The sequence below is a fragment of the Phoenix dactylifera genome, unplaced genomic scaffold (genome assembly GCF_009389715.1).
Source record: "Phoenix dactylifera cultivar Barhee BC4 unplaced genomic scaffold, palm_55x_up_171113_PBpolish2nd_filt_p 000473F, whole genome shotgun sequence".
Taxonomy (NCBI): Eukaryota; Viridiplantae; Streptophyta; class Magnoliopsida; order Arecales; family Arecaceae; genus Phoenix; species Phoenix dactylifera.
In genome coordinates, this window is record NW_024067895.1 from 178,898 (window position 1) to 299,373 (window position 120,476).

Genomic DNA, 120,476 nt, shown 5'->3' on the forward strand with positions numbered 1-120,476 from the left:
TTAACTTGATTAGTTCCTTCATGTGTGACCTCAAGTTTGTCCCAAATTTCTTTTGCAGAGATGCATGTAGATATTCTATTGAATTCACTTACATCTAATGAACAGTAAAGTACATTAATTGCTTTTGCATTTAATTGTACTAATCTTCTATCACTTTCATTCCAATCCATTTTTGGTTTGGGTATGATAGTGCCCTCTATACTAATTGTGGGTGTGTGAGGTCCTCTAGTAATAATATACCACAATTCATAGTCTAAAGCTTGAATGAATATCCTCATCCTAGCTTTTCAGTATGTGTAATTTGTGCCATTAAATAGAGGAGGTCTATTTGTGGATTGCCCCTCACTCATAGAACATCCCACTTGGGTTGTCATGATCTTTAACTCTTGATTGTGAGATCAATAAGTACTATTGGAGAACCTGGCTCTGATACCACTTGTTGCCCAAGGTGACAAGCCAAGAGGGGGGGTGAATTGGTTTCTCTTAATTTTAACTATCTTACTTATGTTAATTGATGAGTTAGTGGAATTAAACAAATCACAATACAAACAACAAGAAGTATAGTGGTTCGGTGCTCTCCTAAGTACCTACGTCCACTCCCCAAGCGATCCCTTGGGAATTCACTATAATCCCGCAGATTACAGTTAGATTGTTTTCCGGGCTCACAATCCAAAAACCTTTACACTTTGGTTTTCCGGGTTTACCAAAAACCTATGTTGGTTTTACGGGCTTACCAACGAACCTATGTTGGTTTTCTAGGCTCACCAACGAACCTTTACAATTGGTTTTACGGGTTCACCAATCAACCTACACCGTTGGTTTTGCGGGCTTACCAACTAACCTTTACAAGAAGTTTAATAAACGAAGTAAGAAGATTTAAGCTCCTAGATGAGCAAATATAACAATATAATCTACAAAGAAGAGTTTAGAGAATAGTTATCGCTTGATGTGACTTCTCTCTTCTTTGTCAAGGATGCTTCACTCTTCAAGGGTGGATGGAGCTCTTAATGACTCTTGGAATCTGCTCAACCACTTTCTTTTGACTCTTGAATGAAGCACTTGAATGAAGAAGATTAGGGCACTTTGTCTTTCTTGTGTACTCTTTGATATTTTGCAAAAAGATGTTCTCTCTGATGAATAGTGCCCCTTTAAATAGTTTTCTTCATCCATTGGACAAGCCCCAATGATTAGAATTCAAAAACTAGCCGTTACTCACTGTTGGAAGGACAAAAAGTACTTCTGCAGAACTAGCCATTATGCTTCTGCCCGTGCTTGGGTCGACTCAACTTTCACTTGGGTCGACTCAACCTTTCCTTGGGTCGACCCTCTCAGAACCACAGAAACTTATAATTCAGCCTTCCTTCACTTGGGTCGACTCAACATTTCTTTGGGTCGACTCAAGGTTCAGTTGGGTCGACTCAACTTTCACTTGGGTCGACCCTCTCAGGGTTTCCAGAGAACCTATTCTGTCAATGTATTCTGTCACTGTCTTTGGGTCGACCCTCTCAGTGTTTGGGTCGACTCAAGCTTGGGTCGACTCAACTTCCTCTTGGGTCGACCCTCTCAGTGTTTCCAGAGAACTGTTTTCTTGAGGCTTGAGAGGCTTGAGGTTTGGGTCGACTCATGCTTTTCTTGGGTCGACCCAACTACTGTTCATCCGTGCCATTTTTGCAGAAGTGTGCCAGATGCTTTCTTGATGTGCCGGGATCGACCCAATCAACCTTGGGGTCGACTCAATCCACACTTTGCTGCAACTCAAGGTTAGATTCATCCATATAAACAATGAAATGCATCTTTATCTTATTATACGAATATACTGAGAGTAACAGACTTATAAATGAAGTATCGAATTAACTTGTAACATACTCTTGATTATTGTATTAATCATCAAAATACCACTATCATCCTCAAGGAGTCGACACATAAGTTCAGGAGTCAACTCGTGATGCAGACTTTGGTTCAAATAGAGTTCAATACTTAACCAAAATGCTCTGAACCAAATCTCAAGGCACTTAGACAGAAATTCATAAAGATTTACCTGAAATACTAGATTGAATTCATTAGAACAACATAAGGCATACTCAAATGCTTTAAGCTCATCAAAATCAATTAGGGAGTACTCAATCACTCCACAATCTCCTCCTTTTTTATGCTGACAAAACATTGAGTATTAATAAAGTGAATTACTCATTCAAGGAATGATTCAAGATAAAGTTTTGAAATGAATTCAAATGTCTAGTCATTTAGTGTATCCAAAATTGAAAGGTATGAGTTAGTAAACTCTGAAATTAAAGCTCCCTCTTTCATTTGAAATTATATAAGCCTTCAAATTATATAATCAATTATTTGGCTTATATATCTTTAATAAATTTGTTTTCTTAGAATTTCAGATTCTCTCCCTCAACATGTGCATTCAATTTTGTTTGAACTTTGTTCAAGTCTTCTGAAATTACTTTTAGTGTTTTAAACTTGAACTTAAGCTCTAAATTATAGAAGAAAAAATCTGAGGATTTGTTCTTGACTATGATCCAACTAATCTCCGAATATTTCTTGAATAGACTCTGGAGATTACTCCTTGAGGAGCCCCAACGGAGGAATAATGAACCTCGAGGAATCGAATCCACTAAAAATAAATCACATTTTGCTTAACAGTTTTCTTGTTTAGTGATTCCCTTTACTTACAATATATCATATGTTTTCCCCCTTTTTGTCATCGTAGCAAAAAGGTGAAGTATCAAGGAGTCAAAACATACAAGAAGCATAGTTAATAAGACAAAAAGATATGCTTTTCATTCACTGTAAGCTTGAATACATAAAAGATGTTCAGAAAGTACATAGTACTCAAAACACAAAAAGCATACAAACACCACAAAATACATAAGTTCTTAGATAAAAACAAGACTTTTCAATTCATTGTAAGTATTACAAAATTGAATACAATGATTGAAAGTCTAAAAGGACTTCAAATGATTTTCAAAAAAATACAAGTTTAGGGAGGTGGACGTCTAGAAGAAGATGAAGCTCCCAAATTTCGTCGCTGACACTCCATAAGCAAACGAACTGCCTCAAAGATATTTTTCAGTTGCTGAATAATTTCTGAAGTAGTCCTATTGTGGGTTTGGGTCAACTGGTTTACACTGTCAATGTTCGCGTCAAGCTTATTGATAACAGCGTTTGCTACTCTTTCAGCTCCTTCATTTAGCCTTAGCAGCTCTAATCTTACTAAATCTTGCATCTGCTTCGTGTCTTCCTTAACATTTAAGAATCTCATGTATTGACCCTGAATAAGACTTCTCAGACTGGATAATTCCTTCTTGACTTCAGCAATCATCACTGACACTACTATAGTTGAGGGGGTCAGATCAGTAGAGGGTGTACTAGTTGTACTCCGTAGTTCTCTTAAAATATCATCCCTCAGTGCTCTGAGCTGCTCACCACTAAGCCTAACCTCAAGGGGCTGCTGAGATGGTGGCACAGTGGATGAAGGACCAGCAGTGGATGGGAAGGTGGAAGGATCTGCGGAGGTATCCGGTTCATGTTCAGAAGTGGAAGAGTGAGGAGCAGTGGGGTCAGATGGTATGGCAGAAGAATTTTTTCTAACCCAAGTACCCTCAACCTTGTGGAATCCCATTCGGTGGAGAGTCCCCTCGTTCATATAGTCAGTGTAACGAAGTGAACGAGAGGGTTCCCCCTCAGGGATAGGAACCTCTAACTCCTTAAGGATCAAGGTGAAGAGCATACCATAAGGAAGACTCAGTCTAGGTTTTTCTAAAGGTTCACAAATATAACTGTAAATAAGTCTAGGAAAGTTGAGAGGGACGTCATGTAGGATGTTGAACATGATAGCTAGGTTTTTCTCAGAAATAAAGTCAAACCTACCCGTTTTAGGGAAGAGAGTGCGAGAAATAATACTAAGTAGGAGGTGCATCTCAGTGGAGAGTTGATTTGTGAAGACCTCCTCAATGGGGGACTAGGGTACTCTCCCTAGAATGGCCATAAGGGCCTCGAATCTATCAGAGGGGTGAGTGGGAGCTATACCCTCATGAGATAGATGGATTATTCGTGCAATGAGATCCTCTGAGATGCAGATAGGGACATTGGCTACCCTCTCTTGAAGACCGCCGCCACCGCGTGTGACGGTGCCATAGAATTTTTTGGACTAACCCAGGGTATGTGGGAAGATCAAGGGAACAAAAGTAATCTAAACCTTGAGCCCTAAGACGATGCCCTACCGTGAACCCTTCTCGGGAGAGGAAGTCAAAATCGACTTTACTTCCGGCAGAGACAACTCTTCCGACGCACGAGCGCGAGGGAACCGACTGAGGCGAAGAGGGAACCGGAGGAGGTGGTCTCATGGGTTCGTTCCTCGCCTTGGATCGTCTCTCGGCGCCGTTCGCAACGAGAGGTCTCTTCCGGCGAGATACAGTGGCTAGGCATCCCGACCTACCCAAGGAGGGAGAAACATTAAATGGAAGAAAATAGGAAGAAAAATGAAGGGAGGAGGCGGAGACGACCGTGGGACACGACTCGAGAATTTTGGAATAGTGATAGCCGAAAAGAAAGATTTGAAAATAGTCATTTCGTTTAGGGTTAAAAGACGAATTTCCGACCTCGAGTCGACTTCTAAAAATTCGCGAGTCGACTCGCCCACGAGTCGACTCTCAGAATCATCCGAGTCAACTCGAACTCTGGCACAGACCAAAAACTCAGTTACTTAGAACCGTGCCAAAAGAGAGAAAAATGGTAATCTTTAGAGCTTAAGGAATGATTTGATGATCATAGACGTGGAATATTATATAAAACATAAATTAATGATCAAAATCAATGAATGAGAGAAAAGAATCAAAGAAATGGATCAATCACTCCTAACCCTCTTCTAAGAATACAAAATCGATCTTCACTCAAGAATTTTGTGAAGATATCAGCAAGTTGATCATCAGTACAAACATATTCAAGCACCACATCACCATTTAACACATGATCTCTTACGAAGTGATGTCTTATCTCAATGTGTTTAGTTCTTGAGTACCGAATTGGATTTTTAGTTAGATTTATGGCACTGGTATTATCACAGTTTATGAAAATCTTATCTTGCTTAATTCCATAATCTTCAAGTTGTTGCTTGATCTATAAAATTTGAGCACAACAACTTTCTGCAACAATATATTCGGCTTCCGCCGTAGATAGTGCAACCGAGTTTTGTTTCTTGCTAAACCATGAAATTAAGTTCTCTCCTAAGAATTGACATGACCCGCTGGTACTTTTTCTATCAAGTTTACAACTAGTGAAGTCAGAATCAGTGTACCCTATTAATTCTATTCTAGATTCTTTAGAGTACCATAACCCTATATCTTTTGTTCTTATTAGATACTTAAAAATTCTTTTAACTGCAATTAGGTGTGATTCCTTAGGATTAGATTGATACCTAGCACACATGCATACACTAAACATGATATCGGGTCTACTTGCTGTAAGATATAATAATGAACCGATCATATCTCTATATAGCTTTTGATCTACTGACTTACCTGATTCATCTTTGTCTAGTTTGCATGATGAGCTCATGGGGGTGCCAATTGACTTGTTTCCATCCATATCAAATTTCTTTAGCATCTTCTTGATGTACTTAGCTTGATTGATGAAAATTTCTTCCTTAGATTGTTTAATTTGAATTCCGAGAAAATAGTTTAACTCTCTCATCATGCTCATTTCAAATTCACTCCGCATTAATTCAGCAAACTCTTCACAAAGACGATTGTTAGTAGCACCGAAAATAATATCATCTACATAAATTTGCACTATTAACATATCTTTGCTTTTCTTTTTCAAAAACAAGGTTGTATCAACATTTTCTCTAAAAAATTCATGATCTATAAAAATTTGCTAAGTCTTTCATACCATGCTCTAGGAACTTGTTTTAGACCATAAAGTTCTTTATTTAATTTGTAAACATAGTTAGGGTATTGATGATTTTCAAAATCAGGAGGTTGTTCAACATAAACCTCCTCATTAATATACCCATTTAAGAAAGCACTTTTTACATCCATTTGAAATAATTTGAAATTTTTAAAATATGCAAATGCTAGTAACAATCTAATTGCCTCGAGTTTAGCCATAGGAGCAAAGGTCTTATCAAAATCTATACCTTCTTCTTGATTATAGTCCTTTGCTATTAGTCTAGCCTTGTTCCTAACCACAACTCCATTTTCATCAAGCTTATTTTTGTACACCTATTTAGTTCTAATTATTGAGTATTCAGAGGGTCTTTCAACTAAGTTCCATACGTTGTTTCTTGTAAATTGGTTAAGTTCCTCCTGCATAGCGTTTATCTAATTTACATCATTTTTAGCTTCTTCAATGTTTTTAGGTTCTAAATGTTATACAAATGCAAGATGATTATTTAAGTTCCTAAGAGAGGCTCTAGTTCTAACAGGTTGAGATGGATCATCTAAGATTAACTCTTTAGGGTGACCGTAAGCATACCTCCAAGCCTTTGTAAGCCCATGATCAGCAATTACCTCTTGGCTTATTGAAGTCTCTTCAATTTGCTTTGGTTCATCCTCTTGCAAGGTCACGTCATTCATCTTTTCTTCAAGTATCCCTGCATCATCATCAAAAGCTACTTCCTTGCTAGTGGAAGCAGTCTCATCAAAAATAACATGAATAGATTCTTCAACAACAAGAGTTCTTTTGTTGAAAACTCTATATGCCCTACTTGATGTAGAGTATCCCAAAAGATACCTTCATCAGATTTAGAATCAAATTTACCTAAGTTATCTTTATCATTATTATGAATGAAACACACACAACCAAAAATATGAAAGTAGTTTACTTTGAATTTTCTATCTCTCTAAAGTTTATAAGATGTTTTCGTTATAATTGGTCTCAATAAAACTCTATATAGAATATAACATGATGTGTTAATTGCTTCAGCCCAAAAGTACTTTGGGAGATCACTTTCACACAACATGGTCCTAGCCATTTCTTCTAGGGTTCTATTCTTTCTTTCTACCACTCCATTTTGTTATGGAGTCCTAAGTGCAAAAAAGTTATGAGTTATGCCCTTTTTACTACAAAATTTTTCAAAAAGATGATTTTCAAATTCTGTTCCATGATCACTCCTAATAGCTATAACTGAAGTATTTTTTACATTAGTTACTTTCTTATGGAATTTCTTAAATGCTGAAAAAGCTTCATCTTTATGAGCCAAGAATATTACCCATGTGTATTTAGAAAAATCATCTACTATCACAAGTCTATACTTCTTTCCACCAAGGCTTGTGGTCCTAGTTAGTCCAAAGAGGTCCATATGAAGTAGCTCAAGAGGTCTAGTAGTAGAAACACGGTTTATAGACTTAAAAGAACTTATAGATTGTTTGCCAAATTGAGATGCTCTATAAATTTTATTTTTCTCAAATTTCAGCTTTGGCAAACCAATCACAGAATCTCTTTTAATTAATTTAGACAGTGTATCCATGCTTGCATGACTTAATTTATGATGCCATAACCAACTTTTCTCATTGATCTTAGTATCATCAGCTACTAAGCAGCGGCTGTTTTTAGCAAGATCATCAAGATCTACTACAAACACATTGCTACATCTTAGTCCTTTGAAAACTAGGCTATTGTCAATTAAATTGGTTATGATGCATGAGGATGGTTTAAACAAAATATCAAAATCTCTATCACACAATTGACTAACGCTAAGTAAATTATGCTTGAGACCATCTACAAACCGAACATTATCAACAAGGGTTGAAGGTGTGATTTGTATTTTACCGATACCAATTATGTGACCTTGGTTATTGTCTCCAAAAGTCACTACACCTCCTTTCTTAGATTCTAGGATGAAGAATTGCTCCTTGTCACCCGTCATATGTCTTGAGCAGCCACTATCCAAGTACCAACAGTGTTTATTGAGCTTGGTCGCAAGACACTCCTATACACAAAGAAATCAAGCAGTCTTAGGTACCCAAGTTTTCTTAGGTACTTCTAGGTTAGCTATGTTAGTTTCTTTTGGAACCCAAACCTTTTTAATTTTTCTTTTAGCTTCTGTTTTTCTATAGTTGCACACATTAGCTTTATGTACTATTCTATCACAACAAAAATAGGTTACATCTTTAGCTTTACTTTTATCGACTTTTATAAATAAGTTTTTAAGAAATTTCTGTTTGTTCTTACGCTTATATCCTAATCCGGCTCTATTAAACACAGCTTTTTGACTATTAAGAATCATTTCTAGTTTTTCATAGCTATAAGTAAACTTCTCAACAATAGGTTTATATTTTTCAAGTTCTTTAGTTAATTTCAAGTTTTCTTCATTCAATGATTTAACATTATTAATTGAATTATCTTTTAAAGTATGATTACTATTTTTAAGTCCCAGAGTCGACTCGAGCTTGTTCCAGAAACTTCAAGTGTCCTGAAGTCGACTCGTAAATTTCAGGAGTCGACTCGTGATGCAGACTTTGGTTCAAATAGAGTTCAATACTTAACCAAAATGCTCTGAACCAAAGCTCAAGGCACTTAGACAGAACTTCATAAAGATTTACTTGAAATACTAAATTGAATTCATTAGAACAATATAAGGCATACTCAAATGCTTTGAGCTCATCAAAATCAATTAGGGAATATTCAATCACTCCACAGAAAGAAACCTAGTTTTCAAGAAAAATGCATCCTTCAACCACTATCTTCTCTTTCACAAAAAAGATCCACGAAATCAAGCAGGATGATGGATGCATTAGCAGAGGCACTGCTCACTGATCATTGAGAGAGGTGGTGGCGGCAGTCGCTAGTTGGTGATAGGCAATGGCGGAGGCTGCGATGGAGGAGGACAAGGAGGGGAGGGGTTTAGGATTAGGGTTAGGATTGGGTCTGAGGTTTGGGAAAAGGGAGGAGGAATCAGCATTGGTTGAGGTGGCAGAAATGGATGGCATGGTGGTTAATCATTAGCCTGGTCTACCACTGAGTTGGCAAACCCGATGCAACTAATAAATTATGTATAGAAAGGACTTTTCACTTCCACGATGCCAATCTCCCATCCATAATTTCCAATATATATGAAGGAATCTAAGGTTTTTGGATGTCCAACAGAGATTCGGATGCCCAATCCTATCAAAGATTGCGATGCTCAATCCTGTCGAAGATTGGGATGCCAATCTCCTAATGTTTACATGATTATAACAAGATGCCCATTTCTGTAAATAACTTTACATGATTGTAACAAGATTACACAATGATGGCGAAAGGAAAGAAATCCATAAATCTTGCTCCAATGTGACCTTTTATTCTCGTTCAAATTTGAATTATATTAGAAATATAATTTTCCAAGATTTTAAGCATTTTTTTCAAAGAAACAATTCAGATTTTTAGGAAATAAATCCAACATATAAGGCCATTAGCCCATGAGACAAATATAGGGCTGCACTAAATTTATAGGGAATTTCTGGAGCCGAAGAATTAGGTAAGATCCACTTATTCATTGAGAGAATGGAAAGTGTAGAGAAGTAAAGAAAGAAAGAATAAAAGGAAAAAGAAGAAAAAAAGAGAAAAAGGAGCAAGACCAACAGAAGCCAAGTCAAGAAAGGTTAAGAACAAAGAAAGCCGCGGGTCGTCTGCTTGGGTTTTTTCAGAGGTTGACTTCATCCAACCTTGAGCAAAGAATTTGACGTTGCTAATTAAGCCGCCCATAGTATATTGGAGGCATTTCTTGCCAAACAAATGCTCCGACACAGTATAGCCACCTAGTTTCCTAGTCTGCATGCTTACATTGCCAAGCTGCGCTAGCAATCTAGTTTTCTAAGGACTTCTGTAAGAAATAATCTGAGTGTAAGACCCCGGAACTGGGCCCGATCCAAATGACCGGCCCAGTCCCAAAACCCCGGCCTCACGTGCGACGCACGTGAGGCGACGGGATGGACTGGTTCCATCCCGAAGAAGAAGGAAGCCCTGTTTTTAGGGCTTCCTCTCCTCTTTAAGGCCACCGAGGAGAGCCGCCACACCAAGAAGAGGGAGAAGGGGGGGATCCTTCTTCCTTGGGCTGCCGGCCGAGAGAGAGGGAGAGAGAGAGAGCCAAGCAGCCACAGCATGGACGACCCTTTCCTCCTCCGTTTGCCGCCGGAAAGGAGCCGTCGGATCTTCGCCGGGGCTGAGGTAAGGGTTTCTACCCTTCATTTCTTTGTATACCAATTGAAAACAAGAAAGAAAGAAAGAAAGAAAGAAAGAAAGAAGAGAGGGAAGAAGGAGAAGGCCGACCGTCGTGGGCTCTTCTTCTTCTCCCGTCCGCATGCCTCCTCCGCGGGAAGAAGGAGAGGGCCGGCCGTCGCGGGCGCCGCAGGCGCCGACTTGGCTTCTCCCGAGCTCGCGACCTCCCTTCGCGGGAGAAGAAAGAAGAAGAAAGAAAGGGGGGAAGGAGAAGAAGTCGGGAGAAGAGGAGGAGGAGAAAGAAAAAGAAAGAAGAAAGAAAGAGGGGAAGGAAGAAAGAAGTCGGGAGAAGGTTCTGGAGAAGAGAAGAAAAGAAAAAAAAAAGAAAAAAAAAAAAAAAGAAAAGGGAAGGGAAGGAAAGAAAGAAAAAGAAAATAAAAGAAAAGAAAAGCAAGAAAAAGAAAAGAAAAAAAATAAATAAATAAATAAAGGGAAAGGGTGGTTTACGGGTATGAACCCGAATCCGAACCTGAACCTGGGGGGGCTAGACACTTCTGCAGGGTCGGCCCTGGAAGAATATTAAAATTTAAGTTTTATATATATTGTGATTAATTTTAAAAGAAAATATGATTTTTGGATATTAGGTTCTGCAAGGAATTTGTGAGATTAATTGGATTTGTTGTGGATTGCGTTCAATGTAAGTAATGAACTACCTTCTCTAGACTCTTCATTTATATAATATTATTTTTGCATCGAATAAATTGTTAATGAATATTATATGTGATTTATGAATTTTACGAGATGATGCTTTGAATGAAAAATGGATATGTGAATTGGAATAATATTTTTCGGACTATTGTTATATTACTTTTTTTTATCGTATATGCATATTTAGATCGAATTATGATATATCTATTATGTTACAAAAGAATTTTGATGTGCATCAGATTTAGAACTCTCAGCCTGGCTATGTTCTGGACCCTGCCAATAGGGGGTTATGCATTGGCAATTCTGGCCCCACCACAGGGTATAAGTGTGGTATTCTGGCCCACTCCGCAGGGTATAAGTGCGGTATTCTGGCCCACTCCGCAGGGTATAAGTGCGGTTCTGTTTCTGGCCTAGCCACAGGGTATAAGTGTGGTCGTAGCTAAAGGCTGATGAGATGAATATGATTTGTTTCGAATCAGATTTATGATTATGTATATAGATATTTGAAAAATACGAATTTTAATGAATTTGTGCTTGAAAAGGAATTGATTATGTTATTATGTTGATTCATCGTAATTTGTATTTATATTTTATGTTATCATATGAATTGACTAGTTAACGTGTTTATTACTTACTGGGCTGTCTAGCTCATTATACAATTTCTTGTTGTTTTACAGATTCTGAGAACTAACCTATCGGGGATTTAAAATGGGAGAGCGACTAGAAGAACTGAAGCACAAGTTATCCTAGATTAGGCTTTGTTTAAATTGATGTTTTATCTTTATTGTTCCGCTGCGTATTTAGACTTGTGAAACCCTATGACTTGAGTTAGTCAATGGAATAAGATTGCATTTATTTCAGCTGAATTATTTTAGTTATATATTGAGATATTTGGTTTAGATGCCTTGCATGCTTGTAGGGAGAGTTCCCTATGGGTGTGCGGCGGTTGGCGCGGACCCCCGGCTCGCGATCTCGGGCCGAGGGCGTGACAACTTTTATGGTATCAGAGCATGAATGGATAAATTCTAAGATAAAAAAAAAAAAACTCTGACATGACATGAGTGTAGGTGGGTAGACACTAGGGACATTGGAACGTTAGTTTATGATGATTGTAACAACCATTCTATGTACTTGTAATGAACTGGTAAGCTTATTATTGGTATGCTGCTATCTGATAGACATAGATCAGGATGCCTCCACGTCGGACGAGAAAGACTACTCGCAGAGCTACTAATAAGGCACCCAACCCGCAAAATGACAGTACACCCCAACAAGCTGGTAACACCCCTCAGCAGGAGGAAGTCGTCAATCTTGCTAGTGATACTCAGACAGGACAACAAGAGCCAGGCCTAGGCCAAGTTATGCAGACCATAGTGGGCCTTATGCAGATGCAACAGCAAGTGCAACAGCAGTTGCTCCAACAACAAGCACAGTTGCCCCAGACACAGCCACAGCAAGGACGAGGGGAACAGTGTGAACAACGCAGCAGTATAGCTGAATTTAAGAAGCTGGCTCCTCCAGCTTTCAAGGGGACTACAGAACCGTTGGAAGCAGATAATTGGCTTATAGAGATGAAAAAAGCATTTGCTGTCTTGAGATGCCAGAATGATGAAAAGATTTTGTTTGCATCATACATGATGCAAGGTGAGGCATTCAACTGGTGGCGGATGTTGGAACATAAATACGAGCAGGATAGGGAGCCACTCACTTGGGAAAGATTTCGAGGAGCATTTTATGATAAGTATTTTCCTCGGAGTGTAAGAACGCAGAAAGAGCAGGAGTTTATTCACCTAAAGCAAAGAAATATGACTGTTGCAGAATATGAAGCTAAATTTACCGAGCTAGCGAAATTTGTTCCAAAGTTAGTCGAAGATGAACTAGATCGAACGCATAAATTTGAGATGGGACTAAAGACTGAAATTAGAAAACAAGTGGTACCTTATGAATTGACTACCTATGCAGCTGTGGTAAATAAGGCTTTAATAATTGAAAGGGAAGTTATTGATGAACGGTTGGAAAGGGAAAGAAACCAAAAGAAGAGAAACAGGTCAAATGAATTTCAGGGGCAGAGCAATGAAAACGTCGAAAGTTCAAACAAGAAATCCACGAGTGACAACCTTAAGCAGATGAATATCAATAAATGTTCCAGATGTGGTAAGGCTCATGCTGACAAGGATTGCCATTAGAACACCGGTGCCTGTTTTAGATGTGGTAAGATAGGTCATAAAATTGCAGACTGCCCACAAAGAAACGAGAATAGATCTACTCAGGCAATGGAAGGAAGCCAGGGGCCAAAGACTCAAGGAAGAGTATTTGCACTTACACAGCAAGATGCACAGGCTTCTGATGTGTTGACGACAGGTATTAATCTAGTCCCAATATTTATTTCTATTTATTGTTTTGCCATGCCCACTGCTCTTTGTTAGACAACTTATTATGCTGCTAGAAAAGATTAAATAGTTACATAACATTTATTTGATTGATTGTCAAAAGAAGAATATAAACTTTTAACTTTCGAAAGTGTTCACACGGAATAAGACATAATAATGAATGTACCAACAAGCAAGTAATTCTAGAAAAAAAAAATCTAGACTTGACACGGGTATGTTGAGGTTTAAATCAGAGTGTGCAGAGAAAGTATGGTGAATAGAATTATTTGACATTGGTCAGACAAGACGACTTGGATTTGAAGAGTGTTATGACTTGATTTGGAAGAAGTATTCTAAACTTTTTAAAACTGCAGGTACGCAAATTTCGGGGACGAAATTTTTTTTTAGGAGGGTGGGATGTAAGACCCCGGAACTGGGCCCGATCCAAATGACCGGCCCAGTCCCAAAACCCCGGCCTCACGTGCGATGCACGTGAGGCGACGGGATGGACTGGTTCCATCCCGAAGAAGAAGGAAGCCCTGTTTTTAGGGCTTCCTCTCCTCCTTAAGGCCACCGAGGAGAGCCGCCACACCAAGAAGAGGGAGAAGGGGGGGATCCTTCTTCCTTGGGCTGCCGGCCGAGAGAGAGGGAGAGAGAGAGAGCCGAGTAGCCACAGCATGGACGACCCTTTCCTCCTCCGTTTGCCGCCGGAAAGGAGCCGCCGGATCTTCGCCGGGGCTGAGGTAAGGGTTTCTACCCTTCATTTCTTTGTATACCAATTGAAAACAAGAAAGAAAGAAAGAAAGAAAGAAAGAAAGAAAGAAGAGAGGGAAGAAGGAGAAGGCCGACCGTCGTGGGCTCTTCTTCTTCTCCCGTCCGCATGCCTCCTCCGCGGGAAGAAGGAGAGGGCCGGCCGTCGCGGGCGCCGCCGGCCTCGACTTGGCTTCTCCCGAGCTCGCGACCTCCCTTCGCGGGAGAAGAAAGAAGAAGAAAGAAAGGGGGGGAAGGAGAAGAAGTCGGGAGAAGAGGAGGAGGAGAAAGAAAAAGAAAGAAGAAAGAAAGAGGGGAAGGAAGAAAGAAGTCGGGAGAAGGTTCTGGAGAAGAGAAGAAAAGAAAAAAAAAAAGAAAAAGAAAAAGAAAAGGGAAGGGAAGGAAAGAAAGAAAAAGAAAAGAAAAGAAAAAGAAAATAAAAGAAAAAAAAAGCAAGAAAAAGAAAAGAAAAAAATAAATAAATAAATAAAGGGAAAGGGTGGTTTACGGGTATGAACCCGAATCCGAACCTGAACCTGGGGGGGCTAGACACTTCTGCAGGGTCGGCCCTGGAAGAATATTAAAATTTAAGTTTTATATATATTGTGATTAATTTTAAAAGAAAATATGATTTTTGGATATTAGGTTCTGCGAGGAATTTGTGAGATTAATTGGATTTGTTGTGGATCGCGTTCAATGTAAGTAATGAACTGCCTTCTCTAGACTCTTCATTTATATAATATTATTTTTGCATCGAATAAATTGTTAATGAATATTATATGTGATTTATGAATTTTACGAGATGATGCTTTGAATGAAAAATGGATATGTGAATTGGAATAATATTTTTCGGACTATTGTTATATTACTTTTTTTTATCGTATATGCATATTTAGATCGAATTATGATATATCTATTATGTTACAAAAGAATTTTGATGTGCATCAGATTTAGAACTCTCAGCCTGGCTATATTCTGGACCCTGCCAATAGGGGGTTATGCATTGGCAATTCTGGCCCCACCACAGGGTATAAGTGTGGTATTCTGGCCCACTCCGCAGGGTATAAGTGCGGTATTCTGGCCCACTCCGCAGGGTATAAGTGCGGTTCTGTTTCTGGCCTAGCCACAGGGTATAAGTGTGGTCGTAGCTAAAGGCTGATGAGATGAATATGATTTATTTCGAATCAGATTTATGATTATGTATATAGATATTTGAAAAATACGAATTTTAATGAATTTGTGCTTGAAAAGGAATTGATTATGTTATTATGTTGATTCATCGTAATTTGTATTTATATTTTATGTTATTATATGAATTGACTAGTTAAGGTGTTTATTACTTACTGGGCTGTCTAGCTCATTATACAATTTCTTGTTGTTTTACAGATTCTGAGAACTAACCTATCGGGGATTTAAAATGGGAGAGCGACTAGAAGAACTGAAGCACAAGTTATCCTAGATTAGGCTTTGTTTAAATTGATGTTTTATCTTTATTGTTCCGCTGCGTATTTAGACTTGTGAAACCCTATGACTTGAGTTAGTCAATGGAATAAGATTGCATTTATTTCAGCTGAATTATTTTAGTTATATATTTGAGATATTTGGTTTAGATGCCTTGCATGCTTATAGGGAGAGTTCCCTATAGGTGTACGGCGGTTGGCGCGGACCCCCGACTCGCGATCTCGGGCCGGGGGCGTGACACTGAGTTCCTTGGAAAATTGCTGCCTCGGAGGCAAGTGATCCGTAGCTTCCTGTGAAGAGCACGTATTGTATACGGAGGATCCAACCAAGTTAATCTTAAATTTATGCAATAAGAAGCATAGTATTTCTTATTTCTATTCTTAATATCTATGTTTTTCTTTTCCTTATATACTTTGTCTATCTATTATGTTTTGATTTTTTATATTTTAAGTATTTTTATTAATTTTATTTCTTATTTACTTTAATTTGTGTTAATATTTTTTGTGCACATTGTATGTGCAGCCAAATCACTAGTATCTGTGTTCCGTACATGAAGAGAGTACAATAAGATCAATTAAGAGCATATCCGATCAATTGAGATTTTAAAGATGGACTTTCGAAAATAAAAAAATTCTTAGATGTGGACCACAATTTCTAAAGTAACAATAAATCAAATAAATAAATAAATAAATGTAAAAGTTTGGGAGGAAGGGGCTTTCCTCCTCCAGACGGTTAGCCTTTTTCAAATATTAGTTAGATTGAGGGTTTAGATTGTATCTTTCGTGTGAAAAAATTGTATATCTTCTTTCACGACATCAACCGTTGGATCACATCTTGCACAAATTTCAAAGTACTTCAAAAAAATTTCATCTATTTGCACAAATCTCAAAGTGGCTATTGCACAATCCGCCAATTGATGTTGCGAAAAAGGGGGAATCATTCTTTCGTGCAAAAGATACAACCTGAACCTTTAGATTGAAAGTGGGAAATGCAAGCATTGAATTAGGAATTTAGCTGCCATGAGGTAAAACCTTTCATACTCTAGCCCTCAAAAATCTTTTCCATTTCACCTATATGAAGAGGTTATCCATGATCAATTCCAAAATCCCGGCTAAGCTGTTAATACAATTGCATTAAGCATCAACCACCTCCGTTCGAGTGGTAAAATATCTGGTGCTTTTGTTACATTTCACACTCACATATCATTGATTTGACTCTGCATTCATAGTGATAATTATGCTCTAGCAAAACCTTGTAGATACAAATCCATTCAATCCAAGAGAGTGCTTTGTCGATAGAGCCACTATCTCCATCCTTCTTTTAGAGACTAAAATTACATCCTCCTGGAAGCAACAGTTTTGTTCGCTTAGGAGAAGAAGGCTACAAGCACCCAAGGAAAATCTGCTCTCAAACAAACCAAATTTTCCGATCCTCCTCTAATTCAGATGCGCTTTCCCGGAGCTGCTTATCGGATCTTGTGGCAGGATCTACCACCACCTCTGACAAGCAAAACTGATCCATTGAGGCAGTCCAAGACCATGTGTTGCTGCAATCCAGGTTCCTTTTACTTCCCTCTGAAGTTATTTTGTAGTACTATAGGCTCAATATTATGGCCGGAACATAGGAGAGTTGTTTCCGATATCCTGCAATGGCGAACGTCTTGGAAAATTGCTCTGTGGATTCTTCAAGCGGCAGACCAGGACATGCTTCTCTTTCTCCCTGTGAGAGTCCAGCATTCTCTGCTGCTGGTTTTTGATCCTTTGAAGATCATGGTTCCATTTCTCTGAACGTGTTCGAGAGGATGAAGTGGGGGGGTTGAAAAGCGCAGCCCTTGTTGATTGAAGCTTGATTTGGAGCTCAGACACCTGTTTCTGCAGCTCAGTTACCTTGTGCTCGGAGGCGTGTGCCTTTTGTTTCCACTCCAGCATCTGCAACACCAGAGTCTAATCCTCATAAACATTTACAAGCATAGAAAAGAAATTAGATCAGATGAACTCAAAAATCCAGTGACAACTGATCAGGCTGTGCTTGAATCAATTGTGCACACTCCTTGATTGACCAATGGTCCAATGGACGTTACCGATCCCCGAATTAGAATATACGATTATTGAATGAAATAAGTAAAATGATATGAAGCTCTAATACCATCAATCTTTCCGTGTTAACTTTATTTAGGTAAATGAGTTGACAGTCTTATGATGGTTGATGTCATGTTATGAACTAGTAATAAACTGCTGTGGACCATGAATGGGTTAGGCTTGCTATTTGAGGTGAAGAGTTGGAGTATGCTATATAACAAGGTATAAACGAGAACCATGATTTAATAACACGTGTTTCAGACTAACTTTTTATTTTAATTCATCTTGTACTTCAAATGGTTTGAGACAAATATCCATGACCATGAGATGAAGGAAATGCTTACTTGAGTCTGAATGGAGCGGATATTTATTTTGGAAGTAATGGCGCGATGTCGCCAGAGGTCCTTGGATGACTGGAGTTCCTCCATTTCCACCCTAACTTGTTCCAACATGCCTTGCATCTCACTCCATTGCTGTGTCTCTGCCCTCACCTGCTCCATTATCCTCCCCACCGCCTTCTTGCAGTTGCAGCAGTTCTCCGACCCCATCACAGCCCATCCCTTCTCCTCCACCACCTGCAGCACATCAGAACACACTCCCAATTAATACAGATTATGTTCTAACAAAAAGTATGCTGTTTTGCTAAAAAAACAAAGAGCATGCTGTTCCTGGAGAAGAAAAGGCACAATATTTGAACAACATTGCTGCTGTTATCTCGCTCAGTTTATCATGTATTGTTGGGCTTTACTGTTTTCCCTGTAAACAGAAAATGTGTTCTTATAGACCATTAATGCATTTTGATTGCAAGTGAGGTACAAGTTATAGATTTCTCTGCCTTGGTCATACTATTCCTGATGATTAAAGACGTGAACCACTAAGATTAAATGCATAGCTCATGTTTGCAGTTCATAGAAAGACCTGATGTCATGCAGGTTGTTTTTGGTGCAGCGAATCAAGAATTTTCTCAGGACACCTATTAAGTGACCTACCAAGCAATTATCATATACGAACAGGTCACATGCAGACAAAGGCACGACATCTGCAGTCTGTTTTTATCTCTAGCTATCCCCATGAATTGTAAAGCTGGGATTGATTGATGATAGAAAAAAGATAAAAACATGTCCTAGATTATAATGCCCTGCTCAAGTAGAAGACATTTAGATTGCTATCGATGAGTACTACAACATAAGATTGGACAGAGGATGGAGGCACAGAATGGATATCATAATCCTCCATACATGGTGCTTGTTGCATACTTCACCGACGGACAGTGATACACAGGCAGCATAGCATCTCATTCATTCATATACATACATACATGCATACATACATATATATATATATATATATGAATTATACTATTACTGTCCCTATTACATTTGGATCCCCATGATTTTTTCAGAAGATGGAGTGATGAAGTGGCAAGTGGATGCTGTGGGGAAGGCAAAGGCAAAACATGACAGCTTTTGTTTCAAACTCGTTCCTTGAAAACCAGTTGAGGCAGGCCCTTGGGCTTACAACGCATGGCAAGGGGTGCTGAAACTGTGCAAGCTAAGGCAAGGACACAATCCATGCCAAAAATTTAAAACGTAGTGAGAGCATTAAACGACCACATGTCTTGCATCCAAGGCTTTTCACACGAGAGGCAACATTTACTATGCTGGAGAGTGCATCATCTGAGGAATTATGAGCCTGAGCAATGGTAGGTTGGAAGTCACACAGAGGTGTCGGAGAGTATTGGTATAGTTGCTGACAACTGACAAAGACTGCCATAGCTGTTTGGGCCAAATAGAGGATCACTCTCATCTCATACGAAACTCGGCACTAAGCTTAACCTTGGCTCAATTCTTTTTGTCTTTTGATGGAAGATGTTGTCCGATTCCTGTTTACCTAAAAATACGCTAAACAGATCGTTGTCAGAACCGACAAACAAAGTTTAATTTAATTATACTCTTACCTTTTCTTCTCGAAGAATAGTGGTTGTAAGAGGTCGATCCACAGGGAGGCGATTGGAGTTGCATAAAAATTAAAACATTCACTCGGATTCAAAATCGATTTTTGAATAACAAAAGAAAAGCATTACGTCGGGGATGTTGAATTATTCTCTGGTCTACCAGAGAATGTTTTCTAATTAAAATTAACTAAAAGACAGGTACTTAGATTCGAAAAGAATTTATATATTTAATTAATCAAAGAAGTGTTGGGAACCCGCCCATGCCGCTGATATTTCAAAAATTAAATCAGGTGGCAGCGGAAGAGGCATGTGCGGGATCGACGTTCATCGCATGAACGTTGTTTCGAGACCTTTCGTAATTAGGTAAGAATTAAAACTTTTAAAACTATTAGAAAGATCAAATCTTCACCTTGCGCGGGTAGATGATCACCGCAAATCTGAATTCGTGGTTTTGGAAGAGGGTTCGCTTGAAGCCGTTCAAACGTCCGGCCTCTACGGGTATCCACACGAAGCAGGATCCGATCCAAGCTCTCTATCTCACCGGGGTGCTAGCTCCCTTGCAGAGATAGCTTTGATGGCTGATGTCCTCTCTTTCAATCAACTCTTGATTGCACTAGAGAGGAGGAAGAAGAAGGATTTTTGAAGAAGAACCAAAGCCTGACTGCAGCCCTTTTATTTTCCTTGCGCTGGAGGAAGAAAGCAAGGATGGAGGAGGGCCGCCAATCACCTTCTTTTGATTCCTTGCTTGCGGCTGAACCAAGAGGAGTTGAGAGAGGAGGCCACGGCTTGAAGAGGAGTTCAAGATTCATCTAGGGCGCCGGCCCTAGTGCCTCTCTTATAGCCATCAAGGGCTCCTCCAAAGTAGGAGCCCTAGATGACTTTCCAAAGAGGGGGGGGCGCCGGCCCCCTCTCTTGTGCCGCACCAACCAAGATGAGAGGGGCTTATGCCCCTCTTACTTGGTTAACCTAATCCTCTTCCAAAGAGGATTAGGTGCTTCTCTCATGGTTTAATCCTAATCTAATTAGGATTAGCCAAATTGGGTTCAATCTATGCTAGTCCTAATCCAACTAGGACTTGAATGAACCATGACTCAATTGAACTCTTCAATCCTAATCCAATTAGGAGTCATGTTGATTCATTAGATTAATAATTAATTAAGACTTAAGGAATCCTAATCCAATTAGGATGTATTTAATTTTAGTCCTAATCCAATTAGGACTCTATTTGAATCCGAAGTCCTAATCCAATTAGGATTTCTAGGAATCCTACTCCAAGTAGGAATCCGATTTTAATTCAAAGTTCCTAATCTCATTAGGATTATAGGAATCCTATTCCAAGTAGGAATCCCAGTCCTACTCCAACTAGGATTCCCAGTCCTAATCCAATTAGGACTCTAGGTATCCTACCTGAAGTAGGATTCTTGTTTCAAGTCTAATTAATTAATTCTCTTTCCTTCTTCAACTTCTTATCAATCGAATTGATTACTCGTGATTCATAATCACTTTTCAACCATCGGATCGGTCAATACTTCTAGTGTGTGACCCCATAGGTTCTATTCTGACTGGTAGTGAGATATATTGTGATCTCTATCACTATATCATTGAAAACTCCTTTCAATGGGTTGGAACGATTCCAACTCAACTCATTAGGGTTTATCGATCATCAAGATAATCCCTATGAGTCCCACCATCCACCAGTGACACCTAGCAGCATGTAGTGGCTACCCAGCAGAATGGAATGATGAACCTCTAGGTGCAGTTAACATGTGATACAGTCCTACTATCGTGGATCCCTACAGGACGGAGGTCATGGACAACTCGTCAAACCCCATCGTCTGTCATATGTCAAGATTTATTCGACTTGAGTTCGATAGTGGAAAACTCTTTTTCCACTTTATATTACTGCCCTGGCCAAGGTCTTAGAACTCAGTCTAACAAATCACATAGGATCACTCCTCTTCTATCAAGGTCGATAGATTCCTTATAGGTGCATACCCTACTCCTACAGTGAACCTACTGCAGCCAATCTACACTGCATGGACCCATATGGCTAGAGACCATGTATGTGTGCAGTCAAACTCCAATAACTTCACTGTGAGTAGCCGAAGCACCGCAGGTCAAAGGACCAGTCACACTACTGCAACATCAAGCAAGTCACTGACGAGTGGATAGACATCCAAGTGACTTCTTGTCTTGGTCACGCTCAGTACCCTTGTTCTCTAACAAGCACCTGCACTATCACTTCAGTGTCCCTACACTGTGGACTCAAGTCTCGTCCATCCAGAAGGAAAGTGATCTGTGCACTGATCGGATCGATCACCGTCCTCGTGATGATCCATTGATCAGGAGCATTTAGAAATTAATCACCAATGATACATGGCTCAAATTCTCAACTCTTGAGAATATGTATCATCATCTTATTAATTTCTTGGACGATTCATAGACACATAAACAATATGAATGAAAAGATGCCTTTTATTTATTCAATAATAAATAGTCAAGTACAAAATTATATCCCTAGAATCAACAATGTGTCAGCCAAATTGGCTTCTAGGGCATACATCTAACAAGAAGAGCTTTGGCATAAATTAAAATGGATGAAACTAAGAAGATTGAAGCATGGAACATAAATTGCATAAAAGAAAATTAAAAGATTGCATAAAAAGTGGAAATTAAATTGAAGCTAGAACATAGATTGCATGAAAGAAAATTGCTTGATTTCATAAAAAGAAAACTAATTACAAAAATAAAAAAGGAAGATTGGAAACCTAATGCTTCTTTTCTTCTGCAAAGAAAGTAAAAAATAACAAGAAACTCCATCTTCTTTTCTTCTGCAAATGACAAGAAAATAAGAAAAGAAAATAGAGCATGGCTCCCCCTCGGTGGAACTCCCAAAACAAATAAAATAAAATACTCTCTTTTTTTTCTTTATTTCCTTCTTCTCGAAAAATAGAGGTTCCCCTTTTTTTTTTTTTCTATTGAACCAGCCGACCACCTCCTCTGTATCTTGGCCCCAACCGAGAGCTCCCTTTCTCCTCCTCTCGTCCTCCCCTTCTTATAGATCGCCCAAGCCTTGAAGCCCTTGATTGCGCATGGAGAGGAGAAGAAACGGGCGCGGGATCTCGGGAGGTGGATCCGGATGAAGAGCGTTGCGGGTGCTTGGATGCGGAGGAGGCTGGCGTGGATCCGAGGAGGAAATTGATCACGGACGTGGTGGAGGCTGGATCGCAGGAAGATGGGATTTGATCCGGATGCGTCACGGATCTGGGGGAAGAATCACGGGCAGCCGATCGTGGAGAATGCTGAAACACGGACGGAAGGAAATGGCTGGATCACGGCTTGCATCACGACTGGGAGCGTGAAGAGGGTAGACGCGAGGAAGGAGAGGGCGGACGGGCACGGAATCTGGATGGTGGCCGCTGGGATTCCGAGAGGTTGACGTGTAGACGGAAGAAGATGAGATGGGAGGCTGAGACGGGCGGATTGATGCTGGGGATCTTCACTTGCGTGAAATTCGGAATGGTAGCTGTGAGGTGGCTCCTTGATGGCAAGAAACAGAGGAAATCCGAAAGCTTTGGAAGAGGAGGAGAACGTGGATCCGGGCGCTGGAGCTGGTCTGTAATGGAGCTAGGGTCTCCCGTGATCGCACGGACCGGCTGGACTTGAATGCTTGGGCTCACGCGATGGGGAAGGAAGCTAGGATTTTGATGCGGCTCAGACGCTGGAAAATTCTGGGAGCACGTTGGGATTGAAGGCTGAAGAACATTGATGACGGAAGAGATCTGGTTGCATCGTGGAGATCACTCGAAAAGGGAGGAGATGCAGACGGTTGGGATGTTGAAACGGAGAAGGAAATGAGCCTGCTTTGATGCGGAAGAGGCGGACGGCCTGGCATGGAAGCTGGCATGCGGCTGGCATGATCAAATTGGTGCTGAGACGGGATGAAGGGATCCGTTGTGTTGCAAAAACTCCTCACGGATGGCTTGGGATGTTGCATCTGGAAGCCACATGCATGGAACGAGTGCGTGGATGGAAGGTGATTCTGGAAAGCTAGCTGCATCGCGGGCTGAGCTCCATCACGTGAAGATGCTGGCTTGACTTGAGCTCCGACTGCCGGACATTGGGCTCAAACCCAATGTTAATTGGTTTCTTGGATTACTTGCACTCAAGCACAAATACAACGTTAATTAGTTAATTTTATTATTAATGATTAGCTATAATACTAATTAAGATGGTATGATGATTGCACTTTTGTGCCCTCATCACACCCCCCAACCAGCTTATTGCTAGTCTCTAGCAATTTAGTGCGAAAATGAAAAAAATGAGAGTGCAAAAGTTTTATTTTTTTTTGTATTAATTATTATTATATAAATATATGAACTAAAATAAATACTCACTTTCGTAAAGCATTACGATTGCACTTAGCACGTGCAACAAGCCGTTAAACCTCTAGGTTACCCTAGTAGATGAGTGTTGTCTCGCGAGGGTTTGCAGTGAAGTTACCCACAAACTTCATTAGTCAGGGATTTCTAAGGTTTAACTCAAAATTTGAATAAGTATTATTGTATGAATCTAGAATTGCAAGAACAATAAAGACTTATTGCTATCATATTTAAGCAGATTTTAACTCAAGTTCCATTACTCTCCATCTATCTGCTAACAGTCAAGAATGTAGTGAGGTGAAAAATAGTATCATATAAATGAGTGGCTTTCACTTACTTTCAACATTATCACTCCAATTTTCAAGACTTTCTAGAGTTAAATGGTAATGAACACCCCAAATTTATTTATTTATTTATTTTTAATCAGACTGAATGCTAAGAAGAATGACTTGTGCAATATCTAGCCTTATTAAGCTTTCTAGCTATAACCCATGTAGCGAGTGTTAGGCCAATGACTCCCGAACCAGATGGCTCAGGGCACTAGGTGTAAAGACATCCTAATAGGCTTAATAACTCAAGTCAACTAGGCTCCAAGGCCGAATTAGTCACTCAGAGTTTAATCTTAGTCATCGTCACCTTTTTACGCGAACACTCGCTGCTTGCCAGGCAAGAGGCTCGGTTACTCAGTGAGAAGACTTAAAATAAACTCGTTTTATTTTCTTCCTTTTTTTATTTATATATATTTTTTTAATAAGGTGTTCATCACACATATAACTTTAAATTATACAGAAGATTAAAAGTATTCATATTAGTCGCAAGTTTACATACCCCACTATTCATGTGCTTACGTGTAGGTGCTAAATCGTCTTCTATCATGTTAGCAGAAGATAGGTGGGATGAAAACTCAAGCTAGAACTACTATCATATTCCTTAACTCCAAGCTATTGTCAAAGCAATTCCTAATTTATACAGCCAAAAAGATTAGATTTTGAGTTAAAAATTTGAAATCCCCCCCCCCTTTTTTTTTACACAAAAATCTTTTTAGGCAGAAAAATCAAAAATATTCTCACTCCCATACCTAAATCTAACATTGTCCTCAATGTTAAAGCAGTAATAGGATAGAGGAGAAGTTACCTGATATTGGTAGGTAAATTGACAATTAGGATAAAAACCCCCAAACCTGCATGTTAGTAAAAAAAATTTAATTATTTAATTATTTTTTTATTATTTTTTTATAATATTTATATGTTGGGTTGCCTCTGCTAAGTTTTATGTCTTCAGCCAGACAAAATGTAAATTTATTTTTTTTTCAACCATTATCTAAGAATGGTTTTAAAAGAGTCCGAGGAAAAATAGTCGGCTGATGACGATCTATACTCATAAGGGGAACAGATTTAGGGAGCGCATGCTCGACCCCTTCCTCGGAATGGGCAAGGTAAGCCTCTAAAGGGTTCTTACTATAAGTTTGTAAGAAAGTCTCCTGGACCAGACTTTCAATCATGTCAACTTCATTGATTTCTTTATCGTCTGGTGGTTGTTTACTTATGTTGAAGATATTAAGCTCAACTTTCATGTTGCCAAAAGATAATTTCAGCATGCCATTTCGACAATTTATCACAGCATTTGCTGTGGCTAAGAAAGGTCTACCTAAAATTATAGGTGTGTGACTGACTGGATGTATTACAGGTTCAGTCTCAAGGATAACGAAGTCCACAGGATAGTAAAACTCGTTTACCTTCACTATTATATCCTCTACAATCCCCTTGGGATACTTCACCGTCCTATCTGCTAAGAAAAGGGTAATATTTGTGGGCTTTAATTCCTCCAAACCTAACTTTTGGTACACATAGTAGGAAAGTAGGTTCACACTGGCTCCTAAATCTAATAGGGCTCTCTGGATGATCGTCTCTCCTATTTTTATTTCAATGGTGGGGCAACCAGGGTCTTTAAATTTTGGGGCAATCTGTTATTGAATGAGAGATGAGGCTTGTGCAGCCATAACAGCTTGCCTACGAATGCTGGTTTTTCTTTTGACCGTGGTGAGGTCTTTCAAGAATTTTGTATAGGAGGAAATTTGTCCGAGAAAAGGTATATTTATTTGAACAGTTTTAAAGACTTCCATTATTTCATCAAAGTTAGATTATTTCGGAGTCCTGAAGTCTACTGAAAAAGGGAACCTTAGGTTTGTATGTTTCTATGGGTTCTTCCTTTTTGTCATGTTCTTGATCTCTCTTTTGAATAGGGTTCTTATTGGATTCATTCTTATTTTCTTTTACGTGTTCAGGAAGTTGGACTTTATTGTCCACTTGCTTGCCAGACCTTAAAGTAGTAATTGCCTGGACTTCATAGATCGGATTTCCATTAGAATCGATTTGATACTAACCTCTCTGACCTTGATTTTGTTGTCTACTAGGGTTAGGCACTGGTTGACTAGGTAGTTCACCTTTCTTCCAATCCCCTAGAGAGTTTGCTATTTGGCTTAGACTAACCTCAAGTTTTGCAATTGCTTGCGTATGGAATTGGTTAGTCTGGGCTTGGGCTGTATTGGTCTGTTGTTGTTGCTTGATAAAATCTTTTTGTTGTTTCATCATATTAGCCATCATAGTTTCTAATGGTGAAGGTTGCTGTAGGATAGGGGCATTATAAGGAGGTACAGATGGGACCAAAAGTTGGTTCATTTGTGATGGATCTATCCTGGAGAAGTTATTCTGAAAACCTGGTAGACCTCCTTGATGCTGAATAGGTTTGTTCTGCTTGTATGAGAAATTTGGGTGGAACCTATTATCAGGATGGTAAACTGGGCTGAACGAGTTGGGAGTGGGCTTCTTAAAGGTACTATATGAATTTAGAGCATTTGCTTGCTCGACCTTTATGTTGGGCAGATTAGGGCAGTACTCCACTAGATGTTCTGAACTGTTACACAAGACACATAAATTATGTGACTCGTGATCCACTTTCATGATGGGATTTAACTCTTTACTCGAACTAGTGAAAACAGTGAAAGCATCAAACTTTTTACTTAAGTTGTTCATTTTAGTCACCAGATTGGACATGACATTTTTGAGATCTGGGTCTGCTTTCATTTCATAATTACTTGGTTTTCTAGACCCAAACTCATCTCTATTTACTTCCTCACTATAGCTACTCCAATTTTGGGCGTTCTTGGCTAAGTCAACAAGAATTTCATAGGCTTGATCCGAGGTTTGGTTCATGAACCTACCCTTGTGCATGGACTCAATCATGTTTCTATGTGCCGGAAGTAGTCCTTTATAAAAGAAGTGGACCAGATCAGCCTTATCAAGCCCATGGTGTGGGCATTTGACCAACAAGTCATGGAATCGTTCCCAAATTTGGAAAAATTCTTCTTTAGATTTCCCTCTGAAAGTTCTTATGGCATCCTTAATTTTTTTCTGTTTTAATCATGGGGTAAAATTTTGCCATGAACTTCCTAGATAGTTGTTCCCATGTGTTGATGGAATTTGGAGCTAGAGAATATAGCCATGCCGCGGCTCGATCCTCTAAGGTCATTGGGAACAATCTCAATTTTACACTTTCTTCATCTAAATTTTGATTTTTGAAAGTTTGACAAATTGTCATGAATTTATTTAGATGAATGTATGGTTGTTCACTTTCAAACCATGGAATTTGGGTAGCATATTTATTGTCGCAGCCCAAATTTCAAATTACGCTGCGTTATTTACATGTAGGTGGACTAGCGGATGCAGGAGCGAATAATTCATTCAAGGTTCTAATATGATCGCCCATTGTAGAGATTGGTGGTTGATCAATAATTCATCAGATGTGACAATAATTTTTTCCAACCTCTGGGTTAAATGGTGTTAAATTACTCCTTAATGATCTTCTACCATGCATACATTATCCACAACTAATTAGACTCGACTCCTAAACGAAATCCTAAAAGAGAAGAAGAAAGGCTAGACCAAGATGACCACAATCAACACCACATAATGGATTGGCTCTTTAATCTTGAGATTAAAGAAGGTTTAGTAGCTTTTAATCTAGTTGCACAGAGATTTATCAGGTTAAAAAGTTTCTGAAATTCTCTCCTAGATTAGACAGCTCCTAATCTCCCTTTCAGATTAAGCTTGAGCTTACCAGTTAAGCGATCCAGTAACCAGTGACCAGAAAAGTCCCGAGGTGTGTGGTGGTGCCAGAAGGGATACACTGTTACCACAATACCCGTAACAGTTCTCGCTGTTGTAAAACTTTCCTAGACATCACAAATTACTAAATTCTCACTAGAGTGGCTTTCAGCCACTTCTTTCCAAGAGCCTAATTGAGCTCGAAAACCCTAAGACCAACATCTAATTGATTTTAATTTAATTTAGTTTAGGATATATATGCAAGGTGGTGATTTTTGGGCTAAGGATAGGTAATGACTTTCCAACCTTATCTTTTTAATGGGTTTTGCCCTTAAATTATTTTATGCAAATGCTTAATACTAAATGCAGCAAATATTCAATAAATTTTTTTAAAGTTTATGGAATGTCATTAGGTTGTACTGATTAAATGAGCAAGCAAAAAAAAATTTATTTTTTTTTATTTTTAATTTTATATTTTTTTAATTTAAATTTTTAAATAGGAATAACTTGAATGTAAACTAAAAATTAATCCTTATGCGTCAGTCAATCTCCGAATGCTCGTTGAATAAGCTCTGGAGATTACTCCGTGAGGAGCCCCAATAGAGGTATGATAACCTCGGGGGATTGAGCCCTATCAATTACTAGCATTTTTTTTGAAAATTTCAAATTTCGAATTTCAGAATTCAAATTTTGAATTTAAATTTTTAAATTTTAGAATTTTAAAAAAAAATTAAAATTTTTATTTTTTTGATTTTTTTTAAAAAATTATTTTAAAATTTAAATTTCAAATTTCAAATTTCAAAATTTAATAACTACGAAATTATTAACTAAAAATAATAAAATTTCAAATTTCGATCCCCAGCAACGGTGCCAAAATTTTGTTGTCCGATTTTTGTTTACCTAAAAATACGCTAAACAGATTGTTGTTAGAACCGACAAACAAAATTTAATTTAATTATACTCTTACCTTTTCTTCTCGAAGAATAGTGGTCGTAAGAGATCGATCCACAGAGAGGCGATTGGAGTTGCATAAAAATTAAAACATTCACTCGGATTCAAAATCGATTTTTGAATAACAAAAGCAAAGCATTACGTCGGGGATGTTGAATTATTCTCTGGTCTACCAGAGAATGTTTTCTAATTGAAATTAACTAAAAGACAGGTACTTAGATTCGAAAAATATTTATATATTTAATTAATCAAAGAAGAGCTTTGGCATAAATTAAAATAGATGAAACTAAGAAGATTGAAGCGTGGAACATAAATTGCATAAAAGAAAATTAAAAGATTGCATAAAAAGTGAAAATTAAACTGAACCTAGAACATGGATTGCATGAAAGAAAATTGCTTGATTTCATAAAAAGAAAACTAATTACAAAAATAAAAAGGAAGATTGGAAGCTTATGCTTCTTTTCTTCTACAAAGAAAGTAAGAAATAACAAGAAACTCCCTCTTCTTTTCTTCTGCAAAATACAAGAAAATAAGAAAAGAAAATATAGCATGGCTCCCCCTCGGTGGAACTCCCAAAACAAATAAAATAAAATACTCTTTTTTTTCTTTATTTCCTTTTTCTCGGAAAACAGAGGTTCCCTTATTTTTTTCTATTGAACTAGCCGCCCACCTCCTCTGTATCTTAGCCCCAACCAAGAGCTCCCTTTCTCCTCCTCTCGTTCTCCCCTTCTTATAGATCGCCCGTGCCTTGAAGCCCATGATTGCGCATGGAGAGGAGGAGAAACGGGCGTGGAATCTCGTGAGGTGGATCCGGATGAAGAGCACCATGGGTGCTTGGATGCGGAGGAGGCTGGCGTGGATTCAGGAAGGAAATTGATCACGGATGTGGTGGGGGCTGGATCGCAGGAAACTGGGATTTGATCCGGATGTGTCATGGATCTGGGGGAAGAATTACGGGCAGCCGATCATGGAGGATGCTGAAACACGGACGGAAGGAAATGGCTGGATCACGTCTTGCATCACAGCTGGGAGCGTGAAGAGGGTAGACGCGAGGAAGGAGAGGGCGGACGGGCACGAAATCCGGATGGTGGCCGCCGGGATTTTGGGAGGTTGACGTGCGGACGGAAGAAGATGAGATGGGAGGTTGAGATAGGCGGATTGATGCTGGGGATCTTCACTTGCGTGAAATCCGGAATGGCAGCTGTGAGGTGGCTCCTTGATGGCAAGAAACAAAGGAAATCTGGAAGCTTTGGAAGAGGAGAACATGGATCCGGGCGCTGGAGCTGGTCTGGAATGGAGCTGGGGTCTCCCGTGATCGCACGGACCGGCTGGACTTGAATGCTTGGGCTCACGCGACGGGGAAGGAAGCTAGGATTTTGATGCGGCTCGGACATTGGAAAATTCTGGGAACACGTTGGGATTGAAGGCTGAAGAACGTTGATGACGAAAGAGATCCGGTTGCATCGTGGGGCCAAGGATGCGGAGATCACTCGGAAAGGGAGGAGATGCGGATGGTTAGGATGTTGAAACGGAGAAGGAAATGAGCCTGCTTTGACGCGGAAGAGGCGAACGGGTGGATTGCGCTGAAGACGCGGACGGCCTGGCATGGAAGCTGGCATGCGGCTGGCACGATCAAGTTGGTGCTGAGACGGGATGAAGGGATCCGTTGTGTTGGAAAAACTCCTCACGGATGGCTTGGGATGTTGCATCTAGAAGCCACATGCATGGAACGAGTGCGTGGATGGAAGGTGATTCTGGAAAGCTGGCTGCATCGCGGGCTGAGCTCCATCACGTGAAGATGCTGGCTTGACTTGAGCTCAGGCTGCCGGGCATTGGGCTCAAACCCAATGTTAATTGGTTTCTTGGATTACTTACACTCAAGCACAAATACAATGTTAATTAGTTAATTTTATTATTAATGATTAGCTATAATACTAATTAAGATGGTATGACGATTGGACTTTTGTGCTCTCATCAGAAGACTTGGATTCATTCAAGCAAGTGCAAACTCTATCAATAATCTCAGGAAAAAATAAGAATTAAATTCAAAGTTGCCAATCAAATAGTAAAGCAGAAGATATTGCTACATCATTGGGCACTGTGGAGTGATTGATTAAATTCCTAATTGATTTTGATGAGCTCAAAGCATTTGAGTATGTCTTATGTTGTTCTAATGAATTCAATCTAGTGTTTCAGAAAAATCTTTATTAAATTCTATCTAAGTGCCCTGAGCTTTGGTTCAGAGTATTTTGGTTAAGTATTGAACTCTATTTGAACCAAAGTCTGCATCACTAGTCGACTCCTGCACACTTGGAGTTTCTAGCACAAGCTCGAGTCGACTCCGGAACTCTTCGAGTCGACTTCGACTGAGAATAAACAGAAAGACAGAACGATGAATTTTGGACCCTATTAACGAGTCGACTCCAAAAGGTTGCGAGTCGACTCCGATACTTGGCGAGTCGACTCCAGATGGTCTCGAGTCAACTCCATGGCAAAGCTGACAAAAAGGCAGAATGTTAGTTTTTGAGACCCTGTCAGCGAGCCGACTCGCGAAGATTTCGAGTCATCTCCCATATCAGCTAAGTCGACTCCCAGTTTGTATGAGTTGACTCCCAGAGGAAAGCAGTCTAAAAGGCAGAGACCCAGTTTCGGAGACTCTGTGAACGAGTCGAGTCCAAGTGCTTCAGAGTCGACCTCCAAGTTAGCCGAGTCGACTCCAACAAGGCCCGAGTTAACTCCGAGGCAGAATAGTTCAAAAGACAGAGAATCAATTTTTCGATCTCTGAGAATGAGACGTCTTCCGAAGATTTCGAGTCGCCTCTCAAGTCAGCCGAGTCGACTCCAAGTAAACCCGAGTCGACTCGAGGAAGAAAACAGCAAGTTGGATTTCTGGAACCCTGAGAACGAGCCAACCCCTAAGTGCCCGAGTCGTCTCCAGCTGTTGGTGAGTCGACTCCAGTTTGGTCCGAGTCGACCCCAGGACGAGGCATGCACTTTAATTCAAATCTGAAATAGTGGAGGAGTCGTCTCCAATAAGGCGCGAGTCGACTCCAGTAACAGATGAGTCGACTCCAGATCGCATGAGTCGACTCCGATCCCAACGGATATATTGTCAGATTGTGCAGACGGATCAGAACGGCTCCAAATCACTCTCTAATGGCTATTTTTCGAAGGAAATCACTTAAATAGCTAGAGTGAACAGTAGTAGACAACAAGAGAGTTATTCCTTTTGAGCATTAAAGGTTTTCAACCACCAAGAGCTTCCGAAGAGTGAATCCAAGCAAAAGAAGGAAGAAGTGCATTCAACTCAAACCCAACAAGCTTCCTTCGCATTCAAGGTTCTACCTATTGTTCTCCATCCTTCGGCTCATTCAAGAGGAGACTCAGAAATCGAGAGCCCCACTTCCTCATCTCAAATCTGTTTGAGGGCTTCTAACTCAACCTTGCTTATATTGTTTCATATTTGCTTTTTTAGAAGCTTCTTCTTATGAACTTTAAACTCTTATTTTGCATACTTGATTCAATCAGGGAATTAAATCAAGGGTTGTAAGGTTTATTGGTGAGCCAAAGATATAACCAACGGTGTAAGGTTGTGGTTGGTGAACTAGGAAAAACCAACTGGGTTTGATTGTAAACCCGAAAAAACAATCGAGTGGCTCTAATCGGTGAGCCTATCAAAACCGACCGAGTTCATTGTGACCTCGAAAACAACAAGTTAGGTTGTAAGTTTGCAAAACAACCGGCTATAATCCTAGAGATTATAGTGAACTCCCAAGTGCAGCTTGGAAAGTGGACGTAGGAGCAAAAGTTGGCTCCGAACCACTATAAACATTTCTGTGTTTGTATTGGTTGTTATCTCTTTCTCTCTCTTCACTCATTGCATCTAGTGATCTAACTAATTCACTTGCAATAGATTTAGTTAGTCACTCAACTTATTTTTAATTGGTCAATATTTAATTAAAACCCAATTCATCCCTCTCTTGAGTTGTCTCCTTGGAAAACAAGTGGTACCAGAGCAGGTGCTCTCATATCGATTGGTGTTCCAATCTTTAAAAACAGTAAAAGATTAAGATGACAACCCCATTTGGATCGTCCCTTAGTGAAGGGCAATCCACCAATAGGCCATCATTTTTCAATGGTACAAATTATACCTATTGGAAGGTTAGGATGAGAATCTTCATCCAAGCCCAAGACTATGATGTATGGAGTATCATAGTAAATAGACCACACATTTCAACACATACGGTAGATAATGTGTCCATTCCTAAGCTTGAAAAAGATTGGGATGAATTTGATATAAGAATAGTACAACTTAATGCTAAGACAATGAACGTACTATATTGTGCCTTAGACCCAAATAAATTCAATAGAATCTCTACTTGTATTTCTGCAAAAGAGATATGGGATAGACTTGAAGTGACCCACGAGGGTACAAATCAAGTCAAAGAAACTAAAATCAACATGCTAGTTCATAAATATAAGCTATTTAAAATGAAATCTAATGAAACTATTACTTGCATATTCACCAGATTTACTGATATTGTCAACGGCCTAAAAAGCCTTGGCAAAAGTTATACTAACAGTGAACTTGTCAGAAAGATTCTTCGATGTCTACCAAGGTCATGGGAAGCTAAGGTCACGGTAATATAAGAAGCAAAAGACTTGAACACGCTGCTACTTGAGGAGTTTCTTGGATCTCTAATGACACATGAGCTCACGATGAAACAACACAGCGAAAAAGAATCCTCCCATAAGAAAAAGATAATTGCCCTCAAGTCTACTTCTTCTAACAAAGATCTTTCTTGCAGTAGTAGTAGTGAAGAAGAGGACAATGAGGAGGATAAAAAAGAGGCAATTCTTGTGAGGAATTTTAGGAAATTCATCAATAGAAAGAAAACCTTCCACAAGAAAAGGTTCCCTTCAAGCTCCTTCCACAAGGAAAAGGGTAAGGAGAAGGAAAGTGAGGAAATCGAGTGCTATGAGTGCAAGAAGCCGGGTCATTTCAGAGCCGACTGCCCCATATTGAAAAATAGGGGCAGATTCAAGAAGAAAACCTTCTTCACTACTTGGACAGAATCCGACAACTCATCATTAGAAGAAGAACAAGAAGAGAAGGCCAACATATGTCTTATAGCCAACGAGGATGACGTAAGTATTGAAAATCATTTAGATTTTACCTTTGAAGAATTGTATGATGCCTTTAATAAACTAATGGAGGAGTATAGGACAATAACCTTTAAAAATAAAGAATTGAAGCTAACTAATCAATCTTACATTCATAAAACTGATAAATTGATTAAGGATAAGGATTCTATTATCAAAGAAAATTTAGAACTTAAAACAAGCAACCAATTGCTAATTCAAAAAACTGATACTTTAACTAAAGATAAAGAAAGATTAACTAAAAAAATTCTGAACTTAAAAATAGTAATCATACTTTAAAAGATAATTTAATTAATAACGTTAAATCATTGAATGAAAAAAACTTAAAATTAACTAAAAAATTTGAAAAATATAAACCTATTGTTGAGAAGTTTACCTATAGCTCTGAAAAACTAGAAATGATTCTTAATTGTCAAAGAGCTGTGTTTAATAGAACCGGGTTAGGGTATAAGCCTAAGAACAAAAAGAAATTTCTTAAAAACTTCTTTATAAAAGTCGGTGAAAGTAAAGCTAAAGATGTAATCTGTTTTTGTTGTTATATAATAGGACATAAAGCTAATGTATGCAACTATAGAAAAACAGAAGCTAAAAGAAAGATTAAAAAGGTTTGGGTTCCAAAATAAACTAACATAGCTAACCTAGAAGAATCCAAGAAAACTTGGGTACCTAAGACTGTTTGATTTCTTTGTGTATCGGAGTATCTTGCCGTCAAGCTCAATAAACACTGTTGGTACTTGGATAGTGGCTGCTCAAGACACATGATGGGTGACAAGGAGTAATTCTTCATCCTAGAATCTAAGAAAGGAGGTGTAGTGACTTTTGGAGACAATAACCAAGGTCACATCACTGGTATCGGTAAAATACAAATCACACCTTCAACCCTTGTTGATAATGTTCGGTTTGTAGATGGTCTCAAGCATAATTTACTTAGTATTAGTCAATTATGTGATAGAGATTTTAATATTTTGTTTAAGTCATCTTCATGCATCATAACCAATTCAATTGACAATAGCCTAGTTTTCAAAAGACTAAGATATGGCAATGTGTATGTAGTAGATTTTGATGATCTAACAGTCGCTGCTTAGTAGCTGATGATACTAAGCTAAATGAGAAAAGTTGGTTATGGCATCGTAAATTAGGTTATGCAAGCATAGATACACTGTCTAAATTAATTAAAAGAGATTCTGTGATTGGTTTGCCAAAGCTGAAATTTGAAAAAAAATAAAATTTGTAGAGCATGTCAATTTGACAAACAATGTAGAAGCTCTTTTAAGTCTATAACTGTGTTTCTACTACTAGACCCCTTGAGCTACTTCACATGGACCTCTTTGGACCAACTAGGACCACAAGCCTTGGTGGAAAGAAGTATGGTCTTAAGATTAAAATGATTTTTCTAGATACACATGGTCATATTTTTGGCTCATAAAGATGAAGCATTTTCAGCATTTAAGAAATTATATAAGGAAGTAACTAATGTAAAAAATACTTCAGTTATAGTTATTAGGAGTGATCATGGAACAGAATTTGAAAATCATCTCTTTAAAAAATTTTGTAGTAAAAAGGGCATAACTCATAATTTTTCTGCACCTAGGACTCCACAACAAAATGAAGTGGTAGAAAGAAAGAATAGAACTCTAGAAGAGATGGCTAGGACCATTTGTGCGAAAATAATCTTCCAAAGTACTTTTGGGCTGAAACTATTAACACATCATGTTATATTCTAAATAAAGTTTTGTTTAGACTAATTATAAAGAAAACACTTTATGAACTTTGGAGAGATAGAAAACCCAAAGTAAACTACTTTCATGTTTTTAGTTGTAGGTGTTTCATTCATAATAATGGTAAAGATAATTTAGGCAAATTTGATTCCAAATCTGATTAAGGTATCTTTTTGGGATACTCTACATCAAGTAAGGCATATAGAGTCTTCAACAAAAGAACTCTTGTTGTTGAAGAATCTATTCATGTTATTTTTGATGAGACTAATGATGCTTCCTCTAGCAAAGAAGTAACTTTTGATGATGATGCAGGGATACTTGAAGAAAAGATAGATGACATGACCTTACAAGAGGATGAACCGAAGCAAATTGAAGAGACTTCAACAAGCCAAGAGGTAATTGCTAATCATGGGCTTACAAAGGTTTGGAGGTATGCTTACGGTCATCCTAAAAAGTTAATCTTAGATGATCTATCTCAACCTGTTAAAACTAGAGCCTCTCTTAGGAACTTAAATAATCATCTTACATTTGTATCACATTTAGAACCTAAAAACATTGAAAAAGCTGAAAATGATGTAAATTGAATAAACGCTATGCAAGAGGAACTTAACCAATTTATAAGAAACAATGTATGAAACTTAGTTCAAAGACCCTCCGAATACTTAATAATTGGAACTAAATGGGTGTACAAAAATAAGCTTGATGAAAATGGAGTTGTGGTTAGGAATAAGGCTATACTAGTAGCAAAGGGCTATAATCAAGAAGAAGGTATAGATTTTGATGAGACCTTTGCTTCTGTGGCTAGACTCGAAGCAATTATACTGCTACTAGCATTTGCATGTTTTAAAGATTTCAAATTATTTCAAATGGATGTAAAGAGTGCTTTCTTAAATGGGTATATTAATGAGGAGGTTTATGTAGAACAAACTCCTGGTTTTGAAAATCATCAATACCCTAACCATATTTACAAATTAAATACAACACTTTATGGTCTAAAACAAGCTCCTAGAGCATGGTATGAAAGATTTAGCAAATTTCTATTGGATCATGAATTTTCTAGAGGAAATATTGATACAACCTTATTTTTGAAAAAGAAAAACAAAGATATGTTAATAATGCAGATTTATGTAGATGATATTATTTTTGGTGCTACTAACAATCGTCTTTGCAAAGAGTTTGCTGAATTAATGCAGAGTGAATTTGAGATGAGCATGATGGGAGAGTTGAACTACTTTCTCGGACTTCAAATCAAACAATTTAAGAAAATAATTTTCATCAATCAAGCTAAATACATCAAGAAAATGCTAAAGAAATTTGATATAGATGGAAACAAGTCAATTGGCGCCCCCATAAGCTCATCATGCAAACTAGACAAAGATGAATTAGGTAAGTCAGTAGATCAAAAGCTGTATAAAGGTATGATCAGATCATTATTATATCTTACAGTAAGTAGACCTGATATCATGTTTAGTGTATGCATGTGTGCTAGATATCAATCTAATCCTAAGGAAACACACCTAATTGCAGTTAAAAAAAATTTTAAGTATCTAATAGGAACAAAAGATATAGGATTATGGTACTCTAAAGAATCAAGTATAGATTTAATAGGGCACACTGATTCTGACTTTGCTGGTTGTAAACTTGATAGAAAAAGCACCAGCAGGTCATGTCAATTCTTAGAAGAGTGAGGAGAGCACAAAAGTGCGATCTACACGCTGCCTAAATTAGTGTTACTGCTCACATATAATGATAAATTCACTGGATTAATATTATATTTGGGTTTGACACAGATTATCGTAAATTAGAGATAAAATGCACATTGAGTACAAATTGACTTCAGAAGGATCCCTTCCCAAGCCAAGCCGTCTATCTTCCACGAAGCATCCCTGATCCAGCATCCCGTGCGTCCATTTGAATGAGTTCATCACAACATTCTGGAGTCTTCCCACGTGCAGTCCATACACCCGTATATCCTACTTTCCATGGATCAGCAATTCAGCATCCACATCCTTCCATATCAACCTATCTCCCCCAACTGCAATCTCCAGCTTCATCCGTGCGAAAACAGGGGAGAAGGAATGATCCCACGCGTCCGCCACAGCGATCCCGAGCGATGCCATTCCATCGTCATCCTGTGGCTAAAGAAGGAAGTCCACGTCCCCAGCTCCTTCCATCCGTGATCAATCCCAGCCTGCATCACGCGTCCGTCTTCCTCTTCCGCGCCCAGCAGCCCGCGTTCTTCACGCGGTGAACGTCCTAGCACCCGGATCCAAGCCGTGACCGCCTCCTCCAGCGATCCCGCGCCCATCAAGCCATGATCGGCTCCTCAAGCGATCCCACGGCATCCTCCCGTCCATCCAGCAGCCAGCCACTCTTCCAAGCCTCCCAAATCAAGCAAGCCGCATCTCATCCCGCCTCTGCATCCACCTCTTCCTCGTCAGAGGAGGAGCAACGGTCCCCACGGATCCACGTCCTCCGATCCCAGCCGGAATCCCAGCCTCCGACGCCGCGTCCAAGCTCCACGGATCATTGACCCCCTCCTCCGCAATCCGCCCAGCAATCCCGTGAACCAAGCAGCATCCCAGCCTCCACCGCGTCCGCCCTCTCCTTCCGCCTATAATCCAGCCATCCACGCTTGCTGGGGATCTATATAAGGGAGCCATCGGGAAGGGGGAGGGGAGAGCTCGGTTGGGGTTTGGGCCAAAGAACAGGGAAAACAGGGGAGCTCTGTTTTTCGAGAAGAAGGAAGAAAAAGAAAATATATTTTATTTTGAGAGTTCCACCGAGGGGGAGCCATGCTTTCTTTTCTTTTCTTATTTTCTTGTTATTTGTAGAAGAAAAGATGAGGGAGTTTAATGTTATTTCTTGCTTTCTTTGCAGAAGAAAAGAAGCATTAGGCTTCCAATCTTCCTTTTTATTTTTGTAATCATTTCTTTTTATGAAATCAATCAATTTTCTTTCATGCAATCTTTGTTCTAGGTTCAAGTTAATTTCTATTTTTTTCTGCAATCTTTTAATTTTTTTTATGCAATATATTTAATTCTTCTTTTATGCAATTTATGTTCCAGGCTCCAATCTTCTTAGTTTTCATCCATTTTATGCCAAAGCTTTTCTTTGATTAGTTCAATATATAAATGCCTTTCAAATTTAAATACCTGTCTTTTTGTCAATTTCAAGTAGAAAACAATCTCTGGTAGCCCAGAGAATCTTTCAAAGATCCCCGAAAGTAATGTTTTTCTTTTGTTATTCAAAAATTGATTTCGAATCCGAGTGAACGTTTTGATTTTTATGCAACTCCAGTCGACTCCCTGTGGATCGACCTCTTACAACCACTTTTCTTCGAGTAGAACAGGTAAGAGTAAAATTAATTTAAACTTTATTTGTCGGTTCTAACAATGATCTGTTTAGCATATTTTTAGGTAAATAGGAATCGGACAATAGAGAGAACTTAATCTCATGGTTTAGCAAGAAACAAAACTCGGTTGCACTATCTACGGCGGAGGCCGAATATGTTGCTGCCGAGAGTTGTTGTACTCAAATTTTGTGGATCAAGCAACAACTTGAAGATTATGGCATTAAGCAAGATAAGATTTTCATAAACTGTGATAATACAAATGCCATAAATCTAACTAAAAATCCAATTCAGCACTCAAGAACTAAATACATTGAGATAAGACATCACTTCATAAGAGATCATGTATTAAATGGTGATGTGATGCTTGAATTTGTTTGTACTGATGATCAACTTGCTGATATCTTTACAAAAATCTTAAGTGAAGATCGATTTTGTACTCTTAGAAGAGGGTTAAGAGTGATTGATCCATTTCTTTGATTCTTTTCTCTCATTCATTGATTTTGATCATTAATTTACGTTTGATATAGTATTCCACGTCTATTATCATCAAATCATTCCTTAAGCTTTAAAGATTATCATATCTCTCTCTTTTGGCACAGTACTAACTGAGATTTTGGTTATGTGATAGAGTTCGAGTCGACTCGGATGATTCTGAGAGTTGACTCGCGAATTTTCAGGAGTCGACTCGAAGTCGGAAATCCGATTTTTAACCCTAAACGAAATGACTTTTTTCATATCTTTATTTTCGGCCGCCACTGTTCCAAAACCCTTGAGTCGTCTCCCACGGTCGTCTCCACCTCCTCCCTTCATTTTTTCTCCAATTTTCCTCCCATTTCACATCTCTCCTTCCTTTAGTAGGTCGGGATGCTTAGGAAAGCCATTGTATCTCGCCGGAAGAGGCCTCTTGTTGCGAGCGGCACTAAGAGACGATCCAAGGTGAGGAATGAACCTGTGAGACCACCTCCTTCGGTTTCCTCCCCGCCTCGGTCGGTTCCCTCGCGCTCGTACGCCGGGAGAGTTGTCTCTACCGGAAGGAAAATCGATTTTGACTTCCTCTCTCGAGAAGGGTTCACGTGAGGGCATCATCTTAGGGCTCAAGGTCTAGATTACTTTTGTTCCCTTGATCTTCCCACATATCCTGGGTTAGTCCGAAAATTCTATGGCACCGTCACATGGGGTGGCGGCGGTATTCAAGGAAGGGTAGCCAATGTCCCTATTTCCATCTCGGAGGACTTCATTGCACAAGTCCTCCACTTCTCTCGTGAGGGTATAACTCCCACTCACCCCTCCGATAGATTTGAGGCCCTTACGACCATTCTAGGGAGAGCACCCCAGTCCCCCATTGAGGAGGTCTTCGCAAATCAGCTCTCCGCTAAGATGCGCCTCCTACTGAGTATTATTTCTCGCACCCTCCTTCCTAAAATGGGTAGGTTTGACTTTATTTCTGAGAGAGACCTAGCTATCATGTTCAACATCCTACATGACGTCCCTCTCAACTTTTCTAGACTCATTTATAGTCATATCTGTGATCCCCTAGAAAATCCAAGATTGAGTCTTTCATATGGCATGCTCTTCACCCTGATCTTTAGGAATTAGAGGTCCCTATTCCTGAGGGGGAACCCTCTCGTTCACTTCGCTACACTGACCATATGGGCGAGGGGACTCTCCACCGAATGGGTTTCCATAAGGTTGAGGGTACTTGGGTTAGAAAAACTTCTTCTATCATACCATCTGACCCCACTGCTCCTCACTCTCCCACTTATGAATATAAACCGGATACCTCCGTAGATCCCTCCACCTTCCCATCCACTGCTGGCCCTTCATCCACTATTGGGCCTTCATCCACAGTGCCACCATCTCAGCAGCCCCTTGAGGTTAGGCTTAGTGGTGAGCAGCTTAGAGCTCTGAGAGATGATATTTTGAGAGAACTATTTAAAATGGAGTCTAATGAAACCATTTCTTGCATGTTCACAAGATTTACTGATATTGTCAACGGCTTAAAAAACCTTGGCAAAAGTTATACTAACAGTGATCTTGTCAGAAAAATTCTTCGCTCTTTACCAAGGTCATGGGAAGCTAAGGTCACGGCAATCCAAGAAGCAAAAGACTTAAACAAGCTGCCACTCGAGGAGCTTCTTGGATCTCTAATGACGCATAAGCTCATAATGAAACAACAAAGTGAAGAAGAATCCTCCCATAAGAAAAAGGTAATTGCCCTCAAGTCTACTTCTTCTAACAAGGATGTTTCTTGTAGTAGCAGCAGTGAGAAGAAGACAATGAGGAAGATGAAGAAGAGGCTTTCTTTGTGCGAAAATTCAGAAGATTCATCAATCGGAAGAAGCCCTTCCATAAAAGGAGAGTTCCCTCGAGTTCCTTCAACAAGGATAAAGGTAAGAAAAGGAAAAGTGAGAAAATCGGATGCTATGAATGTAAGAAGCCGGATCATTTCAGAGCCGACTGTCCCTTACTGAGGAAGAGCAACAAGTACAAAAAAAAGAAAGCTCTTACACCACATAGACTGACTCTGATAAGTCATCATCATCATCGAAAGAAGAATAAGAGGAGAAAGCTAATTTCTGCCTTATGGCAAACGAAAAAGAGGTAATGTATGAAACTCATTTAGATTTTACTTTTGAAGAGTTGTATGATGCCTTTAATGAACTAATGGATGAATATAGGATAATAAACCTTAAAAACAAAGATAGATGATCCATCTCAACCTGTTAGAACTAGAGCCTCTCTTAGAAACTTAAATAATCATCTTGCATTTGTTTCACATTTAGAACCTAAAAATATTGAAGAAGCTGAAAGTGACGTAAATTGGATAAATGTTATGCAAGAGGAACTTAACCAATTTACAAGAAACAAAGTATGGACTTAGTTGAAAGACCCTCTGAATACTCAATAATTGGAACTAAATGGGTATACAAAAATAAACTTGATGAAAATGGAGTTGTGATTAGGAACAAGGCTAGACTAGTAGCAAAGGGCTATAATCAAGAAGGTATAGACTTTGATGAGACCTTTGCTCCTGTGGCTAGACTTGAGGCAATTAGATTGTTACTAGCATTTGCAGGTTTTAAAAATTTTAAATTATTTCAAATGGATGTAAAAAATGCTTTCTTGAATGGATATTTTAATGAGGAGGTTTATGTAGAACAACCTCCTGGTTTTGAAAATCATCAATACCTCAACCATGTTTACAAATTAAATAAAACACTTTATGGTCTAAAACAAGCCCCTAGAGCATGGTATTAAAGACTTAGCAAATTTCTATTAGACCATGAATTTTCTAGAGGAAATGTAGACAAAACCCTGTTTTTGAAAAAGAAAAACAAAGAGATGTTAGTAGTACAGATTTATGTAGATAATATTATTTTCGGTGCTACTAACAATCGTCTTTGCGAAGAATTTACTGAATTAATACAGAGTGAATTTGAGATGAGCATGATGGGAGAATTGAACTACTTTCTCGGACTTCAAATCAAACAATCTAAGGAAGGAATTTTCATTAATCAAGCTAAGTACATCAAAGAAATTATAAGAAATTTGATATAGATGGAAACAAGTCAATTGGCACTTCCATGAGCTCATCATGCAAACTAGACAAAGATGAATCAGGTAAGTCAGTAGATCAAAAGCTGTATAGAGGTATGATCGGATCATTATTATATCTTACAGCAAGTAGACCTGATATCATGTTTAGTGTATGCATGTGTGCTAGGTATCAATCTAATCCTAAGGAATCACACCTAACCGCAGTTAAGAGAATTTTAAATATCTAATAGGAACAAAAGATATAGGTTTATGGTGTTAGATGTATGCCCTAGAAGCCAATTTTGGCTGACACATTATTAATTTTAGGACATAATTTGTACTTGACTTTATTATTATTAAATAAATGAAAGGCATCTTTTTCATTCATATTATTATTGTGTCTATGAATTGTCCAAGGAATTAATAAGATGATGATGCATATTCTCAAGAGTTGAGAATTTGAGCCATGTATCATTAGTGATTAATTTCTGAACGCTCCTGATCGATGGATCATCACGAGGACGGTGATCGATCCGATGAGATCAGTGCACAGATTACTTTCCTTATGGATGGACGAGACTCGAGTCCATGGTGTGGCGACACTGAAGTAATAGTGCAGGTGCTTGTTAAGAACAAGGGTACTGAGCGTGACCAATACAAGAAGTCACTTGGATGTCTATCCACTCGTCAGTGACTTGCTTGATGTTGCAGTAGTGTGACTGGTCCTTTGACCTGCGGTGCTTCGGCTACTCACAGTGAGGTTATTGTAGTTTGACTGCACACATACATGGTCTCTAGCCATATGGGTCCATGCAGTGTAGATTGGCTGCAGTAAATTCATTGTAGGAATAGGGTATGCACCTATAAGGAATCTATCGACCTTGATAGATAAGGAGAGATCCTATGTGATTTATAAGACTGAGTTCGTAAGACCTCGGCCGGGGCAGTATGCACAGTGGAGAAAGAGTTTTTCACTCTCGAACTTAAGTCGAATAAATCTTCACATATGCCAGACGATGGGGTTTGACGAGTTGTCCATGACCTCCGTCCTGTAGGATCCATGATAGTAGGACTGTATCACATGATAACTGCACCTAGAGGTTCATCATTCTATTCTACTGGGTAGCCACTACATGCTGCTAGGTGTCACTGGTGGATGGTGGGACTCACAGGGATTATCTCGATGATCGATAAATCCTAATGAGTAGAGTTGGAATCGTTCCAATCCATTGAAAGGAGTTTTCAATGATATTATGATAGAGATCATAATATATCTCACTACCAGTCAGAGTAGAACCTATGGGGTCACACACACTAGAAGTATTGACCGATCCGATGGTTGAAAAGTGATTATGAATCACGAGTAATCAATTCGATTGATAAGAAGTTGAAGAAGGAATCGGAATTGATTAATTGGACTTAAATCACAAATCCTACTTGAAGTAGGATTCCTAGAGTTCTAATTGGATTAGGACTGGGAATCCTATTTGGAGTAGGACTGGGATTCCTACTTGGAGTGGGATTCCTACAATCCTAATTAGATTAGGATTTTGAATTCATCTTTGGATTCCTACTTAGAATAGGATTCCTAGAAATCCTAATTGGATTAGGACTTCGGATTCAAATAGAGTCCTAATTGGATTAGGACTAAAATTAAATATGTCCTAATTTGGATTAGGATTCCTTAAGTCCTAATTAATTATTATCTAATGAATCAACATGACTCCTAATTGGATTAGGATTGAAGAGTTCAATTGAGTCATGGTTCATTCAAGTTCTAATTGGATTAGGACTAGCATAGCATAGAACCCGATTGATTCATGATTTGGTTAATCCTAATTAGATTAGGACTAAACCATGAAAAGGGCACCTAATCCTCTTTGGAAGAGGATTAGGTTAACCAAGTAAGAGGGGTATCAGCCCCTCTTCACTTGGTTGGTGCGACATGAAGGAAGAAGGGGGTCGGCGCCTCCTCTTAAGGAAGATAGTCTAGGGCTCCTAAATTGTAGGAGCCCTAGATAGTTTTTAAAGAGGATACAAGGGGGCTGACGCCCTAAGCTTGAAACTCCTCTCCTTCAGCCGTCATCTCCCTCTCCCCTCTCCTTGTTTCATCCGCAAGCAAAGAAGAGAAGAAAGAAGGCTTGGCGGCACTCTTCTTCCTCCAATCCTTCTTCCAAAGCAGGGAAAAGAAAGGCTGTGTTCTTCTTTCTTGAGTTCATCCTTCTTCTTCCTCCTCTCAAGCACAATCAAGGGTTGATTGATAGAGAGGAAATCAGCCATCAAAAGAAGTCTTTGCAAGGGAGCTAGCACCCCAGGAAGACTAGAGAGCTTTGATCGGATCTCTGCTTCGTGTGGATACCCGTAGAGGCCGGACACTTGAACGGTTTCAAGCGAACCCTCTTCCTAAACCACGAACTCAGATTTGCGGTGATAATCTACCCGCACAAGGTGAAGATCTGATCTTCTAATGTTCAAAAAGTTTTTTAATCCTTATCTATCTACGAACGGTTTTTGAATAATGTTCATGCGATGAACGGTTGATCCCGCGCATGCCTCTTCCGCTGCATCTGAATATTTTAAATTTCAGCGGCATGATCGGGGTTTTCTAACAGTGGTATCAGAGCCTAGGCATCGTAGATTAAGGTAAGGATTAATTATTAATAGGCTTAATAGATCTGAAAATTGAATGATCATGCATGCTGAAAATTTTCTGCATGCAGATTTTTTCTAGGGTGCTGATTTTTACATGCTGATTTTTATGTGATAAAAAGATGATTCTAATTGCATTGTTAATGGGATTACAAAGTTTAGAATCATGATTAGCATGATCAGCAACCTATGTCAGGAGATAATCAGTTAGTTTTCAGATCTGAAAATTATAATTGCTGCATATGGTGATGATCATAGGATTTAAACCCTTTTGGTATCAAATGTAATGACCTGCGGTGTGATCTGTAATGTCATGTAATTTTTTAGATGCTTGCATGCATCTTATTTGATGTTTTGAGAGGCCTACATGCTTCCTAAAAGAAGATGTAATTTATTATTATTTTTATTTTACATCTGGTTGTATTTCTGTGATGTGATGTACGTCAACGATCAAGTTGAAGACAAGGCATGAGATGAACAGGGGTCTAAGCGGTTGATGGCGATTGGATCAAGAGTTGGTCAAGGATCGAATCAAGGAGGCTTGGAACCAATTCAAGAGTTGAAGACCAATTGATCGACTGACGTGCATGTGCTTGTAATACGACCTAATTAGAATCCATGATCATCACCCATTTAAAGTTTAGCTTTAATTATTGCTGCGATTATAACTGCCTGCAATGTGCCGTTTGCATGTGATGTGAATGAGAGTCGGGTAGATAGGTTTACATGTGATGTAGCAAACCCAATTGAGACCTAAATTAAAACCTCCTCAATCAAGTCGAGAGTGAACCGACATGAGCAAGTCATATTAGATTAATTGATCTAATTGGTGTCTAGGAAAGCATGAAAGGTGGTTACTTATTTAGGACCTTACTCTCAGAGTAAGGGGAGCCTCCCACCTGCTTACCTGGCCAATTGTTCGATTACCTCTTATGAAGAGCTCAAGTTGCAAGCACTAAGACCTGATTAACCAATATTAAGTCAATAGGTCTTCCACTGTAGTAGAGCTGCTAAGGTCTTTCTGATGTTGATTTGTCTCGGCTGGACACAGTGGGCAAGTTGCATCGGGGGGCTGGACCTCTCTATAGACATGAGATGTTGTAGGGTAAAGGTGGGGTTGGACACCAATAACTGTTAGGTGAGGACCCAATGACGACTTTATTCCTACGGTTATACGGTGGGTCTGACTTAACTAAGAAATGGGACCAATAACTGTTAGGTGAGGTCTTCATGGCTTAGAGACCAAGTTGCACTGCAACATGCTTGAGAAGCATTGTACAAGAGTTGTACACTCATCCATTCATGTGTCACCAATAACTGTTAGGTGAGGCGGCATGTAAATCGGTGGGACCGCAGTACCCACTAGAAACCCTAGTCGTGTGGGATTTCCGTTTTCCTACCAGGGGAGTGTGAGGAATTCGAAAAAATAGTGGGAGTTACATTTGTTCTAAAAGACCTTAGAACAGATTAGGATCAAGTACAAAAGTCTAACTAGAATCTTTACTCTCTGAGGATTATAAAGTCAGCTTCTAGACTCTTAACTCATATCCTATATAACAACCGTTTGACCAAACTCAATTATAAAGATTGGCTCAGCAAATTTCAAAAATAGTTTTGAATTGTGAGAAATTCGGGTATATGCTAGACCATGGAATCCCCATGTTACCAATCCGTCCGATCACTGATCAGCGTAAGACGCTTGTTAAGTGGACGAACAATGACAATAAAGTTAGGTGCTGCACAATGGCATCCATGTCCAATGCATTACAATGCCAGCATGAGAACATGAAGACTGCCAGGGACATATTAAATCACTTGCAAGAGTTGTATGGTGATCAGAGTCACGCAGCTCGGTTTGAAGTGTCCAAGAGGCTCTTCAAAGCCAAGATGCACGATGGGCAGTCTGTCCATGATCATGGTTTGACCATGATAAAGGACTTAGAGAAGCTTGAGAAGCTTGGCATGACCATGCACAAGGAATTGCAAACGGATTTGATCCCACAATCCCTTCCAGCTTCATATGAATAGTTTATAGTAAACTACCATATGAACAAGGTTGTATGCACTAAAATAGAATTATTAAATAAATTGGTAACTAACTTAGGGACCTTGAAGAAGTTCAAGGGGCATCGTTTTCACTGTCAAGTTGGTTTCTACTTTCAAGAGAGAGTCTATTTGGAAGAAGAAGCCTGCGAAGAAGTAGAAGACTAAGAAAACACCAAGTTAGGAAGTTCCAAGAAAAAGGCCAATTGCAAGAAAAAATGTTTCCATTGCATCATGGACGGCCATTGGAAGAGGAACTGTCTTACATACATGGGAAGCATAAAGAACATGAAGGGTGACAGACGTTCAGAAGGTATGTCAGATATGCTCAGGATACTTAGGGACTGTTACCTATTTTATTTAACACAGAATTAAAAATAAATTGATTCAACATGGTTTTATAATTGATAGTCTCTATCACATACATATGGATGTATCTGTGAATATATCTGAGCAAACAGTGAATACCATAAGATCTAATAGATCCAAAAATGAGATAAATCTAAAGTATTTATGGCACCTCAGGCTTGGCCATATAGAAGAAGACAGAATAAACAAATTGGAGAAATATGAGCTTTTGGGCTCATTGACTTTCGAGTCATATTTGATTTGTGAATTCTGCCTTCAAGGAAAAATGGCCAAATTATCCTTTGTAGGACACAGGGAGGTCCACTGAAATACTTATCCTAGTACACACTGATGTGTGTGGCCCATTCGATGTGCAGGCTAGGGGTTGTAATTTTTTACTTCATTTTACTGATGATTACTCACGGTATGGATATGTGTATGAGACACAAATATGAAACTTTTGAAAGGTTCAAAAAGCTTAGATATGAAGTAGAAAAATAAGCACAAAAACTCATTAAGGTTCTTCGATCAGATCGAGGAAGTGAATACCTTAATGGAGAGTTCCGTGATTATCTCAAGGAGAATGGTATAGTTTCATAATGGACTCCTCCTGGTACACCTCAGCTCAATGGAGTGTCAGAGAGGAGGAATCGGACCCTATTGGATATGGTCCAGTCCATGATGAGCTTCACTGATTTACCCTTGTTTCTTTAGATAGATGCCCTATTTTCAGCTATTTACTTGTTGAATAGAGTTCCCTCTAAAGTCCATTCCTACCGCACCATATGAGATATGACATGGTAAGAAACCAAGATTTGGGGATGTCCGGCCCACGTCAAGAGACTACAGGCAGACAAGTTAGAGGCTAGGACCATAAGTGCTCGTTTTATAGGATATCCTAAAGAGTCATTAGGATACAATTTTTACGTCTCAGAGGATCACAATGTCTTTGTGAGCCGTCATGCCATTTTCTTGGAAAAACCAGTTTATCCTTGATAGAGGCAGTGGGAGGAAAATTGAGCTTGAAGAGAAAGTCTCTGAAAAGCAACGAGTCAGGGATCCTATCGAACCCATTAATACAGAGCCAGTACACGATGTCCCTCAACCACCTCGCAGATCAAGTAGGGTCTCCCATCCTCCCGATAGATACTTAGGTATACTAGAAGAGGATACCGAGGAAATGTTCCTAGTGGGAGATAGGGATCACACGAAGGATCCCAAAACCTATGACGAGGCGATATCTGATATCGATTCCGAGAAATGGTTGGAAGCTATGAAGTCAGAGTTAGACTCCATGCATTCCAACCAAGTCTGGACCTTAGTAGATCCACCAGAAGGTATTGTACCTATTGGATGAAAATGGATCTACAAAAGAAAGACAGGTTCGGATGGAGAGGTAGAGACCTATAAGACAAAGCTTGTGGCGAAAGGGTATAGTCAGCGCGAGGGCATTGACTATCAGGAGACCTTTTCACCTGTAGCCATGCTAAAATCCATCCGAACATTACTTGCCATTGCAGCATTTCATGATTATGAAATCTAGCAAATGGATGTGAAAACAGCTTTCCTGAATGGATATCTTGATGAAGACATCTATATGGAACAGCCTTTGAGTTTCACTTTCAGTGATGGAGATCACAAGGTCTGCAAGCTGCAAAGGTCCATCTATGGACTAAAGCAAGCATCTCGGAGTTGGAACACTCGTTTCGATGACGCAATCAAAACGTTTGATTTCATCAAAAACAAAGAGGAACCGTGTGTTTACAAAAAGTTTAGTGGGAGCGCTGTCGTATTTCTCGTACTGTACGTAGACGACATCCTACTAATAGGGAATGATATTCCCATACTAATCTCGGTCAAGGTCTGGTTGTCAAAAGAATTCTCCATGAAAGACCTTGGGGAAGCATCCTATATTTTGGGAATAAAGGTCTATAGAGATAGATCTAAAAGGATGCTTGGCCTATCACAGAAAATGTATATAGAGGAAGTGCTGAAAAGGTTCAGCATGGAAAACTCTAGAAGGGGTCTTTTACCCCTTAGGCATGAAATTCATCTCTCCAAGAAGATGTGCCCCAACACATCTGAAGAGATTCAACGCATGAGCAAGATTCCCTATGCATTGGCAATAGGGAGCCTCATGTATGCCATGCTATGTACACGACCTGATATAGCTCTTGCTGTGAGTGTCACAAGCAGATATCAGTCAAATCCAGGTGAAGAACACTGGACAGCTATGAAGAATATTCTTAAGCACTTGAGAAGAACTAAAGATTTATTCTTAGTTTTTGGAGGATCATCAGAGTTGAAGGTAGAAGGATACACAGATTCAGACTTCATGACTGATGTCGATGATAGGAAGTCAACATCTGAATATATGTTCTTGTGCAATGGTGGTACGGTAAATTGGAAAAGTTCCAAACAACCGATCATTGCTGATTCTACTATGGAAGCTGAATATATCGCCGCCTCTGAAGCTGCTAAGGAAGGCTTCTGATTCAAGAAATTTATTGCGGAATTGGATGTAATGTCATCAGATACCATAACACTCTACTGCGATAATAATGGCGCCATAGCTCTTGCTAAGGAGCCAAGGTCTCATCAGAAGTCCAAACATATAGAGCGGCGCTTCCATCTCATATGCGACTATGTTGAGAAGAAGTATGTCAAAGTGCAGAGAGTAGACTCCGCGGATAACGTAGTAGACCCGTTCACTAAACAGCTAAGTCAGCAAAAGACTGAAGCCCACCTTGAGAAGATGGGACTAAGATATATGACTGATTGGCTTTAGTGCAAGTGGGAGATTGTTAGATGTATGCCCTAGAAGCCAATTTTGGCTGACACATTATTAATTTTAGGACATAATTTGTACTTGACTTTATTATTATTGAATAAATGAAAGGCATCTTTTTCATTCATATTATTATTGTGTCTATGAATCGTCCAAAAAATTAATAAGATGATGATGCATATTCTCAAGAGTTGAGAATTTGAGCCATGTATCATTAGTGATTAATTTCTGAACGCTCCTGATCGATGGATCGTCACGAGGACGGTGATCGATCCGATGAGATCAGTGCACAGATTACTTTCCTTATGGATGGACGAGACTCGAGTCCACGGTGTGGCGACACTGAAGTAATAGTGCAGGTGCTTGTTAAGAACAAGGGTACTGAGCGTGACCAATACAAGAAGTCACTTGGATGTCTATCCACTCGTCAGTGACTTGCTTGATGTTGCAGTAGTGTGACTGGTCCTTTGACCTGCGGTGCTTCGGCTACTCACAGTGGGGTTATTGTAGTTTGACTGCACACATACATGGTCTCTAGCCATATGGGTCCATGCAGTGTAGATTGGCTGCAGTAAGTTCACTGTAGGAATAGGGTATCCACCTATAAGGAATCTATCGACCTTGATAGATAAGGAGAGATCCTATGTGATTTATAAGACTGAGTTCGTAAGACCTCGGCCGGGGCAGTATGCACAGTGGAGAGAGTTTTTCACTCTCGAACTTAAGTCGAATAAATCTTCACATATGACAGACGATGGGGTTTGACGAGTTGTCCATGACCTCCGTCCTGTAGGGATCTACGATAGTAGGACTGTATCACATGATAACTGCACCTAGAGGTTCATCATTCTATTCTACTGGGTAGCCACTACATGCTGCTAGGTGTCACTGGTGGATGGTGGGACTCACAGGGATTATCTCGATGATCGATAAATCCTAATGAGTAGAGTTGGAATCGTTCCAATCCATTGAAAGGAGTTTTCAATGATATTATGATAGAGATCATAATATATCTCACTACCAGTCAGAGTAGAACCTATGGGGTCACACACACTAGAAGTATTGACCGATCCGATGGTTGAAAAGTGATTATGAATCACGAGTAATCAATTCGATTGATAAGAAGTTGAAGAAGGAATCGGAATTGATTAATTGGACTTAAATCACAAATCCTACTTGAAGTAGGATTCCTAGAGTTCTAATTGGATTAGGACTGGGAATCCTATTTGGAGTAGGACTGGGATTCCTACTTGGAGTGGGATTCCTACAATCCTAATTAGATTAGGATTTTGAATTCATCTTTGGATTCCTACTTAGAATAGGATTCCTAGAAATCCTAATTGGATTAGGACTTCGGATTCAAATAGAGTCCTAATTGGATTAGGACTAAAATTAAATATGTCCTAATTTGGATTAGGATTCCTTAAGTCCTAATTAATTATTAATCTAATGAATCAACATGACTCCTAATTGGATTAGGATTGAAGAGTTCAATTGAGTCATGGTTCATTCAAGTTCTAATTGGATTAGGACTAGCATAGCATAGAACCCGATTGATTCATGATTTGGTTAATCCTAATTAGATTAGGACTAAACCATGAAAAGGGCACCTAATCCTCTTTGGAAGAGGATTAGGTTAACCAAGTAAGAGGGGTATCAGCCCCTCTTCACTTGGTTGGTGCGACATGAAGGAAGAAGGGGGTCGGCGCCTCCTCTTAAGGAAGATAGTCTAGGGCTCCTAAATTGTAGGAGCCCTAGATAGTTTTTAAAGAGGATACAAGGGGGCTGACGCCCTAAGCTTGAAACTCCTCTCCTTCAGCCGTCATCACCCTCTCCCCTCTCCTTGTTTCATCCGCAAGCAAAGAAGAGAAGAAAGAAGGCTTGGCGGCACTCTTCTTCCTCCAATCCTTCTTCCAACGCAGGGAAAAGAAAGGCTGTGTTCTTCTTCCTTGAGTTCATCCTTCTTCTTCCTCCTCTCAAGCACAATCAAGGGTTGATTGATAGAGAGGAAATCAGCCATCAAAAGAAGTCTTTGCAAGGGAGCTAGCACCCCAGGAAGACTAGAGAGCTTTGATCGGATCTCTGCTTCGTGTGGATACCCGTAGAGGCCGGACACTTGAACGGCTTCAAGCGAACCCTCTTCCTAAACCACGAACTCAGATTTGCGGTGATCATCTACCCGCACAAGGTGAAAATCTGATCTTCTAATGTTCAAAAAGTTTTTTAATCCTTATCTATCTACGAACGGTTTTTGAATAACGTTCATGCGATGAACGGTTGATCCCGCGCATGCCTCTTCCGCTGCATCTGAATATTTTAAATTTCAGCGGCATGATCGGGGTTTTCTAACATATGGTACTCTAAAGAATCAAGCATAAACTTAATAGGGCACACTAATTCTGACTTCGTTGGTTGTAAACTTGATAGAAAAAGCACCAGCGGGTCATGTCAATTTTTAGAAGAAAACTTAATTTCATGGTTTAGCAAGAAACAAAACTCGGTTGCACTATCTACGGCGGAAGCCGAATATGTTGCTGGCGGGTGTTGTTATGCTCAAATTTTATGGATCAAGCAACAACTTGAATATTATGGCATTAAACAAGATAAGATTCTCATAAATTGTGATAATACAAGTGCCATAAATCTAACTAAAAATCCAATTCTGCACTCAAGAACTAAACATATTGAGATAAGACATCACTTCATAAGAGATCATGTGTTAAATGGTGATGTGATGCTTGAATTTATTTGTATTGATGATCAACTTGCTGATATCTTCACAAAACCCTTGAGTGAAGATCGATTTTGTATTCTTAGAAGAGGGTTAGGAGTGAATGATCCATTTCTATGATACTCTTCTCTAATCTATTGATTTTGATGATTAGCTTATGTTGGATATAGGATTTCACGTCTGTGATCATCAAATCATTCCTTAAGTTCTAAAGATTTCCATATCTCTCTTCTTTGGTACGGAATTAACTGAGATTTTGGTTATGTGCCAGAGTTCGAGTCGACTCATGGGCTAGTCGACTCGCGTATATTTAGGAGTCGACTCGAGGTCGAGTCGACTCACGCTTTACTGGAGTCGACTCGAAGTCGGAGATCCGTCTTTTAACCCTAATCGAAATGACTTTTTCCAAACTTTCTTTTCGGCCGCCACTATTCAAAAATCCTAGAGTCGTCTCCGACCTCGTCTTCGACCCCTTTCTTCGTCCTTTACCTAGTGTTTTCTCCCTTTTTCTGTCTTTCCTTCCATGATTAGGTCAAAAATGCCTAGGAAAGCCGTCGTCCCGAGCCGTAAGAGACCTCTCACAGCGAGCGGCGCCAAGAGACGGTCTATGGCGCGGAACAAATCCGTGAGGCCACCACCTTTGGTTCCTTCTCTGCCTAGATCGATTCCCTCGCGTCCGTGCGCCGGGAGGTTTGTCTCCACTGGGAGAAAGGTCAACTTCGACTTCTTCTCCCGGAAAGGGTTCACATTAGAGCATCACCTTAGAGCCCAAGGCCTAGATTACTTCTGTTCACTTGACCTCCCTACTTACCCAGAGCTAGTTAGAGAATTCTATGGGACCGTCACACGGGGTAGCGGTGGTATTCAAGGGACTGCAGCGAATGTCCCCTATTTCTATTTCGGAGGATCTCATTGCTCGAGTCCTCCACCTCTCCCAAGAGGGGATTGCTCCCACACATTCCACTGATAGGACTGAGGCCCTTACGGCCATCCTAGGGAGACCACCTCAATCCCCCATAGAGGAGGTGTTTGCAAATTAGCTTTCAGCTGAAATGCGACTCCTCCTGAGTATCATTTCTAGGACATTCTTCCGTAAGACCGACAGGTTTGATTTCATTTCTGAAAGAGACCTAGCCTTGATGTTCTACATTCTACATGACATTCCCCTCAACTTCCCTAAACTTATCTACAACTACATTGGTGAACCCCTAGACAAGCATAGGGTGAGTCTCCCCTACAGCGTGCTCTTCACACTCATCTTTAGGGAGTTAGAAGTTCCTATCCCTGAGGAGAAACCCTCTCGCTCACTCAGATATACAGATTATATGAGTGAGGGGACTCTCCACCGGATGGGTTTCCACAAGGTGGAGGGTGCTTGGGTTAGGAAGTCATCCACATCTATACCATCTGACCCCACTACTCATCACTCACCTATCTCTGACCATGATAAGGACCACTCCACAGGTCCTTCCACCTTCCCATCCATAGCTGGTCTCTCATTCACTGCCGAGCCCTCGACCTCTGCTGGACCTTCCACAGTGCCACCACCTCAGCAGCCACTAGAGATCAGGATTAGTCCTGAGTAGCTCTGAGAGTTGAGGGATGACATAGTGAGGGAGCTCAGAGGTACCACCAGTGCACCCTCCACTGACCTCACCCCCTCCACAGTAGCAGTCTCCATGATGGTAGCCAAAGTTAAGGAGGAACTATCCAGCTTGAGGAATCTAGTTCAGGGTCAGTACATGAGCCTCACAGCTATTAAGGAAGACACGAAGCAAATGCAAGATACTATTAGATCAGAGCTGCTAAGGCAAAGTCAAGGTGCAGAAAGGCTTGCAAATGTACTAATAGATAAGCTTGATACAATTAATGAAAGTGTGACCCAACTGACCTAGACACAAGCTAGGACAACTTCAGAGATTATTACACAACTAGGGAATGTCTCTAAAGGAATGGGCTTGGTTTTGCAGGCTCATCGGCCGAGTATGGGTGCATCATCTTCTTCTACTAGACGTCCTTAGATTTATATTTTTATGTTATCATTTAAAGTCCTTTTGGACTTTCAATCAATGTACTCAAATTTTGTAATCAATGAACTGAAGTCATTTTCTGAAAAAATTGAGCATTGTGCCTTTTGTGTTATGACTTTGTGTGTTATGTGCCTCTACATTGACTCTTTGATACTTCACCTTTTTGCTATGATGACAAAAAGGGGGAGAAAATATGATATATTGAATGTAAAAGGAATCACTAAACAAGAAATTTTTTAAGCAAAATATGATTTATCTTTGTGGATTCGATAACTCGAGGCTCATTATCTCTCTGTTGGGGCTCCTCAAGGAGTAATCTCTAGAATCTATTCAAGAAATATTTTGAGATTAGTTGAATCATATTCAAGAACAAATCGTCATATTTTTTTCTTCTATAATTAAGAACTTCAAGTTTAAAACATTAACTAAAAATTCAGAAAATTCGAGCAAAATTTAAACAAAATTGAATGCACATGCTGAGGAGAAGAATCTGAAATTCTAAGAAAGCAAATTCATTAAAAACATATAAGCCAAATAATTGATTGTATGATTTGAAGGCTTATATAATTCCAAATGAAGGGGGAGCTTTAATTTCAAAGTATACTGACTCATACCTTTCAATTTTGGATACACTAAATGACTAGACATTTAAATTCATTTCGAAACTTTACAACAATTCACTTCTTGATTGAGCAATTCACTTTACAAATACTCAATGTTTTGTCATCATCAAAAAGGGGGAGATTGTGGAGTGATTGAGTAAACCCCTATTTAATTTTGATGAGCTCAAAGCATTTGAATATATTTTATGTTTTACTAATGAATTCAATCTAGTGTTTCAGGCAAATATGTGTGAATTTTTAGTTAAGTGTCTTAAGCTCGGGTTCAAAGTAATTTGGATAAGTGTTGGACTCAATTTGAACCAAAGTCTGCATCCCGAGTCGACTCCGAAAGATTACGAGTCGACTCCGAGTGGTTTAAAGGTTCTGGCACAAGCTCGAGTCGACTCCGGTACTCTACAAGTCGACTCCGACTGAGAACAGACAGAAAGACAGAAAGAAGAGTTTCAGACCCTGTCAGCGAGTCGACTCCAAAAGATTTCGAGTCGACTCCGATGCTTGCCGAGTCGACTCCCGACGGTTCCGAGTCGACTTCAAAGGGTAACAGATAGAAAGATAGAACAATGGATTTTAAACCCTGTTATCGAATCGACTTCGGAAGGTTACAAGTCGACTCCGATGTTTGGCGAGTCGACTCCCTGAGGAAAGCAGTCTGAAAGGCAGAGAACCAATCTCGTAAACTCAGTGAACGAGTCGACTCCAAGAGTTTCAGAGTCGACCCTCAAGTCAGCCGAGTCGACTCCAACAAAGTGCGAGTCGACTCCGAGGCAGATCAGTTCAATAGATAGAGAATCGGTTTTTCGGACTCTGAGAACGAGTCATCTTCCGAAGATCTCGAGTCGCCTCTCAAGACAGCCGAGTCGACTCCAAGAATACCCGAGTCGACTCGAGGAAGAAAAACAGAAAGATGGATTTCTAGAATCCTGAGAACGAGCCGACTCCTAAGTGCCCGAGTCATCTCTAGATGTTGGCAAGTCGACTCGAGGTTTGGTCCGAGTCGACTCCAGGACGGGACAAGCACTTTAATTCAAATTCTGAACAACGGGCGAGTCATCTCCAGTAAAGCATGAGTTGACTCCAGCAACAGTCGAGTCGACTCCAGATCGCACGAGTCGACTCCGATCCCAATGGATGCATTGTCAGAATGTACAGACGGGACAGAACGGCTCTAAATCACTCTCTAACGGCTAGTTTTCAAATGTAACCACTTAAATAGCCAGAGTGAACAGTAGTAGACAACAAGAGAGCATTTCCATCTAAGCATTAAAGCATTTCAACCACCAAGAGCTTCCATTGAGTAAATCCAAGAAAAAGAAGGAAGAAGTGCATTCAACTCAAATCTAAAAGTGCTTCCTTCGCATTCAAGGCTCTACTACTATCCTTCATCATTCAGCATATTCAAGAGGAGACTCAGAAATTGAGAAGCCCCTACTTCCTCATCTAAAATCTGTTTGAGGGCTTCTAACTCTACTTTTCTTATATTGTTCTCACACTTGCTTTTTAGAAGCTTTCTTTGTGAACTTCCAAACTTTGTTTTTCTTACTTGATTCAATCAGGGGATTGAATCAAGAATTGTAAGGTTGGTTGGTGAGCCAAATATAAAACCAACGGTGTAAGGTTGTGGTTGGTGAACCGAAAAAAATCAACTGGGTTTGATTGTGAACCCGGAAAAACAATCGGATGGTTCTAGTCGGTGAGCCTGTGAAAACTGACCGAGTTCGTTGTAATCTCGTGAAAACAACAAGTTGGATTGTGAGCTTGTAAAACAACTGGCTGTAATCCTAGGAATTATAGTGAACTCCCGAGTGCAGCTTGGGGAGTGGACGTAGGAGCAAGAGTTGGCTCCGAACCACTATAAACTTTTCTGTGTTTGCACTGGTTGTTGTCTCTTTCTCTCTCTTCACTCACTGCATCTAGTAAACTAACTAATTTGCTTACAATAGATTTAGTTAATTACTCATTATATTTTTAATTAGTCAATATTTAATTAAAAACCAATTCACCCCTCCTCTTGGGTTGTCTCCTTGGGCAACTAGACAGAAAGACAAAACGATGAATTCTGGACCCTTTTAACGAGTCAACTCCAAAAGGTTGCGAGTCGACTCCGATACTTGGCGAGTCGACTTCAGATGGTCCCGAGTCGACTCCATGGCAAAGCTGATAAAAAGACAGAATATTGGTCTTTGAGACCCTGTCAGCGAGCCGACTCGCGAAGACTTCGAGTCGTCTCCCATATCAGCCGAGTCGACTCCCAGTTTGTATGAGTCGACTTCCAGAGGAAAGTAGTCTGAAAGGAAGAGACCCAATTTCGGAGACCCTGTGAACGAGTCGACTCCAAGTGCTTTAGAGTCGACCCCCAAGTTAGCCGAGTCGACTCCAATAAGGCCCGAGTCGACACCGAGGTAAATAGTTCAAAAGACAGAGAATCAATTTTCCGGTCTCTAAGAATGAGACGTCTTCCGAAGATCTCGAGTCGCCTCTCAAGTCAGCCGAGTCGACTCCAAGTAACCCCGAGTTGACTCGAGGAAGAAAAACAGAAAGTTGGGTTTCTGGAACCCTGAGAACGAGCCGACCCCTAAGTGCCCAAGTCATCTCTAGCTGTTGGCAAGCAACTCCAGTTTGGTCCGAGTCGACCCCAGGACGAGACATGCATTTTAATTCAAATCTGGAATAGTGGGGGAGTCGTCTCCAGTAAAGCGCAAGTTGACTCCAGTAACAGACGAGTCGACTCCAGATTGCATGAGTCGACTCCGATCCCAATAGATACATTGTCAGATTATGCAGACGGATCAGAACGGCTCCAAATCACTCTCTAACGGCTATTTTTTGAAAGAAATCACTTAAATAGCTAGAGTGAACAGTAGTAGATAACAAGAGAGTTATTTCTTTTGAGCATTAAAGATTTTTGATGAGAGCACAAAAGTGCGACCTACATGTCACTAAAATTAGTGTTATTGCTAACAAATAATGATAAATTCACTGGATTAATATTATATTTGGATTTGACACAGATTATCATAAATTAAAGATAAAATGCACATTGAGTAGGATCCCTTCCCAGACCCGACCCGGTTGAAGATCGGGTTGGATCCGAGTCGGGTTCGGATCCGAATTGGGTCCATTTTGTTTGTGCTTTTGGGAAAGAATTTGGGCAAATCTAATTTGGCCATATCATAACTATGAGGTGTTGGGTGACCCATGACTTGAAAGACTTGCAATTGACCTCCAATCAGAACAGATGACCCGTGACGAACTGAGTCCGTCCGTCTAAAAGCCAAATTTCATATCACACTATTTTTTTTATCTATATGACTGATTGGACGGAACTTGGTGTCTCCCAGCTCCCATCTCAGGAGGGCAAAGAAAATCCCAGCTCTTCCCGGGATCCATCGGTCTTCGGCGATCTATAAGAGGAGGACGGGAGGAGAAGAGGAGCGCTCGGTGGGAGGCCAAGGGCTAGGAGGGTGGGAGCTCGGTTGGTGTGGCCCAAGAAACAAGGGAAGAGCCCTGTTTTCCGAGAAGAAGAAGAAGAAAAAAAATAATATTTTATTTGTTTTAGGGGTTCCCCTAGGAGAGAGAAGCTTCTTGTTTTGTTTTCTTTATGTTATTTGCAAAAGAGAAGAAACATTAGGCTTCCAATCTCCATTTTTATTTGTAATCAATTTTCTTTTTATGAAATCTAGCAATTTTCTTTCATGCAATCCATGTTCTAGGTTCAAGTTAATTTTTATTTTTTTATGAAATTTTTTAATTTTTCTTTTTATGCAATACAATTAAATCTTCCTTCATGCAATTTGTGTTCGCTTCAATCTTCTTGTTTTCATCCATTTTAATTTATGCCAAAACTCTTTTTTGATTAATTAAATAAATGCTTTTCGAATCTGAGTACCTTTCTTTTAGTTAGTTTCAATTAGAAAATCATATCAACATCCCCGACATAATATTTTTCTTTTGTTATTCAAAAATCGCTTTTGAATCCGAGTGAATGTTTTTATTTTTAAGCAACTCCAATCGCCTCCCTGTAGATTGACCTCTTACAACCACTATTCTTCAAGTAGAAAAGGTAAAAGTAAAATTAAATTAAATTTTGTTTGTCGGTTCTAACAACGATCTGTTTAGCATATTTTTAGATAAACAGGAATCGAACAACAGAATTTTGGCGCCGTTGCCGGGGAGGCGAATCGAGAAGCAAGAACGATCACGAAGATCAAATTGGATTTTGGATGCCCGGAGTGAACGCACTCCGGTAGTAAGTTTTTATTTTTCCTTATTTTGGTTATCTTTAGTTAATAATTTCGTAGTTATTAAATTCTGAAATTTGAAATTTAAAATTGAAAGTTTTTTTTTAAAAAAAGTAAAAAAATTAAAATTCAAAAAAAATAATTAAAAAAATGAAAAAATTTCTAAAATTCAAAAATTCAAAAATTTAAATTCAAAAGTTGAATTCTGAGATTCAAAATTTGAAATTTAAATTTAAAAAAAAAAGTTAAAAAAATTAATTAATTAAATCAAAAAAAATTAAAAAAATATTATTTTTACTAGTAATTGATAAGGTGCAATCCCCTGGGGTTATCATATCTCTATTGGGGCTCCTTACGGAGTAATCTCCAAAGCTTATTCAACGGGCATTCGGAGATTGACTGACGCATAACGATTATGTTTAGTTTACATTCAAGTTATTGTATATAAAAATTTAAATAAAAAAATTAATAAAAAATAAAAAAATAGTAAAAAAATAGTAAAAAAAAATTTGCTTGCTCATTTAATCAGTACAACCTAATGACATTGCATAAACTTTAAAAAAATCATTGATTATTTGCTACATTTAGTACTAAGCATTTGCATAAAAACAATTTAAGGGCAAAACCCATTAAAAAGATAAGGTCGGAAAGTCATTACCTATCCTTAGCCCAAAAATCACCACCTTGCATACATATCCTAAGCCAAATTAAATTGAAATCAATTAGACGTTGGCCTTAGGATTTTCGAGCTCAATTAGGCTCTTGGAAAGAAGCGGCTAAAAGTCACTCCAGTGAGAACTTAGTAATTGGTAATGTCCAGGAAAGTTTTACAATAGTGAGAACTTGTTACGGATATTGTGGTATTGGTGTATCCCTTCTGGCACCACCACACACCCCGGAACTTTTCTGGTCACTGGTTACTGGATTGCTTAACTGGTAAGCTCAAGCTTAATCTGGAAGGGAGATTAGGAGCTGTCTAATCTAGAGAGAATTTCAGGAACTTTTTAACCTGATAAGCTCTGTGCAAACTAGATTTAAGAAGCTACTAAACCTCACTTAATTCTAAGACTAATAGGGTCAAATTGTTTGTGTGGTGTTGGTTATGGTCATCTGTGTCTAGCCCTTCTCTTCTCTTAGGATTTCGTTTATTTTAGGAGTCAAATCTAATGAATTGTTGATAATGTATGCATGGTAGAAGGTCATTAAGGGATAAGTTAACCCCATTTGATCCTGAGATTGACAGAACTTTTCATCACAACCTGCGAACTGTAAACCAACCGTCGATCTCTACAATGGGTGAACATATTAGAACCCTGAATGAATTATTCGCACCCGCATCTGCTAGTCTCCTACTTGCATAGTATTACCAATTAATAATGCAGCCCAATTCGAGATTCGGGCTGCAACAATAAACATGCTACCCAAGTTTCATGGCTCGAGAGTGAACAACCCTACATTCATCTAAACAAATTTTGGACAATCTGTCAAACCGTTTAGAAATCAAAACTTAGATGAAGAGGGTATTAAATTAAGGTTGTTTTTCATGACTTTAGAGGATCGTGCTGTTGCATGGCTGTATTCCCTTGCTTCAAATTCCATCACATCTGTTGGGAATTGTGTCCCAAAGCTAATTTTTTTAGTTGTAAGAAATTGAATTATGTATATGTTTTATTAAAATGAATAAAAATTTATTCTGGCATTTTTTTCTATTCATCACAAGTGTTACATCTTCAAATTGAACTCTTGTGTATTGTGATGAAGTCCTTAGGACTAATTTAGTGGATAAAGGAGGTTTTATCATTTAGTCCTTAAATCAGTTCGCGACCAAATGATGAGCTGTCAATTGGACGATAGCTATGTCAAGTATAGGTCGTTGTGTGCCATTTAGTTGGTTGTCCTCTTAAACCAAAGAGTGTGGAGACACTATATGGCATACAGGTGAGATGTAGGAGTACATCGTCACTGAACAGTGACTCACCTGTGTAGCACTCCACTGTCGGGAGTTAGCTCGCAAAGCGTATGGGCATAAGTACCCCTTAGACCTGAGACTGCCACGGTGACTTGCAAGCAACTCACTGTACTTAGGCACTAGACGACCTGAATTTCTAATTCAGGGATCGGAAGGATGCTGGGTGCAGTCAAGTACTCACGAAGTCTGTGTATGAGTCAAGATGGGATTGACCACTCCAGATTTTAGGAGTTGATGTCTCGCTGTATTTCAATTCAGGAAAACCTTGGCTAGGGTAAACCAAGTGATAGGTCACTTGATTTGATTAATTGAAATACACTATGGATGACCGGACCCAGAGTTCGACAGTCCACTCTGAGGTCATCTTGAGCATCGATGGTCATAGGGATGAATTATGCAACAACCATACGTCTAGGTTCTTGAATGTTGCTTTGCATATTCGACCTATCCGGACGTCGGGTATCATTGCTAGATGGTCACCTCGATTAGTGCATGGAGTAGTCCCATGTACTACCCGGCTTAGTGTTCGAACATATCGGAGTCACGCACATTAGTCAAGCTAAGTAGGAAGATCTTGACCCAATTTAATTAAGAATTAAATTGTGGGTCATTTGGAATTTGGTTCTGTCTATGTTCAGCTAGCACTGAACATGAGGTACATGCTAAATTTCATGGATGAACAACTAATTAAGTCTGTATTTCGGGTCAATCAAGTTTCAATTTGTGGAGTGATTGATCATAACCCTATTTGATTTTGATGAGCTCAAAGCATCTGAGTATATCTCTTGTTTTACTAATGAATTCAATTGAGTGTTTCAGTAAAAATCTTGTCTAAAGTGTTTCTAGACTTGGTTCATAATATTTGGATAAGTTAAGAAGTCAGTTTGAACCAAAGTCTGAGACTCGAGTCGACTCCAGAGTATTACGAGTCGACTCCAAGCGTATCAGAATCACTGGCACGGGCTCGAGTCGACTCCGGACCATTACGAGTCGACTCCGACTGAGAACAGACAGACGAACAGAAGGGCACAACTTAAAACCTGTCCAGCGAGTCGACTCCTGAAAGTGCGCGAGTCGACTCCGATGTTTACCGAGTCGACTCCGGAGTAGTATGAGTCGACTCCAAGGAGTTACAGACAGAAAAGTCAGAGAGCGAATTTCGACTCTGAGATTCGATGTCGACTCCTGTGGAACGCGAGTCGACTCCGATGGTTGGTAGGTCGACTCCAAAGAAAGCGAGAGTCGACTCTCAGTGGTTCACAAGGCAAAAGTCAGAGAGCAGTTTTCGGACTCTGAGATTCGAGTCGACTCCCGCAATGCGCGAGTCGACTCCGAGACAGCGCGACTGCCCAAAAAGACAGAAGACCGATTTAATGTCTTGAGAGCCGAGTCGACTCCCCAGACAGCTCGAGTCGACTCCAAGGCAGCGCTACACCAAAAGGCAGAAGGCTAATTGTTTCGGAAACTGAGAGCCGAGTCGACTCCGGGGAAGTCGAGTCGACTCCAAGACTGGACGAGCCAAAAACCGAAGATCGGGAGTTCGGGGCTCTGAGCGCCGAAGTCGACTCCCAGGATTGGTCGAGTCGACTCGAGTGGGCCAAGTTGAAAAATTAGCTCCATGGATTTCATGAGATGAGCCGACTCCGAAAATACCAAGTCAGCTCAGAAGTTGGCGAGTCGACTCCGGGTCAAGACGAGTCGACTCCCAGTCGAAGAGGCTACTTTAATTCAATCCGGAACAGTTGCCGAGTCGACTCCAGAAAAGCATGAGTCGACTCCCGCTACAGCCGAGTCGACTCCTGATCGCGCGAGTCGACTCCGACCCCCAACGGACATATTGTCAGGTTTGCAGAGTGTGCAGAACGGGCAGAAAAGGTGTCTAACGGCTAGTTTCCGTGGGGGATGGCTTAAAATAGCCACAGAGGACTGTAGCAGGGCAAGAGGCACCATTCCATTCAAAGAAATTCAAGCATTCATTCTCTGCATACTTGTCTTCAACGAAAAGAAGGCAGAGCGCCATTAACTCCATCCAACTTCCTCTTCCCAGCATTTTAAAGAAGCCTCCTCTGCATTTCAAGTCGACCAGACATTCCAGAGGAGGCTCAAAGTTCAAGAAGCCCTACTCTATCTTCCAACTCAAAAGTGTTTGAGGGCTCTTAACTTCTCTCTAGTTTATATTGTAGCAAATCTGCTTTTTAAGAAGCTCAGTTTTTCTGTTTGTTTCTTATTCTTTCCATATTGTCTTTGCTTGGTTCAATCGGGGGATTGAATCAGGGGTGTAGAGGTTGGTTGGTGAGCCCGAGTGTAAACCCAACGTGTAAGGGTTCGATTGTGATCCCGGAAAAAACAATCGGGTGGTTCTAGTCGGTGAGCCAGGGGAAAACCGACCGAGTTCGTTGTGAGCTCGTAAAACAATAAGTTTGGTTGTGAGCTTGTAAACAACCGGCTGTAATCCGAGGGGTTTATAGTGAATTCCCAAGTGAGACTTGGGGAGTGGACGTAGGAGCAAGGGGTTAGCTCCGAACCACTATAAAAGCCTGTGTTTGTGATTGTGTGTCTCTTTCTTTACTCTCATTTCATTCACAGCACATAGCAATTATTAATCATCTTGGTAAAGCATTAATTAGTCATCCACTACGTTTTAATTGCCAAAATTATTTTAAAACCCAATTCACCCCCCTCTTGGGTGTCTATTCTGGGCAACAAGTGGTATCAGAGCCTAAACTCTTCTACCCTAAGAGTAAAAGATCAAAATGACAACCCCATTTGGATCTTCCCACATTGAGGGTCAGTCCACCCAAAGACCCCCATTCTTTAATGGATCCGACTACTCATATTGGAAGGCTAGGATGAGAATATCATCCAAGCCCAAGACTATGAGATGTGGACCATTGTAGTAAATGGACCATACATCCCATCCATCTATGTAGAGGGTGTCACTGTACCCAAACTAGAAAAGGATTGGGATGAACATGACATGAGAAAGGCACAACTCAATTCTAAAGCAATGAATGTGCTTTACTGTGCATTAGATAGGAATGAATTCAATAGAGTCTCTACTTGCAATTCTGCAAAAGAGATTTGGGACAGACTTGAAGTGACCCATGAGGGCACGAATCAAGTCAAAGAATCCAAAATAAATATATTGTTCATAAGTATGAACTATTTAAGATGGATTCTAATGAACAATCACTAGCATGTTCACTAGATTTACTGACATTGTCAATGGCCTAAAAAGCCTTGGCAAAAACTATACTAACAGTGATCTTGTCAGGAAAATTCTTCGCTGTCTACCAAGGTCATGGGAAGCCAAGGTGACGGCAATCCAAGAAGCTAAGGACTTGAACAAGCTTCCACTTGAAGAGCTCCTTGGATCCCTAATGACTCACGAGCTAACAATGAAGCAGCACAGCGAAGAAGAGTCCTCCCATAAGAAAAAGGTAATAGCTCTTAAATCTACATCATCTAACAAAGATTTGTCTTGCAGTAGCAGCAGTGAAGAAGAAGATCATGAGGGAGATGATGATGAGGCTCTTCTTGTGCGCAAGTTCAGAAAATTCATCAACCACAAGAAGTCCTATCATCAAAGGAGAGGCCCCTCAAATTCCTATCGCAAGGATAAAGGTAAGGAAAGGGAAAATGAGGGGATTGGTGTTATGAGTGCAAGAAGCCGGGCACATCAGAGCTGAGTGTCCCTTACTAAAGAAGGGCAGCAAGTACAAGAAGAAGAAAGCCCTTGTCACCACCTTATCGGACTCCGACGCATCATCTCATCATCGGATGAGGAACAAGAAGAAAAGGCCAATTTCTGCTTCATGGCCAATGAAAATGAGGTAACATCCGAACACGCATCTGATTTTACTTTGATGAATTGTATGATGCATTTAATGAATTAATGATTGAATATAAGGCCATAAATCTTAAGAATAAAGAACTAAAATAGCTAATCAATCTTACCTACATAAATACGATAATTAGTTAAGGATAAGGATTATATCACCAAAGAAAATGCAGAACTTAAAACAAGCAACCAAATCTTGATACAAAAGAATAATACCTTAACTAAAGAAAATGAAAGGCTGAACAAAGAAACATTAGAACCCAAAAACATAAACATATAAATGAGAGTATCACAAAAGAACTAAATGATCTAAAAGCAGAAAAACACACTAACTAAAGAACTTGAAAAATACAAACCTTGGTTGAAAAATTTACATATAGTTCTGAAAAATTAAATATGATACTTAATAGTCAACGAGTGTATTCAATAGAGCAGGTTTAGGATAAACCTAAAAAAAGCAAAAACTTCTTAGTAACTTCTTTGTTAAAGCAGGAGAAAGTAAAATAAGAAAATAACCTGTTTTTGTTGTGGAACTGTAGGACATAAAGCAAATGTATGTGACTATAGGAAAGGAAAAACTAAAAGAAAAATTAAAAGGGTATGGGTTCCAAAAGGAACCAACATGACTAACCATGAAGGACCCAAGAAAACTTGGGTACCTAAGATTATATGATCTGCTTGTGTAGGAGTGTCTTGCAGCCAAGGTCAACAAAAATTGCTGGTACTTGGATAGTGGCTGCTCAAGACACATGACGGGTGACAAGGATCAATTCTTCACCCTTGAAGCTAAGAAGGGAGGTGCTGTGACTTTTGGAGACAATAACCAAGGTCACATCATTGGTATAGGTAAAGTTCAAATTACCCCTTCTACTTTTATTGATAATGTTCGATATGTTGATGGTCTTAAGCATAATTTATTAAGCATTAGTCAATTATGTGATAGAGGTTATATGTTATGTTTAAACCATCACTATGCATCATAACAAACCCAAATGACAATAGTTTAGTTTTTAAAGGAATAAGACGTGGAAATGTGTATGTTGTAGACCTTGAGGATCTTGCCAAACACAACCCATGCTTAGTTGTTAATGAAACTAAGGACAATGATGCTAGTTGGTTATGGCACCGTAAGTTAGGTCATGCAAGCATGGACACAATATCTAAACTAGTTAAAAGAGATTCGTGATAGGTTTGCCAAAATTAAAGTTTGAAAAGAATAAAATATGTGAAGCATGTCAATTTGGCAAACAATCAAAGAACTCCTTTAAATCTATAAATTGTGTCTCAACCTCTAGACCTCTAGAACTACTACACATGGACCTATTCGGACCAACTAGAACCACAAGCCTAGGTGGAAATAAATATGGTCTAGTTATTGTAGATGATTATTCTAGATACACTTGGGTCATGTTCTTAGCTCATAAGGATCAAGCTTTTTCAGTTTTCAAGAAATTTCATAAAGAAGTAACCAATGCTAGAGATACTTCAGTAATAGCTATTAGAAGTGACCATGGTACCGAATTCGAAAATCATTTATTTGATGAGTTTTGTAGTAAAAAGGGATAACACACAATTTTTCTGCACCTAGGACACCACAACAAAATGGAGTTGTGGAGAGGAAAAAGAACTCTAGAGGAAATGGCTAGAACTATGTTATGTGAAAGTAACCTCCCTAAGTACTTTTGGGGAGAAGCCATTAATACTTCTTGTCATATATTAAATAGAGTTTTATTGAGACCTATTATAAAGAAAACACCTTATGAACTTTGGAAAAACAGAAAACCAAAGGTAAACTATTTTCATATCTTTGGATGTAGGTGTTTTGTTCATAATAATGGGAAAGATAATCTAGAAAATTTGATTCTAAATCTGATGAGGGCATATTCTTAGGGTACTCTACAACTAGTAAAGCATATAGAGTCTTTAATAAAAGAACCCTAGTTATAGAAGAATCCATACATGTTGTTTTCGATGATTCTAGTGATATCTCTTCTAGTAAGAGAGTTAATTTTGATGATGATACGGAAATTCTTGAAGAAAAGATTGACGAGATGACATTACAAGATAACAGTCAAAAATTAATTGAAGATGCATCATCAAGCCAAGAGACTATAGTAGATCATGGGCTAACTAAAGCTTGGAGGTATGCTCACGGGCATCCTAAGGAATTAATTCTAGATGATCCATCTCAACCTATTAGGACTAGAGCATCCCTTAGGAACTTAAACAATCATCTAGCTTTCGTTTCACATTTTGAGCCCAAACACATAGAAGAAGCTGAAAAAGATGTAAATTGGATAAATGCAATGCAAGAAGAATTAAACCAATTTACTAGAAACAAAGTATGGAATCTAGTTGAAAGACCTTCTGAATATCCAATTATAGGTACCAAATGGATTTATAAAAATAAACTTGATGAAAATGGAATTGTATAAGGAATAAGGCTAGACTAGTAGCAAAGGGTATAATCAAGAAGAAGGTATAGATTTTGATGAAACCTTTGCTCCTGTAGCTAGACTTGAGGCTATTAGATTATTATTAGCATATGCATGCTCTAAGGACTTCAAATATTTCAAATGGATGTAAAAAGTGCATTTTTAAATGGGTATATTAATGAGGAGGTATATGTAGAACAACCTCCTGGTTTTGAAAATCATCAATACCCTAATCATGTATATAAATTGAACAAAGCACTTTATGGTTTGAAACAAGCACCTAGAGCATGGTATGAGAGGCTTAGCAAATTCCTATTAGAACATGAGTTCTCTAGGGGTAATGTAGATACAACACTATTTCTGAAAAAGCAAAACAAAGATATGTTATTAGTGCAGATTTACGTTGATGATATTATTTTCGGTGCTACTAACAATCGCCTCTGCGAAGAATTTGCTGATTTGATGCAGAGTGAATTTGAGATGAGCATGATGGGAGAGCTGAACTACTTCCTCGGGCTTCAAATCAAACAGTCTGAAGGAGGCATCTTCATCAATCAAGCCAAATATATCAAGGAGATGCTTAAAAGTTTGATATGGAGGAAAACAAGTCAATCAGCACCCCCATGAGCTCATCATGCAAATTAGACCAAGATGAATCAGGTAAATCTGTAGATCAGAAACTATATAGAGGTATGATAGGATCTTTATTGTATCTTACTGCAAGTAGACCTGATATCATGTTTAGTGTTTGCATGTGTGCTAGATATCAGTCTAATCCTAAGGAATCACATCTAATTGCAGTTAAGAGAATCTTTAAATACCTAATAGGAACTAAGAATATAGGTTTATGGTATTCTAAAGAATCTAGCCTAAAATTAATAGGATACACAGATTCAGACTTTGCTGGATGTAACTTGATAGAAAAAGTACCAGCGGGTCTTGTCAATTTCTAGGAGAAAACTTAATCTCATGGTTTAGCAAGAAACAAAACTCGGTTGCATTATCTACTGCTGAAGCTGAATATGTTGCAGCCGGGAGTTGTTGTGCTCAAATCTTATGGATCAAACAACAATTAGAAGATTATGGCATTAAACAAGATAAAAATACCATTAATTATGATAATACAAGTGCCATTAATCTAACTAAGAATCCAATTCAGCATTCAAGAACTAAACATATTGAGATAAGACATCACTTCATAAGAGATCATGTACTGAATGGTGATATGACACTACAATTTGTTTGTACTGATGATCAATTAGCTGAATTTTTACAAAACCCCTAAGTGAAGAGAGATTTAGTGTGCTTAGGAGGGGATTAGGAGTGATTGATCTATGCTAGTGGTGTTTTCCACTAGTTCATTGATTTTGATGATTAGATTGTGATTAATATAGAGTTTCGTTTCAATGATCATAATTTAGTGATTTTCCCTCATTCGGCACGAACATAGCATGATTTTTTGGTGCGTGCCAGAGTTTGAGACGACTCGAGCAAGTTTCAGAGTCGGCTCGTAAGGGGGAGTCGACTCGCGCATTTGCGGGAGTCAACTCGAGATCGATGGCAGCAGAGGGGGAGTCGACTCGCATACAGATGGGAGTTGACTCGAGGTTAACAGGCACATAAGGAGAGTCGACTCGCGCCTATTTTGGAGTCGACTCGAGGTCGAGTCGACTCGCGACTCAGAGGAGTCGACTCGCAGTCGGGATCCGACTTTTTAACCCTAACTCCATCGTTTAGAAAATACTTATTTTCACCGCCGCCACTGTTCAAAACCCTAGAGCCGAATCCTAGATCGTCTCCGGCCGTCCCTAAGCTTTTTTCCGTCGACCTTTCACGTCCATTAGCGTTTTACTCCATTCTAGGTCAACCATGCCTCGTAAAACCGTTGTCCCAAGCCGGAAGAGGCCCCAACCCGACCGGCCGAGCGCGTTCCAAGGCTCGGAACGATCCCGCGAGGCCACAACCTCCGGCTCGTTCCCCGCCGAGGGCGGTTCCCTCGAGGCCGTGCGCCGGGAAGGCGGTCTCCACCGGGAGATACGTCGATTTCGACTATCTCTCCCGGGAGGGCTTTACCATAGGAGAGAGACTTAGGGCCCAGGGCTTAGAGTATTTCCTCACCTTAGATCTCCCCACATACCCTGGACTAGTTAGGAGTTCTACGGTACCGTCCATAGGGGCGATGGGGGTATAGAGGGCACGGTAGCCGGTGTCCCATTATTCATTTCGGAGGATATCATTGCCATCCTCCATCTTCCCAAGTTGGGGTGGCACCCGCACACCCCGAGGATAGGACTGAGGCCCTTACGGCCATTCTAGGCATCCACCCAGTCCCCTTGGATGAGGTATCCGCTAGCTCACTTCCAGTTGAGGTGCGGATCCTCCTGAGCATCCTGTCTAGGTCCCTCTTCCCGAAGACTGGGCGCTTCGACTTTGTTTCTGAGAGGACCTCGCCCTTATGTTCTATATTCTCCAGGACACCCCAGTCACTTTCCAAAACTTATTTATAGATATCTATGTGAGCCCACTAGATAGACCTAGGCTCACCCTTCCCTACGGCATGATGTTCACCCTTTTGTTTAGGGAGGCCGAGATTCCATTCCTGAGGGGGAACCCTCTCGCGCATTGCGATGGACAGATCGCATGCGTCCGGGGACCCTACACAGGATGGGGATTTCGGAAGGTAGAGGGGACCTGGGTTAGGAAGTCTTCCACCTCCACACATACCACCAGACATTCCCCTAGTCCTGAGCCAGACTCAGATTATCCTGACTTTCCCTCCACTTCTGCTCCTACCACCTCAGCCGGACCCTCCTCCTCAGCTCCTCAGGTCATGGAGGTCCGGATCGCTCCTGAGCAGCTCTGGGAGTTGCGGCAGGAGATTGTCCGAGATCTGCGAGATGATCTACTTCGGAGCTCGGGGTTCAGTGCCTGCTCCCACTCCTGCACCTTCGTCAGCGTTGGTCCCTTCCTTGACAGCCGTGACTGAGATGACGGCCCATGTGCCGGGAAGAGATTTACAACGTCCGGAGCCTGATCCAGGCTCAATTCTCCAGTATGAGTGAGGTCACGGGCATCACTCGGAGATGCGCGATGACATCCGGAAGGACATGAGCACCACTACTCAGGGGCCGAGCGCTTGTCGAACGTGCTCATCGACAAGCTGGACGCACTTCAGAAGTCGGTGACCGAGCTCTCCACTACACATAGCAGGGCCACTTCGTCCATTATCTCTCAGCTCGGGCATGTTACAGATGCGGTCACCCCTCCTCATGGAGCAGAACAGATTGAGAGGAGAGCCACATCCTCGAGGAGACCTTAGCTGCTTTTTGCTTTATTTTGACATGTATTCCTTTTTTTTTGCTTTACTTATTGTATTCTCAAATGTATTTACATACACATCAATAAAATGAGTAGACATATTCTCTTCATTGTGTGCAATTGATCTCTAAGTGATTGTTTGTTCTGCTTACCTCCTTTTTGATATGATGACAAAAAAGGGGGAGAAATACTTAATAGATATGTAAATGGGAATCAACATAAAAGGAATCAAAATGAGAATTAAAACATAATTTGTTCTTAGTGGATTTGGTACCTCGAGGCTCATTATCTCTCTGTTGGGGCTCCTAATGGAGTAATCTCCAGAATCTATTCAAGGGATATTCGGAGATTAGTTGAATCCAACTCAAGAACAAATTATCAGATTTTTCTCTAAAAACCAAAAATTTCAGTTCAAAAACTTCAATGCATTAAAAGGAAATTCAGAGAATCAAAACAAAGTAGAATGTTGAGGGGGAGAATCTGAATTTTTAAGAAAGATAAATCATTAAATATATATAAGCCAACAATTGATTGCATGATATAAAGGCTTATATAATTCCAAATGAAAGGGGGAGCTTTAACTCCAAAATTTATTGTTTCACACCTTTTTCTAGATTTCCTTTCTCCAAGGGTCCTTTTGCAAAAGATTGTTTTGCACGAGTAAAGACATCATCCAACCTTCTGCGAAGCTTGACGTGCGTGCGAAGTAAGGGCTTGCAGATCCAGGCCTTGTAGAGCTACCTTCAGGGATCTAGATCCAGATTCAGATTCAAATTACCTCGACCAACTTCCGCTACGGGCTTGAGGTAATTTTACATAAAAAGTTAAATTTAATATTTATAATTGTTATAAATAAAATAAAAAAATTTAAAACTAATTTTTCATGCCTGGCGTTCGATTTTATCGGACAACTCGGAAAATTTTTCCTTCAACTGGTATCAGAGCCAGGTTGGCCGATGGAATTGGCCTATAACATCTAGAATTATGCATGATTTAATTTTAAATTTAGATTAGATATAGATTTATTGATTAAAATATCAATCTTGTGCTGAATTATAAGGTTGTCCTGCCTATAAGGTTAATCCCTTATAGTAAAAAGGTTGTCCTAGCACAAAATTGAGATTAATTTGCATCATAAAATAGTTATTTTTGTGAAATTATGCATAATTGATGTTTATGAAATTTAAGTTTTAAATTTAATATGACCACAAAGTTTAAATATAAATTGTTTATATTTGGAATAAATTGACACCTTGAATCCATGATCATAATACATTTAATAAAGAATTAAATGTTGAATTTAAAATTTAAAATTTGAATTTCAATAAAGATTTAAAATTCAAAAAATTTGAACTTCAAATTAAAATTTAAAATTTGAACATGAGATTTGGGCATGGGTTAGCACAATCAGATTAGTTGACTAGGTTAGGCCTAATCATGAAATCAAATTGAAATGGACTAACTTAAGAAACATGATTTAATCTAATCAATAGTTGAACTAGACTAAATCAAGGTTTATAAAATGATCAAAACTCAATAGTTGTAGTTTATCATATCCAAACATTTCAATTGGATATGATTGTGGCTCAGTGGTCGAGCCCGAGTTCCTAAGGATAACCTAAATCAACTTGATAAACCAATTGGTGTCTAAGTAAGTCGGCATTTGATCATGGTTTTTAATTGGGGCTACCTCTTACCTGGCCAACATAGTTGGTGTCTAGGAAAGAGGTTAATGGCGTAACCCTCCCATGATCTCTCTTACCTGGCCAATTTGGTCGATCAAGTTTTGATTAAGGTACCTTAAGACTTGGCACTCACCCATGCCATTAAGAAAATCAGTGTGACTGATTTAGGTGTCTAATAGACCAATAGAGCTAGTCCTCTATATGATTTGGTGAAGTCAGTGGGAGGATTTAGTATTATCAGTCAGTGTCACATATCAATTAAAATCCTCTAAATTATTAGGTCCTTAAAATGATAAAGTTATATAGATAACTAGATCATAGCCTCCCATTAAGGTGAATGATAATGGGTCCAATATTACAATTGAACATGCAGGACGCTTCCGTCTGGTGTTCCTCTGAATACTGGAATTATCCTTCATTATATGATAGCTTTTTGAGCTATCTAACTGTGATTAGGTTGGCCGAGCCTTCCTCGGGCCTGATCATACATTAGGTAGTATCATCGAGTTAGTTCATTAATGGTTGGACCTAACCAGGATTTTCAGTGGAGGCCTCCGCCTATTGATTACCACTTGGGGCAAAATTGATTGCTAGAAATTGTTTAGAGAAATAATTGGTAATGTACCTACCCTTAGATGCACATGGGTTGGCCGAGCCTTTCTTGGGCCCATATGCAGTCTATGCGGATTCTAGTACCCACTAGGGAATTAAAGTAATTCCTCGAATTAAGGTAGAGGCTATTAATTCGATTAAAATAGTGGGAGAAAACTTTAGACTAAAGTCCAAGTCTTTAGGATTAAATAAATCATATACTGATTAGTTGGGTTTTTCCTTTATTTTTCAGATATGGCTAACTCATTGTCCCTTCGAACACTATTAGACAATGATAAGCTTAATGGACCTAACTTCGATAGCTAGTATCGAAAGATGAAAATAGTATTAGAGCATGAGCGGATCCTGTATGTGATATCGATCCTGCACCTGAGAACCTGCAGCCAATGCACCACGTGCAATCAGAGACGCTTATCAGAAGTGGCTCAACGATCGCACTACAGTGCGTTGCATCATGAGGGCCTCGATGAATGATGAGTTTAGTCGTAAATTCGAGGAAGCACAGCCAGTGGAAATCCTTCAAATGTTGAAGGAGTCTTTCGCACACCTGATGATGTTGAACGACATAAGACCTCCTGCGCTATATTCAATGCCCGTATGAGGGAAAGGGGCATCGGTCACCGATCATGTATTGTACATGGTCGAACAAATCGATCGCCTAAGTAAACTTGGCTTTACTTTGCACGAGCAATTGGGCAAGGACGCCATTTTAAACTCACTTCCCAAGTCCTACCTGACCTTCCTTAGTCATTATAGAATGACTAAACCTGAAGTATCCTATCATGGTTTGTTAGGTTTACTGCAGACCTATGAGAAGGATCACCAACTCAAAAAGGAGTCGGTGAATGTGGTAGGTGGGACTTCTGCAGGACTTTCTTCCTTAAGAAAGGAAAGAAGAGAAGGTGCAGAAAGCTCGTGCTGGGGTCTTTAAGCCCAGCCAGATTAAGAAGCGTAAAGCCGATAAGAGCAAGGCAGAGTGCTTCTTCTGTAAGAAGATGGGTCATTGGAAGCGGAACTGTCCGGCTTAACATAGCGTCCCTTGATCCAAACAGGCCTAAGAAGAAAAAGCAGCAAACAGTTGCTGCACAAGGTAATTATATGATAACACCTTGTAATTTTTCAATTTATGATTCTACCACTTGGGTATTGGATACCGGAAGTCCAATTAATATTTGCAATTCCTTGCAGGGACTTCAAGTTAGTAGAAGATTCAAGAATGATGAGAGATTCCTGAACGTTGGAGATGGAAGATCAGTTCCAGTCCTAGCTTTAGGAGTCATTCAGCTTGTTTTTGAATCTAGAGTAGTCATATTAGATGATTGTCATTATTGTCCAACATTTTTAATGAATGTCATCTCTGTAGGCCTTTTGGCCAAAAAATGGTTATTGTTTATCAATAAAAGAAAATTTTTGTGATATCATTTTGAATGGTATTAAAATTTTTTCGTGGACAATTGAAATATGGCATTTATACTCTATCACTGCCTGTGAATGTAATGTACACTTCTAATAAACGCCCCTAAGATAGATAATGTCAATGAAGCCTATTTATGGCATTGCCCGCTAGGTCATATAAATAAAAATAGGATAAACAGGTTAGCCCAACAGGGCATTTTAGAAATCAATGATTGTGAATCATTGCCAACTTGTGAATCCTGTCTTCTGGGTAAAATGACCAAGTCACCTTTTTCTAGAAAAGGTGAACGAGCCAGCGATGTTCTGGCCTCATACATACTGATGTATGTGGACCTATGAACGTAAGTGCCAAAGGTGGTTATGCCTACTTCATAACCTTCACAGATGACCTATCCAGGTATGGGTATGTCTATCTAATGAAGCATAAGTCGGAATCATTTGAAATGTTCAAACGATTTCATAGTGAAGTAGAAAAACAGACTGGAAAGAGTATTAAGATCCTTCGGTCAGACCGAGGAGGAGAATACCTTTCCGGTGATTTCTTGACTTATCTAGAGGAGAATGGGATTCTCTCACAATGGACCCCTCCAGGAACACCTCAGCACAATGGTGCATCCGAAAGGAGGAATCGAACTCTGTTAGACATGGTTCGATCCATGTTGGGGTTTACTAGTCTGCCTATATCTTTTTGGGTTATGCTTTAGAGTCTGCATGTATAATACTAAATAAGGTTCCAAGTAAGTCTGTTGAGAAGACTCCATATGAGATATGGACTGGGCGTAAGCCGACACTTTCATACCTTAGGGTTTGGGGATGTCCGGCTTATGTTAAACGTTCTCAAACTGACAAACTTGGTCCTAGATCCGATAAGTGTTATTTTGTAGGGTACCCCAAGGAAACTAGGGATTATTACTTCTACCTTCCTAATGAACAAAAGGTGTTTGTAGGACTTAAGGCAACCTTTTTGGAAAAGGAATTCCTTAGTGAAGGAATTGTTGCCTCTAAGGTTGAACTTAGTGAAGCTCAGCAGATGGAAGATTTAACACAAACTACTGAACCCACAGAACCGAATTCGATTAGATCAAACCCGGAGCCCAATGTAGAAGCACCATTAAGGCGATCAGGTAGAGTACCGCGTCAAGTGGACAGATACTATGGTTTCTTGGTCCAAGACGCAGATCCCATTGAGCTTGATGAGAACAATGAGGATCCGATTACCAATATGGATGCTATGCAGAGGTCCGACTCTGAGTTATGGCTTAATGCCATGAGATCCGAAATGGAATCCATGGAAATCAATAGTGTATGGACACTAGTTGATCCACCCGAAGGGATAAAACCCATAGGGTGCAAATGGATCTTCAAAAGAAAGAGAGGCGCAGATGGAAAGGTGGAGACCTATAAAGCCCGTCTGGTTGCCAAGGGGTATCGTCAACGCTATGGTATCGACTATGACGAGACTTTTTCTCCCTGTGGCAATGCTAAAATCTATTCGGATCATGCTTGCTATAGCAGCATATATGGATTATGAAATCTGGCAAATGGATGTGAAAACAGCTTTTCTAAATGGAGAGCTGGAAGAAGAGGTGTATATGATACAACCTGAGGGTTTCACATCCACAGACGAGTCCAAAGTATGCAAGCTACAAAAGTCCATTTATGGACTTAAGCAAGCTTATCGAAGTTGGAACATACGTTTCGATAAAACTATCAAAACATATGGCTTCGTTAAGAACGAAGAAGAACCTTGTGTCTACAAGTGGGTTAACGGTTCAGTGATCACATTTCTTGTGTTGTATGTGGATGACATTCTCTTAATTGGGAATGACATTCCTGCATTACAAAATGTGAAACTCTGGCTGTCATCACAGTTCTCCATGAAGGATCTGGGAGAAGCATCCTACATCCTAGGGATGAAGATCTATAGAGATAGATCTAAGAGGTTGCTTGGATTGTCCCAATCCACGTACATCGATACTATGTTGAAGCGGTTCAACATGGAGAATTCCAAGAAGGGCTATCTTCCGATAGGCCAAGGAATTTCTCTCTCTAAGAAAGATTGTTCGACAACTTCCGAGGAGAGAGAGCGTATGAGTAGAATCCCATATGCTTCTGCAGTAGGTTCTATCATGTACGCCATGACATGTACAAGACCGGATGTTGCTTACTCACTAGCAGTAGCGAGTAGGTATCAGTCAGATCCGGGTGAGAACCATTGGAAGGTGGTGAAAACCATCCTTAAGTATTTAAGAAATACTAAGGACCAATGGTTAATCTATGGAGAATCTGACTTAAAACTTGTGGGGTTTACAGACTCTAGTTTTCAGTCAGACCATGATGACAGTAAGAGTATGTCAGAATTTGTGTTTACCCTGAATGGAGGAGCAGTCTGCTGGAAAAGTTCCAAGCAGCATTCAGTAGCCGATTCCGTATGCGAAGCAGAGTATGTTGCTGCATCAGATGCGGCAAAGGAAGCTGTTTGGATCAAGAAGTTTGTAAATCAACTTGGTGTTGCTCCCTCAATCAACGGTTCAGTTCTTTTGTATTGTGACAATACTGGAGCCATTGCACAAGCAAAGGAGCCAAAGTCCCACCATAGAACCAAGCACATTCTGCGTCGCTACCACCTTGTACGAGAGATCGTGGAACGAGGTGATGTCAATCTTCAAAAGATCGATGGAAAGGAGAACCTAGCTGACCCATTCACTAAAGCCCTTTCTGTAAAGGAGTTCGATTATCATAAATCAAAGATGGGTATAAGATATTGTACAAATTGGCTTTAGTCCAAGTGGGAGTTGTTGGAAATTGTGTCCCAAAGCTAATTTTTTAGTTGTAAGAAATTGAATTATGTATATGTTTTATTAAAATAAATAAAAATTTATTCTGGCATTTTTTTCTATTCATCATAAGTGTTACATCTTCAAATTGAACTCTTGTGTATTGTGATGAAGTCCTTAGGACTAATTTAGTGGATAAAGGAGGTTTTATCATTTAGTCCTTAAATCAGTTCGCGACCAAATGATGAGCTGTCAATTGGACGATAGCTATGTCAAGTATAGGTCGTTGTGTGCCATTTAGTTGGTTGTCCTCTTAAACCAAAGAGTGTGGAGACACTATATGGCATACAGGTGAGATGTAGGAGTACATCGTCACTGAACAGTGACTCACCTGCGTAGCACTCCACTGTCGGGAGTTAGCTCGCAAAGCGTATGGGCATAAGTACCCCTTAGACCTGAGACTGTCACGGTGACTTGCAAGCAACTCACTGTACTTAGGCACTAGACGACCTGAATTTCTAATTCAGGGATCGGAAGGATGCTGGGTGCAGTCAAGTACTCACGAAGTCTGTGTATGAGTCAAGATGGGATTGACCACTCCAGATTTTAGGAGTTGATGTCTCGCTGTATTTCAATTAAGTAAAACCTTAGCTAGGGTAAACCAAGTGATAGGTCACTTGATTTGATTAATTGAAATACACTATGGATGATCGGACCCAGAATTCGACAGTCCACTCTGAGGTCATCTTGAGCATCGATGGTCATAGGGATGAATTATGCAACAACCATATGTCTAGGTTCTTGAATGTTGCTTTGCATATTCGACCTATCCGGACGTCGGATATCATTGCTAGATGGTCACCTCGATTAGTGCATGGAGTAGTCCATGTACTACCGGCTTAGTGTTCGAACCTATCGGAGTCACGCACATTAGTCAAGCTAAGTAGGAAGGTCTTGACCCAATTTAATTAAGAATTAAATTGTGGGTCATTTGGAATTTGGTTTTGTCTATGTTCAGCTAGCACTGAACATGAGGTACATGCTAAATTTCATGGATGAACAACTAATTAAGTCTGTATTTCGGGTCAATCAAGTTTCAATTAGTGTAATTGAACTTGATCAGGACTCAATTGTTGAGAATGGGTTTGATTGGGTCTCAATTAGTGTAATTGGGCTCGATCACGATTTAATTGGGATTTAATTTCGTATTTGTTCTGATCTAAGTCGGATTTGGATCGAGCCGAAACTGGACCCAATTGAATTCCTCATGAGTCGGACTCATGTGGAATTTTTTCCGAGTCAAAAATCATTTAAATCGGCTGTCAATTTGGATTAGAACCAAATAGGCTTGCTTTATTACAAAATGGGCTAACCCATTTTCTATTTGGCTAAACCCATTTCAATGGTTAACGGCTGACTTGGTTTTTAAATCCCATGGACCCGTGGACCACTTTCCCTCATGGACCCTTAACACTTTTCTTTGTGAGCCGCGATGGAGAAATGCTGGGAGGAGAAAACAGAGCCTTCTTCCTCCCAGCTTCGTCTCCACAAAGCGCCACCGTCTAGCCTCCGTTCGGCTTGCCGTCTGGACCGGAATGTTCGGTTTTGAACTGGCTACATTCCGGTTCATTTAGATTTTTGAAATCTAGCACGTTTTCATGGATTCACTAGTTTTTTCCCACCGTTTGTTTTGAAACAAGCGTTATGAAATTCATCCATAAATGAATTCTTTAATGCTCGGTCAATAACGCCTCTTAACTCCTCTTAGCGTTGGCCTATTTGAGGCCACCGTATCATCTTGAAGAAGAGAGGATGAGAATTTTCTTGAGAAGAAAATTGACAGACAGAAGGGGAGATTTGCTTCTGTGAAGAAGAAGAAGAGAGAGAGGGAGTCCTTTCTCCTCCCTTCCATTCCCTCTGGTGGTTTGGAGTACGGTCTAGGGCCGGTGTCCTCTCCTTCCTTCCATTCCCTCTGTGATCAAGATCAAGAGACGGGCATCAGTTCGGCTCAGGCGTATTGTGAAGAAACGGGAGGAAAGAAACCGAAGACAGAAAGAAAGAGAAGAAAGAAAGAAATAGGAAGGTCCTTTTTCTAGATTTCCTTTCTTCCAAGGGTCCTTTTGCAAAAGATTGTTTTGCACGAGTAAAGACATCATCCAACCTTCTTGCGAAGCTTGACGTGCGTGCGAAGTAGAGGGCTTGCAGATCTAGGCCTTGTAGAGCTACCTTCAGGGATCTAGATCCAGATCCAGATTCAAATTACCTCGACCAACTTTCGCTACGGGCTTGAGGCAATTTTACATAAAAGTTAAATTTAATATTTATAATTGTTATAAATAAAATAAAAAAAAATTTAAAACTGATTTTTCATGCCTGGCGTTCGATTTTATCGGACAACTCGGAAAATTTTTCCTTCAACATCATGGGAACAACTATCTAGGAAGTTCATGGCTAAGTTCTATCCCATTGTAAAAACTGAAAAAATTAAGGATGCCATCAGAACTTTTAGAGAAAAATCTGAGGAGGAATTTTTCCAACTTTGGAAAAGATTCCATGATCTTTTGGTCAAGTGCCCGCACCATGGGCTTGATAAGGCTGATCTGGTCCACTTCTTTTATAAAGGATTAACTCCAACACATAGAAACATGATTGAGTCCATGCACAAGGGTAGGTTCATGAACCAAACCCCAGATCAAGCCTATGAATTTCTTGTTGAATTAGCTGAAAATGCCCAAAATTAGAGTAGCTATGGTGAGAAAGTAAATAGAGATGAGTTCGGATCTAGAAAACCAGGTAATTATGAAATAAAAATAGACCCAGAACTCAAAAATGTCATGTCCAATCTAGTGAATGGGATGAACAATTTAAGTAAAAAGTTTGATGCTTTCACTGTTTTCACTAGTTCGAGTTCATACAAAAAGTCAAATCCCATCATGAAAGTGGAACACGAGCCACAGGGCTTATGTATCTTGTGTAACAGTTCTGAGCATCTAGTGGAGTGCTGCCCTAATCTGCCCACCATAAAAGCCGAGCAAGCAAATGCTCTAAATTCATATAGTGCCTTTAAGAAGCCCACTCCCAACTCGTTCAGCCCAGTTTACCACCCTGATAATAGGTTCCATCCAAATTTCTCATACAAGCAGAATGAACCTATTCAGCATCAAGGTGGTCCACCAGGTTTTCAGAACAACTTCCCTAGGATAGGTCCATCACAAATGAACCAACCATTGGTTCCATCTGTACCTCCTTATAATGCCCCTATCCCACAGCAACCTCACAATTAGAAACCATGATGGCTAATATGATAAAACAACAACAAGATTTTATCAAGCAATAACAACAGACCAATACAGCCCAAGCCCAGACTAACCAATTTCATGCGCAAGCAATTGCAAAACTTGAGGTTAGTCTAAGCCAAATAGCAAACTCTCTAGGGGATAGGAAGAAAGGTGAACTACCTAGTCAACCAGTGCCTAACCCTAGTAGACAACAAAATCAAGGTCAGAGAGGTCAGTATCAAATCGATTCTAATGGAAATCCGACCTATGAAGTCCAGGCAATTACCACTTTAAGGTCTGACAAGCAAGTGGACAATAAAGTCCAACTTCCTGAACATGAAAAAGAAAATAAAAGTGAATCCAATAAGAACCCTATTCAGAAGAGAGGTCAAGAACAGGATAAATCAGAAAAAAAGGAAGAACCCATAGAAACATACAAACCTAAGGTTCCCTTTTCCAGTAGACTTCAGGACTCCAAGAAACAATCTAACTTTAATGAAATAATGGAAGTCTTTAAAACTGTTCAAATAAATATACCTTTCCTCGATGCCATACGACAAATTTCCTTCTATATAAAATTCTTGAAAGACCTCACTACGGTCAAAAGAAAAACTAGCATTCCTAGGCAAGCTGTTATGGCTGCACAAGCCTCATCTCTCATTCAACAATAGATTGCCCCAAAATTCAAAGACCCTAGTTGCCCAACCATTGAAATAAAAATAGGAGAGACGATCATCCAGAGAGCCCTATTAGATTTAGGAGCCAGTGTGAACTTACTTCCCTACTATGTGTACCAAAAGTTAGGTTTGGGGAAATTAAAACCCACAAATCTAACCCTTTTCTTAGCAGATAGGACGATGGAGTACCCCAAGGGGATTGTAGAGGATGTAATAGTGAAGGTAAACGAGTTTTACTATCCTGTGGACTTCGTTATCCTTGAGACCGAACCTGTAATACATCCAGACATTCACACACCTATAATTTTAAGGAGACCTTTCTTAGCCACAGCAAATATTGTGATCAATTGTCGAAATGGGATGCTGAAGTTATCTTTTGGCAACATGAAAGTCGAGCTTAATGTCTTTAACATAAGTAAACAACCACCAGACGATGAAGAAATCAATGAAGTTGACACGATTGAAAGTTTGGTTCATGAGACTTTCTTTTAAACTTATAGTAAGGACCCTTTCGAAGCTTACCTTGCCCATTCCGATGAAGGGGTCGAGCATGCGCTCCCTAATTCTGTTCCCCTCATGACCATAAATTGTTATCAGCCAACTGTTCTTCCTCGGACTCTTCCAAAACTATTCTTAGATAATGGTTGGGAAAAAAAAAGGATCTACATTTTGTCTGCCTGAAGACATTAAACTTAGCGCTCTTGGGAGGCAACCTAACATGTAAATATTATTAAAAAATAACAATAATAATAATTAAATTAAAAAAAATTCAATAAATTACTAGCATGTAGGTTTGGGGGTTTTTGCCCCAATTGTCACTTTACCCACCCATATCAGGTAATTTCTCCTCTGTCCTATTACTGCTTTAAATTTTCTTTAACATTGAGGATAATGTTAGATTTAGGTATGGAGGTGAGAATATTTTTGATTTTTTATGCAATTAAAAAAATTTAAAATTAAAAAAAAAAAGAATTTCAAATTTTTAACTCAAACTCTAATCTTTTTGGCTGTACAAAATAGAAATTGCTTTGACAATAGCTTTGAGTTAAGAAATATGATAGCAGTTCTAATTTGAGTTTTCGTCCTACCTATCTTTTGCAAACATGATACAAGATGATTTAGCACCTATAGTTAAGCACATGAATAGTGGGGTATGTAAACTTACAACCAATATGAATACTTTTAATCTTCTGGATAATTTAAAGTTATATGTGTGATGAACACCCGATTATTATTAAAAAAAAAGAAGAGAAGAAAATAAACCGACTTCCCGAATGACCGTACCGGGGAATTCTACCGTACTCCGTGCAGCTATGGTTGTTGATCCTGCGGAGCCTACCCAAAGGTTCAGGCCGGATTGATTGAAGTGGGTGATACGTTTTTGTATTTCTATAAGAAGCTCAGAAACGACAATAAATCTCGTCGTTAAATTAGAATTTTTGATGTATGCGTTCTAGTCTCAATCCAAGAAAGAAGAAGAGATACTATACTAATAAAATAAAAGACCAAGCAATGCCCCTTTTTAGTAAATTTGTTGGAATATTAGACACTGACGTCTGCTTTCGTCTCTCGTCCTTCGCCGGGCTGTGAATATTTATACGTCGGGGTCGTGTTTGGGCCTGTCAAGTGGAGCCCCCGCCTCCCTAAATAAGGTAAAGGCGTCGACTTGAATTCCCCAATCGGCATTCACACACAGAACAGAGAGCTAAGATAACTAGATTGATTTACGCTTTCCTCTTTCTTTTTTATCATATCTCTATAGAATTGGAACGATTTTCTTGCCAGTGATCAAACCTGAGTCGAACTTTGCTGACAATTATAGATTTTTGTCTGGTCGGAAGAGTCCTTCTAATATTCTGGTCTTATATCAGTTTCGATGTTTTTGAGTCCTTCTAAACTCAACTCAGAGTTTATTTTAAGTCTTCTCACTGAATAACCGGGCCTCTTGCCTGGCAAGCAGCGAGTGTTCGCGTAAAAAAGTGAGGATGGCTGAGATTAAACTCTGAGTGACTAATTTGGCCTTGGAGCCTAGTTGACTTGAGTTATTAAACCTATTAGGGTGTCTTTACACCTAGTGCCCTGAGCCATCTGGATCAGAAGTCATTGGCCTAACACTCGCTATATGGGTTAGCTAGAAAGCTTAATAAGGATAGATATTGCACAAGTCATTCTTTTTAGCATTCAAAAAAATAATAATAATAAAATAAAATAAATAAATAAATAAATCAATCAATCTGGGGTGTTCATTACCATTTAACTCTAGAAAATCTTGAAAATTGGAGTGATCATGTTGGAAGTAAGTGAAAGCCACTCATTTATATGATACTATCTTACACCTCACTACATTCTTGACTTGTTAGCAGATAGATGGGAAGTAATGGAACTTGAGTTAGAGTCTGCTTAAATATGATAGCAATAAGTCTTTATTGTCCTTGCAATTCTAAGTTCATACAATAATATTTGTTCAAATTTTGAGTTAAACATTAGAAATCCCTGACTAATGAAGTTTGTGGGTAACTTTACTGCAAACTCTCACGAGACAACACTCGTCCACTAGGGTAACCTAGGGGTTTAAAGGCTTGTTGCACGTGCTAAGTGCAATCGTGACTCCCTACGAAAATGGGTACATATCTTAGTTTGTGTATTTAGCTTCAATTAAAAAAAAAAAAAAAAAAAGTCATAAGTTAGACTACATATTTTTGTGCCCTCATTTTATCGTTTGCTTGTTAATTGCTAGAGACTAGCAATAAGCTAGTTGGGGGGTGTGATGAGAGCACAAAAGTGCGACCTACATGTCACTAAAATTAGTGTTATTGCTAACTGATAATGATAAATTCACTGGATTATTATTATATTTGGGTTTGACACAGATTATCATAAATTAAAGATAAAATGCACATTGAGTAGGATCCCTTCCTAGACCCGGCCCAGTTGAAGATTGGGTCGGGTCCGAATCGGGTCCATTTTGTTTGTGCTTTTGGGAAAGAATTTTGGGCAAATCTAATTTGGCCATATCATAACTATGAGGTGCTGGGTGACCCATGACTTGAAAGACTTGCAATTGACCTCCAGTCAGAACAGATGACCCGTGACGAACTGAGTTCGTCCATCTACAAGCCAAATTTCATATCACACTATTTTTTATCTATATGACTGATTGGATGGAACTTGGTGTCTCCCAGCTCCCATCTCAGGAGGGCAAAGAAAATCCCAGCTCTTCCCGGGATCCATCGGTCTTCGGCGATCTATAAGAGGAGGACGGGAGGAGAAGAGAAGGAGTGCTCGGTGGGAGGCCAAGGGCTAGGAGGGTGGGAGCTCGGTTGGTGTGGCCCAAGAAACAGGGGAAGAGCCTTGTTTTCCAAGAAGAAGAAGAAGAAGAAGAAAAAAATAATATTTTATTTGTTTTAGGGGTTCCACCAGGAGAGAGAAGCTTCTTGTTTTGTTTTCTTTATGTTATTGGCAAAAGAGAAGAAACATTATGCTTCCAATCTCCATTTTTATTTGTAATCAATTTTCTTTTTATGAAATCTAGCAATTTTCTTTCATGCAATCCCTGTTCTAGGTTCAAGTTAATTTCTGTTTTTTATGAAATCTTTTAATTTTTCTTTTTATGCAATACAATTAAATCTTCCTTCATGCAATTTATGTTCGCTTCAATCTTCTTGTTTTCATCCATTTTAATTTATGCCAAAACTCTTCTTTGATTAATTAAATAAATGCTTTTCGAATCTGAGTACATTTCTTTTAGTTAGTTTCAATTAGAAAATCATATCAACATCCTCGACATAATGTTTTTCTTTTGTTATTCAAAAATCGCTTTTGAATCTGAGTGAACGTTTTTATTTTTAAGCAACTCCAATCGCCTCCCTGTGGATCGACCTCTTACAACCACTATTCTTCAAGTAGAAAAGGTAAGAGTAAAATTAAATTAAACTTTCTTTGTCGGTTCTAACAACGATCTGTTTAGCATATTTTTAGGTAAATAGGAATCGGACAACAGAATTTTGACCACCAAAAGCTTCCGAAGAGTGAATCCAAGCAAAAGAAGGAAGAAGTGCATTCAACTCAAACCCAACAGGCTTCCTTCGCATTCAAGGCTCTACCTACTGTTCTCCATCCTTCGGCTCATTCAAGAGGAGACTCAGAAATCGAGAAGCCCCACTTCCTCATCTCAAATCTATTTGAGGGCTTCTAACTCAACCTTGCTTATATTATTTCATATTTGCTTTTTTAGAAGCTTCTTCTTGTGAACTTTAAACTCTTATTTTGTATACTTGATTCAATCAGAGGATTGAATGGTTGTAAGGTTTGTTGGTGAGCCAAAGATAAAACCAACGGTATAAGGTTGTGGTTGGTGAACCGGAAAAAACCAACTGGGTTTGATTGTAAATCCGGAAAAACAATCGAGTGGTTCTAGTCGGTGAGCCTGTCAAAACCGACCGAGTTTGTTGTGACCTCGTAAAAACAACAAGTTAGGTTGTGAGCTTGCAAAACAACCGGCTGTAATCTTAGAGATTATAGTGAACTCCCTAGTGCGGCTTGGGAGTGGACGTAGGCGCAAGAGTTGGCTCCGAACCACTATAAACCTTTCTGTGTTTCTATTGGTTGTTGTCTCTTTCTCTCTCTCTTTAGTCATTGCATTTAGGATCTAACTAATTTACTTGCAATAGATTTAGTTAATCACTCATCTTATTTTTAATTGGTTAATATTTAATTAAAACCCAATTCACCCTTCCCTCTTGGGTTGTCTCCTTGGGCAACAGGCACAAACAAAATGGTGGAACTAATTATATGCTGATGCAGGTTGGCGTGCCATCACCTAGCCAACCCTGTATGTGTCTCGTGCTACCTTGGACATACCATGCCGTGCCAAAATTATAGAAATAAAAAAAATATATTTTGTTAAAAATATTTTTAAAATTAAATGGTGATAGGCCCATATATTTATAGATTTGAGAAGAGCCTAGTTGCACCTTCTTGCCCCACTTTAAATTTCGACTGTTCTTTGGGTATTGGTTTGTAGCTTCATTGCCCATCTTATATATAACTAAGATGTATATGTATGCACACCTAATATATCAAAGACGTAGTAGAGGTACAGCACTACCTCAAGGTCATTTGTGGCCCATTAGGCTGAGCTAAGATGGGTCTGGTTTATACCTTTCATGCAAACAAATGATGGATCTTCTTTCACAACATCGACGTTTAGATCACATCCTGCACAAATCTTAAAGCACTCCAAACACTTCATTCATCTATCTATACAGATCTCAAAGCGACCATTGCACGATCTAATGACAGATTCGTGTGAAGGTGAATCTTTCTTTTGCACAAAACAACCTCTGTCCAAGCTAAGACCACATACCAACATGTTAAGGGTTGGTGTATGGACCAATGTAAGCTTGGAACAGATGTGTACTAACATGCATGGATTCTGAGACCATCTTCGGTCCAGCAATCTGCCCCAAGCCTGACGGGCACAAATAAATAATTTCAGACCATGGTCCAATCAAAATCCTGACACACAATTATGAGCTTTTCTAGAGTAATCACAAGCCAATAATATTTCGAAGCCCAATTGCTATTCCCAATCATCTGAATCCCAAAAGTCAAATTCAAAACCCTTTGGCCTCTGTTTAGTTATAGGTTCCCCAATATTTGCCCTTATTGGACTCATTGATTGGACTGGTAATCATAACAAGACCAGGAAAACTTTGATGATGGCGTTCATACCATTGAGGCCTGATATGTTTTCATTTTTACAAGCTTATATATATATATATATATATATATATATATATATATATATATATATATTCGCAATCCACTTGTGATTAGCTAAATCCCCATGCCGTAGTTTTTTTTGATCACATGGGATCCACTAAGAACGCAGGGCCTGAGCTCATGTTACAGAACAACTGTGGCGGAGGACCAGTCCCAAAAAAAAGACTCCTGCCATTCCCATATCCCATTGAAAACCAAGCCTAAAAACCCACAGCCACCAATCTCTAAGGCGCAGGAGAAGGAGCGGAGTCTAGGCTTTAGTTGTCAATGAATCCTGAGGCCCAGCCCATTAGCAAATATGTGGAAAAGTTTTTTTTTGGTAAATATGGCAAAGACGCTTAGAGAACAGCGTCTCAACTTTTTTTAACCAACACAACGAACAAATCTTCCCAAATTTAAAACAAAAGGAAGTATATAATTAGACAAAAAAATTAAATAGTTTTGAATTGCACCTGCTGAGGCTGGCAGCGGTCGTGCGATTTCCTGCTGCCACATCTCATCTTGCTTTCGCTGCGACTGATGGTCGTCGAATGAGAGTTGGCAGAGAGCAGGCCGCCGTACTCCTCCATCCTCTCCAACATCCCTTTCGACAACCCTTCCATCCACCTCCTAAGCATCTCGACCTTTTATTCCCAAAACAAAAAGAAAGAGAGAAAAAAACGAAAAAATTTAAAATAAGAATGGTTACCACCTAAATTGTTCGATCACAACATAATCATAAATAGAAATTTATAGACAAATAACCCCCCAAAAAAAATCCCGAACTGCAGAGTAGCATTACATCGGAAAACCGGCGAGGATGATCGGATTGGAGAGGAGAGTTTTCCTTATCATCTTTCTCCTCGGCAGCGATCTCTCGGACTTCCCTGACGCTGGTCTCGTCCGCCGTCTTCTCAAGCCGCCGCCGGAGCACCGAACCTTGCCGGTCGAAGTTACGCCCGCAGCTCCTCACATTCACCCTCCTCGTACCACTCTTTTCCAGCTGCAACTCCTCCAGCTTCTCCTCCAGCTCCTCGATCTCCTCCTTCAACGCCGTCCCCATGCTCTCACTCCCATCAATCTTCTTACTCCCCTAATTTGAAAGCAACAACAAGATTTCAAATAACAAAGAATGGAAGAGATCAGAACCCAAGATTATAGGCTGAAATGACCTACTGAAATGAGAGTTTCCACGGCGGATCTCAAGGCGGCCTCCATCTGAGCCCGATTCCTCTCCAACTTCCGCAGCGCCACCTCCCTCTCTATGCGTAGAAAATTGGACTCCGCTCGGAGGATCTCCGCCTGAAACCTCCACCTCTCCTCCCCGGAATCCCCGGCGCTATCGCCGGACGACGTCGCTGCCTCCACCCTCGCCCTCCTTTCCGAACCTCCGCCGGCGAACCACCTCTCCTCGTCAAAGAGAGCCCCCAGATTCCTGCTGGACCCCGCCTGCAACCTCGTCGGCCGCGCCTTCGCCGCCGCCAGAGCCGCCTTCGCGGACCGGGACAGCCTGGACCGCCGTGGGAGATGGATAATCCTTGGAGTCGGCGCCGGCTGCGGATGCCAATTCCCTCGTCTCGCCGCCATCGCTTTCCCCGAATGGAAATAACGGAAGCGACCTTTTGCTAGGTGGCTTTCAGGAAAGTAGGTGGCACTCGAAAGAGGGGAAAAAATTAAGACACGGAGGCGAGAGCAGGAGGGGAAAATGACCAGAGACAGACAGGGAGGGGGTTGGGAGCCTTGTGACTGTTTTCTTCGAAAAGACGACATTTTTTAAAAAGGATACGAAACCCACCTCCCATAATGACCAGAATACCACTATTTGCAATCATAGCCATACATCGGCGATCCAGTGATTGACACGTCTAATCACTCAGCCTATCAAATTTCTATGCCCAGGGATGTTTGTAGGAGTTCTCAGTCCGAGAAAGCAAACGTGTCCAGTTAACCCGAACCGACCCTGCCAGATCGACTTCAAAATTAGATTCGTTGCACACATGATCCCAACCCGATCTAAATGACCCATTGTTTCTAAATTACTTTGTTTGTACCTGACTTGATCATATGCTAAATTGGATCGAGTCTAATATTAAAATCTATACATGAAATCAAGTCAGATCTAAACCAAGCATGTCTTGGTCTAACCCAATCTGACCTATTGCAACTCTAGTGCTCGCACTTTTTTTGGTAAATCAAATGAATTGAGTATAGATACATTCATGAGAATAGTGGTAGTTGAAGAATTCTTTGACATGGACCCACTACGGTTAGCCATGCAAGACACCATTCATTTAGATGCACTAATCTTCTTTATAAATATGTGCAATCTCAATAAAGAGCAACTTGCCTATCATCCCGCCAACAATTCTGTAAAAAAGAATGAAGTCTGGCATCGACAGAAGATGGATAAAGTCTAATAACTATCAAAGAGTCTTTCTCCAACTAAGCATGAAAAGTTCTTAATGCCAATGCAGCACAAGTCAGCCTCTCTCATACCGTGCGCAGTTTCATTATTGAAATGGTGGTATCAAAAAGTTTGACGCCACATGCAACCGATGGAGCTGGTAATTTTTTTTTTTTTGGTAAAGTCTACTCCATCGCAAGCATCTCTTTTCTGTGTACCACCGTTAACGTTAACATTGAAGCAGTAGATGGGGACTCTCAACAAAAATGAATAGCATATGATGTAGATATTATGGAAAGAGCCGCAAGTTGCTCCGGGTATCAACGGTCCCCTCAATCACTTGACTGGAGATACTCATTAGCAAAATCGAGAGTTGAGGATTGGTATAGGGGTAGAGTGGGAAGGCAAAAGGTTGATTGTCGTCCTCGTAATCCCACGCAAGGAGGGGGCTGCGGTCTGGGAGACGTACAGAGCTGATTCAGTTCAAGGGGTAGGGATTCGTGGCGGGCAGCCATCAGGTGCGGACTATTAATGCCATCCGTGCCATTGAAGACTGTTCGTTAATTAAATATTTATTTCAAACTGAAAGAAAGGTATTAGCCTGAGATATTTTTGGCTGGATCAATATAAATGTGGTCGTTTGGTTCAGCATTTCTCGGTGTTCTCTCGATTGGCACGAGATGCTTGTGTCAGTCCCGGTAAGCCAACGGCAGCTTTAATTAAAAATGGGAGAGCAAGCAAAATAGTAGGAGGAGAGCTGATGCTGGTATAATTGCTTAGGGTATATTAAAATTTAAACAAAAAATTGGTTAATACTAGGAGAGTTCGAAAGAAAAGTATACTACACTAGCTAAAAAAATACTTTTGATATTATAAATATTTATAAACCTAACCCCGGTATAAATTGCAGCATCGAATCTCAGCATTGTCCAAAGAAATTTCACCTCAGTGATGGCCGAATGTCACTCAAGTCCAACTGAGCAATAGAAAAATGATACATATCTTATTGAAGACCGTGTGAGGACAAGTATTCCTTTGTGTACTTATCTTGGTTGATGAAGATTCCTTCCTTAGTTTGCTTGATTTGAAGTCCAAAAAAAAAGTTGAGTTCTCCCATCATGCTTATCTCGAACTCATCCTGCATCAACTTAGCAAATTCTTTGCAAAGAGAATCATCAGGAGCACCACATATAATGTCATTTACGTATATTTGTACTACTAGAAGATTTTTATTCTTCTTCTTTAAGAACAATGTTTTATCAACATTTTCTCTATTAAAATTATTATCCAGTAAAAATTTACTTAACCAATCATACCAAGCTCTAGCTGCTTGTTTTAAACCATACAATACCTTATTTAATTTAAAAATATGATCTGAAAATTTATGACTTTCAAAACTAGAAGGTTGCTTTATGTATACTTGCTCTTCTATATAGCCATTTAGAAAAGCACTTTTTACATCTATTTGATATAATTTGAAATCCATATGGCATACAAATGTAAGCAATAGTTTAATAGCCTCAAACCTAGCAATAGGAGCAAAGATTTTCTCAAAATCAATCCCTTCTTCCTGATTGTAGCCTTTAGCTACTAGCCTAGCTTTGTTCCTTATTACTATTCTATTTTTATCTACTTTATTTCTAAAGACCCATTTAGTTTCAATAACTGAATTATTTTTAGGTCTTTTAGTTAATGTTCATACTTCATTTCTTTCAAATTGATTTAACTCTTCTTGTATTGCATTAATCCAATTTTCATCATGTTCTGCTTCTACAAAAGTTTTAGGTTCTATTTGAGATACAAAAGCAAGATAATTATTGATGTTCTTTAAGGAGGATCGAGTTCTTACCTCTTGCGACGGATCACCTATAATCAAATTCTTAGGGTGTCCATGTCCATACCTCCATTCTTTAGGTAGGTCCTGGTATTGTGGTTGACTCTGATCATCTTTCTTTTCTTCTTCAGCTTTCTTTGATGCATCTTCTTGTTCTTGAGCTGGTGCATCCTGGATAATTAGCTTTTCAAGCTCCAATGTACCTGCATCATCATTAAAAACATCTTCTTTCCTAGAAGATTTGCTATCAGACTCATCAAAAACAACATTCACTAATTCTTCAACAACGAGAGGCCTCTTGTTGAAGACTCTATATGACCTGCTAGAAATAGAGTATCCTAAATATTGGGAACCCTAGTATTCGCATGCATATATTTTTAAAGATTTTACAGCGAATGAATTAAACTATTTAATTTCTATACATGCTAGAGATCATATCTCTACAACAAAAATAGATCTAAAACTTTAAACATTTAATCTAAACAAGTATGCATGATTCTATGTCTAATATGCAGTCATGCAGAATTTCAGCAACCTAGTTGATTTCTAATTTTAATTTCTAATAAGATCAGATCTCATACCTTTTTGCTTTGAGAACTTTGATGATTCTTTGATCACCTTGTGTAGCCGCATACGCGTCCGGCCTCTAAGGATAGTACATGCGAAGCTCTGAAAAGATTCACAACTGCAGGAGTGCTAGCTTGTGCAGAGGTGCTGCAGTGGCTGAATTTTTCTTTCTCGAAGCACTCAACTTTTGATTCTTCTTTGAGAGAATGAAGAATGGAGATGAAGGAGAAGGAGGAGGAGAGAGGGCGGCTGGCTCTCAGAATTTTTTTAGAATTTAGAACCCTTTCTAAAGACCATCTCATGCAAACCCTAGGCATGGGAATCTTTTTATAGCCAAAAGACCCCCCATGCCTCACACCTCTTTTGGCCAATAAATTTGGCTGATAAAATTCCCAAAAAATTCTGATGAATCGGCAGCTAAGAGATGAACAAATTCTCTTTTAATATTATGCCATGAATCCCTAAAAATCAGGATGTTATTGCACCCCAAACTTCAGTCGCATGCCACCCTGCTTGATGCGCCATGCAGTCCCTACAAATTAGGGATTGGATTTCTATCTTTTTACGAAGATTTGAGGCGCCATATTTTTTTGCAAAATAGTCTCCCGCCTCCTCTTTCCTTACACCAAAAATTGGCCAAAAATAAAGAGGATAGGCACTACTACTTTTAGGGATAAGGATGAGGTGTCTTTCTTCTCTAAGAAAGAAAACTAGGGTCCTAAAATTTAGGGATTCTTCTTCTTATCAATTTCTAAATTTTTGAACTTAGAATCCTTATTAAATAAGAACTTTTAATAGGCTCAGATAAGCCCAATCCAATTGGGTCAAGTCCGATTAATTGGGTCGAGCCTAATCAACTCGGATCGAACCCAATCCAATTAGGTCAAACCCTGATCTTGCCCAAATTGAATTTTATTCAATTTGGCTTAACCTAAGCTCAATCATTCAATCAATTGAGTTCATTAGCAATCTAATTACTTATTAATCCTTTAATAATTCAATAATTATTTTACTGCAACTTTTGCTTATGGTAATTTGTCAATCGAATTGACCGATGTACCCCTGGACGATTCTTAATCGTCGATCAGCCATTTGATCAGCCTACAAACTTCTATGCGTGTAACCCCATAAGTTCGAACCTAAGCCAGTAGCATGAGAACGACTTTCTGTACTAATCGAAGTGACCATCTAACAATGGTATCCGATGTCCAGATAGGCCGAATAATTGCAAAGCAATATTCTGAAACCCTTGGACTATGGATGCCGTATAATTCATTTCTATGACACCAAATGCCTAGGATGACTTCAGAGTTCTGTCAACTCGTTAATGAGTGCATCTAAAAATGTGTTTCAACTTTACTAATCCTACGACTCCTCACGAGGATTACTCTGGCCAAGGTTTTGCTAAATTGACACAAGGATATTATCTACTATCACCAGAAGGGGTCAATTCCATCTTGACTCACACACCGACTTTGCAAGTACTTGACTGCACCTAGTAACCTTCCGTCACTGAATTAGAAACTCAGAAGTCCGGTACCAAAGTACAGTGAGTTGCTTTCTAGTCACCATGGTGATCTCAGGTCGGAGGGACACACATACCCATATCCACTCGGAACATCTCTTGACAGTAGAGTATTCCGAAACTAGCACATTCAGTGAAGTGTACTCCTATACTTCATCTGTGTGGCATATCAGTGTCTCTACACTCCTTGGTTAAGAGAACAACCAATGATATGACACACAACGACTTATTCTTGATAATGCTATTGTCCTACTAATAGCACATCGTTTGGTCACGAGCAAGTTTAAGGACTCATAGATAAATTCTCTTTTATCTTTTAAAGAGTCCTAAAGACTTCATCACATTACAAGAGTTCAAGAAGATGTACAAAATATATGCGATGAATAATGCCAAATAATCTTTTATTAATTCATTAATTTATATACAATTCAATCATCAACAGGCTAACGATTGACTTTTAGGACATAATTCTCAATACTAAAAAGATACCTTCATCTAACTTGGCATCAAATTTACTTAATTTCTTCTTGCCATTATTTAGAATAAAACATCGACAACCGAAAACTCAAAAATATTTCACAATTAGAGTCTTATCTTTCCAAAGTTCATAGGAAGTTTTCTTTGTAATTGTGTGGATCAAAACATGGTTTAAAATATAACAAGCAGTGTTCACAGCATCAGCCCAAAAGTACTTCAAAAAATCTGACTCACAAAGCATATTGTGAGCCATTTCTATCAAGATTCTATTCTTTCTTTGAACAACCCTATTTTTTTGAGGTGTTCTAGGAGTGGAGAAATTGTGAGAAATACCATTTTCATTACAAAATTCTTCAAAGTGCTAATTTTCAAATTCAGTTCCATGATCACTACGAATAGAAACCAAAGTAGTATTCTTTTTGGTCAAAACATTTTTGTAATACTTTAAAAATGCTGAAAATGCTTCATTTTTATGTGCATGGAATGAAACCCAAGTGTACCTTGAGAAGTCATCCACAATCACTAGACCATACTTTTTTCCTCCTAAGCTTTCAGTCCTAGTAAGTCCAAATAGATCCATGTGGATGAGTTCTAAGGGCCTAGAAGTTGAAACAATATTCTATGATTTAAAAGATGTTCTTGTTTGCTTACCTAACTGACATGCATCACAAATCTTATCTTTTTCAAAAGTTAATTTTAGCAAGCCTTTGCTTACCCCTTTTTAACTAATTTTGAAATCAAATTCATACTTGCATGTCCTAATCTTCCATGCTATAACCAACTAGTCTCATTTACTTTGGCCTCCCTAGCAACTAGGCATTGACCATTCTTCATGGCTAGATCATCAAAATCAATCATGTAGATATTTTCATGCCTATATCCTATGAGTACAATATTATTATCCTTGGAACTAGTAATTATGTACACCGATAACTTAAAAGAGACTTTAAAAGCTTTATTGCAAAACTGACTAATACTAAGTAAATTATGTTTTAGATCATTAACTAACAAAACATTATTTATAAAAATAGATAGAGTGATACTAATTTTACCCTTTCCAATAATGTAACCTTTACCATTATCACCAAATGTCACTACTCCACTATCTTTGGATTTCAGGATGATGAATTGGTCTTTATCACCTGTCATGTGTCTTGAACAGCTATTATCAAGATACCATAGCCGATTCTTCTCATTAGCTGCAAGACACACCTACAAACCAGATCAAGTATCTAATTTAGGTACCGAAGCTATCTTGGGTCCTCTAGGGTTAGTAACCATGGTTTCTTTTGGAACCTAAATCTTTTTGATTTTATGTATGCCATTATATTTGATTTGTTGTTAAGTTTTCTGAAATCACACTCATAAGCTTTATGCCCTACCTTGTTACAACAATAACAGATTATATTTTTATTCTTAGATTTTACAAAAAAAATCTATAGATATTTTTGTTTTCTTTTTGTTCATCTCCTAATCCTACTTTATCATAAACAGCTTTTTGACTATCTAGAAGCATATTTAATTTATTTGAGCTAAGAGTGAATCTATCTACTAAAAATTTATATTTCTCCATTTTTTTCTTTCGTTCAGTATTTTCTTTAATCAAGATTTCAGTTTCATTAGTTAATTTTTTACTTAACATTTCAAAATCATTAGATAGTTTTAGTTTTTCACCAATTAGGGTTTGATTTTCATTTTTCTAGTTTTTGTTCTTGTGAATAAGTTTTTTATGTTCATCCATAAGATCTAAGAAGGCATTATGCAATTCATCAACAGTGAAATCACAACTGAGTTCAGAATTTACCTAATCGTTGTCATGAGCCATGAAGCAGATCTGAGCTATATGCTGTTGCTCCTCCTCATTTGAACTTGACTCCTTGCTTTCACTCCAGCCATGAAGGCTTTCTTCTTTAACTTCTTTGAGGCCTTCTTCAACAATGGACAATCAATCTTGAAATGTCCGAGCTTCTTAGATTCGTAACAGATGAGCTGATCTTTTTCTTTTTCCTTCTCCTTCTCCTTTTCTTTGCTAAAGTTACCCTTGGAGAAGGGCTTCTTCTTGTAAAAGCCTTTCTTCTTCCTCATGAACTTTCTGAATTTTCTTGCAAGCATCGCCATTTCTTCTTCATTGTGTTCTTCTTCCTCATCAAAGTCATCTGTCTCATTGCTTTCTTCAGCAACAATAGACTTTAGGGCAATGGTCTTTTTTTTCTTAATCTCTTTTTTAGAATTTTGTTTCATTGTCAACTCATGAGTCATGAGTGATCCTAGAAGCTCTTCCAACTAGAAAGTATTGAGGTCCTTCGCCTCCTGAATTGCCGTCACTTTGGCCTCGCACATCCGAGGTAGAGACCTGAGAATTTTACAGACTAATTCAGAGTTAGAATAAGATTTACCTAGACTTTTAAGACCATTTTTTGTAGGTGTAAATCTAGTAAATATTTCATTTATAGATTCAGTGGGTTCTATCTTAAACAGTTTATATTTGTGTACAAGCATATTTATTTTAGATTTGTTAACTTGATTGGTATCCTCATGAGTAACCTTTAATCGATCCCAAATTTTTTTAGCTGAAATGTATGTTGAAATTCTGTTAAATTTATTTGCATCAAGTAAGCAGTAAAGAACATTCATAGCCTTGGCATTGAGCTGGGCTATCCTTTTGTCATTGTCATCCCAATCTTTTACGGGCTTAGGGACAACCATGCCATCTATGCTAATTGTGGGCGTGTGTGGTCCTTTGATTATGATGCTCCATAGATCATAATCTAGTGCTTGGATAAATATCCTTATCCGTGCTTTCCAATATATGTAATTTATACCACTAAATAGGGATAGTCTATTAGTTGACTGTCCCTCAGCTAGAGAACTACCGACTTGGGCTGCCATGACTTTTGACTCTTGATCGTTAGATCAATAATTAATACTAGAACACGAGGTTTTGATACCACTTATTGCCCAATGTGACAACCCAAGGGGGAGAGGTGAATTGGGTTTTGTAAAATTTATGATCCTAATTATCTTATAGATATGTGCACAATTTAACCTATGTGAAAGCTGTAAATGCAGTGGAAGCGAATTAATATAAATGAGCAAGTAATTAAACTAGAGTAACTACACAATACAAGAAGGTAAGTAAAGGAAGGTGTGAAAAGAACACAATCCAGACACCAACAAATATAGTAGTTCGGTGCACTCCAAGGCACCTACATTCATTCCTCAAGAATCTTCTTGAGAATTTACTGTAGATTACAGCTGGATTGTTTTATCGAGCTCACAATCCAAAAATCTACACTGTTGGTTTTCTAGGCTCGCCAACAAAATTCTAACCGTTGGTTTTCCGGGCTCACCAACAAAACCTATAACTTCGTTGGTTTTGAGGCTCACCAACAACCCTTACAAAGAGAGTAAACAGTTCAGAATTTTAAAGCTCCTTAAATGAGCAAATAAAACTATTATGATCTAAAGAGGAAGGAAAAGAATGATGTCGCTTGAAAGCACTTTGCTTTTTTTCCTTGCTGAGATTGTTTCACGCTTTAATAGGATAGTTGAGCTCTTGAATGTACTTGAAATCTCTACTCAACACTCTTCTTTTTGGCCTTAATTGAAGCAACGAATAAACTCTTGGGTTTTAAGCTCTTTTTTTTGAATGCACACTTGATATTCCAGAAAGATTCTTCTTTCATATGAACAATAGCTTTTAAATACCTCTCCAACTTCTAAATAGCTGTTACTAGCTGTTGGATTGAAGAAAATAACCGTTTATAGCCATTAGAGCCTTCAAAAAAGCTTCTGTGCAAACAGCCATTAGGCTATCAGATGAGCTATGGTCGACTCGAGCAGATCTGGGGTTGGCTCGATCAGTGGTGCGGAAGAACAATCTTTCTATTATGATTGGTCGGGTCGACTCGAACAGTGGTTGCAGAAAAACAAGTTTTCTGTTATGACTGGTGGGGTTGACTCGAACTTTTGGTAGGTTGACTTGAATCCGTGCCAATGTTCAGGGCGTGCCGGGGTCGGCTCCAAACTTTCTGGGATCGGCTCGAAACCTTTTGTTGAGTTCTTGCAAGTTTTTTTAATTGAGTAGCAAAGCTTATCAAGAGCATTTGAATTCTTTCTTCTTAAACACTTATATACTAAATCATCTGAAACATTTAATTTAAAAGCATTAGTACAACAAGATGACCTCAATGGCTTTGTAAACATCAAAATCACACTAGGATCAACAGAGAGCTAGTTAAGATGTATTATTAAAAATTAGGCATATAATAGCTAAGGACAATGAGGTCCATCACTAGCATATCCAAAAACTATGCCTTATGTAACGAACATTTGGCACATGCAGTGTGCGCGAACAATGATATATAATACCTACAAGAAAAGGGGGCTAAGGGACAATAGATCGAGGAACTTGCCCAACTGAGACTCTCCAAAGAAGATGGTGATAAGTGGAAGTAATTCGGAGGGATACCAAGTGGTACATAGGGCACTCATAAAGAGAATATATATGTGCGTATGTATGTGCGTGTGTGTGTATATATATATATATGAAAATTTGTGACTTCACGCTTGACTAGACTCAATCCTTTGCAATTATATATAGTGTATAGATATTTATGCACAAAAGAAGAAACATAAATGAATATAATCCCTCAATGGATCTTATGTAAAAAGGCTCAAGAAATTGGCAGTATAATAGAAAAATTAAATAAAATCTCCTCGGTGGTGTTCTAATTATATATATATATATATATAATGGAAGGAAAATGATCTGAAGGAGATCAGGACTGCCATTGATATAAGAATTCTTATTTTCCAGTATAACTAATTTCTCTCTTAAGATGATTCACCTTATCCTTGGAATCTAGAATTAGCCGTGTCATCACCTTCCCCGATTTCTGGAAACACTCCCTTCCGCCATAAATTTAAATGCCCTGCCATGATGAACTTATCATGTTGATATATGATCTTCCGATGTCCAAAGAAAGCTTAAAAGTCGATAATAATCATTATTAGAACTATAATAAACTCAATTTTGAAATGTCTTTCAATTATTAAAAGTAAAACTAAACTCATAACGAAATGGAAAAAAGAATGCTGTTATTTGTAAGGAAGTAAACACGTACTACTTAATCCTACAAGCATTCTCTCGTGAGAATAATAGAATAGAAACTTTGTGTATGAGTCTCTTCTTCCTGCCCGACTCCATGAACTATATATATTTTGGAGCTTGGGATTACTAGCTCTGTAATGGTCCAATATTACTAACGAGAAAAAAATGACTAATCAAATATCAAATGATAAAAAAATTAATAATCAGCCAATATGTCAGAGTAGAACTTTAACCCACAATCTAAGATACAAACTTGAGCCGGGAACTAGCTTGGCTCATTCCAAAACAGAGTTTTTAAAAGTTATAAAATCTTCATAAAATTTAAAATAAAACAAAGGAAACAAAGAACGTTCGAAATATGTTGCGAATGGATCGGAGTCCTCTCTACAGAACTAGAGATTTCCGGATTTTGAACATGAGCTATCCAACTACTACTCAGATGTTCCTAGATCAAGTGGATTCCTCATCTTACACAGGAAGTTGTGATTGCAATACACCGCTTTCCTCTCAATCGAAGATTTTAAAAGTGTTACTAAAAACCAATGTTCACTATACAATATTGAACTGCTCATGCATGCTTGGCCATACTGTGGGTGAACCTACAGGGGCCTGCCTCTCAGTTCGAAAAATTAGATGAGGAAGAAGGAGGAGGAGAAGGAGAAGGAGAAGGAGAAAGAAAGGGAGACAGCAAGAAAGAGAGAGAGAAAAAAAAAAGAGAAAAGGGGGAGAGAGAGGGGGGGATTGAAGGCTCTTACAGAGGGCGTGCTTAAAAGCTCTCCTTATTTCATTTTCAAATAGAGAATTCTATTTATTTTTTACTCTTTTGTTACAATAAAAGTGGCAAATCATTTTCCAATTTTAGTTCATTTTTTTTTTAAAAATAGTAGTATATTCTGAAATGTTACCATATGAATCTATACTATACCATATTGATCGATATGAATTTCGATATCGGTCCAGTTCAATTTACTTAAAATCATATTTAGAAATTAAGCATCCTTAGTTTTCCGGCGAACTTGAGAGACCCTGGCATGTGAACTCCACCCTATGCCTCTTAAATGATGGGTCTTATTATGTACAACCAGGCATTGACCTGTGTGAGAGAGGGAGGCATGGACCTCCGTGTGTGAGCGAGAGGGCTGCAGCCCATCATACGCTCTCTAAAAGACAAAAAGAAGTGAGTAGTAATATTATATTAACAAAGGGTAAAGGGATGGTTTTAAGCCAGGGAGGTGGCCCACTATTTGGCAGGGACAGTGAATATTAAAGAACCCCCTGCATCTACTTCGATTTAATTTCCTGTCCACTTGGTTAAACTTGATAACCTGCTCATGGATTCCGATTCTGTACCATATATTAATTAAGATGTCTGGCCGCAGCTGGGGAGGGGGACCTCCGGAGCAGAGTGTTCATGGTTGCAGCATCCTCCTCACCTGCACCTCGGTAACTCCCTTGTCATCCTATTCTTTTTCAAACGCATGTTCTCCGGTTCTCAAAATCTTTTCACGTACCACTAACTCTAACAGGTTGAAAGCAAACCTAGCTTGGTGCCGTTTATTTAAAATAATGGCGTTATAGCCATTTACAATGATTCGGTAACTCCCGCTACATTAAATATATAGCAATGAAACCATTACAGTAAGTTATTTAGCATTATAGCAGTCCATTATAACATATATAACAGCCAGTACTTTTTACTTATATATTTTTCTAATGTTAAGAGAAGGAAAATAAGGAAGAAGGTGAAACCTCTGTATATTGGATTGTATATATGATGCAATAACTCCCATTATATTAAATATATAAAATTGAAACCATTACAATAAGTTCTTTAGCATTATAACAGTCCATTATAACATATATGACAACCAGCATATTTTATTTATATTTTTTTTAACGTTAAGAGAAAAAAAAATAAGGGAGGAGGAAGAAGATGAACTCTCTGTATATTGAATTGGAGAATGATTCAGTAACTCCCATTATATTAAATATAAAACTGAAACCATTACAATAAGTTCTTTAGCAATATAACAGTCCATTATAACATATATAACAGCCAGTATCTTTTATTTATATATTTTTCTAATGCTAAGAGAATGAAAACAAGGAAGGAGGAAGAAGATGAAATATCTGTATATTGAATTGTATATATGATTCAATAAGTACCATTATGTTGAATATATAAAACTGAAACCACTTCAATAAGTTCTTTAGCATTGCAACAGTCCATTATAGCATATAGAACAGCCAATATCATTTATCTATATATTTTTTGAAATAAAGTATTACTTTTAAAAAATTCAAACTTTTCGTAATAAATTCCGCTTCAAACGTGAAATTATTGTTCAAAAAATATTCTTTATCCAATAAAAAGTGAATGGACAATATTTTTTTTTTATTACTGCATGTTAATTTCCATTACAACACCAGAACAATAGCAATAATATAATCAAAATTTTACTTTTTGAGATAAATAAAAGCCATTATGTCCATTATGATGATCATTCGTGAGGGTTGCATATAATGGCATAACACATTAAATTTTACTGAAAAGCTTAAAAATAGTTTGGATCTTGGTGAAGATTCTTCTATTTCTTGCCCACCACGAGCCAACAAAAAATGAGTGACAGCCTCCAAGCCTCACTTCGAGTTGTGGATCGAGCCATTTCACCCTAGGAGCGAAGAGAAGGAAGGTTCCAAATTTGAATGCAACATTTTGAAACTCCAAAGTCCCTCAAAGTGAAGACAAGGAAGTCCAACCTTTAAAGCATTCCAGATGGATTGAGAGGAGCAAGAAATCAGGTGGTCTGTGGTTTCAGATCTTCTTGAACACAGCGGACATCATGTTGGAGCTGGCCAATTACATTTAGTAAGATTTTGCCGAGGACTCGATTATAGTAAGTCATCCAGAATCACATCCTTCGGCTTCAGTTGATGAAACTTGGGCTTTGTTTATGTAACTGGTGAAAGAGTAGATGCCCTACAAGCCAATCGTAATATGTATTGTGAAGGATTTTCTTTTGATTGTCCAAATCATGTACATGACATTTAATATAAATAAAGACATTGTGTTTCATCATATGCTGTTGATTATATTTGTGATGAACCCCTTAGATTAAGGCAATGATTTTGAGGCTATGATGAGATCATACTAGTGAGACCTAAAATCCTAAAATCCTAATCTTAAATATTTTCAGTCATTGGTACTTGTGGTTGCACAACAAAGCAACATATTAAAATATGCCATAAGCATCTCTATGCACCAAGACAGTATAACATCAGTCCTCATTGAAAGTCTAGTGGTTGCACAACAAACTAGCATGAATTTTGACATAATAATGTCGAGGCATGAAGGAAGAATATCAGTAGTATTTTATCAACATTAAGCTTATCCATAATAGGCAATCAAACAATTGGCCAGGTAAGCAGATGGGAGGCTCCTCTTACTCAGAGAGTAAGGTCCTAATTAAGTAACCACCTTTAGTGCTTTTCTTAGACACCAATTAGATTAATTGTTCTAGAATGGGTCAGCTTAAAGTTTTTCAACACTATGACTTAATATAATGTTATTGAGGGCTTACTGGTCTCATGCACATTCTATAATTATAACATATTGAACATATGTCTTTGTATATGCTATAACAAATTATATATCTATCTCATAGCATATATAAATCATAACCAACTATCATGCATCATAGCTATCTCATAGCATGTATAAATTATTACCAATTAACTATATCAATTAACATATCTTCATATGAAAATTCATATCATGAAATTTATAACATAATACTATCTCATAGCATATATACAGCATGGCTATCTCATAGCATGTACAAATTATTACCAATTGATTGGATCAATTAATATGCTTCAACATATCTTCTTATAAAAAATTCATATCATGACATTTTATTATATATCATATAATATATGAATCATATAATTCAACATTCCTCTAAACATATGACATTACTATCTCATAGTAATTTAACAATTATACATCATGCATAATCACCTGATTGAACCAATTAAGGGTAGCTCTGATACCACTGAAGGGTTCTAGCATGCTATAATGGGCAGCGGAAGCTAGGAATTTTAAAAATTTCTTGATAAAGTTCCTTAACATAAAACCCTTATAAGCCAAGATCACCTTAATGGAAGCAATCAAATAATATAATATAAATGGAGAAATAGAAGAATACCTCTAACGCTAATCCAATGTGCAGAATTTTCACTAGGTGCCCAAGTGTTCACCCTCCAATGTTGATCCACACGAAAACTTGATTTAAGTCTTAAGCTCCAAAGACTTTGATCCTTAATGCAGAATTCTTCTAAAGAACTCTAATGGCTTGCTTTCCTTTCTTTCTATTTTTCTTTAACCTTCTAAAATCACTTCTAATCCTTTTGTCCTAAAGAAGACCACCTTGTCTTGGCTTAGGACACACTAGAAGCAATGCTAGAAAGAAAGAAACTAATGTAAGAAAGAAAGAAGAGAGGAGTGGGGTGGAGTTGGAATGATGAAACCCATGGAGTGCTAGCCTATTTATAATAGGTGTAGGGATGCATCTCCAAGAGATGCATCCCATCCACACATCCTCTCATGAAAGGGCATCATCTAAAGGGCCATATCAAATAAGAGGAGGTGTAGATCAAGTGAGGAGGTGTATCAAATGATATGTCCTTTCATGTGGTGCCATATTTTGACCAAGTCAACATCACATGCTAATCACATGTCCATCACGCCTCACCTCTTGATCTTTCATGATGATGATCCAAGGGCTCCAATGCAAGGCGCCATTCACTTGACCCATTATGTCTTTATCCAATGGTGGGATTAAGATCCAATGGTCAATTATGGTAGCTATCCTCTAACTCAATCCAATTGGGTTAAACCAACTCTCCATTATGTCTTCATCCAACGGTAGATCAAAATCTAACGGTCTAGATTGAATGATTTATTAAATTTAATCCAATTAGACTCAAACCAAGCCAATTAGGTGCCAACTCTTGGCTAACCCATATTAGAACATGATCTAATCAAATTAGATCGATTAAGAATCGGATTCGAATCCAATTCGAATCAAGAGCTAAGGATTTGCAACACCTGCTAGGATGTCTATCTTGCAAACATGATCTAATCCAATTAGACCCTTAATAAGTTTTCTTGTGTGTGATCCATTGGGTTCCATACTTAGCTAGCAATAGGTGTGAGTGCGAGTTGACCCAACTTGATTAGAACTCTTCTAATCGATTTAAGTCCAAACTGCGCGAACCTGAACTTAACAATTAGAATCCTTTCTAATTGGTGATCGAATTAAACTCTTTAATTCGATCAAACCTATAAGACAAGATTGACGTCTAGCAACGTGTCATGTCTACCCGAAAAATATGGAATTTGGTAGAAATACCAAAAATACCCTTCAGTGGCAAGTTACCGTGCAATTCAATCCTTTAAACAAACTGCATCCCGAATATGTATATGAGTATGAATATATGTCAAACTCAATTTCATATTCATATATTTCTCTATCTTCTAATGATAATTCGAATAATGAAATATTAGAAACTCTTTCTAATTTTCATTGTGCTTTGATCAAAGGCTTCCTGAATTATCATATGATTAGAATAAATAGGATGCGATCTTCTCTTACTAGAAGTGATTAATTCCTTGTTGACCTACTCATAACCTTCGGTCACATTCCACCATATCCAGAAGACCTCGTACATAACTTATTGTCATAAATGAGTGGTGTTGCCCAAAAAGACAATCCAAGAGAGGGGGGTGAATTGGGTTTTAAGTAATTATTGCAATTAAAAAACTTTGTGAGTAACTAATTAATACTTATTGCAAGTGGATTAATTAGTTTACTATATGCAGTGAATGAAGGGAATGGAAGAGACAATGAAACAATCACAAACACAAGAGATTTTATAGTAGTTCGGAGCTAACCCTTGCTCCTACGTCCACTCCCCAAGCTTCACTTGGGAGTTCACTATAATCCTTCGGATTACAGCCAGTTGTTTTACAAGCTCACAACCCAACTTGTTGTTTTACGAGATCACAACGAACTCGGTCGGTTTTCACAGGCTCACCGACTAGAACCATCCGATTGTTTTTCCGGGATCACAATCGAACCCTTACACGTTGGTTTTACCCTCGGCTCACCAACCAACCTTAACACCCTTGATTCAATTCCCTGATTGAATCAAGTAAGAAAAGCAGTTTTAAAAGAGTACAAGGATAGCTTCTTGAAAAGCGTATATAAACAATATGAACAAAGAAGAGTTAGAAGCCCTCAAACAGATTTTTGGATGTGGAGAAAGGGGCTTCTCAAACTCTGCAACTCTTCTTGAATGTGCTGAAGATTTGCTGTCAGAAGGGTTTGAATGTGAGGGAGACGTTTGGAGGATGGACTTCAATGCACTTCTTCCTTCTTTCTCTTGTAGTTACTCTTTAGAAGCTTTGGTAGGTGGAAATCTCTTTTGCTTTGAATGGAGTCTCTCCCTTGGTGTCTATTACTGTTCAATCTGGCTATTTAAGCAATCCCCATAGAAAACTAGCCGTTAAACTCACTTTTAGGGTCGTTCTGCACAATCTGCAACTCCAGACACAGTGTCCGTTGGGATCGGAGTCGACTCGGCTGTTGCTGGAGTCGACTCATGCTTTACTGGAGACGACTCGCCCACTGTTCAGGATTTGAATTAAAGTGCTGTCCCGTTCTGGAGTCGACTCGGCCAAACTTGGAGTCGACTCGCTAATATCCGGAGACGACTCTGCCTTCTGGAGACGACTCGTTTTCAGGGATCCAAAGATCTTTCTTTCGGGTTTACTTCCTCGAGTCGACTCGGATTCTCTTGGAGTCGACTCGGCTCTCAGAGCCTGAAAACTGGTCTTCTGTCTTGGAGTTGAACTGCCTCGGAGTCGACTCGGACATTGCTGGAGTCGACTCGGCTCTCAGAGCCTGAAAAACTGGTCTTCTGTCTTTGGAGTTGAACTGCCTCGGAGTCGACTCGGACATTGCTGGAGTCGACTCGGCTCTCAAACACCGAAGTTGGCTCTCTGACTTTTAGTCTTGCATTCCTCTGAGAGTCGACGCTTGCTTTTTAGAGCCGACTCGCCAACCGTTGGAGTCGACTCGAGTTCTTCTGGAGTCGACTCGGCTCTCAGAGTCCAAAAACAACTTCTCGGTCTTTCTGTCTATTACTCCTTAGAGTCGACTCGGAACTATCGGGGGTCGACTCGGCAAGCATCGGAGTCGACTCGAATTCTTCAGGAGTCGACTCGGTGATAGGGTCTGAGATTCATCTTTCTGTCCTGCTGTCTGTTCTCAATCGGAGTCGACTCGCAGTGTGCCGGAGTTGACTCGAGCCTGTGCCAAAATATCTGAAATACTTGGAGTCGACTCGAAATCCTCCAGAGTCGACTCGAGGTTCAGCCCTTGACTTAAGCTGATTTTCACTTGCACTCAAAAGAGGATTCTTACAAATTTTGCTTGATATGCTGGATTGAATTCATTAGTATAACATAAAATATACTCAATGGCTTTGTGCTCATCAAAATCAAATAGGGTTATAATCAATCACTCCACAATCTTCCCCTTTTTGATGATGACAAAACATTGAATATTTTTGAAGTGAATTGCTCAGTCATTCAGTAAAAGTTTTGAAATGAATTCAAATGTCTGGTTATTTTAATCTATCCAGAATTGAAAGGTATGGATCAGTAAATCCTGAAATTAAAGCTCCCCCTTTTATTTGGAATTATATAAGCCTTCATATCATGCAATCAATTGTTTGGCTTATATGTAGTTAATGATTTTGCTTTCTTAAGATTTCAGATTCTCCCCCTCAACATATGCATTCAATTTTGTTTAGATTCTCTGAATTTTCTTTTAATGTCTTGAAGCTTTTGAGCTTAAATTTTTGGTTTTAGAGAAAAAGTCTGACAATTTGTTCTTGAGTATGATTCAATTAATCTCCGAATATCCCCTGAATAGATTCTGGAGATTACTCCTTTAGGAGCCCCAACAGAGAGATAATGAGCCTCGAGGTATCAAATCCACTTAGAACAAATTACGTTTTGCTTTAAGGATTTTCTTTCTTTACATTTCAAAACATCACATTTTCAATTCATATCATTTTCTCCCCCTTTTTGTCATCATAGCAAAAAGAAGCGCAGAACACAGAAAAGTATTGCACAGTTTTGTAAGAAGGTGTCTACTCATTGTATCGATGCTAATTTGAGTACAATTGTAATTACATATCAAAAGAAGTCCTCAAGGGACTGTACATCATAAAGTAAAAAGAACAAAAACACTAGGGTTTCTTTGTGGTGGAGGATGTGGCTCCCTTGCTCAGTCTAGTGTGTTTGATGACCATACTTAACCCCTCATTGATGTTCCCCAGTTGTTCGAGAATCTCCGAGGTGGTTCTAGACTGAGTCGAAGAAATGTTGTTCACACTCTCCTGGAGAGTGTCAAGTTTGAAGATCAGTACATTGGCTAGTCTCTCTGCACCCCGACTCTGGTTGCCTAGCTCATGTCTGATGCTATCTCGCATCTCCCTTGTGTCGTCCTTGACGTCACTTATGTTCCAATATTGGCCTTGAACTAGGCTTCGAATGTTGAATATCTCCTCCTTCAGATTTGCAACCATCTCTGTCACGGCTGCTAAGGAGGGAACTAGCTCGGTGGAGGGAGCACTCTGAGGACCTCGGAGCTCCCTCAGCAGATCATCTCTCAGATCCCTCACTATCTCCTGCCGCAACTCTCGGAGCTGCTCAGAAGATATCCGGACCTCCAGTGGCTGCTGCTGAGAAGATGGGGCAATGGAGGTGGAGGGCTCTGTATGTGTAGGACCAAAGGTAGAAGGATGGGTGGGAAGATCTGTATAGTGGTCCTGGTCATGGTCAGAGGCAGGAGAGTGCTGAGTGGTTGGGTCAGATGAAGTGGATGGTCTCCATACCCAGACTCCCTCAACTCTATGAAATCCCATCCGATGGAGAGTCCCCTCAACCATGCGATCTGTGTGACGCAGTGAGCGAGAGGGTTCCCCCTCAGGAATAGGTACATCTAACTCCCTAAAGATGAGAGTGAAAAGCATACCATAAGGGAGACTCAACCTCGGCTTATCTAGGGGTTCACAGATATATTTATAGATAAGTTTAGGGAAGTTGATAGGAGTGTCCTGGAGTATATGGTACATCAGGGCTAGGTCCCTCTCAGAGATAAAGTCAAACCTGCCAGTCTTTGGGAAGAGAGTCCTAGAGATGACACTAAGAAGAAGCCGCATTTCAGCCGACAGCTGATTTGCGAACACCTCCTCTATGGGGGACTGTGGAGGACTCCCTAATACTGCCGTAAGGGCCTCAGTCCTATCAAGGGGTTGACTAGGAGAGATCCCTTCTCGGGAAAGATGTAGGACTTGAGCAATGGAGTCCTCCAAGATGAATACAGGGACACCCGCTGCGGTTTCTGGATACCACCACTACCTCGGGCTACAGTCCCATAAAATTTCCTAACTAACCCCGGGTAAGTTGGGAGGTCTAAGGAACAGAAAAACTCTAGCCCTTGTACCCTGAGACGATGCCCTAGGGTGAAGCCTTCCCGGGAGAGGAAGTCAAAGTTGACTTTCCTCCCGATGGAGACTGCCCTCCCGGCGCACGGACGCGAGGAAACCGGCCTAGGCGGGGAAGAAACCGAAGGTGGTGGCCTCGCGGGTTCGTTCCGAGCCTTTGACCGTCGCTCGGCCCTGCTCGCAGAGAGAGGTCTCTTCCGGCTTGGGACAACTGCTTTCCTAGGCATTTTTGTCCTAAACACGGGAGAAGGACTAGGAAAATGGAGGAAAAACTCGATGGAGAAGACCTAGAACGGGTCGGAGACGAGGTCGGAGACGGCTCTAGGGTTTTGGAACAGTGTCGGCTGTGAATAGAAGTGAGGATTGAATGTTTCGATTAGGGTTAAAAAATCGGATTCCCAACCTCGAGTCGACTCCAGTAAGTCGCGAGTCGACTCTACCTCGAGTCGACTCCCAAATATGCGCGAGTCGACTCCCCCATGAGCCGACTCTAAAATGTATCCGAGTCGACTCGAACTCTGGCACACACCCAAAAATCTTGTTATTTTCGTGCCAAAAGAGAGAGTTATGGACTGTTTCCCAGATAGACAACCCAAGAGGGGGGGGGGGTGAATTGGGTTTTAAAATAATTTGAATAATTAATACGATGTGGTTGACTAATTAAAAACTATTGCAAGTTATTTAATTAATGCTAAGTGCTGTGAGTGATGTGAGGGGAAGAAGAAGAGAGACAATCCAACACAAACACAAGGTTTTATAGTGGTTCGGAGCTAACCCTTGCTCCTACGTCCACTCCCCAAGTCTCACTTGGGAATTCACTATAACCCCCTTGAATTACAGCCGGTTGTTTTCCAAGCTCACAACCAAACTTGTTGTTTTACGAGCTCACAACGAACTCGGTCAGTTTTCCCAGGCTCACCGACTAGAACCGCCCCGATTGTTTTTCTGGGATCACAATCAAACCCTTACACACGTTGGTTTTAACTCGGCTCACCAACCAACCTCAATCCCCTTGACTCAATCTCCGATTGAACTAAGTAAATACAAGTTGTAGAAAGAAAACAGAAAATGAGCTTCTCAAAAAGCAGATGAAAACAATATGAACAATAAATGAAGTTAAGAAGCCTCAAACGCTTTTAGATTGGAGATGAGGAATGGCTTCTTAAACTTCTGGTCTCCTCTTGAAAGAGTAGTCGACTTGAATGCAGGAGAAGGAGGCTTTAATTGCTGGGAAGATGTAGTTGGAAGCAGTAAATGCAGATCTTCCTCTTTTTCGTTGAAGAGCACGTTGCAGAGCTTGAATGCTTGATTAGTTGGAGTGGAATGGTTGTTCTCTACCTTGCTACAATCCTCTGTGGCTATTTAAGCCAACCCCCATGGAAACTAGCCGTTAGAGTGCTTTTTCTGCCCGTTCTGAACACTCTGCGCAGCCTGACAATATGACCGTTGGTGGGTTGGAGTCGACTCGCGCGATCAGGAGTCGACTCGGCTGTAGCGGGAGTCGACTCAAGCTTTTCCGGAGTCGACTCGGCAACTGTTCCAAATTTGAATTAAAGTTGCCTTCACGACTGGGAGTCGACTCGTCTTGACCTGGAATCGACTCGTCAACTTCTGGAGCTGACTTGGCAATTTTGGAGTCGGCTCATCCACTGAAGTCCGTGGATCCAATTTTGAATTTTGTCCACTCGAGTCGACTCGACTGTCCTGGGAGTCGACTCGAATCTCAGAGCCCGAACTCCCGATCCTCTGTCTTTTGGCTCGTCCAGTCTTGGAGTCGACTCGAACTTCCTTGGAGTCGACTCGGCTCTCAGTTTCCGAAAGATGGTCTTCTGCCTTTTGACGTGAAGCTGTCTTGGAGTCGACTCGAGCTGTCTGGGAGTCGACTCGAATCTCAGAGGCAGTAACTTGGTTTTCTGTCTGTCTTGGGGTCGCGGTGTCTTGGAGTCGACTCGCGTATTGCGGGAGTCGACTCGAGTCTCAGAGTCCATAAAATGCTCTCTGACTTTTTCTTTGTGTACCGCTGAGAGTCGACTCTTGCTTTCTCTGGAGTCGACTTGCCACCTATCAGAGTCGACTCGCGTTCCACTGGAGTCGACTCGAATCTCAGACCCGAAAACTGTTCTCTGACTTTTCTGCCTGTGACTGCTTGGAGTCGACTCTTACTTCCTTGGAGTCGACTCGGTGAACATCGGAGTCGACTCGCGCACTTCGGGAGTCGACTCGCTGACAGGTTCTGAGTTGAAGCTTTCTGTCCTTCTGTCTGTTCTCAGTCGGAGTCGACTTGTACTTATCTGGAGTCGACTCGAGCTCGTGCCAGTGAACTTGATACGCTTGGAGTCGACTCGTGATACTCGGGAGTCGACTCGAGTCTCAGACATTGGTTCAAACAGACTCCTTAACTTATCCAAAAATTATGAACCAAGTCTTGAGACACTTAGACAGGATTTTCACTGAAACACTCAATTGAATTCATTAGTAATCAAAAGATATACTCAAATGCTTTGAGCTCATCAAAATCAAATGGGGTTTTAATCAATCACTCCACAATCTCCCCCTTTTTGATGATGACAAAACTTTGAGTATATGTAAAATGAATTGCTCAATAAATAATGAAATAAAATCCATAAATGAATTCAAATGTCTGGTAATTCAATTTATCCAAGCTTGAAAGGAGTGAAACAATAAATTTCGGAGTTAAAGCTCCCCCTTTCATTTGGAATTATATAAGCCTTCATATTATGCAATCAATTGTTTGGCTTATATGTCATTAATGATTTAGTTTGATTAAAATTCAGATTCTCCCCCTCAACATATGCATTCAACTATGTTTTGATTCTCTGAATTTCCTTTTAATGTTTTGAAGTTTTTGAACTGAATTTTTTGTATTTAGAGGAAAAATCTGTCAATTTGTTCTTGTGTAGGATTCAGCTAATCTCCGAATATCCCTTGAATAGATTCTGGAGATTACTCCATTAGGAGCCCCAAAAGAGAGATAATGAGCCTCGAGGTACCGAATCCACTTAGAACAAATTTGTCTGTTTTTAAGAGTTTTATGTTTTTATTGATTTCCATTGATTTCTTTTACATATTTCGCCCCTTTTACATACTTTATACATATTTCTCCCCTTTTTTTTTTACATATTTTATTTCTCCCCCTTTTTGTCATCATATCAAAAAGGAGGCAATCACACACAATCAATGGCACAACCAATCATCAAATGGCACATAATTGAAGATAAAATATCTACTCATTGTATTGATATGAATGTGAATACATGTGAGAATACAATAAGTAAAGTAAAACAAGACAAAACACAAAAACATCTATGGCCTCCTCGAGGATGAGGCACCTCCTCTCGAGGATGTGGCTCCTCCTCTCGTGGATGTGGCTCCTCCTCTCAATCGGCTCTGCTCCATGAGGAGGGTGACTGCATCTGTAACATGGCCAAGCTGCGTGATAATAGACGTAGTGGCTCTGCTATGTGTAGTGGAGAGCTCAGTCACCGACGTCTGAAGCCCAGTCACCGACGTCTGAAGTGCGTCCAGCTTGTCGATGAGTACATTCGACAAGCGCTCGGCCCCCTCGGTGGTGGTGTGCATGTCACAACCTATGTCCTCTCGCATCTGTCGAGTGGTGCTCGTGACCTCACTCATGCTGTGGAACTGGGCCTGGACCAAACTCCGGACATTGTAGATCTCTTCCCGTACATGAGCCGTCATGTCAGTCACGGCTGTCAAGGAAGGGACCAACTGAGAAGATACGGGTGCAGGAGTGGGAGCAGGCACCGCACCTCGGAGCTCCCGAAGCAGCTCATCCCTCACATCTCTGACTATCTCCTGTCGCAGCTCCCGGAGCTGCTCAGGATCAATCCGGACCTCCATGGATGGTGGAGCCGAGGAGGAAGGTCCGGCGGAGGTGGTAGGAGCAGGAGGAGTGGATGGAAGGTCTGGATGGTCTGGAAGGTCTGGGTAGTCTGAATCGGGCTCAGGACTGGGTGAAGGTCTGGTGGTCTGAGCGGTGAGGGTAGACTTCCTAACCCATACCCCCTCTCTCTTCCGAAACCCCATCCTGTGTAGGGTCCCCGCACGCGTGCGATCAGTCCATCGCAAAGCGCGAAAGGGCTCCCCCTCAGGAATGGGAACCTCGTACTCCCTAAAAAGAAGGGTGAAAATCATGCCGTATGGGAGGGTGAGCCTAGGTCTATCTAGGGGCTCACACATATACCTATAGATGAGCTTAGGGAAGTTGATTGGGGTGTCCTGAAGGATATAGAACATAAGAGCTAGGTCTCTCTCATTTACAAAATCAAATCTCCCTGTCTTAAGGAAGATGGATCTAGACAAAATACTCAAGAGGATCCGCACCTCAATCGGTAGTGAGCTCGCGGATACCTCGTCTAGAGGTGACTGGGGTGGATGTCCTAGAACGGCCGTAAGGGCCTCAACCCTATCCTCAGGGTGTGCGGGAGCCACCCCTGCTAATGGAAGGTGGAGGATGTGGGCAATAAGATCCTCCGTGACACGCAAAGGGACACCGGCTACTGTGCCCTCGATACCTCCATCTCCCCGATGGACGGTACCATAGAACTCTCTAATAAGGCCCGGGTATGTGGGGAGGTCCAGTGTAAGGAAGTACTCTAGGCCCTGGGCCCTAAGTCTATCACCTATGGTGAACCCTTCCCGGGAGAGGAAGTCGAAATCGACATACCTCCCGGTGGAGACGACCTTCCCGGCCAATGGCCTCGCGGGAACCGCCCTAGGCGGGGAACGAGCCGGAGGTGGTTGCCTCGCGGGATCGTGCCGCGCCTTGGAGCGCCGCTCGGGACCGGCCTCGGGTCAGGACCTCTTCCTAACTACGGTCTTACGCGGCATTTTGACCTAAACTGAGAGGAAAAACCTAGAGGACGGTGAAGGACCGACGGAAAAGACTCGGAACCGACCGGGAATGACCTAGGAAGGGAGGAGAACTCAATGTCCGGCGAAGAATCGACGGAAAAATGGCTTGGAGACGATCGGGGACGACCTAGGAGTCGGCTCTAGGGCTTTTTGAACAGTGGCGGCTTGAAAGAAAAGTGTTTTCGAAACGACAAATCTAGGGTTAAAAAGTCGGATCCCGACTGCGAGTCGACTCCACTGAGTCGCGAGTCGACTCGACATCGAGTCGACTCCAGAATATGCGCGAGTCGACTCTCCTTATGCGCCTGTGGACCTCGAGTTGACTCCCGACAGTATGCGAGTCGACTCCCCCTCTGCTGCCATCTTTGCGAGTCGACTCCCGCCAATGCGCGAGTCGACTCCCCCTTAGGAGCCGGCTCTGAAACTTACTCGAGTCGTCTCTAACTTTGGCACGCACCTAAAACTCATGCTATAATCGTGCCGAATGACGGAAAATCACTTAATTAAGATCTGATTTGATGATCATTGGAAAGAAACTCTATTTTTAACCACATTGTAATCATCAAAATCAATGTATTTAGTGGAACCACTAGGATGGATCAATCACTCCTAATCCCCTCCTAAGCACACTAAACCTCTCTTCACTTAGGGGTTTTGTAAAAATATCTGCTAATTGATTATCAGTACAAACAAATTGGAGTGTCACATCACCATTCAATACATGATCTCTTATGAAGTGATGTCTTATCTCAATGTGTTTAGTTCTTGAATGTTGAATTGGATTTTTAGTTAGGTTTATGGCACTTGTATTATCACAATTAATGGGAATTTTATCTTGTTTAATGCCATAATCTTCTAATTGTTGTTTAATCCATAAGATTTGAGCACAACAACTCCCGGCTGCAACATATTCAGCTTCTGCAGTGGATAATGCAACCGAGTTTTGTTTCTTGCTAAACCATGAGATAAGGTTTTCTCCTAGAAATTGACACGACCCGCTGGTACTTTTTCTATCAAGCTTACATCCAGCGAAGTCTGAATCTGTGTACCCTATTAAGTTTAGGCTAGATTCTTTAGAGTACCATAGCCCTATGTTCTTAGTTCCTATTAAGTATTTAAAAATTCTCTTAACTGCAACTAGATGTGATTCTTTAGGATTAGCCTGATATCTAGCACACATGCACACACTAAACATAATATCAGGTCTACTTGCAGTAAGATACAGTAAAAATCCTATCATACCTCTATAAAGTTTTTGATCTACAGATTTACCTGATTCATCTTGGTCTAACTTGCATGATGAGCTCATGGGGGTGCTGATTGACTTGTTTCCCTCCATGTCAAACTTCTTGAGCATCTCCTTGATATATTTGGCTTGATTGATGAAGATGCCTCCTTCAGACTGTTTGATTTGAAGCCCGAGAAAGTAGTTCAGCTCTCCCATCATGCTCATCTCAAACTCACTCTGCATCAAATCAGCAAATTCCTCGCAGAGGCGATTGTTAGTAGCACCGAAAATGATATCATCAACATAAATCTGTACTAATAACATATCCTTATTTTGCTTTTTCAGAAATAGTGTTGTATCTACATTTTCCCTAGAGAATTCATGTTCTAATAGGAATTTGCTAAGCCTCTCATACCATGCTCTAGGTGCTTGTTTTAAACCATAAAGTGCTTTATTTAGCTTATATACATGATTGGGGTATTGATGATTTTCAAAACCAGGAGGTTGTTCTACATATACCTCCTCATTAATATACCCATTTAAAAATGCACTTTTTACATCCATTTGAAATAGTTTGAAGTTCTTAGAGCATGCATATGCTAATAGTAGTCTAATCGCCTCAAGTCTAGCTACGGGAGCAAAGGTTTCATCAAAATCTATACCTTCTTCTTGATTATACCCCTTTGCTACTAGTCTAGCCTTATTCCTTATAACAATTCCATTTTCATCAAGTTTATTTTTATAAATCCATTTAGTACCAATAATTGGATATTCAGAAGGTCTCTCTACTAGATTCCACACTTTGTTTCTAGTAAATTGGTTTAGTTCTTCTTGCATTGCATTTATCCAATTTACATCATTTTCGGCTTCTTCTATATGTTTGGGCTCAAAGTGTGAAACAAAAGCTAGATGGTTATTCAAATTCCTAAGGGATGCTCTAGTCCTAACGGGTTGAGATGGATCATCTAGAATTAGTTCCTTAGGATGCCCATGAGCATACCTCCAAGCTTTAGTTAGCCCATGATCCATAATAGCCTCTTGGCTTGATGATTCTCCTTCAATCAACTTTTGATTATCATCTTGTAATCCCATCTCATCTATCTTTTCTTCAAGTATTTCCATATCATCATCAAAATTAACCTTCTTACTAGACGAGATGTCACTAGAGTCATCAAAAACAACATGTATAGATTCTTCTATAATTAAGGTTCTTTTATTAAAGACTCTATAGGCTTTACTAGTTGTAGAATAACTTAAGAATATTCCTTCATCAGATTTAGGGTCAAATTTCCCTAGATTATCTTTCCCATTATTATGCACAAAACACCTACATCCAAAAACATGAAAATAATTAACCTTTGGTTTTCTGTTTTTCCACAGTTCATAAGGTGTTTTCTTTATAATGGGTCTCAATAGAACTCTATTTAGTATGTGACAAGAGGTATTAATGGCTTCTCCCCAAAAGTACTTAGGGAGGTTACTTTCACATAACATAGTTCTAGCCATTTCCTCTAGTGTTCTATTCTTCCTTTCCACCACTCCATTTTGTTGTGGTGTCCTAGGTGCTGAGAAATTATGGGTTATCCCCTTCTTACTACAAAATTCATTAAATGACTGATTTTCGAATTCAGTACCATGGTCACTTCTAATGGCTATGACTGAAGACTCTCTAGCATTTGTTACTTCCTTATGGAACTTCTTAAACATAGAAAATGCTTGATCCTTATGCACTAGGAACATGACCCATGTGTACCTAGAGTAATCATCTACTATAACTAGACCATATTTATTTCCACCTAGGCTTGTTGTTCTAGTTGGACCAAATAGGTCCATGTGTAATAATTCTAGAGGCCTAGAGGTAGAGACACATTTTATGGATTTAAAAGAGTTCCTAGATTGTTTGCCAAATTGACATGCTTCACATATTTTGTTCTTTTCAAATTTTAATTTTGGCAAACCTATCACGGAGTCTCTTTTAACTAGTTTAGTTATTGTGTCCATGCTTGCATGACCTAACTTACGGTGCCATAACCAACTAGCATCATTATCTTTAGTTTCATTTACAACTAAACATTGGTTATGTTTTGCAAGATCTTCTAGGTCTACAACATATACATTTCCACGTCTAATCCCTTTAAAAACTAAACTATTATCATTAGGGTTTGTTATAATGCATAGTGATGGCTTAAACATAACATCATACCCTTTATCACATAATTGACTAATGCTTAATAAGTTATGCTTAAGACCATCAACATATCTAACATTATCAATAAAAGTAGAAGGGGTGATTTGAACTTTACCAATACCAATGATGTGACCTTGGTTGTTGTCTCCAAAAGTCACAGCACCTCCCTTCTTAGCTTCAAGGGTGAAAAATTGATCTTTGTCACCCGTCATGTGCCTTGAGCAGCCACTATCCAAGTACCAGCAGTTTTTGTTGACCTTGGCTGCAAGACACTCCTACACAAGCAAATCATGTCATCTTAGGTACCCAAGATTTCTTGGGTCCTTCATGGTTAGTCAAGTTGGTTCCTTTTGGAACCCATACCTTTTTAATTTTCCTTTTTGTTTTATTTTTCCTAAAATTACACACATTCGCTTTATGACCTATAGTACCACAGCAAAAGCAAGTTATTTTCTTAGTTTTATTTTCTCCAGCTTTAACAAAGAAGTTACTAAGAAGTTTTTGTTTATTTCTTGGTTTATACCCTAAATCCGCTTTATTAAATACAGGCTCGTTGACTATTAAGTATCATGTTTAATTTTACAGAACTATATGTAAATTTTTCAACTAAGGGTTTGTATTTGTTAAGTTCTTTAGTTAGAGTTTGATTTTCTGCTTTTAGGTCATTAAGTTCTTTTATGAGATCCTTATTTAAGATTTGTTTATGATTTTTAAGTTCTGAAAGTTCCTTAGTTAGTTTTTCATTATCTTTAGTTAAGGTACTAGTCTTTTGAGTTAAAAGTTGGTTGCTTGTCTTAAGTTCTATATTTTCTTTGATGATTAAATCCTTATCCTTAACTAATTTATCGTATTTATGTAGGTATAATTGATTAGCTATTTTTAGTTCTTTATTCTTAAGATTTATGGCCTTATATTCTACCATTAATTCATTAAATGCATCATAAAGTTCATCAAAAGAAAAATCAGGATGCGTATCGGAAGTTACCTCGTTTTCATTGGCCATGAAGCAGAAATTGGCCTTCTCTTCTTGTTCATCATCTGATGAGGAGGATGATGAGTCGGAGTCGGATAGTGTTGTGACAAGAGCCTTCTTTTTCTTGTACTTACTCCCCTTCTTCAGTAAGGGGCACTCAGCTCTTATGTGACCCGGCTTCTTGCACTCGTAACACCCAATCCCCTCATTTTCCCTTTCCTTACCTTTGTCCTTGCGGTAGGAATTTGAGGGGCCTCTCCTTTGATGATAGGACTTCTTGTGGTTGATGAATTTCTTGAACTTGCGCACAAGAAAAGCCTCACCATCATCTTCCTCATTCTCTTCTTCGTCACTGCTGCTACTGCAAGACAAGTCCTTGTTAGATGAAGTAGACTTAAGAGCTATTACCTTTTTCTTGTGGGAGGACTCCTCTTCGCTGTGTTGCTTCATGGTTAGCTCGTGAGTCATTAGGGATCCAAGGAGCTCTTCAAGTGGAAGCTTGTTCAAGTCTTTAGCTTCTTGGATTGCCGTCACCTTGCCTTCCCATGACCTTGGTAGGCAGCGAAGTATTTTTCTGACAAGATCACTGTTAGTATAGCTCTTGCCAAGGCTTTTTAGGCCATTGACAATGTCAGTAAACCTAGTGAACATGCTAGTGATTGTCTTATTAGAATCCATTTTAAATAGTTCATACTTATGAACCAATATATTAATTTTGGATTCTTTAACTTGATTCGTGCCCTCATGGGTCACTTCAAGTCTATCCCAAATCTCTTTTGCAGAGTTGCAAGTAGAGACCCTATTGAATTCATTTCTATCCAAGGCACAATAAAACACATTCATAGCTTTAGAGTTTAGTTGTGCCTTCCTCATGTCATGTTCATCCCAATCCTTTTCTAGTTTGGGTACCTTGATACCCTCTACATATATGGATGGGATGTATGGGCCATTTACTACAATGGTCCACATCTCATAGTCTTGGGCTTGGATGAATATTCTCATCCTAGCCTTCCAGTATGAGTAGTCGGATCCATTAAAGAAAGGGGGTCTTTGGGTGGACTGACCCTCAATGTGGGAAGATCCAAATGGGGTTGTCATTTTGATCTTTTAACTCTTGGGTGGAAGAGTTTAGGCTCTGATACCACTTGTTGCCCAGATAGACAACCCAAGAGGGGGGGTGAATTGGGTTTTAAAATAATTTGAATAATTAATACGATGTGGTTGACTAATTAAAAACTATTGCAAGTTATTTAATTAATGCTAAGTGCTGTGAGTGATGTGAGGGGAAGAAGAAGAGAGACAATCCAACACAAACACAAGGTTTTATAGTGGTTCGGAGCTAACCCTTGCTCCTACGTCCACTCCCCAAGTCTCACTTGGAAATTCACTATAACCTCCTTGGATTACAGCCGGTTGTTTTCCAAGCTCACAACCAAACTTGTTGTTTTACGAGCTCACAACGAACTCGGTCGGTTTTCCCAGGCTCACCGACTAGAACCGCCCCGATTGTTTTCCTGGGATCACAATCAAACCCTTACACACGTTGGTTTTAACTCGGCTCACCAACCAACCTCAATCCCCTTGACTCAATCCCCGATTGAACTAAGTAAATACAAGTTGTAGAAAGAAAACAGAAAATGAGCTTCTCAAAAAGCAGATGAAAACAATATGAACAATAAATGAAGTTAAGAAGCCTCAAACGCTTTTAGATTGGAGATGAGGAATGGCTTCTTAAACTTCTGGTCTCCTCTTGAAAGAGTAGTCGACTTGAATGCAGGAGAAGGAGGCTTTAA

General features: G+C 39.5%; 2 protein-coding genes across 2 annotated transcripts; one reads left to right on the forward strand and one right to left on the reverse strand.

Annotated features, from left to right (window-relative positions):
• Positions 1–12,044: 12,044 nt before the first annotated feature.
• Positions 12,045–13,040, forward strand: LOC120106128. The gene is made up of 2 exons (XM_039119019.1): positions 12,045–12,715; positions 12,848–13,040. Exons 1-2 carry the CDS (start codon positions 12,045–12,047, stop codon positions 13,038–13,040), a joined length of 864 nt encoding a protein of 287 aa, XP_038974947.1.
• A 3,436-nt stretch (positions 13,041–16,476) lies between these two features.
• Positions 16,477–89,624, reverse strand: LOC103697785 (myosin-10-like). Its single transcript, XM_008779709.4, has 5 exons — positions 89,073–89,624; positions 88,699–88,989; positions 88,370–88,540; positions 17,857–18,087; positions 16,477–17,362 (listed from the first exon to the last, which is right to left on the reverse strand). Exons 1-5 carry the CDS (start codon positions 89,481–89,483, stop codon positions 17,042–17,044), a joined length of 1,425 nt encoding a protein of 474 aa, XP_008777931.3. The 5' UTR covers positions 89,484–89,624; the 3' UTR covers positions 16,477–17,041.
• Positions 89,625–120,476: the final 30,852 nt, after the last annotated feature.

What these genes read in the sequence shown, in the direction of transcription:
- LOC120106128 (XM_039119019.1), top strand. Translation starts at nt 12,045, where the DNA reads ATGCCTCCACGTCGGACGAGAAAGACTACTCGCAGAGCTACTAATAAG. An exon ending in CTAGCGAAATTTGTTCCAAA is followed by an intron (nt 12,716 to 12,847) that starts GTTAGTCGAAGA and finishes AATAATTGAAAG; the next exon opens with GGAAGTTATTGATGAACGGT.
- LOC103697785 (XM_008779709.4), bottom strand. Translation starts at nt 89,483, where the DNA reads ATGGCGGCGAGACGAGGGAATTGGCATCCGCAGCCGGCGCCGACTCCA. An exon ending in CCGTGGAAACTCTCATTTCA is followed by an intron (nt 88,990 to 89,072) that starts GTAGGTCATTTC and finishes CTTTCAAATTAG; the next exon opens with GGGAGTAAGAAGATTGATGG. An exon ending in ACCGCTGCCAGCCTCAGCAG is followed by an intron (nt 18,088 to 88,369) that starts GTGCAATTCAAA and finishes GATGTGCTGCAG; the next exon opens with GTGGTGGAGGAGAAGGGATG.